Raw genomic sequence first — 144,179 nt, forward strand, 5'->3', positions numbered from 1 at the left:
GAATCCAAAGAATGTCTGGAGGTTGTAAAGACCTCAGTAGACCTACTCCCATAATTTACATTTTAAGATAACAGGATTAGCCAGAAGGCTTTTTTCCCCAAAGAATGTCCTCAAGCAGGATACATTATTGTTATATAATCCTAAGGAATGTAGAGGGAAAAAAAAAAAAAAAAGTTTTTCCTTTCTTCCTCGTTGAGAAGTCCAGACCCCTCTCTCCTTGGGGACTCCTAGACTTCTTATCAACCTGCCTAGGAAATGACTCTCTCACCCTGCCATGGTTTCTTTTCTTTACAGAAATTTTCATTTTGAACTATTTATGTGTTGTTTTTCCTGTGTTCTTTTAGTTCACTGAACTTTGTCAGGTAGTCCACTGACATCCATTTCTGTAGGGTTATTTGTTGAAGTCTTATTAGTTTCCTTTGGTAATATCATGTTTCCCTGATGGTTTTTCCTGTGGTCATGTATGGATGTGAGAGTTGGACTGTGAAGAAGGCTGAGCGCCGAAGATCTGATGCTTTTGAACTGTGGTGTTGGAGAAGAGTCTTGAGAGTCCCTTGGACTTCAAGGAGATCCAACCAGTCCATTCTAAAGGAGATCAGTCCTGGGTGTTCATTGGAAGGACTAATGCTGAAGCTGAAGCTCCAGTACTTTGGCCACCTCATGCGAAGAGTTGACTCATTGGAAAAGACTCTGATGCTGGGAGGGATTGGGGGCAAGAGGAGAAGGGGACAACAGTGGTGAGATGGCTGGATGGCATCATGGATGGCATCACTGACTCGATGGACTTGAGTCTGGGTGAACTCTGGAAGTTGGTGAAGGAAAGGGAGGCCTGGCGTGCTGCGATTCATGGGGTCGCAGAGTCGGACACGGCTGAGCGACTGAACTGAACTGAACTGAATGTGAAAAAAAGTAAAACTCCTAAAAAAGTAAAACTTTTTTCCTTACCCTCTTTGGATGCATTTTTTTCCCCCTAATTTTTTTTTTGTGTGTGTTCTACTAGAGTGTTGTAAACTCTCCCCTGGAATTTGGAGTTCTCACAAAGGCATTCTCCTCTGTTGATATCTAAAAATTAGTGTTTCTGTACTAGGGATGTCCTTTTCTGCCATCTTTGCTGGCATCACTCCAGGATGGAATGCTTTATCATTGTGAAATGACCCATCTTATTTCAGGCTCCTCTCCCTGTATCAAGGCATGGGGGCTCTCGCAAGGCAATTAGCTGAGGCAATTTCAAGCCTTATCGCCTTAGTTGTCCATTTTACTGGCTTCACTCTCTTCCATAGCTTTATTTAGTGTTTTACTCATCTTTTTCTTTTTTTCCAATTTGTTGTTTTTCAATCTCTAAGTCATGTCCAACTCTTTGCAAACCCCTGACCTGCAGTACACCAGGCTTCTCAGTCCTTCACTATCTTTAAGAGTTTGCTCAAACTCATCTCCATTGAATCAATGATGCTATCGAACCATCTCATGCTCTGCCATCCCCTTCTCCTTTTACCTTCAGTGTTTCTCAGCATCAGGGTCTTTTCCATTGAGTCAGCTCTTCCAGTCAGGTAGTCAAAGTTTTGGAGCTTCAACTTCAGCATCAGTCCTTCTAATGAATATTCAGGGTTGACTTCCTTTAGGATCGACTGGCTTGATTTTGCAGTTCAAGGAACTCTCAAGAGTTTTCTCCAGCACCATAATTCAAAAGCATCTATTCTTCAGCAGTCACACTTCATTATTATTTAGTCACTCTAAATCTCACATCTGTACATGGCGGCTGGAAAAACCATAGCTTTAAATATAGGAACCTTTGTCAGAAAAGTGATATCTCTGCTTTTTAATATGCTGTCTAGGTTTGTCATAGTTTTTCTTCTTTTAATTTCATGGCTGCACTCACCATTTGCAGTGATTTTGGAGCTCAAGAAAATCTGTCACTGCTTCCACTTTTTCACCTTCTATTTTTCATGAAGTAATGGGACCAGATGGCGTGATCTTAGTTTTTTGGAATGTTGAGTTTTAAGCCAGGTTTTTCACTCTCCTCTTTCACCCTCATCAAGAGACTTTTCAGTTCCTTTTTATTTTCTGCCATAAGGGCGGTTTCATCTGTGTATCTGAGGTTATTGATATTTCTCCCTGCAATCTTGATTCCAACTTGTGATTCATTCAGTCCAGCATTTCACATGATATAATCTGCATGAAAGTGAAAGTGCTAGTCCCTCAGTAGTGTCTAACTCTTTGTGACTCCATGGACTATAGCCTGCTAGGGTACTCTGTCCATGAGATTCTCCAGGCAAGAGTACTGGAGTGGGTTGCCATTTTCTTCTCCAGGGGATCTTCCTGACCCATAGATCAAACCAGGGTGTCCTGCATCTCAGGTGGATTCGTTACCCACTGAACCACCATGAAAACCCTGTCTTACTGTACTCTGCACAGAAGTTAAATAAGCAGGGTGACAATATACAGCATTGTCATACTCCATTGGAGCCAGTCTGCTTTTCCATGTCTGGTTCTCATTGTTGCTTCTTGAACTTCATACAGGTTTCTCAGGAAATAGGTAAGGTGGTCTGGTATTTCCATCTCTTTAAAATTTTTCCACAGTTTTTTTTTTTTTTTTTTTTTTTTTTTTGTGATTCACACAAAGTCTTTAGCATATTAGAATATTCCATGAAACAGAAGTAGATACTCTTTTGGAATTCCCTTGCTTTCTCTATGATCCAATGGATGTTGGCAATTTGATCTCTGGTTCCTCTGCCTTTTCTAAAGCCAACTTGTACATCTTGGTTCTTGGTTCACATACTTCTGAAGCCTAGTTTGAAGGATTTTGAGCATAAACTTACCACCATGTGAAACGAATGCAGTTGTATGGTAGCCTAAACATTCTTTGACCTTACCCTTCTTTGGAATTGGCATGAAAATTGACCTTTTCTGGTCCTGTGGCCACTGCTGAGTTTTCTAAATTTTTTGGCATATTGAGTGCATTTTCACAACATCATCTTTTAGGATTTGAAGTAGTTTAGCTGGAATTCCATCACCTCCACTAGCTTTGTTTATAGTAATGCTTCCTCAGGCTCACTTGACTTCACACTCCAGGATGTCTGGTGCTAGGTGAATGACCACACCATAGTGGTTATCTGGGTAATCAAGCCCTTGCTTGTATAGTTTTGTGTATTCTTGCCATCTCTTAATCTCTTCTGCTTCTGTTTCTGCTATAGTTTTTTCTATTGGTTTGCTTCAGGAGACAGGATAAATATGATCTCTGTTACTCTATCTTGACTGGAACTCAGTTTTGTTTTCAATTTTTCTCCTTTTTATCTTTTTAAAAAATTACATAAAATATTTTTAGTTCAACTGTTCAATGTATAGTGCAGGATACATTCAGATAAGTCTAGCTTTCATCGCTATTTCCTCCTACATTGCTTTTTTCTTCCATCTAAAGGTAATGGATTTTTAATTAGAACTAGTTTGCATTCATTTTTTTTTCCTTTGTGAAAAAGTAAAAAATTATTTTCTAATGGTGATCTAATTCAGTCACCAAAATTGGGACATATACTCAGTTTCGAAAGTATCATCAAAATCTCTAAAATGTGATTATAAAATAAACATTGTTTGTTGTTGCTGTTGTTCAGTTACTCAGTTGTGTCCAACTCTGTGATGCCATTGACTGCAGCACACCAGGCTTCCCTGTTCTTCTCTATTTTCCAGAGTTGGCTCAAAGTCATATCCACTGAGTCAGTGATGCCATCCAACCATCTCATCCTCTATCAAACCCTTCTCCTACTGACCTCAGTCTTTCCCAGAATCAGGATCTTTTCCAATGAGTTAGCTCTTCACATCAAGTGGCCAAAGTATTGGAGTTCCAACTTTAGCATCAGTCTTTCCAATGAATATTCAGGACTGATTTCCTTTAGGTTTTGATCTTCTTGCCTGTCCAAGGGACTCTCAAGAGTCTTCTCCAGAACCACAGCTTGAAAGTATCAATTCATCGGTCCTCATGCATCTTTATGCAACTTTCACATCCATACCTGACTACTGGAAAAACCATACCTTTGACCATATGAACCTTTGTTGGCAATGTGAGGTCTATGCTTTCTAATACACTGTCTAGGTTTGTCACAGCTTTTCTTCCAAGGAGCAAGTTTTTTTTTTTTTTTTTTTTTTAATTTCATGGCTGCAGTTGTCATCTGCAGTGATTTTGGAGCCCAAGAAAATAAAATCTTTCACTGTTTCTATTGTTTCTCCATCTATTTGCCATGAAGTGATGGGAATGGATGCTGTGGTCTTAGTTTTCTGAATGCTGAGTTTTAAGCCAGCTTTGTCACTCTCCTCTTTCACCTTCATCAAGAAGTTGATGAACAGTTTAAATATAGTTTAAATGAGATTAAATGTAACATTTTGTTCTGTTACATTTTTACAACCTCTTTAGCTGCAGAAATTTTGAATATGTTTAGATGATAAATATGCCTCAAATCCTTAGCTTAATGCAGGATTATAAAAAATGATAAAAAGTTTCATGTATTCTTGAACTTCTTTGACAAACTCTAATACATTTTACACAATAACAATTATGTTCATTTTATTAACATATAGATTGAGCTTATTCATTAATGTTCATATTCTTGGCACTTTAATTATGAAACCTCTGTGTTGTGTATTTTGACCAGGCTCCAACATATAATAGGTATACCCTTCCAGGAGAAAGAGGAACAACAGAACAAGTAAAGGAAATCCTCATTCACAGACACAAGAGCCTGCAACAAAGTCTTTCTCAAAGTGACTCTGATCAGTCTCAAAAAGAGGTATATTTAACGTTGTTTTCTCTTTATTCTAGTTCTTCTGTTGTAATTAGTTCTTATTTGGAGTCTTTTCTTCCCTGTACTAGAAACAGGATTACATGAACTTTATTTATTTTTTTTTTTAAATCAGCTTCTTAGTAGGCAAGCCTTACCAGGGGAAGTGGAAAGTCTAATTTACCCTTGTCACAAATTGTTATTGATACAATAGTGGAAGACCTCAGTTTAAATAATAGAATTATATATAACTATATAGCAGGACCTTGGGATCTGTGTACCAAATAAACTATTCATTAATACTCTTGGTTTAGGGCTATATTTTCTATCTCTTCATTTAGAAACACCACCCGCTAGCTACACCATATTGATTTAGGATGGATATAAGGGAATAATATAGGTAGAAAGGGAGCCCTGAATTCCCTTATGCAATGTTAGTGGCAAAACATGAAGGTTAAGTCCAAGGTTTGGATTTTCTAAGTAGAAATTCCACTAGTAGAAAGTGAGAATTGGGGAAGAAGGCAGTTTGTGGTTGCTTCAATATATATAGTCTTTTTGAGCTAGATTCTAAATTCCTTAAAATATTGGGTGATGATTGCCTTGTTTACCACTCTGTCTCCAGTACCTGGCAATAGCCTACTGTGTAGTAATGAGTAATAATGGTATTGATATAAGTAACGATGCAAATTTTTTAGTATATATTCAGTAACAATTTAAAACATTTTACTTTATCTCATGTAATTCTCACACTCCCTTTGATGCAATTATCATTATGGGCTCCCCTGGTAGCTCACACAGTCAAGGATCTGCTTGAAGTGCAGAAGGCCTGGGTTTGATCCATGGGTCAGGAAGATCTCCTGGATAAGGGAATGGCAACTCACCCAAATATTTTTGCCTGGAGAATTCTATGGACAGAGAAGTCTGGTGGGCTACAGTTCATGGGGTCACAAAGAGTCGGACATGACTAAGTGACTAACACTATGCTTACTATCATCATGCCCCATTTAAAAATGAAGTAACTGATAAATAAGGAAAAGTGGATAACTAATCCAAAGAATCAAATTTCAAATACGTTCAGTGTAGGTGCTCAAAAATTCTATGATAAAAACATGAATGTGTGAATGAATGAACTGATTTACTAGGTTACTCTCTATAACTAGAGTGAGTAATGTGAGCTACTGAACATGCTGAAGTTGGAGTTGGTTTATAAAACTATCTGATATCCCTGAATATATCACGGTATGGACTTGTTACCATTGGGTCAAAGGTCAGCTGTTTCCTTTGTCATAGAGCTGAAGCTTATGGTGCAAGAAAATATTTTTCCAGTTTCTTCTTTATTGGAAGAGATGGTATTAGAGCAATAAGAATGGTAATGCCCAGATGGAGCATCTACAAACTAACGTAGCCTGTCATAGAAAGAACTATCATAGTTCATGGTCTGTCCACTCAGAGATTCTGAAACATGAGTGGATATCAATAATGAACACCAAGCTCTATTAAAATTTAGTTCCAAAATAAAAAGCCATTCAGTTCAGTTCAGTTAAGTCATGCAGTTGTGTCCGACTTTTTGAGACCCCATGAACTGCAGCATGACAGGCCTCCCTGTCCATCATCAACTCCCAGAGTTCACTCAAACTCACGTCCAATGAGTCGGTGATGCCATCCACCCATCTCATCCTCTGTCGTCCCCTTTTCCTTCTGCCCCTAATCCCTCCCAGCATCAGAGCCTTTTCCAATGAGTCAACACTTTGAATGAGGCGGCCAAAGTACTGGAGTTTCAGCTTTAGCATCAGTCCTTCCAATGAACACCCAGGGCTGATCTCCTTTAGGATGGACTGGTTGGATCTCCGTGCAGTCCAAGGGACTCTCAAGATACTTCTCCAACACCACAGTTCAAAGGCATCAACTCTTCGGCACTCAGCTTTCTTCACAGTTCAAATCTCACATCCATACATGACCACTGGAAAAACCATAGACTTGACTAGACGGACCTTTGTTGGCAAAGTAATGTCTCTGCTTTCCAATATGCTATCTAGGTTGGTCATAACTTTACTTCCATGGAGTAAGTGTCTCTAATTTCATGGCTGCAGTCATCATCTGCAGTGATTTTGGAGCACAAAAAAATAAAGTCTGACACTGTTTCCACTGATTCCCATCTATTTCCCATGAAGTGTGGGACCAGATGCCATGATCTTAGTTTTCTGAATGTTGAGCTTTAAGCCAACATTTTCACTCTCCTCTCTCACTTTCATCAAGAGGCTTTGTAGTTCCTCTTCACTTTCTGCCATAAGGGTGGTGTCATTTGCATATCTGAGGTTATTGATATTTCTCCCGGCAATCTTGATTCCAGATTGTGCTTCTTCCAGCCCAGCGTTTCTCATCATGTACTCTGCATATAAGTCAAATAATCAGGTTGACAATATCAAGCCTTGACTTGCTCCTTTTCCTATCTGGAACCAGTCTGTTGTTCCATGCCCTGTTCTAACTGTTGCTTCCTGACCTGCATATAGGTTTCTGAAGAGGCAGGTCAGGTGGTCTGGTATTCCCATCTCTTGAAGAATTTTCCACAGTTTATTGTGATCCACACAGTCAAAGGCTTTGGCATAGTCAATAAAGCAGAAATAGATGTTTTTTTCTAGAACTCTCTTGCTTTTTCCATGATCCAGGGGATGCTAGCAATTTGATCTCCAGTTCCTCTGCCTTTTCTGAAACCAGCTTGAACATCGGGAAGTTCATGGTTCTCGTATTGTTGAAGCCTGGCTTGGATAATTTTGAGCATTACTTTACTGGCATGTGAGATGAGTGTAATTGTGTGGTAGTTTGAGCATTCTTTGGCATTGCCTTTCTATGGGATTGGAATGAAAACTGACCTTTTCCAGTCCTGTGGCCACTGCTGAGTATTCCAATTTGCTTGTGTATTGAGTACAGCACTTTCACAGCATCATCTTTCAGGATTTGAAATACCTCAACTAGAATTCCATCACTTCCAGTAGCTTTGTTCATAGTGATGCTTTCTAAGGCCTACTTGACTTGACATTCCAGGTTGTCTGTCTCTAGGTGAGTGATCACACCATCGTGATTATCTTGATCATGAAGATCTTTTTTGTACAGTTCTTCTCTGTATTCTTCTGACAGAATGTGGTTCATGGGAGAAGGGAATGGCAAACCACTTCAGTACTTTTGCCTTGAGAACCCCATGAACAGTATGAAAAGACAAAAAGATAGTATACTGAAAGATGAACTCCCCAGGTCTGTAGGTGCCCAATATGCTACTGGAGATCAGTGCATAAATAACTCCAGAAAGAATGAAGGGATGGAGCCAAAGCAAAAACAATACACAGTTGTGGATGTGACTGGTGATAGAAGCAAGATCTGATGCTGTAAAGAGCAATATTACATAGGAACCTGGAATGTTAGGTCCATGAATCAAGGCAAATTGGAAGTGGTCAATCAGGAGATGGCAAGGGTGAACATTGACATTCTAGGAATAAGCGAACTAAAATGGACTGGAATGGGTGAATTTAAATCAGATGAGCATTATATCTACTACTGTGTGCAGGAATCCCTTAGAAGAAATGGAGGAGCCATCATGATCAACAAATGAGTCAGAAATGCAGTACGTGGATGCAATCTAAAAAAAGACAGGATGATCTCTGTTTATTTCCAAGGCAAACCATTTAATATCACAGTAATCCAAGTCTGTGCCCCAACTAGTAATGCTAAAGAAGCTGAACGTGAACGGTTCTATGAAGACCTACAAGACCTTTTAGAACTAACACCCCAAAAAAGTTGTCCTTTTCATTATAGGAGCCTGGAATGCAAAATAGGAAGTCAAGAAACACCTGGGGTAACAGGTAAATTTGGCCTTGGAATACTGAATAAAGCAGGGCAAAGGCTAATAGATTTTTGCCAAAAGAACGCATTGGTCGTAGCAAACACCCTCTTCAAACAACACAAGAGAAGACTCTGCATATGGACATCACCAGATGGTCAACACCAAAATCAGATTGATTATATTCTTTGCAGCCAAAGATGGAGAAAGTCTATACAGTCAGCAAAAACAAGACTGGGAGCTGACTGTGGCTCACATAACGAAATCCTTATTGCCAAATTCAGACTTAAATTGAAGAAAGTAGGGAAAACCACTATACCATTCAGGTATGACCTAAATCAAATCCCTTATGATTATACAGTGGAAGTGAGAAATAGATTTAAGGGCCTAGATCTGTTAGATAGAGTGCCTGATGAACTATGGGTGGAGGTTCATGACATTGTACAGGAGACAGGGATCAAGACCATCCTCATGGAAAAGAATGCAAAGAAGCAAAATGGCTGTCTGGGGAGGCCTTACAAATAGCTGCAAAAAGAAGAGAAGTGAAAAGCAAAGGAGAAAAGGAAGGATATAAGCAACTGAATACAGAGTTCCAAAGAATGCCAAGGAGAGATAAGCAAGCCTTCCTCAGTGATCAATGCAAAGAAATAGAAGAAAGCAGCAGAATGGGAAAGACTAGAGATCTCTTCAAGAAAATCAGAGATACCAAGGGAACATTTCATGCAAAGACGGGCTGGATAAAGAACAGAAATGGGGTGCACCTAAGAGAAGCAGAAGATACTAAGAAGAGGTGGCAAGAATACACAGAAGAACTATACAAAAAAGATCTTCATGACCCAGATAATCACGATGGTGTGATCACTCACCTAGAGCCAGACATCCTGGAATGTGAAGTCAAGTTGGCCTTATGAAGCATCACTATGAACAAAACTAGGGGAGGTGATGGAATTCCAGTTGAACTATTTCAAATTCTGAAAGATGTTTCTCTGAAAATGCTGCAGTCAATATGCCAGCAAATTTGGAAAACTCAACCCTTGCCATAGGACTGGAAAAGGTCAATTTTCATTCCAATCCCAAAGAAAGGCAATGCCAAAGAATGCTCAAACTACTGCACAATTGCACTCATCTCACATGCTAACAAAGTAATGCTCAGAATTCTCCAAGCCAGGGTTCAACAGTACATGAACTGTGAACTTCCAGATGTTCAAGCTGGATTTATAAAAGGCAGAGGAACCAGATATCAAATTTTCAATATCTGTTGGGTCATCAAACTAGCGAGAGAGTTCCAGAAAACAACAACAACAACAAAAACATCTACTTCTGCTTTATTGACTATGCCAAAGTCTTTGACTGTGCGGACCTCAACAAACTGTGGAAAGATTCTTCAAGAGATTGGCATACCAGATCACCTTACCTGCTTCCTGAGAAATCTGTATGCAGGTCAAGAAGCAACAGTTAGAACTAGACATGGAATGACAGACTGGTTCCAAATCTCAAAACGAGTATGTCTAGACTGTATATTGTTACCCTGCTTATTTAACTTATATGCAGAGTACATCATGAAAAACACTGGGCTGAATGAAGCACAAGCTGGAATCAAGATTTCCTGGAGAAATATCAATAACCTCAGATATGCAGATGGCACCACCTTTATGGCAGAAAGCAAAGGAGAACTAAAGAGCTTTTTGATAAAAGTGAAAGAAGAGAGTGAAAAAGTTGGATTAAAACTCAACATTCAGAAAAGTAAGATCATGGCATTTGGTCCCATCATTTCCTGGCAAATAGATGGGGATGCAATGGAAACAGTGACAGATTTTATACGTCTCAGCTCCAAATTCACTGCAAATGCTGATTGCAGCCAAGACATTAATTGATGCTTGCTCCTTGAGAGAAAAGCTATGACCATCCTAGACAGTATATATATATATATATATATATATATATATATATATATAATTTAGAAAAATGGTAATTATGACCCTATATGTAAGACACCAAAAGAGACACAGATGTAAATAACAGACTTTAGGACTCTGTGAGAGAAGGTGAAGGTGGGATGATTTGAGAGAATAGCATTGAAACATGTATATTACCATATGTTAAATAGATCACCAGTCCAGGCTCGATGCATGAGACAGGGCACTCAGGGCTGGTGCACTGGGATGACCCTCAGGGATGGGATGGAGAGGGAGGCAGGAGGGGGTTTCAGGATGGGGACACATGTACACCCATGGCTGATTCATGTGAATGCATGGCAAAAGCCACTACAATATTGTAAAGTAATTAGCCTCCATTAAAATACATACATTTATAATAAAAATAAATAAAAGAAATTAATTTATTAAAAAAAAGTAGAGGCATTACTTTGCCAACAAAGGTCTGTCTAGTCAAAGCTATGGTTTTTCCAGTAGTCATGTATGGATGTGAGAGTTCGGCTATAAAGAAAGCTGATCACCGATGAATTAACGCTTTTGAAGTGTTGTGTTTGAGAAGACTCTTGAGAGTCTCTTGGACTGCAAGGAGATCCAACCAGTCTATCCTAAAGGAAATATGTTCTGAATATTCTTTGGAAGGACTGATGCTGAAGCTGAAACTCCAATAATTTGGCCATTGGATGTGAAGAACTGACTCATTTGAAAAGACCCTGATGCTGGAAAAGTTGAAGGTAGGAGGAGAAGGGGACAGCAGAGGATGAGATGGTTGGATGGCATCACTGACTCCAGTGGACCTGAGTTTGAGTAAACTCCATGAGTTGGTGATGTACAGGGAGGCCTGGTGTGCGGCAGTCTGTGGGGTTACAAAGAGTCGGACATTATTGAGCCACTGAACTGAGCTGATTAATTAGTCATCACTAATGATACACATTCTGTCACATCCTGTCAGACCTCTCCACAATGACCCGCCCGTCTTGGGCGGCCCCACGGGCATTGCTTAGTTTCATTGAGTTAGACAAGGCTGTAGTCCTAGTGTGATTAGATTGACTAGTTTTCTGTGATTATGATTTCAGTGTGTTTGCCCTCTAATGCCCTCTTGCAACACCTACCACCTTACTTGGGTTTCTCTTACCTTGGACGTGGGGTATCTCTTCACGACTGCTCCAGCAAAGCACAGCTGCTGCTCCTTACCTTGGAGGAGGAGTATCTCCTCATGGCCACCCCTCCTGACCTTGAACATGGAATAGCTCCTCTAGTCCCTCCTGCGCCCATGCAGCCACTGCTCCTTGGAGGTGGGGTTGCTCGTCCTGGCTACTGCCCCTGGCCTTGGGCATGGGGTAGCTCCTCCCGGCCTCTGCCCCAGCCTCAGACGTGTGTTAGCTCTTCTTGGGTTCCACCCCTGACCTCTGACCTGGGGTAGCTCCTCTCGGCTGCTCCTGCACTGTCGCAGCCTGGCACTCTCAGCCACTGCCCCTGACCTCGGACGTGGGGTAACTCATCTTGGCTGCCTCCTCTCGGACATGGGATCTTCCTGGCTTCTGCCCCTGACCTCGGACGTGGGGTAGCCGCACGCGCTAAGTGTGCCGGTCTCAGCTGCCCTTCGCTAAATACACAGAAGAACTGTACAAAAAAGATCTTCATGACCCAGATAATCAGGATGGTGTGATCACTGACCTAGAGCAAGACATCCTGGAATGTGAAGTCAAGTGGGCCTTAGAGAGCATCACTACAAACAAAGCTAGTGGAAGTGAAGGAATTCCAGTTAAGCTATTTCAAATCCTAAAAGATGATGCTGTGAAAGTGCTGCACTCAATTTGCCAGCAAATTTGGAAAACTCAGCAATGGCCACAGGACTGAAAAAGGTCAGTTTTTATTCCAATCTCAAAGAAAGGCAATGCCAAAGAATGCTCAAACTACCACACAATTACACTCATCTCACATGCTAGTAAAGTAATGCTCAAAATTCTCCACGCCAGGCTTCAGCAATACATGAACCGTGAACTTCCAGATGTTCAAGCTGGTTTTAGAAAAGGCAAAAGAACCAGAGACCAAATTGCCAACATCCACTGCATCATGGGAAAAGCAAAAGAGTTCCAGAAAAACAACTATTTCTGCTTTATTGATTATGTCAAAGCCTTTGACTGTGTGAATCACAATAAACTGTGGAAAATCCTGAAAGAGATGGGAATACCAGACCACCTGACCTGCCTCTTGAGAAATTTGTTTGCAGGTCAGGAAGCAACAGTTAGAACTAGACATGGGACAACTGACTGGTTCCAAATAGGAAAAGGAGGATGTCAAGGATATATATTGTCACCCTGCTTATTTAACTTATATGCAGAGTACATCATGAGAAATGCTGGGCTGGAAGAAGCACAAGCTGGTGTCAAGATTGCCGGGAGAAATATCAATAACCTCAGATATGCAGATGACACCACCCTTATGGCAGAAAGTGAAGAGGAACTAAAAAGCCTCTTGAAGAAGGTGAAAGAGGAGAGTGAAAAAGTTGGCTTAAAATTCAACATTCAGAAAATGAAGATCATGGCATCCAGTCCCATCACTTCATGGGAAATAGATGGGGAAACAGTGGAAACAGTGTCAGACTTCATTTTTCTGGGCTCCAAAATCACTGCAGATTGTGACTGCAGCCATGCAATTAAAAGACGCTTACTCCTTGGAAGAAAAGTTATGACCAACCTAGATAACATATTCAAAAGCAGAGACATTACTTTGCCAACAAAGGTCTGTCTAGTCAAGGGTATGGTTTTTCCAGTGGTCATATATGGATGTGAGAGTTGGACTGTGAAGAAAGCTGAGCGCGGAAGAATTGATGCTTTTGAACTGTGGTGTTGGAGAAGACTCTTGAGAGTCCCTTGGACTGCAAGGAGATCCAACAAGTCCATTCTGAAGGAGATCAGCCCTGGGATTTCTTTGGAAGGAATGATGCTAAAGCTGAAGCTCCAGTACTTTGGGCACCTCATGTGAAGCGTTGACTCATTGGAAAAGATTCTGATGCTGAGAGGGATTGGGGGCAGGAGGAGAAGGGGACGGCAGAGGATGAGATGGCTGGATGGCATCACTGAATCGATGGATGTGAGTTTGAGTGAACTCCAGGTGTTGTTGATGGACAGGGAGGCGTGGCGTGCTGAGATTCATGGGTTCACAAAGAGTTGGACATGACTGAGCGACTGAACTGAACTGAATGATACACATATATGTTCATTAATGAAATGTTTATTTCTGGCATAGTGGCAGAATTTTGGCTCTCATTAATGTACTATGTTCCTATTATTCTGGGAACAATTTCTGAGTCAACATTTCATTTGGTCAGAAATTATTCCTCAACTATTGTTTGTGGCTTGCCTTTATGAAACTGCTGGAGAAAAGCCAGCACCAGCTGGATGTGGAAGAAGAAAGAGGAAGAAACTGTAGCTTTTTGAACTAATGATTGGAATTGGGGAACAGGTCTACCTACTTTGGCTAGTAAGCATAATACATTAATTCTTTTACAATTATCTTTCTTTCTCCTGGTTATTTGAAAAACTAGTTTAATGATACTGATATTTTGTATTCAAGTATTTTCTTTAAGCACCTAAAACTAATTAACATCTTTATATTTATTAATTTTTATTAAATTAGTTGGATTTTATTATTCGACATCTCTCTGGGTGTAGTATGATTTTAGATCCCTACATTTCTCATTATCTTAAGCTACTTATTTATTTTAAAGTCAGGTCAGCACTATGTTTCACCCCTTATATTCTTGGGAACCACACTCTTGAAAGTCTTATTACTAAGTGCATAGTTTTTACACTTATCTACTTCTTTGCTCTATCATGACACCTGTGTTCTATAATTTGCTACTTTAATTTTCTCACCCAGTTATTGTAATGAAACATACTAGAAGTTTCTATCATTCCATTTGTATTACCTTCATTCTTCTTCCCCCTCCCTGTACCCTCTATATCTATATATCTACTTGTCTTACTCAGATTTAATATAGACCATTTTTGTTAGGGAAAAAAAAAATACCATGTCGATGGTGCAGCATATGTAGTAAGCCCTGCTTCCAACCTCTGTCAAGTTTTAAAGATGCAGCAATATTTAACTGTCTTAGTCTATCTACTAGTTTGTGTATCCATGCCTAGTTTTATAGGTTACAGAGAGAAGAACTAATAGAAATGATTTACCATGAAGCTCTTTTAGTAACAAAAAGAGAATATTAGTTATTTCATGCTTTGAAGTTCTAAATTATTGCCTTTTTCAATTAAATAGTCAAAGTAAGCATAAGGCATGCACGCTTGGCTCTTGGTAGATCATATATCATTATTTAAAAAAATGTTTGCAGAAAATCAGAACTATCTATTGCAGTCTTATATTATTTACTGTGAAAAGTGCTTCATGTGGTTTGGCCTCTCTCTCTTTCTAATATTATTTCTCCTTTTCCTTTTTTTATTCTTTCTTCCCTCCCTCCTTTTCTTATTTTGTCTCCCACCCTCCCTTTCTTCATTTTTTGCTTCTTTCTTTTTGAATTAAAAATATCTGTTAGGAAAATTTTAGTTTATTTTTCTGCATTTAGTTGTGGTGCAATTTATTCCTTACCACTATATTGAAGTTCTTCTACAGCATTTCAAAAATTCCTGTTTACATGTGTCATACTTATGTTTACATTAACCTGCAATATAAAGAAGAGATTAATGGTTTCTGAATAACAACTGAGAGTTAAGGAGACTCTCATAAACAATTATTTGTCCAAGATTATTGGTTTTATGGAGTAGTTTTTGAGTAATAATTCAAGCTTAAGCAGTCAAACAATAAATATGTATTGAATCACTACCATGCGACTAGAAGGCAATATAGTAGTGAGAACACAAAATTATAAAAGGAAATTATAGGTCTAGTCTTACTATAGGTCTAGTCTTACTTTGATTACTACATGATCTTAGGTAAGTAAATTTAGTGGCTTGATATCTACTTTATGAATCTGAATTAATATAAAACTGTGCATATGTTTGACTTATAGGGAAAAAAAGGAGTAAAATGTGATGTGAATGTGCTTTCTGAATTATATGAGAAATAACTTCTATGATGTATCCAAATTTTAAGAAAAACATTAGAATTAAAGGATAGTCACAATACAATTTAGAATCATCTCAAGGTGTCAGGTGACCTGTCCACAAGTTGTCTTACTCAGTTTGTGCCGATATAACAGAATACCATAGACTGGGTGGCTTAAATAATAAAAATGTATTTATCACAGTTCTGGAAGCTGGAAATCCAAGATCACAGTATCAGCATGGTCAAGTTCTTGGTAGAAGCTCTTTTCCTGGTTACAGACAGCCATCTTATTGCCATATCCTCACATATTAGAAAGCAGAGAGGAAGCTATCACATGCTTTACTTTATAAATGCATTAATCCTTTTATGAAGACTCCACACTTATGTCTTAATTACCTCTAAAAGTCCCCATCTCCGAATACTATCTCATTAGGGATTAGAGTTTCAACATATGGATTTTGGGGGGAACACATACATTCAGTCTATAACAGAACTGATACATTTTGGGTTAAGCATGTGGGAAGACAAATGTGGAGAATGTTGTTCTTTAGCCAGAAAACTGTGCAGTCATAAGAAAAGTAATTATGAATATAATGAAGAGCCTAGAAATAAACTTTTATACATATGGACAAACGATTATTAATGAGGGTGCTAAAATCATTCAATGGAGAAAGGACAGTCTCTTCAACAAATGCTGATATAAAAACTGTATATCCAGAAGCAAAAGAATGAAGTTGGGTCCTTACCTATACCATATACAAAAAAATATGTCGAAACAAATTAAAGACCTAAACTTAATTGCTAAAACTGTAAAACTCTTAGGAAAAATGTAGGGGAAAATCTTCATGACATTGGATTTGGCAATGATTTCTTTGACATGACTCCAAAGCAAAGGCAGAAAAATAAAAGCAGATAAATCGGATTGAAAAAACAATGCATCAAAATAAACAATAAACAGTGAAAATCAACCTATGAGATGGGAGAAAATATTTTCAAATTATATATATTGTAGGGGGATATTATCCAGAATAAACACAGAACTCTTATTTCTTTATAGAATATATGTATATTTCAAATGGCTAGCAACCATATAAAAAGAAGCTCAATACTAGTAATCATTAAGGAAATGCAAATCAAAGCCACATGATACCAGGATGCTTGGGGCTGGTGCACTGGGATGACCAGAGGGATGATACAGGGAGGGAGGTGGGAGGGGAGTTCAGGATGGGAAGAACGTGTACACCCGTGGCAGATTCATGTTGATGTATGGCAAAACCAATAAAATATTGTAAAGTAATTAGCCTCTAATTAAAATAAATAAATTTAAATAATATAAAAAAGAAAAACAAATGTTGGAAAGGATGTGGATAAATTCAAATCCTTGTGCATTGTTGATGGGAGTGTAAAATGATGCATACGCTATGGAAAACAATATGATGGTTCCTCAAAAAATTAAAACATGGAATTAATATATAACCCAACAATTCCAAATCTGAGTATATATAAAAATAATTGAAAATGAGGTCTTGAAGAGATGTTTGCATACTCATGTTCGTAGCAGCATTATTCACAAGCCAAAAGATGGAAGCAACACAAGTATCCATTAGTGGATGAACAAAACATAGAACGTACATACAATGGAATACCATTTAGGTTTAAAAATAAAGGAAGTTAGGACACATTTTACAACATGAATGAAACTTGAAGATATTATGCTAAATGAAACAAGTCAGTCACAGAAGATAAACAATGCTTGACTCTACTTTTAGGAGATATCTAGACTAGTTAAATTCATAGAAACAGAAAATAGAACTGTGATTGTTAGGGGCTGAGAAGAGTGAGAAATTGGGAATTTTTATGTTGTATGTATTATGTATGTATTTCTATATTTTAGGTGGCTTATTTAATGCAATAATTTAATGGTCCGTACACCTGGTCTTTTAGAACTATAGATGATGCCAACCACCACTTTGTTCGTAAGAACAAATCTGTGTTAAGAAAATGATTCTGAAGGGTGAAATTGAACAAACTCTCAGCAAAAGTTGTCAGGTGTGCATTGCTAGCTATGTCTTATTTTACTTGGCATTAAGAAGATTAATTTTATTCCACTTCAACTATTTAATTGTTGGCTTGATTTTCATTCCAGATTCTGAGCGTGTCTCAGATCATACTTATTAATTCACTTCCATGTAATTCAGGGATGCTTTTAAGGAATAAGAAATACGTTTTGGCAGATTCGTTCTTGAATATCTTTGTAACATTAATATATTTATTTTGAGAAATAATATTATTGTTTTACATTTTCTTATCAATTCATAAATAAGGATGAAAACTAACAGTGAATAATACAGTTTTTTTGGGGGGGCTTTATTTATTCTTTATTATTTTTTAATTTAATTTAATTTTTTAACTTTACAATATTGTATTGGTTTTGCCATATATCAACATGAATCCGCCACAGGTATACAAGGGTTCCCCATCCTGAGCCCTCCTCCCTCCTCCCTCCCCGTACCATCCCTCTGGGTCGTCCCAGTGCACCAGCCCCAAGCATCCAGTGTCATGCATCGAACCTGGCCTGGCGACTCGTTTCATATATAATATTATACATGTTACAATGCCATTCTCCCAAATCATCCCACCCTCTCCCTCTCCCACAGAGTCCATAAGACTGTTTTATACATCAGTGTCTCTTTTGCTGCCTCGTATACAGGGTTATGTTTTAATAAATACAAACTGCATTAATAATTGTGCAAGCAGTTTTTATGAGTACAGTAATTCATTTTCTTTTTTCATTTTAGAAAGATACCTATTCTTCATCACATGATGGTTCTGAAAGAATGGATAAACAATGCCATTCATTCACTAGTAAGTTTGCAATAATATAACTACAGATATTGTCCCTCCTAATGTTTTCATCGTGGTGACATTGACCATATTTTCCGTCACATACAATGCGATGCATGTACAGGTGCATGTTTCCAGTTTCCAGTAGTTCCAATAATTAATCATATTCTTAACAATGTAACACTCAGAAATACTCTATCAAATTAATTGATGAAAGCCTCACTTGTCTAGTTTTTCCTCATAATTTAAAGTTTCAAAGTATTTAATATAAAAATTACAAGTCAATTTTCAATATTGTCTCTGGCCACTTGTATGAATTTATTATATATGCACACATCACTATTCTAAGTCAGTTGGAAATAGTGTGTTTGTTTGCTTTTAGAAATTCTAAAAATGCTTGACATAACTTAATAATCTGTGTATAATGAAACCATTAACCACACCATACTTCTCCTAAAATAATTTGACTAAAACTATTAAATTATTTAACCTCATATAACCTTAGTTGATAAACCAACAGTGATCCTGCCATTAATATTTATTTATTTATTTTTTTTTTATTATTTTTTTTTTTGTGGGTTCAACCTCTGGGTCAGGAAGATCCCCTGGAGAGGGGAATGGGTACCCACTCCTGGATTCTTGTCTGGAGAATCTCATAGCTATTGAAACTCATCATTTGAACTTTTATGCTAAGATTATTTTATTTATTTTCCTATTCATGTCAACCCATTCTAATCTGATTGAAAAACATGCACATGTTCAATTAATTTAAGTTCATTTATTGAGTCAGCTCAGTTAATTTAATTGAGTGCAAGATCATAGCCTTTGTCGCATGTGGACCTGTTAGTTTCACTCTCATTCCCTGTTGAAAACTACATCCTGAACCATGGTCAGTTGTCCTACCTTTCAGTAACTCCAGAATAAATGATAACATGTCCCTGCATTTAACTGGTAAGTTTTCAATCTTATAAAAATAAATATTGTTGTAAGCCATTGGTTACACAAGGAATTGGGTAAGCATTGTGAATAAATAAGTGTAAAACCAATGTTATTGAGCATGCCTCATTACGATGCCTTTGTGTAAAGGGGCAGATGACACTTATATGTTTTATGAACATGGAAATTATTTTACCTATATTTGGATCCTAACAGCAAATGTGCTGACAAGAAATGTTATTTTGCCTAATTTAAAAGTTATATTTGTAGTCAAGAGTCTGCTTTGTATGTGTTTACTGTTCAAAGACTATACAGTTAATAGTTTTTCCATCTGAAATAGTGAACCTGGAATTATTATGCAGGATTTGGGAATATGTTTGAACTTCTTCTCTCTCCCTTGTGACATTAGTCAGTTATTCAAAAGTTCAGAGAGGGTGGCATTTCTTTTCTTTGATAGAAATCTGACACAAAATGCATTTGTGTTTGCTGAAATGTTGATGGTTTGTGTACCATTCTAGAAGACCTTTTTTTTCTGCCACCACCCCCCCCACCTTGATTGTGTTTATACCTAGATTGATTTTTCTCCCCCAAATTGGGAAAATATGACAACACACATAAGTCAATGGATACTTTTTTTCAGTCAGTCATATGGTTGTTTTGGCCTTTTTTGGTTGATTCTACCTTAAAATATATTTCTTGCCATCTGGCCAATTAAATAGCTCTTCCCTTCCTATTAGAAATCTCAGAGACATAGATGAATTTGAAAATAAATGGTTCCCAATATTCACTATTATTTTACTCTTCAACCAATAAATTAAATGAGAGAGCAAAAATCAATTGGTTAACCATAACCTTGTTCTTCTCACCTGCTATATGAGAAGAAACAGAACGTTTCACTTTCTTTTTTTATATATATATATATATATTTTTTTTTTTTTTTTTTTCATTTCTTCTTCTTGCTTTCTTGTTTAAAGGGAGTTCTTTCCTGATGATTACCTTAAAATTGGAAAGGATCTCCATTAGTCCTAAAATATGGAGTAAAATGCTCTAATGCTTTTCAGGAGTTATTTCCTTCATCAACATTTGAAAGACAACTTTTGAAATTTTATGCATAGAATGACAAGATTTACACTTGAAATTCTGGGTTGTAAATAATTTATAGTCCCTGGAGAAGTAAATGGAGATGTAATGGGTGGCAGATGAAAGGAGTATTCTTCATTTATTTTATATCCTTTAAAAGGGGAGAGTTTATAATTTCCTTCAGGCAACTAGGACTTCCTTTCACAATAGCTTATTATCTACATCACATTATGTTGTCAAAGAAAGAATCAGTGAGTGTCCATAGTATGTATGGTGGATGAAGGTTTTCTAATGTGCAGTCTTCATTGCCAGAGTTGCCAGGAATATCAGCAATTAGCAATTCCTAAAGAAGAATGTATTTCAGGTTTTACAAATAGCACTGACATTAAAAAGCCTGGATAACCATTTTTTTGCTCCTGGATTGCTATTGACTGGCTATTTAAATAGCTTCTTTGAAAACTATTTGAAATTTCATGTATGTTAAATGTGATCATTATTTTAAAATTCAAACTTCACGATACTGGATGCTTGAGGCTGGTGCACTGGGACGACCCAGAGGGATGGCATGGGGAGGGAGGAGGGAGGAGGGTTCGGGATGGGGAACACATGTATACCTGTGGCAGATTCATTTTGATATATGGCAAAACCAATACAATATTGTAAAGTTAAAAAATTAAATAAAAATAAAATAAAATAAAATTCAAACTCCAGCATATCCTCATTATCTCTATTAGTATCTTCATAGAGGAGGAGAATAGGAATAGGCACAGGTTTTATAGGTGCACTTCTGAATGGTGGTGATATTCTTTTATTGATACACAAGATTGATATGGGTTTCTCATTGATTTCAGAATTAAAATATTTTCCTAAGCTTATTCCCTATTCTTTGTCTCCCTGACCCAATTTGTGAATACATGGGGGAAATGAGAGGATACTAGATTTTTGTATCACTAAATGTAACCAAAGCTTTTCTTCTTTTATTTTCCTTTAGTTACAGTCTTAGTGTAAGTAATTCTGATAAACTTTGTTGCTCTTCATTTTTCTCCACTTTTCAGCAGGTGATTATGCAGTGCCTTCTGGTGTGAAATACAGTCGTTCTAAGTCAGAAGGTTATATAACTTCCTGGAAAGCTAGCAGTGTGGAATGGTTAAATGAAGATGAACCAGACCAAGATCAGACATTCTGAAGCTGGTGATTTGTTGATTTCTCATGGAACTCCTAATTATTGGTTTGACTAATTATTAATTCAATAAGTATTTACCCAGTCTATTATATATGAGTAGTTTGCTATGCATTGGATGAAAAATAGTAATGAAGTTATAATAATCTATAAAACTGATTTGTAAATGAGCTAAATATAATAATCAGTAAGTTTAATTTTGCATATGTCATATTATTTAAAAATTAAATTATGAATATTAATTTTATACAATATAGAAATATATAAAAAATAGGGACATCTTGACTAGTAGCCAAGATAAGCATTTTCTTGTACTCACCATTCACTGAGACACTTTTGGACTTGTAAATTCACTTTTTAATCTTCACAGTTGAAACATATAAGATCAAATAGTGGTAACTCAGAAAAGATAATCAAAATGACAAAAAGTGTATAAAATAAAGTCCAAGAGAAAATGCTGAAAGACTTTAGCACACTGTGAAAGAAAGATCATCACATTTGTGAGAAGAATATTACAGCAAGATATAGACAAATCATTTTCATTAATACATGACAGCTTCTCTGGTGGCTCAGATGGCAAAGAACCTGCCTGCATTGCAGGAGATCTGGGTTTAATCCCTGGGTCAGGAAGATCCTCTGGAGAAGTGAATGGCTACCCACTCCAGTATTCTTGCTTGGGGAATTCCAAGGACAGAAGAGCCTGGTGGGCTACAGTCCATGAGATTGCAAAGAGTCAGACATGACCATTACAGCAAAGGAAACTTTGAAGAAAATTTGAGTTTTACACAGAAATTTTAGAATTAAAAAAAAAAAAAAGTCAAAGTAGTGAAAAAAAAAGAGGTATTGTCAAGAGAATCCCTATATAACTGGAGATAGCCAAGTTAACTGTTCTTGAATGAAATTCTAGAAATGGTAAATATGATTTTGGAATACTTTAAAGCAAAATTTCTCCCTCATCCTGCCATTTTCTTCTTCTGTATTTTATTGTAATATTCATTTTAACTATAAATTCAACATCAGCATCATAATTATCAAAAACAAAAACCAAATTGAGTGACAGGAAAGTTTATCTTCTTTACTTTGTTTCTTTACTCTATTTTTCTTTCTGTTTTTTTTTTTTTTATTTTATTTTTAAACTTTACAATATTGTATTAGTTTTGCCAAGTATTGAAATGAATCCGCCACAGGTATACATGTGTTCCCCATCCTGAACCCTCCTCCCTCCCCATACCATCCCTCTGGGTCGTCCCAGTGCACCAGCCCCAAGCATCCAGTATCGTGCATCGAACCTGGACTGGCAACTCATTTCATACATGATATTATACATGTTTCAATGTCATTCTCCCAAATCATCCCACCCTCTCCCTCTCCCACAGAGTCCATAAGACTGTTTGATACATCAGTGTCTCTTTTGCTGTCTCGTACACAGGGTTATTGTTACTATCTTTCTAAATTCCATATATATGCGTTAGTATACTGTATTGGTGTTTTTCTTTCTGGCTTACTTCACTCTGTATAATAGGCTCCAGTTTCATCCACCTCATTAGAACTGATTCAAATGTATTCTTTTTAATGGCTGAGTAATACTCCATTGTGTATATGTACCATAGATTTCTTATCCATTCATCTGCTGATGGACATCTAGGTTTCTTCCATGTCCTGGCTATTATAAACACCAGAAGAAGAAGACAAAAGAAAGACCATGAGAAAATACTTGAGGAGATAATAGTTGAAAACTTCCCTAAAATGAGGAAGGAAATAATCACCCAAGTCCAAGAAACCCAGAGAGTCCCAAACAGGATAAACCCAAGGCAAAACACCCCAAGACACATATTAGTCAAATTAACAAAGATCAAACACAAAGAACAAATATTAACAGCAGCAAGGGAAAAACAACTAATAACACACAAGGGAATTCCCATAAGGATAACAGCTGATCTTTCAATAGAAACTCTTCAAGCCAGGAGGGAATGGCAAGACATACTTAAAATGATGAAAGAAAATAACCTACAGCCCAGATTATTGTACCCAGCAAGGATCTCATTCAAATATGAAGGAAAAATAAAAAGCTTTACAGACAAGCAAAAGCTGAGAGAATTCAGCACCACCAAACCAGCTCTCTAACAAATACTAAAGGATATTCTCTAGACAGGAAACACAAAAACGGTGTATAAATTCGAACCCAAAACAATAAAGTAAATGGCAATGGGATCATACTTATCAGTTATTACCTTAAACGTAAATGGGTTGAATGCCCCAACCAAAAGACAAAGACTGGCTGAATGGATACAAAAACAAGACTCCTACATATGTTGTCTACAAGAGACCCACCCCTTTACTCTATTTTCCATGGAACACTTTATAGTTTGCTCAGCTCCATTTTGCTATCACTAGGCAGATGATTCTGTATCTATAGAAGCACCAAATAGAAGTGAATCCAAAACTCAGCATTTCTAAAGCTATGGTTCTATGTTTATCTTTAAAGGATGGTAGAGAAAATATAAATTTGTTAATTATGAAAATTGAAAATTATCTTGAGTGAAATATTCATATTGTCTTCCATATTAAGGAAACAGAATACCTTCTTATAAATTTTAAGTATGACATGAAATCCCTGTATAAAATAATATGCCAAAGCATCCTTGCTTCCTTTATCCACTCGTCTGTATCTCTGCCTTTCTTCCCACAATGCTTTATATTTACATTCTTCTAATACATAAGAATCCCCCATATTAGGACTTCCCTGGTAGCTCAGTTGGTAAAGAATCTGCCTGCAATGCAAGAGACCAGGGTTTGATCCCTGAATCAGGGAGATCCTCTGGAGAAGGAAATGGCAAGCTACTCTAGTATTCTGGAAAATCTACCCTAGATTCTGGAAAATCCCACAGACAGAGGAGCCTGGCGGGAGCCTCTTTGGGGTTGCAAAGAATTGGACACGAGTTAGCAACTAAAGCATAATATAACATTTTAAACATACTGCATTTATGCCACTAAATATGATGGGAATGATTTCTTTTAATGGATTATGTCTTAGAAATTTAAATAGATTTCACTTATTTAAGTAAAATGCTTCATTGTGTTCAATGGAAAAGAGGTCATGTTATTAACTCATTATTCTAATAAAATGCTCTATGAGTAGTTTTTACTTGAATAAACTTAAATCATAAATGATATCTATTAAAGTCAATTTCTCTGTAAGATATCACATCGTGCATGTTTATGTGAACACTTTGAAACATGGAGTATATATTAGTGTTTCTTGAGTGCTTAGTCTCTCAGTCATATCTGACTCTTTGTAACCCCATGGACTGCAGCCCAACAAGCTCCACTGTTCATGGGATTCTCCAGGCAAGAATACTGGAGTGGATTGCCAATCCCTTCTTCAGGGGATCTTCGCGACCCAGGGATCAAACCCGGGTCTCCTGCATTACAGGTGGATTCGTTACCATCTGAGCTACCAAGGAAGCCCATATATTAGTGCTAGTTGATTCTCTATAATGCCATTGTAATTCTAGAACATAAATTCTTTTACTGATACTTAACATTGTGTGATTCTTTTAATTTCTTCTTTAGTTGATATCTGAACCTCTTGTTTAGAAGAGAAAGTTACCTTTATTATGACAAAACTTGAATGGTATGATCAAGACATAAAGTTTTATCAAATTCTCACAGAAGTAATTATTTCTCACAGATATTATTCAAAAGTAAAGAGGCCATGTAAAGTTTGAGAGTTTGGATAAAATGAGCAGGATTAACTTTATGTCAAATATACTTGATTATGGAATACTGATCACTGAAAAACTTCTGTATCTATAGAATATTTCTATCTAAGTACTTACTCTATCTTTTAGAATTTAAGACATCCATTTTTTCATTGAGATTCTAATAGTTGCACTTTGAAATGTTCTTATTTCTTAAAGGCTGTGTTCAGGAAAATATCTTACTGATTGAATAGAAAGAGGTTGATAACAGCCAAGTGAAAATATCACCTGCTATGATGAAAGCTTACATGCCATTTACAAGGCAATCACAGAAAATAATTACAAAATCAAAAACTTGCCCTTGTCATGGAGTGCATCTTGTCCCACATTCTAGCTGTCAGGAGTGTTTTCTGAGATCCCATGTATGGCTTCTGTATGATATGGGGACACATAGAAAATGTTAATGTCTCCAGTCCTCAAAAGACTTATAAGGCCAAGAAGAAAAATATTCTTTTGATCGTAAAATACTTCAAAGGTATATTTTTAGGTGATCTGAGTAGAGAGACTAAGTCTGAGATTAAAAAAACAAATACTTATGGAACACATAACATATACATGCACATATATATGCATGTATATGTATACATATATACAGTACTAACTGGGTTTTTCTGAATGATTAATAAACTGTTCTGTAGCATGATGTCTATTAGGAGAAATTGATATATGCAAATAATTCCAATCTAATGTAAAATATAAATGATATAAAAATGATATGGACAAAGCTCCAAGAATTTGATAAATTACTGGTGTATATTTGGAAGAAAAATTGTGTCAGGAATAATGACTTATTGTAATGGAAAGGATATAATGTGGCAGATAGTAGGTCATTTGATATTTTTGGTGGGGTGATTTAAACAAAAATTCAAAGGTGGGGAAGAGAAACTGGTCCAACTTCAGTCTAATGAAGATGAGAAACAAACTTGGATTGGATGGTGTGTGTGTGTGTGTTTCCTGTGGTGTATTACGTAATAATTCTGTTTGCAATACCCAAATTATCAGCTGCCAACTCAAATCATTTTTCGTGGTATTTATCATATATAATTTCCACATGAGTGGGTAATATTGGTTTAGATATAAATTATTGTATAATAAATGTTCTTTGTGGGAATCAGCAGAGTTTTATTTCCTCATATTCTATTAGAGAGGCAGACGAACAATACAAATAACAACGAACTAGAAATCAAGAGAAATGTATCATAGTTAAAGCCTTATTTTTTCTTCTTCTTCTTCTTTTTTTTTTAATCCCAGGAGTGATAGTGCACTTTATTAACAAAATAGTACTGCACAGGCAAAATTGTACTTCAATGGCAACACATACACATGTATGCTCCCACGTGTAGCACTAGGGCTTATTTCACACAAAACAATAGGCACCAAATTCACAAACTAGACACTAGACATAGTTCACAGTCCTTTGATACTTTTTTCTTCAGGTTAGCGTGAGCCCTTATTTAACAGCTATAACAAGAGCCTTGCTTTCTGACATTGGCTAAATCACATTTGCTTATTGAGCCATAATTTCTGCCTCTTTATCGTCCAAGAATTTGAAGAGAACAATAGATAATAAATAAAAATATATCACAAAGTCTAAAACAAAGTACACATTTTTATATAAGATAACACTTATGCTATACTTTAGAACTTATAAGAACTTTTGCAGTGTTTAAATTGAATTAAATCTCAGTAAAATGAACTCTAAGGAATTGCTTAAATTATTTCATTTTTTTTCAAGATTTTATTGAATATGAGCTACCATGAAGTGGGAGAAGGGAATGGCAACCCACTCCAGTATTCTTGCCTGGAGAATCCCATGGACAGAGGAAAGCCTTGTGGGCTTCAGTTCATGGGATCGAAAAGAGTTGGACACGACTGAGCAACTTTCACTCACTCACTCTCTACCATGAAGTGAAAGTCACTCAGTCATGTCCAACTTTTTGTATCCCCATTTGTATCTACAGTCCATGGAATTCTCCAGGCCAGAATACTGGAGTGGGTAGACTTTCCTTACTACAAGGGATCTCCCCAACCCAGGGATCAAACCCAGGTCTCCTGCAGTGCAGGTGGATTCTTTACCAATTGAGCCACAAGGGAAGCCCAAGAATACTAGAGTGGATAGTCTATTCCTTCTCTAGCATATCTTCCTGATCCAGGAATAAAACCAAGGTCTCCTGAATTGCAGGTGAATTCTTTACCAACTGAGCTAACTGGGTCATTAATTAAGGCTTATAATCTTTCCTTGGTATTATTTTGCTAAATTTTCAGGTTCTGAATGTATTATTGTATCAATCAAATTTATGTTCAGATTTTTATTTCAAAATATATCATGGTATATCATAAAACTGTTAGATGTGAGGAGAGACAAGATGGTGGAGGAGTAGGTGGATGTGGAGCACATCTCTCTCCATGAGTGCATCGGAAACACACCTTCAGATGCAGAAGATCTCACAGAACACCAGCTGAGAGTAGACAAAAGTCCCCGACCATTGGAAGGGAATAGAGACTCACACAAAACTTGGTAGGATGATGCAAGGAAGGGAAAAAGAGGAGAGTGAACAGAACTGGAACTTTTCCTGTGGAGTAGGGGAACTGAAGCAGGTGCCACATCCCCACATTGAGGCAATTGTTTGGACAAAGGGAAAACATTTAAGCCTGTAGGGGAGTGCAACAGCTGATCTGTGACAGTATGAATAGAATGAGAACCACACAGACAATACTTGTCACAGTCCTACATACCCAGGACTGGGACACAAGTCCCATGGAATGTGCTGAGGCTGGGAGCTGGAGCATGAGAAATGGAGAACAACCCCAAGATGACGTTTGCTGTGGACTGCAGGGAGACTGGCCGAGGGGATGTGAGGGAGGAGTTCGCAGTGGGGAATGCCTTTGAGGAAAACCAGGCAGTCATAGAGTCAAGGCAATACGGTTGAGTCATGTGCAGGGGATGGAGCCATCACTGTAGCCTATCTCGCCAACTGTCAATGCATGAAATTGATCAATAGAGAAAGACCCCAGAGAGGGTGGCCCTTTAAATAGAGAAGGACCCCAGCCACAGGGAGACCTTTGAGGGCCTGCTGTGCCAAGCGACAGTGAAGGACTAGCAAGGGAGGCCCTTTGAATGCCAGCTGCCAGAGGCTAGAAAAATACTCGAATAGTAGCATAATTCCTGTGCCTGAGGCTGCTGGCATCCCTGCACACTTGGCTATGTCAGGGTCCTCACAATCCAAGCAGCTACACTACCTGCATGCTTCATCCTCACTGGGGCATAGAGTTAGAAGCTGGGAAAAACACTAATAGCACCTTATTTCCTTCTCCAGGGCCCCTGTGATCCAAATAGTTGCACAACCACCCAACATGGCCCTCACTGGGACAGACACAAGTCCTCCAGGGCCAGCCTCAGGAGCAAATTCCTATAGATGACCCATATGCAGTGGTGATGATAAAACCACAATTGAACTGCAGGGGCACTGTGGCTAAAAGAGATGATATAAAAGATTCCCACTAGCTGTACAAGCTTCAGATTAAATCCACATGATCAACTAGGTGGACTCTGTGTCTAAGAAACATATAAAAGGACAATGACAGCTCCCACAAAAGAAAACACACTAGCTCTGGCAGCTGTGAACATTGGAGGCAAGAACACCCAGGAGTAGGGCCAGCTTAGACTCTGAGCTGTCCCCATAGCAAGTCTGGAGAACAGCTTAGTAGTGGAGGGCATTCTAGGAAGGCAGTGGTGGACTGTGACTCACAGGGAGGGAAATAATGCTGATAGCTGAAATCCCAGAAAAACATTTATTCTTCTTCTTATATTTTGATTTCTTCTGAAGTTGGCTTTGGATTTCTGTTTCTTTTTTCTTTTGCTGTGGTTGTTGATTTTATTTTTAGTATTAACTCTATTTAAACTTTTGAAAATTTCTTTTTTAAATTATACTATTTATTTCCTTTATGTACTTCTAAATCTACATTGGATTTTGCACTCTTGTAGGGTTTGTTTAATATTTTTGGATTTTTTGTTTGTTTTTCTTATTGTTATTTTCTTGCTGTAGTTATACTATATATATATATATGCACACATATATAAAAATATACGTATAAACTATTTTTATATACTAATATTTAACTTTGCTTATTGACCTCTTATTTTCTTCCATTTCTTTCTTTATTACACCATTTGTTAGTTTGTTTCATTTTCTTTGCTTTATTCACCAGTTGGCACTCTACTTTGGTTTTGTTTTCCAGTTTGTGTTTTAGTTTTCTTTTTCTTTTTTTTTTTCCAAAATATTTATTTTAATTGGAGGCTAATTACTTTAAAATATTGTGGTGTTTTTGCCATACACTGACACGAATCATGGTTGTACATGGTTCCCCCATATCAAAACCCCTCCCACGTCCCTCCCCATCCCATCCCTATGGGTTGTCCCAGTGCACTGGCTTTAAGTGCCCTGTTTCACACATCAAACTTGGACTGGCCATCTATTTCACATATGGTAATATACATGTTTCAATGCTATTCTCTCAAATGATCCCACCCTCACCTTCTCTCACAGAGTCAAAAAGTCTATCCTTTATATCTGTTTCTTTTTTGCTGACTTGCAGGGTCGTCCTTACCATCTTTCTAAATTCCATTATATATGCATTAATATACTGTATTGGTGTTTCTCTTTCTCACTTACTTCACTCTGTATAATAGGCACCAGTTTCATCCACCTCCAAGGAATTGATTCAACTGCATTATTTTTAATAGCTGAGTAATATTCCATTGTGTACATTCTGACCAGGGTGAGATGGTACTTCATTGTGGTTTTGATTTGCATTTTACTGATAATGAGTGATGTTGAGCATCTTTTCATGTGTTTGTTAGCCATCTGTTTGTTATCTTTGGAGAAATGTCTGTTTAGTTCTTTGGCCCAGTTTTTTAGTTGGGTGGTTTATTTTCCTGAAATTGAGCTGCATGAGCTGCTTGTTTATTTTTTTGATTAATTCTTTGTCAGTTGCTTCATTTGCTATTATTTTCTCTTATTCTGAAGGCTGTCTATTCACCTTGCCTGGAGTTTCCTTCATTGTGAAAAAGTATTTACGTTTGATTAGTTCCTACTTGTCCTTTTCATTATACGGGACTGGAATGCAAAAGTAGGAAGTCAAGCAACACCTGAAATAACAGGCAAATTTGGTCTTGGAGTATAGAATGAAGCAGGGCAAAAGCTAATAGAGTTCTGCCAAGAGCATGCACTGGTCATAGCAAACACCCTCTTCCAACAACACAAGAGAAGACTCTACACATGGACATCACCAGATGGTCAACAACAAAATCAGATTGATTATATTCTTTGCAGCCAAAGATGGAGAAGCTCTATACAGTCAGCAAAAACAATACCGGGAGATGACTGTGGCTCAGATGATGAACTCCTTATTGCCAAACTCAGACTTAAATTGAAGAAAGTAGGGAAAACAACTAGAACATTCAGGTATGACCTAAATCAAATTCCTTATGATTATACAGTGAAAGTTAGAAATAGATTTAATGGACTAGATCTGATAGAGTGCCTGATGAACTATGGACAGAGGTTCATGACATTGTACAGGAGACAGGAATCAAGACCATCTCCAAGAAAAAGAAATGCAAAAAAGCAAAATGGCTGTCTGAGGAGGCCTTACAAATAGCTGTGAAAAGAAGACAAGTAAAAAGCAAAGGAGAAAAGGAAAGATATACCTATTTGAATGCAGAGTTCCAAAGAATAGCAAAGAGAGACAGAAAAGCTTTCTCAGTGACCAATGCAAAGAAATAGAGGAAAACAACAGAATGGGAAAGACTAGAGATCTCTTCAAGAAAATTAGAGATACCAAGGGAACATTTCATACAAAGATGGGCTTGATAAAGGACAGAAATGGTATGGACCTAACAGAAGTAGAAGATATTAAGAAGTGGTGGCAAGAATACACAGAACTATATAAAATAGATCTTCTGGACCCAGGTAATCACGATGGTGTGATCACTCACCTAGAGCCAGGCATCCTGTAATGGGAAGTCAAGTGGGCCTTAGGAAGCATCACTACGAACAAAGCTAGTGGAGGTGATGGAATTCCAGTTGAGATATTTCAAATCCTGAAAGATGATGCTGTGAAAGTGCTGCACTCAATATGCCAGCAAATTTGGAAAACTCAGCAGTGGCCACAGGACTGGAAAAGGTCAGTTTTCATTCCAATCCCAAAGAAAGGCAATGCCAAAGAATGATCAAACTACCACACAAGTGCACTCATCTCACACGGTAGTAAAGTAATGCTCAAAATTCTCCAAGCCAGGCTTCAGCAATATGTGAACCGTGAACTTCCAGATGTTCCAGCTGGTTTTAGAAAAGGCAGAGAAACAAGGAATCAAATGCCAACATGCGCTGGATCATGGAAAAAGCAAGAGAGTTCCAGAAAAACATCTATTTCTGCTTTAGTGACTATGCCAATGCCTTTAACCATAGAGCATCCCAATAAACTGTGGAAAATTTTGAAAGAGATGGGAATACCAGACCACCTGACCTGCCTCTTGAGAAATTTGTTTGCAGGTCAGGAAGCAACAGTTAGAACTGGACATGGAACAACAGACTGGTTCCAGATAGGAAAAGGAGTACATCAAGGCTGTATATTGTCACCCTGCTTACTTAACTTATATGCAGAGTACATCATGAGAAAAGCTGGGCTGGAGGAAGCACAAGCTGGAATCAAGATTGCTGGGAGAAATATCAATAACCTCAGATATGCAGATTACTCAACCCTTATGGCAGAAAGTGAAGAAGAACTGAAGAGCTTCATGATGAAAGTGAAAGAGGAGAGTGAAAAGGTTGGCTTAAAGCCCAACCCTCAGTAAACTAAGATCATGGAATCCGGTCCCATCACTTCATGGCAAATAGAGGGGGAAACAGTGGAAACAGTGGCTGACTTTATATTTCTGGGCTCCAAAATCAGTGCAGATGGTGATTGCAGCCATAAAATTAAAAGACGCTTACTCCTTGAAAGGAAAGTTATGAACAACCTGGAGAGCATATTGAAAGGCAGAGGAATTACTTTGTCAACAAAGGTCCATTTAGTCAAGGCTATGGTTTTTCCAGTGGCCATGTATGGATTTGAGAGTTGGACTGTGAAGAAAGCTGAGCGCCAAAGAACTGATGCTTTTTTTTTTATTATTATTTATTTTTTATTTTATTTTATTTTTAAACTTTGCATAATTGTATTAGTTTTGCCAAATATCAAAAGGAATCCGCCACAGGTATACATGTGTTCCCCATCCTGAACCCTCCTCCCTCCTCCCTCCCCATACCATCCCTCTGGGTCGTCCAGTGCACTAGCCCCAAGCATCCAGTATCGTGCATTGAACTGTGGTGTTGGAGAAGACTCTTGAGAGTCCCTTGGACTCCAAGGAAACCCAACCAGTCCACCCTAAAGGAGATCAGTCCTGGGTGTTCATTGATAGGACTGATTTTGAAGCTGAAACTCCAATACTCTGGCTACCTGGTAAGAAGAGCTGACTCACTTGAAAAGACCCTGATGCTGGGAAAGATTGAGGGCAGGAGGAAAAGGGCATGACAGAGGATAAGAAGGGTGGATGGCATCACTGACTCAATGGACATGGGTTTGGGTGTACTCCAGGAGTTGGTGATGGACAGGGAGGCCTGGTGTGCTGCGGTTCATGGGGTTTCAAAGAGTCACACATGACTGAGAGACTGAACTGAACTGAACTGCTAATTTATTTATTTTTTTATTTCCAGTACTCTTGGAGGAGGTTCTTTAGGATCTTGTTGTGATTTATGTCAGAGAGTGTTTTCCCTATATTTTTCTCTAGGAGTTTGATAGTTTCTGGTGCTGCATTTAGATCTTTAATCCATTTTGAGTTTATTTTTTTGTATGATATTAGAAAGTGTTCAAGTTTCATCTTTTACAAGTGGTTGACCAGTTTCCCCAGCATCACCTGTTAAAGAGATTGTCTTTTCTCCATTGTGTATTATTGCCTCCTTTGTCAAAAATAAGGTGTCCATAGGTGCTTGAATTTATCTCTGGGCTTTCTATTTTGTTCCATTGATCTATATTTCTGTCTTTGTACCAGTACCATACTGCCGGGAGCTGGCGAGAGACATTCCACTCGTGACAAAGGTCATGAGGAAGGGGGCTCGGCATACGCAAAGGCGGGATCGAGCCTCGGGAGTGCCCCCGGATATTCTCGAGCATCTACCCCCCAAAAAAACCAGAGTCTGCCTACTTTATTGCTTTGTGCTCTCACCTCTGACTTTACTGGGGGCTGTCCCCCACCACCATCTCACTCTCTCTGTCAAAGAGTTAACTTACAGCTCCAATTAATAAAGTTCCTGGGCAATTAGGAGTGTTTAAATCCAAACCCCTCAGATGGCTCTCTAACTCGCCTGACAAGTTTACCCGGACACCTACAGCTATGCATACGATTGTTTACAGTCTCCCAGCCTCCAGAGGCACGGGAAGCTTAAGATATTCAAATAGCTTAGAGCCTCTCAGAGAATTAGAAACTGTCAGAATAAAGCTAGTAAAAGATTTCATTGATGAGCCAATGTTTGTTGCCAAGTTTCCACATCCCCTGAATTGTATCCTTGAATGTGCATTAATTAATATAGTTGGTATGTAGAAAAAATAAGTAGTGGCCTGGTGTTAGTAACTTTAGACCCTTAAGGTAGTAAATTCTTTCCTTTGTAAACCCATTACACATCCACCCTATAGGAACGTAATCTTACCTTCGGAAGATGGCGCCAAACCTTAAAATAATTACTCTTAGAGAAAATAAGTCTTTGTTGATAAGTGCTTGTCAAGAGTCATAAAATGTTAATAGGCCTCTGGCCAGAAGATGATGTAAATCACCTAAACCATTTGTATACGATAAATCTGCAGGAAAGAAACCCTGGTTTTTGATAAGCATCAAAGACTGCTGATTTTGCATCCCCTATTATCCTCTATGTGTAACTTAGGGTATAAAAGCCCCTGTTGAAAATAAAGCTAGGGGCCTTGCTCACCAACGCTTGGTCTCCCCATGTCATTCTTCCCTTTAACTTCCAGCTGAGTGTCCATCTGGAGTGTGGATATCCTCTGCGACCATTTATTTGCCTGGGCTTCTAAGACCCACTTGAGAAGGTGTCTAAGGTGGGGCACCTTCCGCTATTCGAGAGGGCGCCTGCGGCCTCCGTGGTCAGAGCTAACCTGGTGTCACGGGTTATATTGATTTTCCGCGTAAACCAAGCCACTCAGCTTCTTTTCTCCACTGAATTTTCCTACTGAGCTATCCTCATTCTATTCCTCTTTATTATCTCTAATTAACATTTGAATAGGTCGCCTAGCCGTCTCTCCTTCGAATACCCTGGATCAGCCGGGGCTGGACCCCGGCACCATACTGTTTTTATGACTAGCTTTGTATAATGGTCTGAAGTCAGGTAGGTTGATTCTTCCAGTTCCATTCTTGTTTCTCAAGATTGTTTTGGCTGTTTGAGGTTTTTCTTTTTTTGTATTTCCAACAAACTGTGAAATTATTTGTTCTAGTTCTGTAAAAAATACCATTGGTAGCTTGATAGGGATTGCATTGAATCTATAGATTGCTTTGGGTAGTATACTCATTTTCACTATATTGATTCTTCTGATCCATGAACATGGTATATTTCTCCATCTATTTATGTCATGTTTGATTTTTTTCAGCAGTGTTTTATAGTTTTCTATATATAGGTTTTCTGTTTCTTTAGGTAGATTTATTCCTATGTATTTTATTCTTTTCATCTCAGTGGTGAATGAAATTTTTCCCTTACTTTCTGTTTTCTCATTGTTAGCATATAGGAATGCAAGGGAATTCTGTGTATTAATTGTATATCCGGCAACTGTATTATATTCATTGATTAGTTCTAGTAATTTTCTGGTGGTGTCTTTAGGGTTTTCTATGTAGAGGATCATTTCATCTGTAAACAGTGAGAGTTGTACTTCTTCTTTTCCAATCTTTATTTCTTTTATTTCTTTTTCTTCTCTGATCACTCTGCCTAAAACTCATAAAACTATGTTGAATATTAGTGGTGAGAGTGGGCACCATTGTCTTCTTCCTGACTTTAGGGGAAATGGTTTCATTTTTTTTTTTTTTTTGCAATTGAGGATAATATTTGCTGTGGGTTTATAATATAAGGCTTTTATTATGTTGAGGTATGATCCTTCTGTGCCTACTTTCCTGAGAGTCTTGGTCATAAATGGGTGGTGAATTTGGTCCAAGGCTTGCTCTGCATCTATTGAAATAATTATATGGTTTTTATCTTTCAATTTGTTAATGTGGTGTATTACACTGATTCATTTGCTAATACCTGTGGCAGATTCATTTTGATATTTGGCAAAACTAATACAATTATGTAAAGTTTAAAAATAAAATAAAATTAAAAAAAAAAAAAAAAGAATTGTTGCATCCCTGGGATAAAGCCCATTTCATCATGATGTGTGATCTTTTTGATATGTTGTCAGTTTCTATTTGCTAGAATTTTGGTAAGGATATTTGCATCTATGTTCATCAGTGATATGGGCCTGTACTTTTATTTTTTGTGGCATCTTAGTCTGGATTTGATATTAGGGTGATGGTGGCCTAATATAAGGAGTTTGGGAGTTTACCTTCCTCTGCAATATTCTGGAAGAGTTTGAGTAGGATGGGTGTTAGCTCTTCTCTAAATTTTTAATAGAATTAACCTGTGAAGCTGTCTGGTCCTGGGCTTTTGTTTGTTGGGAGATTTTTGATTACAGTTTCTATTCCATGCTTGTGATGGGTCTGTTATGATTTTCTGTTTCTTCCTGGTTCAGTTTTGGAAGGTTATACTTTTCTAAGAATTCGTCCATTTCTTTAGTTGTCCATTTTATTGTCATATAGTCGCTGATAGCAGTCTCTTATGATCCTTTTTATTTCTGTGTTATCTGTTGTGATTTTTCCATTTTCATTTCTAATTTTGATGATTTGATTCTTCTCCCTTTTTTTTGGGAGATGTTTTGTCTATTTTATTTATCTTAGCAGAGAACCAGCTTTTAGTATTGTTGATTTTTGCTATAGTCTCCTTTGTTTCTTTTTCATTTATTTCTGCCCTAATTTTTATGATTTCTTTCCTTCTACTAACCCTGTTGTTCTTCCTTTCTTCTTTTTCTAGTTGCTTTAGGTGTGCTCCTGCTGCTAAGTCGCTTCGGTTGTGTCCAACTCTGTGTGACCCCATGGACAGCAGCCCACCAGGCTCCTCTGTCCATGGGGCTCTCCAGGCAAGAATACTGGAGTGGGTTGGATTTATGTGTAAAGTTAGGTTATTTATTTGTTTTTTCTCTTGTTTCTTGAGATGAACTTGTATTGCTATGAACCTTTCCCTTAGCACTGCTTTTACTGAATCCCATAGGTTTTGGGTTGACATGTTTTCATTTTCATTCGTTTCTATGCATATTTTAATTTCCTTTTTGATTTCTTCTGTGTTATGTTGGTTATTCAGAAGTGTGTTGTTTAGCCTCCATGCGTTTGTATTTTTAATAGCTTTTTTACTGTGAAGTGAAGTGAAGTGAAGTTGCTCAGTCATGTCTGACTCTTTGCAACCCCATGGACTGTAACCTACCAGTCTCCTCCATCCATGGGATTCTCCAGGCAAGAATACTCAGTGGGTTGCCATTTCCTTCTCCAGGGGATCTTCCCGACCCAGGGATTGAACCCGGGTCTCCAGCCTTGCAGGCAGACGCTTTAACCTTTGAGCCACCAGGGAAGCTCTTCATTGTGATCAGAAAATATGCTTGAAATGATTTCATTTTTTCTTTCTTTTTCTTTTTCTTTTTTTTTTTTTTTTTTGAATTTTCCAAGGAAGGCTAGATTTATGGTCTAGGATGTTATCTATCCTGGAGTATGTTCCGTGTGCACATGATAAAAAGGTGAAATTCATTGTTTTGGGCTGAAATGTCCTGTAGATACAACTAGGTCTAACTGGTCCGTAGGCTCATTTAAAGATTGTATTCCCTTGCTAATTTTCTGTTTGGTTTATCTATCCATAGGTGTGAGTGGGGTCTCCCACTATTATTGTGTTACTGTTAATTTCCTTTGTCATATTTGTTAGCATTTGCCTTACATATTGAGGTGCTCCTTTGTTGGGTGCATATACATTTATAATTGTTATATGTTCTTCTTGGATTGACCCTTTGATCATTATGTAACATCCTTCTTAGTCTCTTTTCATGGTCTTTATTTCAAAGTCTATTGTATCTGATATGAATATTGCTACTTCTTTGTTTTGTTCTCCATTTGCATGAAATATCTTTTTCCAGCCCTTCACTTTCAGTCTGTATGTGTCCCTTGGTTTGAGATGGGTCTCTTGTAGACAATATATACAGGGGTCTTCTTTCAACAATGTCTCCTAGTTTTCAGCATGTAAGTCTTTCATATTTTTGGTTAAATTTCTGTGTGCACACACAGTCGCTAAGTCATGTACAACCCTGTGCAACCCCATGGACTGTAATCCCCAAGACTCCACTCTCTATGGCATTTTACAGGCAACAGTACTGAAGTGGGTTGCCATTGCCTCCTCCAGGGGATCATCCTGACCCAGGGGTAAAACTCGTTTCTCCTATTAGCATCTTCTGCAGTGGCGAATGCATTCTTTACCATTTGAGCCACCCAGAAAGCCCTTTATCTTAAATGTATACATTTATTTATTATTAAATAATTTATAAAATTAATTTTATAAATTTATTCCTAGGTATTTTATCATTTTTATTTTAAATGTAAATAGAATTGTTTTCTCACCTTTTCACTCTGTTAGATTTTTGGTAATGTTTATAAATGTGAGAAGCTTCTAGATTTTGTGCCATATCATCTTACTATATCATTTATTTTTCTAATAGTTTTTTGGTGGAGTCATCAGGATATTCTCTATAAGAGAATATGCAAATAGTGACTGTTTTATTTCTTCCTTTCCAATTTGTATATTTGTTATGTCATTTTCTTGCCTAATTACTCTGAAAAGGACTTCCAGTACTATGTTTAATAAAAGTTATGAGAGTGGGCATTCTTTCGCATTCCAGATTTAAGAGGTATAACACAGATTTTCACTGTTGAGTATGTTAGCTGTGGGTTTGTCATATATATAATTTACTACTCTGCTTTAGTACTTTGTTTTACATCCATTTCACTGAGGAGTTTTTATCAGAAATCTGCATTGAATCGTGCAAAATAATTTTTGCATCTTTTGAGCTGATCATCTATGTTTACTTTTCATTTCTTAATGTGGTATAGCATATTGATTGATTTGCAAATGTCGAATCATCCTTGCACCCCTGCAACAAGTCCCAGTTGATCATGGTATATGATTCTTTTAATGTATCATTTAATTCAGTTAGCTAATTTTTTGTTTAGGATTTTTGCATTTATGCAAAACCAAGGATATTGATTTGTAATTTTCTTTTTTATACAGTTCTTGTCTGATTTTGATATCAGGGTACTATTGGCTTCATAAAATATTTTCTGAAGGTTTTCTTTCCCTTCATCTTTTAGATGAGTGTGAGAAGGATAGATATTAAATCTTCTTTGAATGTTTTGTCGAATTTATCAGTAAAGATGTTTGCTCTTGGGCTTTTGTTTGCTGGAAGATTCCTGATTAATGGTTTAATCTCCTAACTAGTAATCAGTCTGTTCAGATATTTATTTCTTCATGATTCAGTCTTGGGAGAAAATGTATTTTTCTAGTAATTTATCAGTTTCTTCTCAGTTATGTTATTTGTTGGTGTAAAATTCTTCATAGTAGTTTCTTATCTTTTATATTTCTGTGGTTTCAGATATAATATATCTTCTTTCATTTTTGATTTGCATCTTCTCTTTCTCTCTCTCTGGTAAGTCTAGTCAAATGTTTATTTTATCTTTATAAAGAATCAGACCTTATGCTTTGTTGATCTTTTTTATTGTTTTTTAGTCTCTTTATTTCTGTTATGAACTTTATTATCTCCTTTATTCTACTACTTTTGGCCTTTGCTTTTGTTTTTCTAGTTCCTTTAGGTGTAAATTTCAAAAGTTTGTTTGGATTTTTTGTTTGTTTAGTGAGATAGGCCCTTATTGCTATTAATATCCTCTTAGAACCATTTTTACTTCATCTCATAGATTTTGGAATGTCTTATTCCTATCTTCATTTTTATCGAGGTATTTTAAAAATTTCTCCTTTGAATTTCTTGATCATTCACTGGTTGTTCAGTAACATGTTGTTTAATTTCCATATTTTTGAGTCTTTTCCTTTGTGTGTGTGTGTATGTGTGTGTAATTGATTTCTAGTTTCATAGCATTGTGGTTAGAGAAGATGCTTGATTTCATTTCACTCTTCTTGAATTCATTGAGACTTGTTTTGAGTCTTAATTTATAATCTATCCCTGAGAATATTCCATGCACTTTTGAGAATAGTGTGTATTCTGATGCTTTTGAATAGCATGTTCTGCACATATCTTTAAAGTTTATCTGGTCTAATACATCATATAAGGCCAATATATCCATTTTGATTTTCTGTCTTGATGATCTATCCATTGATATAAGTAGGGTGATAAAGTCTGCTACTGCATTGTATTGCTTTCAGTTTCTCCCTTTAAATCCATTAATATTTGCTTTAGATATTTTGTTGCTCCTTTATTGAGTATATGAAGTGAAGTGAAGTCACTCAGTCATGTCTGACTCTTTGCGACCCCATAGACTGTAGCCTACCAGGCTCCTCGGTCCATGGAATTTTCCAGGCAAGAGTACTGGAGTGGGTTGCCATTTCCTTCTCCAGGGGATCTTCCCAACCCAAGAATCGAACCCAGGTCTCCTGCATTACAGGCAGATGCTTTACCATCTGAACCACCAGGGAAGACCTATTGAGTGTATATACGGTTATAAATTTTATGTGTTTCTACATTGACCTTTTTATCACTATGTTATACTCTTGTTTGTCTTTTATTAAAGTTTTTGTTTCAAAGTCTATTTTGTCTCATATGGTGCAGATATTCCAACTTTCTTTTCATTTTTATTTGCATAAAGTATCTTTTTAATTGTTCACTTTCAGTCTGTGCATCCTTTCCTCTGATTTATGTGTATTGTATGGGACATATAGATGTGTCCAACCTTTATTTTTAATCCATTAAGCCAGTTCATGTCTTTTGGATTAGTGAATTTAATATATTTATATTTAAAATGTTCATTTTATGTAAGCATGTGCTTAAGTATATACTTATTGCTATTTGTTCATTATTTTCTGGATGTTTAAATAGTTTCCCTCTTGGTTGAAAGTTTATTTCTCTCAACACTTTGAATATCATTTCCCTCTCTACCAGTCTATAATGTTTCTTCTGATAGCCTTGTAGGGTTTCTCTTGCATGTAATAAGTTGTTTTATTTTTTCTTGATGCTTTTATAATTCTTTTATTCTTAATTTTTACCATTTTAATTATAACGTGTCTTTTCTGATTTTTCTTATTTGAAGCTTTCTGTATGTGCTAGACCCAGATGTCTATTTTCTTCGCTAGAAGTTTTCAAACACTTCAAATAATTTTTCAGGTATTATCTCTCCTTTCTAATTCTGTTTTAAATATTTTGCTGCTCTGTCTGGGTGAGTACTATATTTTGTCTTCCAGCTTAATTATTTGTTTTTATACTTCATCCAGTTTGCTATTTAACCCTTCTAGACTGTTTTATAGTACAGTTATAACTTCTGTGTGATACTTTCTCTTATTTTATACCCCTATGTTGACGTTCTCACTGTGTTAATTCATACTTCTCCCAAATTCAGTTAGGATTTTATGACCATATATAAAATTTATTATCAAATAGGTTCCTTACCTCAATTTTGTTTAGCTTTTTTTTCAGCAGTTTTGTCTTGTTCTTTCAATTTGAACGTGCTCCTCTGTATCTTCATTTTACTTATAATTAATTGTGTTTGTTTACATGTATTAGATATATCAACTATCTCTTCCAGTCTTGAAGATGTAGCCTTACTTAGCAAATGTTTTGTAGGGATCAAAAGAACAATTTCTTCTTGTCATCAGGGTCAATCACTCAAGGGTTGTCCACTTTGTGGGCTATCTGCACTCTCCTTTTATACTGGGGCCATGGCTGCTGCAGGGCACCGGTCTGGGTCTGCCTCTGGGACCATCTTCAAGGCCTGGCCACAGCTCCTTCTGGGTATTAGTGGGAAGGTCTGGACCCAAGACCAGCTGTGAGGCTTTCACAGGGAATTGGTGGGTGAGGCTGGCTATTAATCATTCTTTACTTTATTTATTAATTTGTATTGAAGTATATTTGCTTTACAATGTTCTGTTAGTTTCTGCTGTATAGCAATGTGAATTAGTTGTATGTATATATATCTGGAGAAGGCAATGGCAACCTACTCCAGTACTCTTGCCTGGAAAATCCCATGGAAGGAGGAGCCTGGTAGGCTGCCGTCTCTGGGGTTGCACAGAGTCGGACATGACTGAAGCGACTCAGCAGCAGCAGCAGCAGCATACATATATCTCCTCTTTTTAAATTTAATTATTTTCAAAAATGTTTTATGCTTCCTTCTGCCTCTCTTCTCTTTCTAGGAATCCAGTAATGCATAGATGATTTTTTAAATAGTATCTCATATTTCATTTCAGCTTTTAGTTCTCATTTCTTTGTTGTCTTCTGATTGGATTTTTTCAAAGGTTTTGTCTTCTACATCATTTTTTTCTTCTGCTTTATTAATTCTTTGTTGATTTCTATTGAATTTTTCATTTCATTCATTGTATTCTTCAACACTAGAACTTCTATTTGGCATTTTTATGATTACTGTCTCTCTGTTAAACTTCTCACTTTGTTTATGTGGTATTTTTCCCGAGTACATTGGATTGTCTTTCTCTGTTTTTGTTGTTGTTGTGGTGGTTCATTCATTTGTTTTTAAATCTCTCTGAACTTCCTGACAACTATTTTGAATTCTTTATCAGATAAATCACAGATCTTCATGTCTTTGAGACTGGTCATTGGAAAATACTGTGATCCTTTGGTGGTGCCATTTTCCTTAATTTTTTAATGTTACTTGAAGTGTTATTTTGCTGTTTTCATGTTTGAAGTAGCTGTCACCTCCTGTAGTCTTTATTGATTTACTTTAGAAGTGAAATAACTTCCATCAGTCATGCTATGGATCTTGAGAGTTTTTCAGTTCTTTTATGGGCTTCCCAGGTGGCGCTAGTGGTAAAGAACCTGCCTACCAATGCAGGAGGTCCAGGTTCAATCCCTGGGTTGGGTAGATCCCCTGGAGGAGAGCATGGCAACTCACTCCAGTATTCTTGCCCAGAGAATCTCCATGGACAGAGGAGCCTGATGGACTATAGTCCATGGGGTCACAAAGAGTCAGACATGACTGAAGTGACTTAGCATGCATGCACATTTCCTTTTTATGTGTATACCTGCTTCACAGTTATTGTTGTCTTTTGTGGTAAAATTCTTAGTTCTTAATACTGTATGCCTTATTTTGATCTTTCTAATCCAGGATGAATGCTTACATTGTCATTTTTTACTTTCCTAAAGAAAGTGCTGGATGTTCAATTTTTTGTTTGTTTCTTCTATGCCATCATGTTTGGGTCAGCTTTTTATGCATGCTCAGAAGCCATCTCCAAAAGCACATACAAAGTATGCCCAAGATGCTGGCCGTGGACTGAGGGTGTTTGTGGGGAAAGCAGTCTCAGTGCTGAGAGTATATATGGACCAACTGGGGGATCTGGTAGTTGAAAAATCCCCAGTGGCTCATGGGTGGGCTTCTTGATGGTGTTTATGATATGGTTAGTAGAATATGCATCTTTTTGATACATTCTAAGAACCCTATCCTCCACTCTTACAGCCCCTTCTCACCCTTCAGTTGTGCAGCACACTTGAGTATTCTGGATGTGACTAGAAGAAGTGGGCCTCTTTGCCAAGATCCTGAATACCTGGAGATAAAAAGTGCTAACTTATATGCTTTCACTTTCCTCTACAGGTAAAATCATGAGTTGAAAAAAAATCTCTTGGCTTTGGGGTGTAAATTGAACTATTCCTCTTATCCTATTCAATTGCTTTAATTGAAATGTTTTTCCTCTGAAGATATTATGGGACTTTTCTACTGGACTCCTGGATATCCACAAAATTTCCTTGGTCCATTGGTGATTGTCCAAATTAGTGTTTCCAAGGGCTCCTGGTATGTGCCTGAGAGGACTTAGAGCTGGTTCATGAGTCATTTAAGGATCCACAGCCAAGACTGAGGTCTATTTACCTGACACATGGGTATGTGTGCCTTTTCCAGGGTCTCTTGGCATATGGGCTGGTTACAGAACCAAAATCAAATTGGACTGTAGTCAAGTCCTCAGGGATAGGAAGCTGTTTCTGGGATTTTTCTTGGCACCAAGGTTGTTGATTCAGTCACAGGAATAGCCTTGCTTTCTCAAAATGACTCTCTTTTTAAAACATTATTTATTTTTCTTTGGGGGATAATTGTTTTACAATATTGTGTTGGTTTTTGCCATATATCAACATGAAATACCCAAAGGTATACATATGTTCCTTAGTTCTTGAACCTCTCTCTTACTTTCCATCACATCCAACCTTTCTAGGTTGTCACAGAGCGCTGGAATTGAGCTCAATGCATCATACAGTAAATTTCCAATGGCTATTTAATTTTATGGTAATGTATATGTTTCAATGCTACTCTTTCAATTCTACTCATCACAGAGTTTCCTTCCCCAACAATGTTCACAGGTCTGTTCTCTAAGCCTGTGTCTCCTTTGCTGCTCTGTAGATAAGTTCATCAACACCATTTTTCTAGATTCTATATATTAGTATTAATATGCAATATTTGTCTTTTTCTTTCTGACTTTCTTTACTCTGTATAATAGGATCTAGTTTCATCCACCTCATTATAAATAAGTCAAATGTGCTCCTTTTTATGGCTGAATAATATTGCCTTGTGTATATGTACCACAGTTTCTTCATTATTCTGTTGATGTACATGTAAGTTGCTTCCATGTCCTAGCTATTATAAATAGTGATGAAATGAACATTGAGGTCCATATGTTTTTTCAATTATGATTTCCTCAGGGTACATGCCCATTAGTGGGATTGCTGGATCATATGGTTGTTTTACTTCTAGTTTTTTAAAGAATCTCCCTGCTGTCTTCCATAGTGGCTGTATCTGTTTATATTCTCACAAACAGTGCAAGAGGATTCAATTTTCTCTACACCCTTTCCAGCATTTAGTGTTTGTAGATTTTTTTGATGATGGGCCTGATGATTGGTGTGAGGTGATACCTGATGGTAATTTTGATATGGTTTCCCTAATAATGAGTGATGTTGAGCATCTTTTGATGTGTTTATTATTCATCTGTATATCTTCTTGGCGAAATATCTGTTTAGGTCTTCTACTCACTTTTTGACTGGGTTATTTGTTTTTCTGGCATTGAGATGTATGAGCTGCTTGTATATTTTGGAGATTAATCCTTTGTCAGTTTTTTCATTTGTTATTATTTTCACCCATTATGAGGGCTGACTTTTCACTTTGTTTATAGTTTCTTTCAGTGTTCAAAAGCTTTTAAGTTTAATTAGATCCCATTTGTCTATTTTTGTTTTTATTTCCATTAATCTAGGAGATCGGTCATAGAGGATCTTGCTGGGATTTATGTCAAAGCGTATTTTGCTTATGTTTTCCTCTAAGAGTTTCATAGTTTCTGGTATTACATTCAGGTCTTTAATCCATTTTTATTTCATCATTGAGTATGGTGTTAGGAAGTGTTCTAATTTTATTCTTTTACACATAACTGTCCAGTTTTCCCAGAACCATTTATTGAAGAGACAATCTTTTATCCATTGTATATTCTTATCTCATTTGCCAAAAATAAGTTACCCCTAGGTGCACGAGTTTTTCTCTGGGCTTTCTATCTTGTTCTATTGATCTACATTTGTTTTTGTGCAAGTACCATACTGTATAGATGACTGTAGCTTTGTAGTGTAGTCTGAAGTCAGGAAGTTTGATTATTCCGGCTCCATTCTTCTTTCTCAAGATTGCTTTGGCTACTCAGGGTCTTTTGTGTTTCCATACAAATTGTGAAAATGTTTGTTCTAGTTCTGTGAAAAATACCATGGAAATAGATCACTTTTCCTGTCTCCTGAGAAACCTGTATGCAGGTCAAGAAGCAAGTTAGAAATGAGCATGGGTCACCCCAGTGTAATTAGCCTCCAATTAAAATAAATAAATTTATAATAAAAAACAGGAAATGAACATGGAACAACTGACTTGAGTAATATTGGGAAAGGAATATGACAAGGCTGTATATTGTCACCCTGATTATTTAACTTCTATGCAGAGTGTGTGCATTCTCAGTCACTTCAGTGATGTCTGACTCTTTGTGACCTCATGGGCTGTAGTGTGCGAGAATCCTCTGTCCATGGGATTCTCTAGGCAAGACTACTGGAGTGGGTTGCCATTCCCTTCTCCAGGGGATCTTCCTGACCCATTGATTGAAAATAGGTCTCTTGCTTCTCCCACATTGGCAGGTGGGTTCTTTACCACTGAGCCACCAGGGAAGCCCACTCTATGTAGAGTACATCATGCAAATGCTGGGCTGTATGAATCACAGGCTGGAATCAAGATTTCTGGGAGAAATAATAACAACCTCAGATATGAAGATGATACCATTCTAATGACAGAAAGCAAAGAGGAACTAAAAAGACTCTTGATGAACGTGAAGGAGGAGAATAAAAAAGTTGGCTTAAAACTCACCATTCACAAAACTTAAATCGGGTAATCCTGCCCCATCACTTCATGAAAAATACAAATTGGAAACAGTGACAGATTTTATTTTCTTGGGCTCCAAAATCTCTGTGAATGGTGACTGCAGCCATAAAATCAAAAGGCGCTTGCTCCTTAGAAAGAAACCTATGACAAACCTGTATAATATATTAAGGAGCAGGGACATCAGTTTGCTGACAAAATTCCATACAGTAAAACCTTTAATTTTTCCAGCAGTTGTGTCTGGATGTGAGAGTTGAACCATAAAGAAGACTGATGGCTGAAGAAATGATGCTTTCAAACTGTGGTGCTGGAAAAGACTCTTGAGAGTCGCTTGGACAGCAAGGAGATAAAACCAGTCAATCCTAAAGGAAATCAACCTTCAATATTCACTGGAAGCACTGATGCTGAAGCTGAAGCTCCAATACTTTGGCCACCTTATGCAAACAGCCAACTCATTGGAAAAGGCCCCGATGCTGGGAAAGATTGAAAGCAGTAGGAGAAAGGGATGACAGAGAATAAGATGGTTGGAAGGCATCACCTATTCAATGGACATGAGTTTGAGCAAACTCCAGGATATTGTGAAGGACAGGGAAGTCTGGTGTTCTGCAGTACATAGGGTTGCAAAGAGTCAGACACAACAGAGCAACTGAACAACAACAAAGAATTTCATTAGATATACTAGTTTCTTCTTTGGGATATTGACTACCAAACAGTAGTTCTGGAGCCAAGAATTTAGAATGCCCAGTCTCAGTAACTCACTTGTTATAAAGCAAGATGTAAGCTTGAGCCATGCACACTTCATCCATAATGCACATATTTAGCTTGGAATCATTGCAGTGTACCCAGTATCCTTCTTCAGAATTATAACAGTACGTGGTGTAATGTTCTGAGCCAAATTCTTTCCATGGTATATTAAGCTATAGATAAAGCTTTCTAGTCTGAGGGATTTCAAATATTCCCTGATACACTAGGGTCCCAGGTTTCAGATTTCTTCAAAGCCAATATGAATGCCAATCTTCCGTCAATTTGTATGTCCTTACCACCTGAATCATTTGAGATGTATTCTGAGAACCTGAGGTAAGTGGCAAATCATACACTATTTGGCAGCTTCTGTGAGCATAACTGGCTTTGAGGAAAACCTTCTACACGTCGAATTACCTTGGTTATATGTATGCTTTTCCTTCTGAATCTTCAGTTTCTGTGAACTTGTCCAACATTTCAGTGACAAGACATGGCTGGGAAGTAATATCTTTTCCACTGCATTGATATCTTTCTTGAAATTCCAGTAACAAGTTCCAGAAAAATTATGTTATTCAATTTGTTGTCACATGCAAGATATTTAACCTAAGAAGCTGTATGTATATGTATATATGTATGTGTGTGTGTGTGTGTGTGTGTGTGTGTGTGTATATATATATATATATATATATATATATATATATATAATGTTACTCACAACATTCAGAAACTGATAAGTTTTCTTAGAGAATTTGAGACAAGCGGTGGTAACCTGCTATCAGTTATCTCTAGTTCATGCTGTATTTTATTCAAAAGCTCACAAAGAAATTCCTAAGCATCTTTTTGAGCATAACCAAGAAAATCAGGAAATAATCTCCATACTAAATATTGTATAGCAAAATGATGTGACCAAGGTTCAGTTTCCAGACCACATGACTTGGAACAAAGTATGCAATTCATGATAAAGAAAAAGCTATTGTCAACTTGGCTATCTTGGTTGACTTGGAACAAAGTGTACAATTCATGATAAAGAGAAAGGTATTATCAACTTGACTGTCTTGGTTGAATAAGTCCCATCTTTCTATTCTTTGATGCTCCACTATGTAGTCCTGATGATAAAGTTGGATATCTGGACTGGATAGAGCCTTTTCTTTTTTCTTGATATTCATTCATTTGACACACTGTGTCTGTGATTGAAAGGTGCTTATAAGATGATCTTGTTTTATCACTAGATGTCATAGCCAGCCATTGGTTCATATAAAGTTTTGAAAAATATTGGAACAAATAAGTAAATGATTCAACATTTGAACAGTATTCATATAGACAAGTATTTCTAAAATTTCTCAATCTGGTTACACTAAGAATTACTATTGGCCTTCATTTAACAAAGGAGTCACTGACTTTTTAAATCTTACATCTTTAGAGGTAGATATTACTTTATCTTTTGCTGATGCTGCTGAGGTTTATAGTGATACTTAAACAGGAACTATTTGTATTATGGTGGGCCAAGCTAGACCTTGCAAATGTAAACTCATTCTTGGAGTTAACTTTTCAAATCCTGGTTTAACTTAATACTCTAATTCTTGGCATCATTTCTTCACTTCTCTTTTTGTTATTTTTTTCCCCTGAAATTGTTCTTGCCTTTTCATCCAATGGTTAACTGTCCGAAACAAGTTTGAAAGATTTTAACCATTTGTATCCTTCTCTTTCCATGTACCACTTGACCACATCCAATCTACGTTGATTCATTGACCTAACATTCCAGGTTTTTATGCAATACTAAGGAATCAGTGAACTAGAATGGATGGGAATGGTGAATTTAATTCAGATGACTATTATATCTACCACTGTGGGCAATAATCTCTTAGAAGAAATGGAATTGCTCTCATAGTAGAAAACAAATCTGAAATGCAAAACTTGGGGGCAATATCAAAAACAACACAATTTACTTCCAAAGCAAACCACTCAACATCACAGTAATTTAAGTCTATACCCAAACCACTGTTGATGAAGAAGCTGAAGTTGACTGGTTCTTTGAAGACCTACAAGAATTTATCAGTTCAGCTAAGTCACTCAGTCGAGTCTGACTCTTTGCAACCCAATGAATCATAGCACGCCAGGCCTCCCTGTCCATCACCAACTCCCGGAGTTCACTCAGACTCACATCCATCGAGTCAGTGATGCAATCCAGCCATCTCATCCTCTGTCGTCCTCTTCTCCTCCTGCCCCCAATCCCTCCCAGCATCAGAGTCTTTGCCAATGAGTCAACTCTTCACATGAGGTGCCCAAAATACTGGAGCTTCAGCTTTAGCATCATTGCATCCAAAGAAATCCCAGGGCTGATCTCCTTCAGAATGGACTTGTTGGATCTCCTTGCAGTCCAAGGGACTCTCAAGAGTCTTCTCCAACACCACAGTTCAAAAGCATCAAATCTTCAGCGCTCAGCTTTCTTCACAGTCCGACTCTCACATCCATACATGACCACTGGAAAAACCATAGCCTTGCCTAGACGGATCTTTGTTGGCAAAGTAATGTCTCTGTTTTCAATATGCTATCTAGGTTGGTTATAAATTTTCGTCCAAGGAGTAAGCATCTTTTAATTTCATGGCTGCAGTCACCATCTGCAGTGATTTTGGAGCCCCCCAAAATAAAGTCTGGCACTGTTTCCACTGTTTCCCCACCTATTTGCCATGAAGTGATGGGACCAGATGCCATGATCTTCGTTTTCTGAATGTTGAGCTTTAAGCCAACTTTTTCACTCTCCCCTTTCACCTTCATAAAGAGGCTTTTTAGTTCCTCTTCACTTTCTGCCATAAGGGTGGTGTCATCTGCATATATGAGGTTATTGATATTTCTGCTGGCAATCTTGATTCCAGCTGGTGCTTCTTCCAGCAGCATTTCTCATGATGTACTTTGCATATAAGTTAAATAAGCAGGGTGACAATATACAGCCTTGACGTACTCCTTTCCCTATTTGGAACCAGTCTGTTGTTCTATGTCCAGTTCTAACTTTTGCTTTCTAACCTGCAAACAAATTTCTCAAGAGGCAGGTCAGGTGGTCTGGTATTACCCTCTCTTTCAGGATTTTCCACAGCTTATTGTGATCCACAGAGTCAAAGGCTTTGGCATAGTGAATAAAGCAGAAATAGATGTTTTTCTGGAACTCTCTTGCTTTTTCCATGATCCAGTGGATGTTGGCAATTTGATCTCTGGTTCCTCTGCCTTTTCTAAAACCAGCTTGAACATCAGGAAGTTCATGGTTCACATACTGCTGAAGCCTGGCTTGGAGAATTTTGAGCATTACTTTACTAGCATGTGAGATGAGTGCAATTGTGCAGTAGTTTGAGCATTCTTCGGCATTGCCGTTCTTTGGGACTGGAATGAAAACTGACCTTTTCCAGTTCTGTGGCCACTGCTGAGTTCTCCAAATTTGCTTGCATATTGAGTGCAGCCCTTTCACAGCATCATCTTTCAGGATTTGGAATAGCTCCACTGGAATTCCATCACCTCCACTAGCTTTGTTCGTAGTGATGCTTTCTAAGGCCCACTTGACTTCACATTCCAGGATGTCTGGCTCTAGGTCAGTGATCACACCATCGTGATTATCTGGGTCGTGAAGATCTTTTTTGTACAGTTCTTCTGTTTATTCTTGCCATCAGGAGGCAGTGACCAAAATCACACTAAATTGAGAAAAAAAGCAAGAAGTCAAACTAGTTGTTGAGGAGACTGTACAAATAGCTGAATGAAAAAGAGAAGTGAAAGGCAAGGGAGAAAGGGAAAGATATTCCCAACTGAATGCAGAGTTCCAGAGAGGCAGGGGAGATTAAAAAAAAAAAAAAAAAGTCTTCTTAACTGAACAATGCAAAGAAATTGAAGAACACAACAGAAAGGTAAATACTAGAGATTTCTTCAAGAAAATTGGAGATAACAAGGAAATATTTCATGCAAGGATGAACATGATAAAAGACAGTAATGGTAAGGATCAGATTAAGAAGAGATGGCAAGAATATACAGAAGAACTATAAAAAATTCTAAATGATGCAGATAACCATGATAGCTTTGTCACTCACCTATAACCAGACACCCTGGAGTGTGAAGTCAAATGGGCCTTAGGAAGCATTGCTATGAACAAAGCTAATGGAGATGATGGAATCCCAGCTGAGCTATTTCAAATCCTAAAGGATGATGCTGATAAAGTGCTGCTCTCAGTATGTCAGTAAATTTGGAAAACTCGGCAGTGGCCACAGGACTGGGAAAGGTCAGTTTTCATTCCAGTCCCAAAGAAGGGCAAATAATTTTCACACTACATTACAACTGTGGACATTTAACATGATAGTGTTTTTTTTTTTTTTTTTCAATTCCTTCAAGCTAGGTTTCAGCAGTATGTGTGTGACTTGAGAACTTCCAGATGTAATTGGATTTCAAAGAAACAGAATAACCAGAGATCAAATTTCTAATATTCCTTGGATCATTGCGAAGGCAAAGGAATTCCAGAAAAAAACATCTACATCTACTTCTGCTTCATTGACTATGCTAAAGACTTTGTGTGGATCAAGACACTTGTGGAAAATTCTTAAAGATACGTGAATACTAGACAATTTTACTTGTCTCCTGAGAAACATGTATGTGTGTCAAAAGGAACAGTTATAACTGGACATGGAACAACTGAATGGTTGAAAATTTGGAAAGGGAGTAGGACAGGATTGTATATTGCCACCCTGCTTATTTAACTTAGGACTTCCCTGGTGGCTCAGACTGTATGCAGAGTACATCATGTGAAATGCCAGGCTGGATGAACCACAAACTGGAATCAAGACTGCCAGAAGAAATATCAACAACCTCAGATATGCAAATGATGCTACTCTAATGGCAAAAAGTGAAGAGGAAATAAAGAGTCTTTTGATGTGGGTGAAAGAGGAGAGTGAAAAAGTTGGCTTAAAACTAAACACTCAAAATACTAAGATCATGGCATCCAGCCCTATCACTCCATGGCAAATAGAAGGGGTAAATGTGAAGCAATGATATATTTCCTTGGGATCCAAAATCACAGATGGTGACTGTAGCCATGAAATTTAAACATTCTTGCTCCTTGGAAGAAAATCTGTGATCATCCAAGACAACGTATTAAAAAGGAGAGACATCATTTTGCTGACAAAAGTCCATATAGTCAAAGCTATGGCTTTTCCAGTAGTCATGTACGGGTGTGAGAGTTGGACCATAAAGGAGGCTGAGTGCTAAAGAATTGATGCTTTCAAGTTGTGGTGCTGGAGAAAAATCTTGAGAGTCTCTTGAACTGCAAGGAGATCAAACCACTCAGTCCTAAAGGAAATCAACCCTGAATATTCATTGGAAGGACTGATGCTGAAACTGAAACTCCAGTATTTTAGCCACCTGATTTGAAGAGCCGACTCATTGGAAAAAACCCTAATGCTTGGAAAGATTGAAGGTCAAAGGAGAAGAGGGTGATAAAAGATGAGATGGTTAGATATGATCAATGGCTCAATGGACATAAATCTGAGCAAACTCTGAGATATAGTGAAGGACAGGGCAGTCTGGCATCCTGCAGTCTATAGGGTCACAAAGAATCAGACATAACTTATTAACTGAAAAACAACAGTGAAGTTAACTGTTAAGATTTGACTTTAAAAGAAAACATAGTCTTTGACCTCTAAAACTGGAGAGAAGTCAGATCTGTATAATTCTTCATATACTGCCTGTATACACTCCTCATTTCCTTATTTTAGTTATCAAGTATTTGCCAACAATACAATTTATTTTTGTAAAAGCTAATGGGCATTCCCACCAACAGTGTAAGAAGGTGTCCTTTTCTCCAAACCCTATCCAGCATTTATTGTTTGTAGAGTTTTTGATGATGAACATTCTGACCAGTGTGAGATGATACCTCATTGTAGTTTTGATTTGCATTTCTCTAATAATAATGATGTTGAGCATTTTTTAATGTGTTTATTAGCCATCTGTATGTCTTCTTTGGAAAAAAAGGCTATTTAGATCTTTTGCCCCCCTTTTGATTGGGTTGTTCTTTTTTCTAGCATTGAGCTGCAAGGGCTGTTTGTATATTTTGGAGAATAATACTTCTTTGTCAGTTGTTTCATTGCTATTTTTTTTTTCTCCCATTCTGAGGGTTGACTTTTCACCCTACTTATAATTTTCTTCACTGTCCAAAAGCTTTTAAGTTTAATTAGGTCCCATTTTTTCATTTTTGTTTTTATTTCCATTGCTCTAGGAAGTGGGTCATAGAAGATCTTGCTGTGATTTATGTCATAGAGTGTCCTGCCTATGTTTTCCTCTAAGAGTTTTATAGTTTCAGGTCTGAAGTTTAGGTAGTTAACCCACTTTGAGTTTATTTTTGTGTATGATGTTCAGAAGGATTCTAACTTTATTATTTTGCATATAGTTCTTGTAGTTCAGTTGCTCAGTCATGTCTGATTCCTCGTGACCCCATGGACTGCAGCATACCAGGCTACCCTGTCCTTCGCCATTACCCCAAGCTTGGTTAAACTCATGTCCATTGAGTCAGTGATGCCATAAAACCAATTATTTGGGGCTGGAATGAAAACTGACCTATTCCAATCCTGTGGCCACTGCTGAGTTTTACAAATTTGTTGGCATATGAGTGCAGCACTTTAACAGCATCATCTTTTAGGCTTTGAAATAGCTCAGCTGGAATTCCATCACCTCCTCTAGCTTTGTTCATAGCAAGGCATCCTAAAGCCCACTTTATTTCACACTCCAAGATGTCTGGCTGTAGGTGAGTGATCACACCATCATGGTTATCCAGGACATTAAGACCTTTTTTTTTTGTATAGTTCTTCTGTATATTCTTACCACCCCTTCTTAATCTCTTCTGCTCCTTTTAGGTCCATTCCACGTCTGTCCTTTATTGTGCCCATCTTTGCATGGCTTTTTTTCTTTGATATCTCTAATTTCCTTGAAGATATCTCTAGTCTTTCCCATTATATTGCTTTCCTCTATTTATTTGCATTGTTCACTTATATCTCCTTGCTGTTCTTTGGAAATCTGCATTCACATGGGTGTATCTTCCCTTTTCTCCACTGTCTTTTGCTTCTCTTCTTTTCTTAATTATTTGAAAGGCCTCCTCAGACAAACATTTTGCCTTTTGCATTTCTTTTTCTTGTTGATAGTTTTGATCACTGCCTCCTATACAAAGTTACAAGCCTCCATCCATAGTTCTTCAGGCACTCTGTTTATCAGATCTAATCCCTTGAATTTGCTTGTCACTTCCACTCTATAATTGTTGAGTTAAGTTCAGTTCAGTCGCTCAGTCCTGTTCGACTCTTTGTGACCCCATGAATAGCAGCACGCCAGGCCTCCCTGTCCGTCACCAACTCCCGGAGATCACTCAGACTCACGTCCATCGAGTCAGTGATGCCATCCAGCCATCTCATCCTCTGTCGTCCCCTTCTCCTCCTGCTCCTAATCCCTCCCAGCATCAGAGTCTTTTCCAATGAGTCAACTCTTCGCATGAAGTGGCCGAAGTACTGGAGTTTCAGCTTTAGCATCATTCCTTCCAAAGAAATCCCAGGGCTGATCTCCTTCAGAAAGGATTGGTTTGATCTCCTTGCAGTCCAAGGGACTCTCAAGAGTCTTCCCCAACACCACAGTTCAAAAGCATCAATTCTTCAGCACTCAGCTTTCTTCACAGTCCAACTCTCACATCCATACATGACCACTGGAAAAACCATAGCCTTGACTAGACGGACCTTTGTTGGCAAAGTAATGTCTCTGCTTTTAGGGATTTCATTTAGGTCATACCTGAACGGCTTATTGATTTTCCCTGCTTTCTTCAATTTAAGTCCGATTTTTGACATAAGTAGTTCTTGATCTAAACCACAGTCAATCCCCCATCTTGTTTTTGCTTATTGTATAGGGTTTTTCCATGTTTGGCTGAAAAGGATGTAATCAGCCTGATTTCCATATTGATTTTACCCATAGTTGACCAGTTTTCCCAGCAGCACTTGTTGAAGAGGTTCTTTTCACCATTGTATATTTTTTGTCTCCTTTTTGAAAGATAAGTTGTCCATGGATGCAAGGATTTATCTCCAGGCTTTCTATCTTGTTCCACTGATCTATATTTCTGTTTTTTTGTGTCTGTTTCATAGTGTCTTGTTGACTGTAGCTTTGTAGTATAGTCTGATCTCAGGAAGGTTGATACAACCATTATGAAGAACAGTATGGAGATTCGTTAAAAACCTAGGAATAAATCTACCCAATGACCCAGCAATCCCACTACTGGACATACACCCTGAGGAATTCAGAATTGAAAAAGACACATGTACCCTAATGTTCACTGCAGCACTAGTTACAACAACTAGGGCATAAAAGTAATCTAGATGTCCATTGGGAGATGAATGGATAAGGAAGTTGTTGTACATATGCACTTTGGAATATTACTCAGCTATAAAAAGGAACACATGAGTCACTTCTAATGAGATGGATGATCCTAGAGCCTATTACACAGAGTGAGATAACTCAGAAAGAGAAAGACAAATATCATATATTAATGCATAGATATGGAATCTAGAAAGATTGTGCTCACTATTCTTTGTGCAGGGCAGCAAAGCAGGTACAGACATAAAAACAGGTTTGTAGACACATGGGAGAAAGAGAGGGTGGGATAATTTGAGAGAATAGCACTGAAACATATACATTACCATATGTAAAATAGATAGCCAGTAGGATTTTGATGTATGATGCAGGAAACCCAAAGCCAGTGTTCTGCAACAACCTAGAGAGATGGCTCAGGGAAGGAGGTGGGAGGGGTTTCAGGAGAGAGAGGTCACATGTATGCCTATGGCCAATTCACACTGATGTTTGACAGAGGACATCACAATACTGTAAGTTAATCATCCTCCAATTAAAATAAATAAATTTTAAAAAGCTAATGGGCAACATTTATGGGACAGAACATGTTCACCTACACAAGATTCTAGTTCACAGTTGATTTATGAATCTCTCTGCTATAAAGCAAATTAGCTTTACACAAGGTTAGTTAAATATTTAAGGCACTATTGAGACTGAAGATGGTTAGTCTTCATTCAAAAGAAATGTTCATAGAAGTCTGTTCCCTTTTAGTGCTGATAGTGATTATTGTCTCAAAACCTGTGAAGGCTCATCCCAATTTGCTTTCTTGTTAACCTGAAATTATTACAACATTGCTAATTGGCTATACGACAATACAAAATATTTCTGGTGTTAAAAATATGTTAAAAAATCTTTTTAAATACTTGGTTTTTCTTTTCTTTGTGTGACTTTCCTAGCTATCTTCACTCAGTTAAAGAATAATGCTTTCAGCCACCCAGTATGAAGAATTTGAACATGGGTTGCATTATTTTTTTTACAAGCTATGTGGGATCAGGCTGAGTAGAAATCCATACAGAGCAGTTAACAAAGTCTGTCTTCTTGAGACAGCCTCTCCAGGTCCCTTCTCCTGCTATTTCTATCCTTGCCACTTGTTCATATCCCTCACATTTCTTGGTTCTCTGAGCTCTTATAACATTCTTTGAACCATATATCACATTTTACTTGTGTGTTAGAGAAATAATCCTAGCTGAGATTCATTTCCCTAATATTAAGAAAGACTAGGTCTTAATGTAACATTCTTTTCTCCATAAAATATCACAGAGGACTTAGCAAATAGTATATTCAAAGATCTATATTTATAAGGCTTTTAGAAGAAAACATAGGCAGTACACTCTGATATAAATCATAGCAGGATATTATTTGTCCTGTTTCCTAGAGTAATGGAAATAAAAACAAAAATAAACAAATGGAACCTAATGAAACTTAAAAGCTTTTGCATAGCAAAATAATATCATGTTCTTGCAATGTTTTTTTTTTTAATATATTTTTTCTTTTTACCATGCTGTGCAGTATGTGGAATCTTAGCTCCCTGACCAGGGATTGAATCTGCACCCCCTGTGTTGGAAGCATAGAGTATTAACCACTGAACTTGCAGGGAAGTTCCTGCAATGTCTTCTTATGAAAAAAATTTATATATATATATATATATATATATTTGGCATCTGAAGTGACTCTCCAGCAAAGAAGAAAAGTTATTGCTCCTCTTAAAGATGCAGTATCACATAAATAGCTTGCAGCCCAAACCAAATATCACTGGATTGTTCTATGTGAAAAGTATTGAAATGTTAAAGTTTTCAGGAAATTTGGAGATTGGCGGAAGTTTTCTCTCATAACATCAATTGTTTTCTATTTCATTTTTCTTTTCAGAGAGGCTTCCATTTCTGCAGTTCCTGACTATTCAGTGTTATTCATGCAGCATTATTGAAAACCTGCTGCTTGCTAAATCTCTGATATATTTATCCATCCATGGATTATGGGTGAATGTTGAAGCACTACTGCTTCCATGAGTGTTTGTACTATAAAGAGACCAAATGAATACATTTCTATTGTAGATTCAGGTTATATTAGTTTTTGGCTCTAAGGCTATTTCCTAAGGGGTTGACTTCTTTGAATCTGTGATATTATACTACTTAGACTTCTACAAACTCCATTTACATATATGGTCAGTTAGAAGTCTTAGAAACTGTCACTCCACACCAGGGAATAGTACTAGATGTATATGAACTTTTCAGAACTTTCAGACTAAAATCTAGACTGTTAGAACTGGAAGTGATCTTAGAAACTAACTAGTATAAGTTACAATAAGGACCAACACCTCGCTCCCAAACCAGTGCTCTTTTTATTACACTAATTTTATAGCAAAGCTGGGTAAAGGCTAACAGTTTTGCCAAGATAACACACTGATCATAGCAAACACTTTCTTTCAACAACACAAAAGATGACCCTTCACATGGAGATTACCAGATGATCAGTATCAAAATCAGATTGATTATACTCTTTGCAACTGAAGATTGAGAAGCTCTATAGAATCAGCAAAAACAAGACCAGGAGCTGAGTGTGGCTCAGATCGTGAACTCCTTATTCCAAAATTCAGACTTAAATTGAAGTAGGTCATTCAAGTACAACCTAAATCAAATCCCTTATGATTACACAGTGGAAGTGATAAATAGATACAAGGGATTAGATCTGATAGACAGAGTGCCTGAAGAACTATGGACAGAGGTTCATAAGATTGTATAGGATGAAGTGGTCAGAACTATCCTGAAGCAAAAGAAATGAGAAAAGGCAAAATGGTTGTCTGAGGAAGCATTACAGATACCTGAGAAGAGATGTCAAAGCAAAGGAGAAAAGGAAAGATATACCCAATTGAATGCAGATTTCCAAATCATAGCAAGGTGAGATAAGAAAATCTTTGTAAGTGAAAAATGCAAAGAAATAGAGGAAAACAATAGAATGGGAAAGACTAGAGGTTTCTTAAGGAAAATTAGAGATACCAAGGGAACAGTTCATGCAAAGATGGGCACAGTAAAGGACAGAAGCAGTATGGACTTAAGAGGAGCAGAAGAGATTAAGAAGAAGTGGCAAGAATATACAGAAGAACTGTATAAAAAGAGTTTTAATGACCTGGACAGCCACAATTATTTGGTCAAACAGAGCCAGACACTATGGAATGTGAACTTTAGTGGGCCTTAGGAAGAATCACTAAGAAGAAAGCTAGTGGAGGTGATGGAATTCCAGGTGAGCTATTTCAAATCCTAAAAGATGATGTTGTTAAAGTGCTGCACTCAATATACCAACAAATCTGGAAAACTCAACAGTGGCAAAAGGACTAGAAAAGGTCAATTTTCGTTCCAGTCACAAAGAAGGGCATTGCCAAATATTTTTCAAACTACCACATGCTGCTGCTGCTGCTAAGTCGCTTCAGTTGTGTCTGACTCTGTGCGACCCCATAGACAACAGCTCACCAGGCTCCCCTATCCTTGGGATTCTCCAGGCAAAAGCATTGGAGTGGGTTGCCATTTCCTTCTCCAATGTATGAAAGTGAAAAGTGAAAGTGAAGTCGCTCAGTCATGTCCAACTCTTAGCGACCCCATGGACTGCAGCCTACCAGGCTCCTCCGTCCATGGGATTTTCCAGGCAAGAGTACTAGAGTGGGTTGCCATTGCCTTCTCCAAACTACCACATAGTTGTACTCATTTCTCTTTCTAGCAAGATAATGCTTGAATTCCATCAAGTTAGGCTTTGACAGTACATGCACTGAGAACTTCGTTTGAACAAGCTGGATTTAGGAAAGGCAGAAGATCCAGAGATCAAACTGCCAACATCCGTTGCATTATAGAAAAAAAAAAACAAGTGAATTTCAGAAAAATGTCTACTTCTGCTTCATTGGCTATGCTAAAACCTTTGATTGTGTGGATCATAACAAACTGGGGGACATTCTTAAAGAGATTGAAATACCAGACCACCCTTACCTGCCTCTTGAGACACCTGTATGCAGGTCAAGAAGCAACCGTTAGAACCAGACATGGAACAATGGACTGGTTCAAAATAGGAAAATGTGTAGATGAAGGCTGCATATTGTTACCCTGCTTACTTAACTCATATGCAGAGTACATCATGTGAAATGCCAAGCTGGGTGAATCACAAGCTGGACTGAAGATTTCTGGGAGAAATATTAATAGCCTCAGGTATGCAGATGACGCCACCCTTATGGCAGAAAGCGAAGGGGAACTAAAGAATCGTTCAACGAAGGTGAAAGAGGAGACTGAGAAAGTTGTCTTAAATCTCAGCATTCAGAAAATGAAGATCATGGCATCCAGTCCCATTACTTCATGGCAGTATATGGGGAAACAATAGAAACAGTGACATACCTTATTTTATTGGGCTCTAAAATCACTGCAGATGGTGGTGACTGCAGCCACGAACTTAAAAGACACTTGCTCTTTGGAAGAAAATCTATAACAAACCTAGACAATATATTAAAAAGTGGAGCCATCACTTTGCCATAAAGACCTGTATAGTCAAAGCATATTTTTTCTAGTTGTCATATATGGATGTGAGAGTTGGAGCATAAAGATGTCTGAGCACCTAAGAATTGATGCTTTTGAACTGTGGTGTTGGAGAAAACTCTTTAGAGTCCCTTAGACAGTAAGGAGATCAAACCAGTCAATCCTAAAGGAAATCAGCATTGAATATTCATTGGAAGGACTGGTACTGAAGCTGAAGTTCCAGTATTTTGGCCACCTGATAGATGAAGAACCATCTCTTTGAAAAGACCCTAATACTTTGAAAGACTGAGGGTAGGAGAAGAAGGGAGTGACAGAGGATGAGATGGTTGGATGGTATCATTGACTCAATGGACATGAGTCTGAACAGTTCTTGGAGGTAGTGAAGGATAGGGAAGCCTTGCATGCTTCAGTCCATGGGATTGCAAAGAATCGGACACACAGAGTGACTGAACAACAATTAAAAATTTGATGGTATTTCTTATAAAATCTATTTTTGTAGCTAAAGCAGTAAGTGCATTGATAAAGAATATTTGGCTCTTAGTAAACATTTACTGAATGAATTATCCAGATGAAGAAGTTGTTGTTAGAGAAGCAACTAATTAAGCCCCAAAACAATGTGGTTGTCTATGACTCTGTGACTGCGCAGACTGTCAGGCTTGTCAGGGTTCTTCTGTCCATGAAATTTTCAAGGTAAGTATACTGGAAAGTGTTGTCATTTCCTTCTCAAGGGGGATCTTCCTAACCCAGGGATTGCATCTGTGTCTCTTGCATTGGCAAACAGATTCTTTACTACTGAGCCATCAGGGCAGCCAAAGAACTAGTGACTGAGCAGCAACTAAAATCTAGGTTTTCTTGTCTCTCAGTCCATTGTTCTTTCCAATGCCTTCTGATAATTTTATTACTTCAGGATATATTTTGTATTTTCTTCATGTGTGCAAAAAACAAAGATCAGGTCTGGAGCTAATGTCTCATAAATAGGAAATGATAATTAGCAAATCAATTACTTAACACTTCTGTTATTCCAATAACAATTTGTTGAATCTATCTCCAGTTCTTCAAAAGTATAAATGCTTATGAGTTAGGAGGAAAATGAGTTTGTATATGCAGATTTCATAGATTAATATTTCATACAAATCACATATTTATGAATACATTTTCCAAAATCACAGTTGTCAGCAAGCCAGAGAAATATTATTTAAGGCATTTCAAAAGTTTTAATTATGAAAGTATAAAAGGAAACATTGTTGATAGCAGTAATTATGATTTTGTACTGTCTACTATTCCCACATTAAGAATACTGTTAATAATGTACTAGTTAGAAATAAGAAATTAATTAAAATAATTAATCAGAAGATCTGAAATGATTAGTCTTTAATGCATTTATTTATGTTTTCTAAGGAGAGAGTCATTTCCGAGGTAGGCTGATAAGAAGTCTAGGGTTCCCCAAGGAGAGAGGGGTCTGGAATTCTCATGGAGGAAGAAAGGACACAGTTTTGTTTGTTTTTTTCCCCCTTAGGATTATGTATCCTGCCGGAGGACAGTCTCTGGATTAAACCTGGCTAATCATGTTATCGTAAAATGCAAATTATTGGAGTAGGTATGGCCTTTACAAGGATTATATAACAATAATGCATCCTGCCTGAAGGCAGTATCTGGACTAAACCTTCTAGCTAATCCTGTTATCTTAAAATGTAAATTATGGGAGTAGGTCTGGTGAGATCTTTACAACCTCCAGACATTCTTTGGATTCATTGGAGAGTATATAACTTCATTGCTAACACTAGAAAGGGGGTACTCTTTCTACCCTCTTCTGATGTCTATGCCAGAAGCTTTCTCTATCTTCTTTATACTTTAATAAAACTTTATTACACAAAAGCTCTGAGTGATCAAGCCTGGTCTCTAGCCCTGGATTGAATTCTCCTCCGGAGGCCAAGGATCCCGGTGTCTTTGCGTGGTTCAGCAACAACCTTTCATCTTGAGGGTCCATCCAGGATTCTTCAGGAAATGGTAAGGATTCTTGGAGCTCTAGTTCTTTGTTCTCCTAGGAAACACATTTTCTGCTGTACTTTACTAACTCTACGGTGTGCTTGCGTGAAATGAATGAAACGCTCCGTGTGAAGCAAATGAGGAGCCCTGCTCTGCAGTTGCACGGTGACCTCATACGGCTTATGGCAGAAACCTGTTGGGGGTTTATACCGACCTGCCAATTCCAAGAGGCACCCAACGTCTCCTTTGGGAACCAACCAGAAATGGGCAAAGCTTATGGACTGAACTTTCTTTTCTCTGTCAAACTTTTCAGTCTCTTTGACCATCTCATTACTCCTTGGAAATTAGAAGTACTAACCTAATCTGTTGGATCATAGACTTTCAAGGGACTTGTGATCTATGCTGTTATTGTGTACTATGACTTAGGTCCTAAATTTGGATTGGTAGTCAGGAAGCACCTAGCCTTGCTAAGAATCAAAAGTTTGGGAGTTAGATGGAGCGCTAGCTATAAGAGCAACTCTGAGGCTAAAGGTTACTCAGATTGGAACTACTATTTTTTTTTTCCACCCCCCCCCCCTTTGGTAGAGCTGGCTCTTAGTGGACCAGAGGAGACTCTTATACTGGTGTGGTGATGCTTGGAAGGAACATCTCAGTTTTATGTTCGTATTGGTCTTATTGTGGACAGGAATATACTCAGGGTCGTGTACAGGCACTCAGGTGACAAACGGTGTGCCAGTGGTCTTAGCCTGGGAGGCATTCGGAAGGTTACTGTGATTGTACCCCGGGTGTCATCAGAGGTAATCGTGAAGAACTGGACGTCAGTGAGGGATGCCATCAGGTCTACCCCTGGTGCATCCCCACCCCATCTCGGTGGTAGAACCGGGAGGGACGAGTAGGTCACCTGCATCAGTAAGGGCCAGACTAAATCCGAACAGAGAAGGAAAGATTTAGTGTAAAGTCTGTCTACACCCCCATCTAGAACAGGGAGGGATGCCTCCGGTAGAAAGATGGCGCTGGCCGCTTTTTTTCTCTCTTACAGATGGGAGCTAACAATTCCAGCCTCACTCCTTTGAACTGTATCCTGAAAAACTGGGATAGATTTGATCCCCAGGGCTTAAAGAAGACACACCTGGTCTTCCTATGTGATACTGCATGGCCATGGTATCCATTGGAGGATGCGAATGGTGGCCAGTTGGAGGGTCTCTTAAGTATAATACTGTTTTACAATTAGACCGGTTCGGTAAAGAACAAGGGAAATGGGTAAAAGTAGCATATGTGTTGCCCTTTTTCTCTCTGCAAAATATGTCAGACTTATGTCCTAAGGGTATAGATTTGGGTGTGACTCCTTCAGCTCCCTCCTGTCCTCCTACATTGCTAGATGAGATGGAAGACAGGAAACAAAGAGATAAAGAAAAACAGGTTTCTCCAATCTATCCCTGGGATCATAGGCACAGAGCAGCCAGAGAGACAGAGGAACAGTCACACAAGCTGTTACCTCTTCATGAAGCATCCACTGGGAGAAATAAACAGTCTACAAGAGTGCAGTTCAGTCCAGTTCAGCCTCTCAGTAGTGTCCGACTCTTTGTGACCCCATGAATTGCAGCACACCAGGCCTCCCTGTCCATCACTAACAACAGGAGCTCACTCAAACTCATGTCCATTGCATCAGTGAATGGCATCCAGCCATCTCATCCTCTGTCGTCCCCTTCTCCTCCTGCCCCCAATCCCTCCCAGCATCAGAGTGTATCCCAATGAGTCAACTCTTCCCATGAGGTGGCCAAAGTACTGGAATTTCAGCTTTAGCATCAGTCCTTCCAATGAACACCCAGGACTGATCTCCTTTAGAATGGACTGGTTGGATCTCCTTGCAGTCCAAGGGACTCTCAAGAGTGTTCTTCAACACCACAGTTCAAAAGCATCAATTCTTCGATGCTCAGCCTTCTTCACAGTCCAACTCTCACATCCATACATGACCCCTGGAAAAACCATAGCCTTAACTAGACAGACCTTTGTTGGCAAAGTGATGTCTCTGCTTTTCAATATGCTATCTAGGTTGGTCATAACTTTCCTTCCGAGTAAGTGTCTTTTAATTTCATGGCTGCAATCACCATCTGCAGTGATTTTGGAGCCCCACAAAATAAAGTCTGATACTGTTTACTCTGTTTCCCCATCTATTTCCCATGAAGTGATGGGACCAGAAGCCATGATCTTAGTTTTCTGAATGTTGATCTTTAAGCCAACTTTTTCACTCTCCACTTTCACTTTCATCAAGAGACTTTTTAGTTGTTCTTAATTTTCTGCCATAAGGGTGGTGTCATCTGCATATCTGAGGTTATTGATAATAAGCCTTTTTCTTATCAAGAAATAGAAAGAATCAAGGAGGATCTCAGAGGCTATTTAGAGGACCCAGAAAAATATATTAGAACTTTTAAAGGTGTTACTTTGCTTTATGACCTTACTTGGAAGGATGTGATGTATATCTTGGGACAAACGCTAACTCTGGGCTCAAAGACTCAAGTTTTGGGGAAAGTGGTTGCTTATGGAGATAAATTTGGAGAAGGAAATGGCAACCAACTCCAGTGTTCTTGCCTGGAGAATCTCAGGGACGGGGGAGCCTGGTGGGCTGCCGTCTATGGGGTCACACAGAATCGGGCACGACTGAAGCAACTTAGCAGCAGCAGCAGTAGCATGGAGATAAATGGCTTGGTAATGAATCAGTAGTGAAGAGAGAGAAAAAGATAGCCACCTTCCCCACTGGGAATCAGGCAGTCCCAACTACAGAACCAGACTGGGACTACAACACAGCTAAAGGAAGATGGGATCAGAGTCATTTTGTCAGATGTATTCTTGAAGGACTCAGGCATGTGTGTGCTAAGCCTTTAAACTATGGCAAATTGACAGACATAGAACAGGAGGAGAAGGAAGCTCCTGGTAAATTCCTAGATAGACTGAGAAAAGCCCTTCACAGATTCACTGAGATTGATCCCAAAAGTGAAGGGGGAAAAGTTATCTTAAAGGTTAGATTTCTCACTCAGTCAGCTCCAGATATCCACCGTAAGCTATTAAAATGGGTGTATGGGCCAAATCAGTCTTTAGATAATCTGTTACAACTGGCTCAGACAGTCTATTATGGTAGGGAATATGAGGAAAAGAAAGAAAGGCAGAAAAAGACAAAGTTACAGGCTGAAGCCCTGGCAATGGCTATGAAAACCGTTCTTAAACAGCCTGAGAAAAATGCCCAGAGGGACCCAGGTGAAAAGGGATGGACTTGCTATCACTGTGGAAAGGAGGGGCACCTCAAGTGAGATTGCCCTCAGGCATCCAAGCCACCCCGGGTCCATATCCGGTCTGCAAGGGACCACACTGGGAGAGAGACTGCCCCCAGAAGCATAGGTTTCAGGGGTCAGATTCTCAAGGCAATCAGGACTGAAGGTGCCCAGGCATCCCCACACAAGCTCCCATCCTAATTACACTTGAGGAACCCTGGGTATTAATAACTGCGGGTGGCCAATTCTTACTCCATCCTTACTGAAGCCCCAGCCCACTTTCTTCCAGATCCGCTTCCATAATGGGACTGCTGGATGAGCCAAAAGATGGAGCTGATAATCTATGTGAGCCTACTTCTGCTGACTCCAAAAATCCTGAGTGTATCATTTGATCCTCAAGACAATGCCTTCCTGTCCTGGGCTCACTTCCTTGCTGCATTCCACAATCAGCCTAACTGCTGGGTCTGCAGAGCATTCCCCTCTTCATCAGTGGAAGGCTTCCCGTGGTGGACATTTCCACTTCAAGGAAAAGACTTTCTCCAAGTCTGCAGATATCTTCGACAACGATCGCATGTGATGCCTCTTCTTAAACTGATGACATCTAACAACCTTAAGATGGACTGATGTAACTATGGACATAATGTGACTTTTCATTTTGATTTTAACTTGGTTTAATGACTCTTTTGCCTTACGTCTGTAGCTGTATAATGGGGTTTTCTAACCGTCTAAAAGCTTTTAGGTTACAAATGGTTGTCCGAGCTCCTACAAGTGCCACAGCCTCCTCCAACTATTACTTGGGGCCCCTGGATCAGAGACCTCAATACCAGGGTTAGGAAAATATATTGCCTCATCAATTTAGGGACCACACCCCTAAACAGCAGGAAATAGTTGTGGAATGAAAACGACACCCCTTACCCTTGGCAACATAATTCTCCTAAAGGAAAAGGGGGGAATGAGAGAGTCGTTACCTAGGTAGGTTGATAAGAAGTCTAGGGGTCCTCAAAAAGATAGGGGTCTGGAATTCTCATGGAGGAAGAAAGGACAAACTTTTTTTCCCCTCTACATTACTTAGGATTATGTATTCTGCCTGAGGACAGTCTCTGGATTAAACCTGGCTAATCATGTCATCTTAAAATGTAAATTATGGGAGTAGGTCTGGTCTTTTTCGTGGCTTTGGGCCCCAGCTCCTTAAACGGTTCAGGGAGAGGGCCTGCGTCCTCCTCAGGAGGTACGGCCAGGCCTGGCTGCTTGCCCACGCTGTCCCGAGTCTCCTGGGCCCAGTTGTACAGTCCACTAGTCGTGTCTGACTCTTGGCGACCGTGTGGGCTGCGGGACCCCAGCCTTCACTATCTCCCGTAGTTTCTTTGAGTCGGTGATGCCATCCAGCCATCTCGTCCTCTGTCATCTCCTTCTTCTGCCTTCAGTCTTTCCCAGTATCAGGGTCTTTTGTAATAAGAGTTGGCTCTTTGTCTCAGGTGACCAAAGCATTGGTGTTTCATCTTTAGCATCAGTCCTTCCAGTGATTATTCAGGGTCGATTTCCTTCAGGTTCGACTGGTTAGACCTTCTTACTGTACAGTAAGGGACTCTCAAGAGTCTTCTCCAAGACCACAGTTGTAAAGCATCAATTCTTCGATGCTCAGCTTTATGGTCCAACTCTCACATCCATACATGACTAGTGGAAAAACCATAGCTTTGACTATAGGGACCCTGGGCCAGAATTGAAGTTTTAGGCCCAAATAATTGTCTCATGATTTGGTCTAGGTAGGCCAGAACCTTCCTGTTTTTAACCTTGGCCAGGTTTCTGCTTCAGTCTTTAACTTTCCTTGGAATCCACTTTCCAGTCCTGTTAGTTGGGTAGATAGTGTCCCAAGGGTATGTTGGTCAAAGCTGGAGCTAAAGGAAGTAGGAAATTGAGTAGTTTTGGGATGTTTGTACCATTTAATTCTGTAGATATTAAGGAGTTTAGAGTTTTGCAGTTACTTCTTTAATCCCTTACTAACTCAATTAGATTGATTTAAAATAAGACGGAGAGGCTCATTTCAGGTGGTTGCCTTAGGGAAGGTATCTGGGTAGAATAGGAAATTGATCATTTTTTACCTTCAGGTTGTTGACTTAGGGTTGTAGGGGGACCACCCTACACAATGTACATTGAATACACAATGTGTGTTCCTGAGCATAGAGAATTTTGGGATGGTCTCTTGCCCCTCTTTAAGTGTAGAGGTTGGGCATTAAACAGTTATGATTTATTGTTATATTTATATATTTTTTTTAAGTTAGAAATCTAAAATAAACTTTTAGGAAATCTCTCTTTTCCTGCCAACTTTAATTCAGCCTTACTGTCTTCCCGACTTCATATTTCTCCTTTCTCCATTTATTTCCCCTATAATTTGATGAACCAGGATAATCTGCAATCATCTAAACTTAATGTTGGAGAAGGCAATGGCACCCCACTCCAGTACTCTTGCCTGGAAAATCCCATGGATGGAGGAGCCTGGTAGGCTGTAGTCCATGGGGTTGCTAAGAGTCGGATATGACTGAGAGACTTCCCTTCTAGTCTTTACAAGGATTATGTAACAATAATGTGTCCTGCATGAAGGCAGTCTCTGGACTAAACCTTCTAGATAATCCTGTTGTCTTAAAATGTAAATTATGGGAGTAGGTCTGGTAGATCTTTACAACCTCCAGACATTCTTTGGATTCATTGGAGAGTATATAACTTCATTGCTAACACTTGAAAGGGGGTACTCTTTCTACCCCCTTCTGATGTCTATGTCAGAAGCTTTCTCTATCTTCTTTATACTTTAATAATTTTTTATTACACAAAAAGCTCTGAGAAATCAAGCCTCATCTCTGGCCCTGGATTGAATTCTTCTCCTCTGGAGGCCAAGGGTCCCTGCATCTTCGTGTGGTTCAGCAACAACCTTTCACTAGTGAGGAGTTACATCAAATGATAAAATATTAGGACATGTTTAATATTTATAATGGAGAAAGCAGAGAAAAATATGATGACACTATGTTGAATATATGCTTGCTTGTCACCAATATAGTATTGTTGAACAGTAGTAATGGAAGCACAGAGAGAGAAAAGAAAAATGTTCATCCATAGCACATCTCTTATCTTAGGTTGATTTGTACTTCCCACCCATGTTCTTCTCTCATAATTCACAGCTAATCATAGCTCTTAACAAACTAAAAAATATCATCAGTCGATCCTTTCTTGGTTGGCCAGTATTGAACCAAAGGTTTATCAGACTATTGCGTGCTATAAAATTACCAGGGGAGAGTAAAAAAAAAAAAAAAAAAAAAATGCTCCCTTGCCTTCCCTACTGAGAGAATAGTTTGAGAGTATTAGTCAATATTAATTTATATTTTTAACACTTGAATCTTAAGCATGCTTTTCTTTACTATGGCAAAAATCTATATATGAAAACTGAAGTTTGGAGAAAATATCCAGTATCTAGTTTAGAGACTGACAGAAGTATTGAAAGCTATATTTACATTGCCCAAATACATTAATCATATACAATAGTCACTGTTTTGGTTTCCATTAATTCAGATTACCTTAAGCCATACTTTAGTTTCCAGGTTTCATGATATTATTCTGTATCTCAACTCATTGATTGTGACCATAGAAAACCGCCATGCTATAATTGTTAAACAAAAGGTATAGTGCAGTTGTATTTTACAATTTATTATCTAGGGAGATATATAAAATAAATAGATAACTTCGATCAATGCAAAGAAATACAGGAAAACAACAGAATGGGAAAGACTAGAGATCTCTTCAAGAAAGTTAGAGATACCAAGGGAACATTTCAAGCAAAGATGGGCTCGATAAAGGACAGATGTTATGGGCCTAACAGAAGCAGAAGATATTAAGAAGAGATGGCAAGAATACAAAGAAGAACTGTACAAAAAAGATCTTCAAGACCCAGATAATCACGATGGTGTGATCACTCACCTAGAGCCAGACATCCTGGAATGTGAAGTCAAGTGGGCCTTAGAAAGCATCACTACAAACAAAGCTAGTGGAGGTGATGGAATTCCAGTTGAGCTATTTCAAATCCTGAAAGATGATGCTGTGAAAGTGCTGCACTCAATATGCAAGCAAATTTGGAGAACTCAGCAGTGGCCACAGAACTGGAAAAGGTCAGTTTTCATTCCAGTCCCAAAGAACAGCAATGCCAAAGAATGCTCAAACTACTGCACAATTGCACTCATCTCACATGCTAGTAAAGTAATGCTCAAAATTCTCCAAGTCAGGCTTCAGCAATCTGTGAACCGTGAACTTCCACATGTTCAAGCTGATTTTAGAAAGCGCAGAGGAACCAGAGATCAAATTGTCAACATCCGCTGGATCATCTAAAAAGGCAAGAGAGTTCCAGAAAAACATCTATTTCTGCTTTATTGACTATGCCAAAGCCTTTGACTCTGTGGATCACAATAAACTGCAGAAGATTCTGAAAGAGATGGGAATACCAGACCACCTGACCTGCCTCTTGAGAAACCTGTATGCAGGTCAAAAAGCAACAGTTAGAACTGGACATGGAACAACAGACTGGTTCCAGATAGGAAAAGGAGTACATCAAGGCTGGATATTGTCACACTGCTTATTTAACTTATATGCAGAGTACATCATGAGAAATGCTGGGATGGAAGAAGCACAAGCTGGAATCAAGATTGCAAGGAGAAATATCAATAACCTCAGATATGCAGATGACACCACCCTTATGGCAGAAAGTGAAGAGGAACTAAAAAGCCTCTTGATGAAAGTGAAAGAGAAGAGTGAAAACGTTGGCTTAAAGCTCAACATTCAGAAAATGAAGATCATGGCATCTGGTCCCATTGCTTCATGGGAAATAGATGGGGAAACAGTGGAAACAGTGTCAATCTTTATTTTTGGGGGCTCTAAATTCACTGCAGGTGGTGACTGCAGCCATGAAAGTAAAATACGTTTACTTATTCGAAGGAAAGTTATGACCAACCTAGATAGCATATTGAAAAGCAGAGACATTGCTTTTCCAACAAAGGTCTGACTAGTCAAGGCTACGGTTTTTCCAGTGGTCACGTATGGATGTGACAGTTGGACTGTGAAGAAAGCTGAACACCAAAGAATTGATGCTTTTAACTGTGGTGTTGGAGAACACTCTTGAGAGTCCCTTGGACTGCAAGGAGATCCAACCAGTCCTTTCTGAAGGAGATCAGCCCTGGGATTTCTTTGGAAGGAATGATGCTAAAGCTGAAACTCCAGTACTTTTCCTACTTATGCAAAGAGTTGACTCATTGGAAAAAGACTCTAATGCTGGGAGGAATTGGGGCAGGGGGAGAAGGGGCGACAGAGGATGAGATGGCTGGATAGCATCACCGATTTGATGGACTTGAGTTTGAGTGAACTCTGGAATTTGGTGATGGACAGAGAGGCCTGGTGTGCTGTGCTTCATGTGGTCGCAAAGAGTCGCACATGATTGAGTGACTGTACTGAACTGAACTGAAATTTCTTTAAGCCTACAGCTCATCATTACAAAACAAAGCAATACATCTTTCTCAAGGATATATTTTGTCTTAAGCTCTGTGCTAATGATTATATAACAATAATATATCTTGCTTAAGGACATGTTTGTCCTTCTTAACAGGAACCTATTATTTCCGGCCAATCTTGTATTGAATTTATTGTAAGATGTATGTGTGGGTGTGGGTCTGTTAAGACCTTTACAATCTTGAGATATTATTTTGATCGATTATTAGTAACCAATTGAAAAATTATAAAATGTCTTGCTAAAACTAGCAAGGGGGTACTCTGTCTGCGCCCTTCTGTTGTCTATGTCAGAAGCTTTCTCTATCTCTTTTCACTTTAATAAAACTTTGGCTGCATGAAGTTGTGAGTGACTGAAACTGCTTCTTTGGCCCTGAAGCAAATTTTTCTCCTTTGGAGATCACAAATCTGCCACCATTCACCATAAACTATCAATGCTACACAGAGAAAATCCTAAAGATGCTACCAGAAAACTATTAGAGCTCATCAATAAATTTGGTAAACTTACAGGGAACAAAATTAATGTACATAAATCTCTTTCATTCCTATAAATTAAGAAATGAAAAATTAGAAAGAGAAATGAAGAAAACAATTCAATTTACCATTTTATCAAAAAGAATAAGATACCTTGGAATAAAACTACCTCAGGAGGCAAAAGGCCTGTACTCTGAAAACAGTGAGACACTGATGAAAGAAATTAAAGATGACACAAACAGAAAGCTACACTGCAGGAGTCCAGCCCCACTGGATCCTGGGATTCCCTCGGGAGGACGGTATCGGTGACTGAGAGAGATAGAGAAAGAGATAAGGAAAGAATTTTGCAGTTAAGAAAACAGAGGAGAGAAAAGAGGCTGATATTCCTTGGTTTACGCAGAAAGCCAATAAAGCCCCAGAACAGGACTTGCTCTGTTCACGTAGGCCGCAGGTGCCCTCTTGAATAGCTGAAGGTGCCCCACCTTATGCACCTTCTCGAGTGGGTCTTAGAAGCCCAAGCAGAAAAGTGAATGCAGAGGGCCCTTGTGCTCCAGGGAAATCAGCCTGAAAAGGAAAAGGAAAGAGAAAGAACGACATGGGGAGACCAAGCTTTGGTGAGCAAGACCCACACTTTATTTTCCAAAGTAATTTTTATACCTTAAGTTGTGCATAGAGGATAATGGGGGAAGGGGTAGTGTCATGCAAGTCAGCAGTCCTTGGTCCTTATCGAAGCCAGGCTTTCTTTCTGCAAACTTATCATATGCAAAAGTTTTAGGTGATTTACATCATCTTCTGGCCAGGAGGCCTGTTAACATTTTATGACCCTTTTTGCAGAAAAGTTATTTTTCTCTAAAGGTGATTATTCTAAAGTCAGGCGCCACCCTCCAAAAGCATTAGATAAAGTTGAATTCCTATAGGGCAAAAGTGTGGTGGGCTATAACAAGAAAATAATTAACTCAAGGGTCCAAGGGTACAAACATTAAAGCTACTACTTACATTTCTATACACCAACAATATTAATCAATACACTCCCAGGGACACAGTAGGTAAGTGATATGAAAACTTGGCAGCAAGCATTAGCTCGACAAAGAAATCCTCTACTAGTTCTATTTTAACAATTTTAACTCTCTGAGAAGCTCTGCATTGTTAGAATATCTTAAGCTTCCCGTGCCTCTTGTGGTTGGGAGTCTGTGAATCTGAACAAATCTGTCAGGCAAGCTAGAAAGTCATCAGAGGGGTTTGAATTGAAACACTCCTATTATGCCCAGGAGACTTATTAACTAGAGTTTTAAGTTGATTTTCTTACAGAGAAAGGTGGTCGGGGATAGCCCCCCATTAGTGTCAGAAGAGTTGGTGAAAGTCTTGAAATACTAAAACAGACAGATTTTGGTTTTGGGGTAGACGCTCAGACAGTTCCAGGGGTGGCGCCCTTGAGCCCTGACTCGCCTTGCCCATCAGACCTCTCCTGCATGAGCTTGTCATGGGTGGGGACTCCCATGCTGGCTCCCGGCAATACACCATGCTCTTGGATTGGAAGAATCAATGGTGTCAAAATGACTATAGGACTCAAGGAAATCTAGATTCATTGTAATCCCTATCAAAACATTGATTATATTTTTCACAAAACTAAGACAAAAAATCTTAAAATTTGTATGGAAACACAAAAGACCCCAAATTGCCAAAGCAATCCTGAGAAAGAAACGTGGTGCTATAAAAATCATGCTCCCTGACTTCAAACTACACTACATAATTATAGTAATCAAAAAAGTATAGTACTGGTACAAAAACAGAAACATATATCAGTGAAACAAGATAGAAAGCCCAGAAATAAATTCATGCACCAACTGTAGTTATTTAGTCTACAACAAAGAATGAAAAATATACAGTAGGGAAAAGAAAGTTTCTTCATAAGTAATGCTGGGAAAACTGGGCAGCTACAGGTAAAGGAATGAAATGAGAACATTCTCTAGCATCATATACAAAAAAAAAAAAAAAAAAAAAAAAAAATCAAAATGAATTAAAGACCTAAATGTTGGGCCTCTTACTATTAAACTAAAAACATAAGTAGAACACTCACTGATATAAATTGCAATAATATCTTTTTTGATCCACCTCCTAGAATATTGAAAATGAAAACTAGAATAAAAAAAATAGGACCTGATTAAATGTACTTCCTTTTATAGCAAAGGAAGTGGCAAACAAAACAACAGGACAACCTACAAAATGAGAGAAAATATTTGCAAAAGATGCAACTCACAAGGGATTAATCTCCAAATATACAAGCAGCTCATGCAGATCAATATTAAAAAAAAAAATACAACCCAATCAAAAAATGGGCAGAAGATCTAAACAGCTATTTCTCCAATTAAGATGTACAGATGGTGAAAAACCACATGAAAAAAATGCTCAACATTGCTAGTTATTAGAGAAATGAAAACCAAAACTACAATGACGGTGCAATACTGTCTAAAACAACCAAGAAATGGAAGGAACCTAAATATTCATTGACAGATGAATGGATTAAAAAAATATGTGGTACAGATATACAATGGAATATTACTCAGCCATTACAAAGTAGCACAGGTAACTCTATTCAGTATTCTGTAATAACTTATATTGTAAAAGAATCTGAAAAATAATGGATATATGTATAACTGAATCACCTAACATTACACCAAAACCTAACACAATATGGTAAATCAACTATATGCAATATAAAATAAAACTTAAGTTAAATACACAAAGGTATGCCCTCAGCTTGAACAATAATATACAGCAGTTGAAGGGATATATGTTAGGAATATATATTTAACATAAAAAGCCCAAGATTGCAAGACACCACTTTCCCTTTTCACTTGTTCTGCTTAAAAGGCAGCTGTTTATTTGAAATCATCTGAGTATAATCCTACTTGCCTTATCAGTTCAGTTCAGTTCAGTTCAGTTTCTCAGTCGTGTCCGACTCTTTGTGACCCCATGAATCTCAGCACACCAGGCCTCCCTGTCCATGACCAACTCCCGGAGTTCACACAGACTCATGTCCATCGAGTCAGTGATGCCATCCAGCCATCTCATCCTCTGTCATCCCCTTATCCTCCTGCCCCCAATCCCTCCCAGCATCAGAGTCTTTTCCAATGAGTCAACTCTTTGCATGAGGTGGCCAAAGTACTGGAGTTTCAGCTTTAGCGTCATTCCTTACAAAGAAATCCCAGGGCTGATCTCCTTCAGAAAGGACTGGTTGAATTTCTGTGCAGTCCAAGGGACTCTCAAGGGTCTTCTACAACACCACAGTTCAAAAGCATCAATTCTTCGGCGCTCAGCTTTCTTCCCAGTCCAACTCGCACATCCATACATGACCAGTGGAAAAACCATAGCCTTGACTAGTCAGACCTTTGTTGGCAAAGTAATGTCTCTGTTTTTCAATATGCTGTCTAAGTTGGTCAGAACTTTCCTTCCAAGGAGTAAGCATCTTTTAATTTCATGGCTGCAGTCACTGCCTGCAGTGATTTTGGAGCCCAAAAAGTAAAGTCTGACACTGTTTCCACTGTTTCCCCATCTATTTCCCATGAAGTGATGGGACCAGATGTCATGATCTTCGTTTTCTGAATGTTGAGCTTTAAGCCACCTTTTTCACTCTCCACTTTCACTTTCATCAAGAGGCTCTTTAGTTCCTCTTCACTTTCTGACATAACACTGGTGCCATCTACATATCTGAGGTTATTGATATTTCTCCTGGCAATCTTGATTCCAGCTTGTGCTTCTTCCAGCCCAGCGTTTCTCATGATGTACTCTGCATATAAGTTAAATAAGCAGGGTGACAATATACGGCCTTGATGTACTCCTTTTTCCTATTTGGAACCAGTCTGTTGTTCCATGTCCAGTTCTAACTGTTTCTTCCTGACCTGCATACAGGTTTCTCAAGAGGCAGGTCAGGTGATCTGATATTCCCATCTCTTTCAGAATTTTCCACAGTTTATTGTGATCCACACAGTCAAAGTCTTTGGCATAGTCAATAAAGCAGAAATAGATGTTTTTCTGGAACTCTCTTGCCTTTTTAGATGAACCAGCGGATGTTGGCAATTTGATCTCTGGTTCCTCTGCCTTTTCTAAAACCAGCTTGTACATCTGGAAGTTCATGGTTCACGTATTGCTGAAGCCTGGCTTGGAGAATTTTAAGCATTACTTTCCTAGCGTGTGAGATGAGTGAAATTGTCTGGTAGTTATAGTCAGAAACAAAAAACATGGTTATCCATGTTTTTTCCCAAGATGAGATAGTTACATTATTTGGCTATTTATGCCTTTCTATATCATTAAAAGTTGCTTGCTAAGTTGTAATTACAGCAAAGAAAAAAAAAAGTGGCAACATAAAGTTTCTAAAGTTGGGCAATTCATTTAAAGTTTTTAAAACCACTTTGAATAGTTGTGATGTACAAAAAGTCCGTTTAAAAGTCCGTTTTATTTATTAAATGTATACAGTTTAATGAACATGAAGATAAGTATATACTCCTGAAATCACCAGCACATTCTGTACTGTAAACATATCCATTCTTTCCAAAAGTTTCTTCCTGTTCTTTTAATTTTTAAATTAAAAATCCCTGCAGTAATTGTCTTCCCAGGAACCTACCTGCCAATGCAGAAGACATAAGAGATGCACCCTGGGCCAGGAAAATCCCCTGAAGGAGGAAATGTCAACCCAGTTCAATACTCTTGTCTGGAGAATCCAATGGATAGAGGACTCTGGCAGGCTACAGTCCGTAGGGTTGCACTGTAGGGTTGAACACATGACTGAAATGACTTAACATGCATGCACACAGTAATAGTGGTTTAAAACATTATATGTTTCATATGTACATCATATTTTAATTTCTGTATTCACTATAGCATTCTACCAACAAAAGTTAAATTGTTATCCATTCTCTTTTCTTTATCAATGGGTTTGTTTCTGTTTGGTTACGTGTTTTTTTTTTTTTTTTTTTTTTTTTTTGCTTAAAAAATCCACATGCAATTGAAATTATACAGAATTTGTCTTTGTCTGATTTACTTCACTTTAGCATAATGCCTTCATGGTTCATCTGTTTTGTTGAAAATGGAAAGATTCATCTATTTATGGGCTTCCCTGGTGGCTCAGTGGTAAAAATATTTTGCATGCCAATGCAGGAGACTTGGGTTCGATCTCTGGGTCAGGAAGATCCCCTGGAGAAGGAAATGGCAACCCACTCCAATATTTTTGCCTGGGAAATCCCATGGACAGAGGCACCTAGTGGGTGACAGTCAATAAGGTTGCAAGAGTCAGACATGACTTACTTAGTGATGACACAACAACAAAGTATTTCATTGTATATGCACCTTGTATCTTCTTTATCCATTGATCTGTTGATGGACATTTAGGTTGTTTCCTTATCTTGACTTGAGTGCTACAATGAACATAGAGGTGCATATTTCTTTTTGAATTAGTGTTTTTGTTTCTTCAGATAAGTACCCCAAAGTGGAAAAACTGAATCATACAATGGTCCTGTTCTTAATATTTTGAGATTTATTCATTTTGTTTTCTACAGTGACTAAAACAATTTGCATTCCCAGCAAGAGTGTATAATTCCCTTTCGCCACATCCTCACCAACTCATGTTATAGAAATAACAGCAAATACCTTTTTTATAATATCCATCAGCATGAGGTATTATCTCACTGTGGTTTTGATCTGCATTTCCTTGATGGTAAATAATGTTGGGCACCTTTTTAGAGGTCTCTTGGCCATCTGCATGTTTTCTTGGAAAACATGCCTATTCAGCTCTTCTGCCCATTTTAAATCAGGTTGTTTCCTTTTTTGCGGTTAGGAATTTTTATATATTTTAGCTATTAACGACTTAGTAGATATATTACTTGCAAATATCTTCTCCAGTTAGGTAAGTTATCTTTTCATTTTGTTGATGGTTTCCTTAGCTGTGAAAAAGCTTTTTATTTTGATGTTGTCCTATACATTGATTTTGCCTTGCCTAGAGAGATATATCCAGAAAAATATTTCTAAGATCAATGTAAAACAGGATGCAGCCTATATTTTATTCTAGGAGTTTTATGGTTTTATCTCTTACATCCAAGTTATTAATCTATTTTGAGCTGTGTATAGTGTCAAATTGTGGTCTGGTCCCATTCTTTTGCATGCGAATGCCCAGTTTTCTTGAAACTATTTATTGAAAAGATTTTTTCCCACTTAAACCTTGTTTTTTTCTTTTCCTTTTTTCTGTTTTTAAAATTAACTTTATTTGGCATATAATTGCTTACAATATTTTGTTAGCTTCTCCTGCACAGTAAAGTGAATCAGATCTATGTATACATACATCTTCTCCTTTTTGGATTTCCTTCCTATTTAGGTCACTACAGACCATCAAGTTAGTTATTTTTTATATATAGTAGGTTATATGTGTAAATCCCTATCTCCCAAATCATCCCACCCACCCTCCCGCTCCCTACCTGTTATCCATATGTCCATTATCTATGTCTTTGTTTCTATTTCTGCTTTGCAAATAAGTTCATCTGTATCGATTTTCTAGATTTGACATATAAGTGATGTTATACAATATTTGTTTTCCTCTGTATGACGGTCTCTATGTCTATCCAGATCTATGCAAAATACACAATTTCATTCCTTTTTATGGCTGAATAATATTGCACTGTATATATATACCAAATCTTCTTATTCATTCTTCTGTTGATGGACATTTAAGTTGCTTCCATATTCTTTTTTTTTTTTTTTTTTTTTTCCTTCAAGTATATGCTCAACAGTGAGATTGCTGGGTCATAGGTAGTTTTAATTTTAATTTTATTTTTTTTTTATTTTTTTAAGGAAACTGCATACTCTTCTCCATAGTGGATATATAAATTTACATTACCACCAGCAGTATAAGATGCTTCTCTTCTGAATACCCTCTCCATCATTTATTGCTTGTAGATTTTTCAATGAAGTCCATTGTGACCAATGTGAGGTGATATCTTATTTTATTTTTGACTTGCATTTCTCTAATAATTCATGATGTTGAGCATCTTTTCATGTTTGTTGGCCGCCTTTTTCTCATCTTTGGAGAAGTGTCTATTGAGATCTTCTGCCAGTTTTTTAAAATTGCAATGATTGTTTTATATTGAACTGCATGAACTGTTTGTATATTTTGCAGATTAATCATTTGTTAGTTGTTTCTTTTGCAAATATTTTCTCCCATTCTATGGTTTGTATTTTCATCTTGTTTATGGTTTCCATTGCTGTGGAAAAGGTTTAAGTTTAATTAAGTTCCACTTGTTTACATTTGTTTTTGTTTTCATTACTCTAGGAAGTGGGTTAAGAAATATTTTTCTTCAATTTATGTCAGAATATTCTGTCTTTGTATTCCTCTAAGAGTTATACTGTGTGGCCTTACATTCAGGTTTTAAATCCATTTTGAATTTACTTTTGTGTATGTTGTTAGGGAGTGTTCTAGTTTCATTCTTTCATATATAGCTGTCCAAGTATCCTAGCACCACTTATTGAAGAGACTGTCTTTTCTCCATTGTATATTTTTGCATTATTTCTAGTAGCAGATTAGGTGCCCCATAGATGTGTGTGGGTTTATCTCTGGGATTACTATCTTTTTTTTTTTTTTTTTTAATAGTACCATGCCATCTTGTTTACTGTAGGTTTGTAGTATAGTCTGAAGTCAGGGACCCTGATTCCTCCAGCTTCACTTTTTTATATTCAATGTCTTTTTTGTTTCCATGAAAGTTGTAAAATTTTTTGTTTCAACTTGTGAAAAATACTATTGGCAATTTGGTAGAGATTTCATTGAATCTGCAGATCACTTTGGGTATTATGGTCATTTTCACATTATCAAGTTTTCCAATCCAAGAACATGTCATATTTCTCCATCTGCTTGCGTGTCATCTTTGATTGTTTTCATCAGTATCTAGCAGTGACTTTTGCCTATATAGATAGGTTTATTCCCAGATATTTAATTCTGTTTATATGAGATGTTAAACAAGATTGTTTTCTCTATTACTCTTTCCAGTATTTTGTTGTTAGTGTATATGCCTGAAAAATATTCTTGTGTATTAATTTTGTATCCTACAACTTTACCAAATTCATTGATTAACTCTAGTAGTTTTCTGGTGGCATTTGTCAGATTTTCTATGTGTAGTATCATGTCATCTGCAAAAAATGACAGTTTTGCTTCTTGCTTCTTCTTTTCCAGTTTGAATTCCTTTTATTTCTTTTTCTTCTCTGATTGCCATGGCTATAACTTCCAAAATAATATTGAATAATAGTGGTGAGAAGGCACATCCTTGTCTTGTTCCAGATCTTAGATGAAATTATTTCATATTTTCACCATTAAGAGGGTTGCTTGCTATCGTTTGGTCACATATGGCCTTTATTCTATTGAGGTAGGTTCCCTCTATGTCCACTTATTGGAAAGTTTTTTTTTTTTTTTAATTTTAATCATAGATGGATGTTGGATTCTGTCAAAGGCTTTCTCTGCATCTATTGAGATGATCATATGGTTTTTATTTTTTAGTTTGTTAATATGGTGGTGTTTTGCTGAAAGTTTTAACTTTCATTTCATGTTTGAAGGATTTGTAAAAAAAAAAAAAAAAAACACTTGTTATACACAAATAAACATCTTCAATATTTAATAATTATATAACTTAATTTAATTATACAAAAATTATTAAATGAAAAAAAAAAAAAAGAAATATCAGCAGTAGAGGAGAGTACATACATCTTCCAATTGGAGGTGGCTAACATCCAGACTCCAAGAGTCCTGAGAAGTCCCATGTAACAGCAATCTGATGTCCCAGCTGGGAAAAGGTCCCTAGCAGTACATTCACTCCGTGATGAGATTTCATCCCAAAAGTTGTCTTTTGGGGGGTTTTTACTTATAATCCTGGGCCACAAATTTATATCACCATTAGTTTGCAAGCAAATTGCAGCTCTGGTTTCACATTAATCTTTATTACAATGATGTTTTTCTTTTTTTATCTTGTGAGTTGTAGGATTTGTTGACCCCTGGGTATAGTTGGCTAGACCTCCTCCAAGGGTTCAAGAATTCCAAGACCTATCTTATCTATATTGCCACTAGTCTTACTGGTAGCAAATAAGTGCACTCACAAACAGATATATAGTCAAGGCAGTGTCCAGGCAGGTCAGAAGCAAAGTCAGAGGTTGTTCTGCTCTCTTGTGTCTGAAACCTGAACAAGACTACTTCCATTTACTTTGCCTAACAGTAGACCTCAGGATTGTTTAGGTTGAAGAGATAGGAATAAGGCAAAATAGCATGAGCAGTCTTATTAATTCTATAAGTCAAATAACAATGTCAAATGGTCAAAAGAAACAAGATAATCAAAGAAGTAAGCAAGGGGTTAAACAATGCAGCAAAATAATTTCTGAGTTGCAGGTGATGTTATAAAGAAGCAGTGTCACCATGAATAACAAGTATATTTTTTTACATTAATCCCTATATCCATTAACTTATTGGATGTAATAGTATTAATTACAGAATATTCTACTAATTGAGGGGCTATTAAAAACAAACCAAAACAAAACAAAACAAAAAACCATGTTGTAGGTTTTAGGAGAAACAGTCCACCCAGAGTAGTTGATTGAATGCTGCAATAAGCAGGGTTCCCAAATGTAAGAAGTTGGCCCACATGGTAGTTCCTTGACAGCCTTGTCACAGCCTGTCAGTAAGCAGGTGTGGTTATCAAAGTCCAGATAATTTCTAGTAAAATGAAGTAACACATATTATTTTCAAAGAACAGATAACACATGAAATTGGAACATAATGATTATCTGACCCTACATCTAGGGTGGGCAAGAAAAGAAACATTAAAATCATCTTTGCAAGAGTCTATGCTTTTATGCTTCTGTTGGCCAATGGTAGGACCAAGAAGAATTTCTGAAATACTGCAACACATCATAGAAGCACAAAGGTATAGTTCTACTGTTAAAGAGGAGATGTTTAGAGATTGTACAAAAGCTCAATTCCATAGGTTGTCAGGATTTACTTCCAACCAGACAGGTAATTTTTGGCCATAAAAAGTCAAAATCAGGGAAAGACAGGCCGTGTTCACAGATCAGGTGAAGTTTCTTGAGTGTTGGCTTGGTGTATTCTTTTTTTTTAAATATAAATTTACTTATTTTAATTGGAGGCTAATTGCTTTACAATATTGTATTGGTTTTGCCATACATCAACATGAATCCACCACGGGTGTACATGTGTTCCCCATCCTGAACCCTCCTCCCACCTCCCATTCTTATACTACCATTTGGATATTTATTTACTGTATTTTTGAAGAAACGAAAACAAGAAGGTTAAAGATGCAGAAAAGTAGAGCTATCAAGGTGCCTTAGAAGAAAGGTTATCCAGGAGAAGCCAGAGCAGACACTGGTCCATGATGTGAGTGTTTCTCTAGGTATGAGAAGATTCAAGACTTTGGACTCATAAAAATCTTTACCTGAAAACATCTATCTGAAGGCCTGTTCTGCCAGGTTTTTCCAGAGCACATAGTGCCTTGTTACTGATTTCTACCATGAACTCCTTTTAGGGGCTGTTCAAGGTCAGCAGCTTGCAATGGTAATAATTTAACTCTTGTAGAGGCAGATGACAGGGGCTTCCCTAGCGGCTCACTTGGTAAATAATCTGCTTGCAATTCAGTAGACCCAGATTTGATCCCTGGGTTGGGAAGATTTCCTGGAGAAGGAAATGGGAACACACTCCAGTATTCTTGCTTGGATAATTCTATGAACAGAGGAGCCTGGTGGTTTACAGTCCATGGTGTCATGAAGAGGCAAATATGATTGTGTGACTAACTTTCATTTTCACACTTTCAGAGGCAGATTACAATTGGCAGTTTCCGGTTGGCAGAGCCCCTTCAGGGTCATAGATTTGATCATCATTTTGAAGTGTTTCATGGACATTGTGTCCCACAGTGCTGGGAATGTTCTTTCCAGGTCTGGCAAAGATTCCCCTGATAGGCCACTAAATGTACTGTTACTGGACCAGGCCCCACGAATAGCAAAAAGTCTCCAAACCATACCTGTCTTATTAGCATCTTGGTTCAGGAAAATATGCCGTCTTGTTGCTTCTTTCCATATCTAGAGTTACATTATTAAAATCATTGATCTCATATAGAACTCTATATATCCATTATTTTATCAGTGGCTCAGTAATATACTTGGTAATCTAAGAGACAACTTTTTTTTTTTTTTTGAAACAGATGACATAGAAAATAATACAGCAAACAGTTATTAGTAAGATCACAAGTAAGAATTTGAGTCAAGAGCTATCATTAGGTATAGCCCAGTATATCCCCAGGTCATTTGACTTACTTAAATGACTTAGCTGGGTATTAGTTGCCTGGTTGTAGATCATGGAACATCTGATCTTTATCCAAAGACTGACTACTGATATAAACTTTAGAAACAAACTTAAAGTGTCCTTTTAACAGCTTAACTAATTTTTTAAAAAAAATATAACAACAAGGAACTATCTCAGAAGTGAGTAACAAACTAAATTTAATGTTCTCAGTGAAACATAAATATTTTTCATTGTGAGGGCATTTACACTGCAGCCAGGGAAGGCTTTATCCCATCAAACAAAAATGAGTTTTTTCAGGGAGCCAGGAAAAGCCAAGTGCTGTCTTGGATTTCCCACAGTCCTGACTGTTTGATTTATAGCTATTGCTTACCCATTTTAAATTCTCCAATTTAAGAATAGGTTATTGCTATATTTTAAGTACATCAGGATACCAAAAATCTAACAATGAGGGGTTAATTGTGTAGAAACAGGATTGACTTTATCTACATGTACCATAATCTTCATAGATCATTGTAAAATAATACTTATTTACTTTACCAAAGTAACAAGGTATTTTAAAAACAAATGTTTGAGCAGGATAGGTGTTAGCTCTTCTCTAAATTTTTGGTAGAATTCAGCTGTGAAGCCGTCTGGACCTGGGCTTTTGTTTGCTGGAAGATTTTTTATTACAGTTTCAATTTCCGTGCTTGTGATGGGTCTGTTAAGATTTTCTATTTCTTCCTGATCGAGTTTTGGAAAGTTGTACTTTTCTAAGAATTTGTCCATTTCTTCCTCGTTATCCATTTTATTGGCATATAATTGTTGATAGTAGTCTCTTATGATCCTTTGTATTTCTGTGTTGTCTGTTGTGATCTCTCCATTTTCATTTCTAATTTTATTGATTTGATTTTTCTCCCTTTGTTTCTTGATGAGTCTGGCTAATGGTTTGTCAATTTTATTTATCCTTGCAAAGAACCAGCTTTTGGTTTTGTTGATTTTTGCTATGGTCTCTTTTGTTTCTTTTGCATTTATTTCTGCTCTAATTTTTAAGATTTCTTTCCTTCTACTAACCCTGGGGTTCTTCATTTCTTCCTTTTCTAGTTGCTTTAGGTGTAGAGTTAGGTGATTTATTTGACTTTTTTCTTGTTTCTTGAGGTGTGCCTGTATTGCTATGAACTTTCCCCTTAGGACTGCTTTTACCGTGTCCCACAGGTTTTGGGTTGTTGTGTTTTCATTTTCATTCGTTTCTATGCAAATTTTGATTTCTTTTTTGATTTCTTCTGTGATTTCTTGGTTATTCAGCAGCGTGTTGTTCAGCCTCCATATGTTGGATTTTTTAATAGTTTTTCTCCTGTAATTGAGATCTAATCTTACTGCATTGTGGTCAGAAAAGATGCTTGGAATGATTTCTATTTTTTTGAATTTACCAAGGCTAGCTTTATGGCCCAGGATGTGATCTATCCTGGAGAAGGTTCCATGTGCGCTTGAGAAGAAGGTGAAATTCATTGTTTTGGGATGAAATGTCCTATAGATATCAATTAGGTCTAACTGGTCTATTGTATCGTTTAAAGTTTGTGTTTCCTTGTTAATTTTCTGTTTAGTTGATCTATCCATAGGTGTGAGTGGGGTATTAAAGTCTCCCACTATTATTGTGTTATTGTTAATTTCTCCTTTCATACTTGTTAGCATTTGTCTTACATACTGCTGTGCTCCCGTGTTGGGTGCATATATATTTATAATTGTTATATCTTCTTCTTGGATTGATCCTTTGATCATTATGTAGTGACCATCTTTGTCTCTTTTCTCCTGCTCAAACTCTTCCAGAAAATTGCAGAGGATGGTAAACTTCCAAACTCATTCTATGAGGCCACCATCACCCTAATACCAAAACCTGACAAAGATCCCACAAAAAAAGAAAACTACAGGCCAATATCACTGATGAACATAGATGCAAAAATCCTCAACAAAATTCTAGCAAACAGAATCCAACAACACATTAAAAAGATCATACACCATGACCAAGTGGGCTTTATCCCAGGGATGCAAGGATTCTTCAATATCCACAAATCAATCAATGTAATACACCACATTAACAAATTGAAAAATAAAAACCATATGATTATCTCAATAGATGCAGAGAAAGCCTTTGACAAAATTCAACATCCATTTATGATAAAAACTCTCCAGAAAGCAGGAATAGAAGGAACATACCTCAACATAATCAAAGCTATATATGACAAACCCACAGCAAACATTATCCTCAATGGTGAAAAATTGAAAGCATTTCCTCTAAAGTCAGGAACAAGACAAGGGTGCCCACTTTCACCATTACTATTCAACATAGTTTTGGAAGTTTTGGCCACAGCAATCAGAGCAGAAAAAGAAATAAAAGGAATCCAAATTGGAAAAGAAGAAGTAAAGCTCTCACTGTTTGCAGATGACATGATCCTCTACATAGAAAACCCTAAAGACTCCACCAGAAAATTACTAGAACTAATCAATGACTATAGTAAAGTTGCAGGATATAAAATCAACACACAGAAATCCCTTGGATTCCTATACACTAATAATGAGAAAACAGAAAGAGAAATTAAGGAAACAATTCCATTCACCATTGCAACGGAAAGAATAAAATACTTAGGAATATATCTACCTAAAGAAACTAAAGACCTATATATAGAAAACTATAAAACACTGGTGAAAGAAATCAAAGAGGACACTAAGAGATGGAGAAATATACCATGTTCATGGATTGGAAGAATCAATATAGTGAAAATGAGTATACTTCCCAAAGCAATCTATAGATTCAATGCAATCCCTATCAAGCTACCAACAGCATTCTTCACAGAGCTAGAACAAATAATTTCACAATTTGTATGGAAAAACAAAAAACCTCGAATAGCCAAAGCGATCTTGAGAAAGAAGAATGGAACTGGAGGAATCAACCTACCTAACTTCAGGCTCTACTACAAAGCCACAGTTATCAAGACAGTATGGTACAGGCACAAAGACAGAAATATAGATCAATGGAACAAAATAGAAAGCCCAGAGATAAATCCACGCACATATGGACACCTTATCTTTGACAAAGGAAGCAAAAATATACAATGGATTAAAGACAATCTCTTTAACAAGTGGTGCTGGGAACTCTGGTCAACCACTTGTAAAAGAATGAAACTAGAACACTTTCTAACACCATACACAAAAATAAACTCAAAATGGATTAAAGATCTAAACGTAAGACCAGAAACTATAAAACTCCTAGAGGAGAACATAGGCAAAACACTCTCTGACATACATCACAGCAGGATCCTCTATGACCCACCTCCCAGAATATTGGAAATAAAAGCAAAAATAAACAAATGGGACCTAATTAACCTTAAAAGCTTCTGCACATCAAAGGAAACTATTAGCAAGGTGAAAAGACAGCCTTCAGAATGGGAGAAGATAATAGCAAATGAAGCAACTGACAAACAACTAATCTCCAGAATATACAAGCAACTCCTACAGCTCAACTCCAGAAAAATAAATGACCCAATCAAAAAATGGGCCAAAGAACTAAATAGACATTTCTCCAAAGAAGACATACAGATGGCTAACAAACACATGAAAAGATGCTCAGCATCACTCATTATCAGAGAAATGCAAATCAAAACCACTATGAGGTACCATTTCACGCCAGTCAGAATGGCTGCAATCCAAAAGTCTACAAGTAATAAATGCTGGAGAGGGTGTGGAGAAAAGGGAACCCTCTTACACTGTTGGTGGGAATGCAAACTAGTACAGCCACTATGGAGAACAGTGTGGAGATTCCTTAAAAAACTGGAAATAGACATGCCTTATGATCCAGCAATCCCACTGCTGGGCATACACACTGAGAAAACCAGAAGGGAAAGAGACACGAGTACCCCAATGTTCATCGCAGCACTGTTTATAATAGCCAGGACATGGAAGCAACCTAGATGTCCATCAGCAGACGAATGGATAAGAAAGCTGTGGTACATATACACAATGGAGTATTACTCAGCCATTAAAAAGAATACATTTGAATCAGTTCTAATGAGGTGGATGAAACTGGAGCCTATTATACAGAGTGAAGTAAGCCAGAAAGAAAAACACCAATACAGTATACTAACGCATATATATGGAATTTAGAAAGATGGTAACAATAACCCTGTGTACGAGACAGCAAAAGAGACACTGATGTATAGAACAGTCTTATGGACTCTGTGGGAGAGGGAGAGGGTGGGAAGATTTGGGAGAATGGCATTGAAACATGTAAAATATCATGTATGAAATGAGTTGCCAGTCCAGGTTCGATGCACGATACTGGATGCTTGGGGCTGGTGCACTGGGACGACCCAGAGGGATGGAATGGGGAGGGAGGAGGGAGGAGGGTTCAGGATGGGGAACACATGTAAACCTGTGGCGGATTCATTTTGATATTTGGCAAATCTAATACAGTTATGTAAAGTTTAAAAATAAAATAAAATTAAAAAAAAAAAACAAACAAAAAAAAACAAAAAAAAAAATAAAAACAAATGTAAATCACTTAAAGGCAAAGAGATTCAAAATCTGTTATCAAAAGCCACATTCTAAGAAAACTTTGTTCTATTAACAGAGAGAGAAAACGAAATTCCATTCTGCTATCACCTTACTGTTAATAACAAATTATGTTTATCTGGCTAATCTTAGACGCTTTTTTCCATAAATCTTGAAGTAGTAGTATTCTTGCAAAGGCATCAGAGTGAAACCATGTTTAAAATCTGATTATAGTACAATTGACAAAGCAACCTGGTCATTTTCGTGGCATGTAATACTTTAATATTACTAGAATTATAATTGACATTTTATCAGGACACATCAGATCTTCATGAATTCCATATAATTTTAGGATAGCTATATTAGAAATGTCAACCATACAATACAACCTGAGGAGATTTATCACTCCTTTAATAATGATTCCCATGTAATTTAACATGTCAAATGAACACAGTTTAATATCTCTCTTTTGGATGTCTCAGGGGCCCTCAGAAGCACCACAAAATCAGTTAGAGGTCAAAAGAACTTCATTAGAATTTAATTTTAGGAAGTTTTGCCAAAAATATCAAAAGGATTTACAACAGTCAGGCAGTATCATATATGTCACTGTGAAACAATGGTTCACTTAGCCAAAGTAACACAAAACTTCAAAGGTAAACATAGAACAGATACCTTTAGAGGTAAAGACACTTAAAATCCATTATTAAAAGCAGTTCAATATCTCAAGAAAACTTGTATTATGCATAAAACTCTTCTTTGTGTCCACTTTCCATAAGTATCTTTTTTTTTTAATCACTTTGTTCTTTTAAAAACAGCCACCTGTAAGTCAGACCAATTTTCCATTCCCTTAATATAATGTAATTTCATTTCTCATAACTTTTTACTAAAAACATCCTACTTTTCTTAAGCAACCATGAACTTTCCTTTATATTAGCATTCTGTACATTTGTGAACATAAATACCAGTGATGCTTTCTAAAAACATTTGTCTTTTTATAGATAATGTCTTAGGATGGCACCACACATAATCATTAATAGTCTAAAATCTCTTTAGTTTCTCTGTAAGAGGAAGTTAGTGTTCATTAGTTAATGCTTCAAAATCTTATTTAGAAATGACCTGGTTATTTAATAAGTTTCCATAATTTTATTTTAGCACAACCCTAGAAATTCAAGTTACCCCAATCTGGAGAGATTATTTTAGACAGACATTCCTAAAGCATAATTATTCTTAATAGGGTTTATCCAAAATCTGTTATCCCATTTGCACTTTCTCTCTTTAAATATTTCTTCACTGGAGTTATTGTCCTTGTTGAAAAATTTAGCTTTCATTAAACCTAGGCACAATGTTGATACTCCACACGTGTACTAATTAGATAAGCAGACAAACATTAATATTAGATATTTAATATTGAATATTTCCTAGTTCATGTGAACCTGAAATTTATTTAGGTTAATTTATCTTGTAATTGTTTGATTTGTAATTGCTTATTTTTTTTAAGCCTATTGAATTAAAGGTCATTTACAAATTAATCTCAGCAATATTACTCAAAAACAAATACACACACTGAAACATAAATTTCAGACAGACACACAGAGATCTCATAATTTTTTGCTTGAGATTTAAAATTTCTCTTTGAGCTTTTTTTTTTTTTTTGGCTTGAGGTTCTAATTTGCCCAAGACCGAGGTCAAAGGCAAAGTGAGATGCATATTTTAAGAACATGGTAAGGGTTAACTTCAAACTACTCTCTAGGCAGGATTTTATAACAAGTTAGTTGTTTTTATTTATTTGTTTAATTTTATTTTATTTTTAAACTTTACAATATTGTATTGGTTTTGTCAAATATCGAAATGAATCTGCCACAGGTATACATGTGTTCCCCATCCTGAACCCTCCTCCCTCCTCCCTCCCCATACCATCCGTCTGGGTCGTCCCAGTGCACCAGCCCCAAGTGTCCAGTATTGTGCATCAAACCTGGACTGGCGACTCGTTTCATACATGATAGTATACATGTTTCAATGCCATTCTCCCAAATCTTCCCACCCTCTCTCTCTCCCACAGAGTCCATAAGACTGTTCTATACATCAGTGTCTCTTTTGCTGTCTCGTATACAGTGTTATTGTTACCATCTTTCTAAATTCCATATATATGCATTAGTATACTGTATTGGTGTTTTTCTTTCTGGCTTACTTCACTCTGTATAATAGGCTCCAGTTTCATCCATCTCATTAGAACTGATTCAAATGAATTCTTTTAATGGCTGAGTAATACTCCATTGTGTATATGTACCATTGCTTTCTTATCCATTCATCTGCTGATGGGCATCTAGGTTGCTTCTATGTCCTGGCTATTATAAACAGTGCTGCGATGAAAATTGGGGAACACGTGTCTCTTTCCTTTCTGATTTCCTCAGTGTGTATGCCCAGAAGTGGGATTGCTGGATAAAAAGGCAGTTCTATTTCCAGTTTTTAAAGGAATCTCCACACTGTTCTACATAGTGGCTGTACTAGTTTGCATTCCCACCAACAGTGTAAGAGGGTTCCCTTTTCTCCACACCCTCTCCAGCATTTATTGCTTGTAGACTTTTGGATTGCAGCCATTCTGACTGGCGTGAAATGGTACCTCATTCTGGTTTTGATTTGCATTTCTCTGATAATGAGTGGTGCTGAGCATCTTTTCACGTGTTTGTTAGCCATCTGTATGTCTTCTTTGGAGAAATGTCTATTTAGTTATTTGGCCCATTTTTTGATTGGGTCATTTATTTTTCTGGAATGAGGTATAGGAGTTGCTTGTATATTTTTGAGATTAGTTGTTTGTCAGTTGCTTCATTTGCTCTTATTTTCTCCCATTCTGAAGGCTGTCTTTTCACCTTGTTTATAGTTTCCTTTGTTGTGCAGAAGCTTTTAAGGTTAATTAGGTCCCATTTGCTCATTTTTGCTTTTATTTCCAATATTCTGGGAGGTGGGTCATAGAAGATCCTGCTGTGATGTATGTCAGAGAGTGTTTTACCTATGTTCTCCTCTAGGAGTTTTATAGTTTCTGGTCTTACATTTAGATCTTTAATCCATTTTGAGTTTATTTTTGTGTATGGTGTTAGAAAGTGTTCTAGTTTCATTCTTTTACAAGTGGTTGACCAGTTTTCCCAGCACCACTTATTAAAAATATTGTCTTTAATCCATTGTATACTCTTGCCTCCTTTGTTAAAGATAAGGTGTCCATATGTGCGTGGATTAATTTCTGGGCTTTCTATTTTGTTCCATTGATCTATATTTCTGTCTTTGTCCCAGTACCATACTGTCTTGATAACTGTGGCTTTGTAGTAGAGCCTGAAGTGAGGTAGGTTGATTCCTCCAGTTCCATTCTTCTTTCTCAAGATCGCTTTGGCTAATCAAGGTTTTTTGTATTTCCATACAAATTGTGCAATTATTTGTTCTAGCTCTGTGAAGAATATCGTTGGTAGCTTGATAGGGATTGCATTGAATCTATAAATTGCTTTGGGTAGTATACTCATTTTCACTATATTGATTCTTCCAATCCATGAACATGGTATATTTCTCCATCTATTAGTGTCCTCTTTGATTTCTTTCACCAGTGTTTTATAGTTTTCTATATATAGGTTTTTAGTTTCTTTAGGTAGATATATTCCTAAGTATTTTATTCTTTCCGTTGCAATGGTGAATGGAATTGTTTCCTTAATTTCTCTTTCTGTTTTCTCATTATTAGTGTATAGGAATGCAAGGGATTTCTGTGTGTTGATTTTATATCCTGCAACTTTACTATATTCATTGATTACCTCTAGTAATTTTCTGGTGGAGTCTTTAGGGTTTTCTATGTAGAGGATCATGTCATCTGCAAACAGTGAGAGTTTTACTTCTTCTTTTCCAATTTGGATTCCTTTTATTTCTTTTTCTGCTCTGATTGCTCTGGACAAAGCTTCCAAAACTATGCTGAATCGTAATGGTGAAAGTGGGCACCCTTGTCTTGTTCCTGACTTTAGAGGAAATGCTTTCAATTTTTCACCATTGAGGATAATGTTTGCTGTGGGTTTGTCATATATAGCTTTTATTATGTTGAGGTACGTTCCTTGTATTCCTGCTTTCTGGAGAGTTTTTATCATAAATGGATGTTGAATTTTGTCAAAGGCTTTCTCTGCATCTAGTGAGATAATCATATGGTTTTTATTTTTCAATTTGTTAATGTGGTTGTATTACATTGATTGATTTGCGGATATTGAAGAATCCTTGCATCCCTGGGATAAAGCCCACTTGGTCATGGTGTATGATCTTTTTAATGTGTTGTTGGATTCTGATTGCTAGAATTTTGTTAAGAATTTGTGTATCTATGTTCATCAGTGATATTGGCCTGTAGTTTTCTTTTTTGGGGCATCTTTGTCAGGTTTTGGTATTAGGGTGATGATGGCCTCATAGAATGAGTTTGGAAGTTTACCTTCCTCTGCAATTTTCTGGAAGAGTTTGAGTAGGATAGGTGTTAGCTCTTCTCTAAATTTTTGGTAGAATTCAGCTGTGAAGCCGTCTGGACCTGGGCTTTTGTTTGCTGGAGGATTTTTGATTACAGTTTCAATTTCCGTGCTTGTGATGGGTCTGTTAAGATTTTCTATTTATTCCTGGTTCAGTTTTGGAAAGTTGTACTTTTCTAAGAATTCGTCCATTTCTTCCACGTTGTCCATTTTATTTGCATATAATTGTTGATAGTTTTCTCTTATGATCCTTTGTATTTCTGTGTTGTCTGTTGTGATCTCTCCTTTTTCATTTCTAATTTTATTGATTTGATTTTTCTCCCTTTTTTTCTTGATGAGTCTGGCTAATATTTGTCTATTTTATTTATCCTTTCAAAGAACCAGCTTTTGGCTTTGTTGATTTTTGCTATGGTCTCTTTTGTTTCTTTTGCATTTATTTTTGCCCTAATTTTTAAGATTTCTTTCCTTCTACTAACCCTGGGGTTCTTCATTTCTTCCTTTTCTAGTTGCTTTAGGTGTAGGGTTCTTTTATTTATTTGACTTTTTTCTTGTTTCTTGAGTTATGCCTGTATTGCTATGAACTTTCCCCTTAGTACTGCTTTTATAGTGTCCCACAGGTTTTGGGTTGTTGTGTTTTCATTTTCATTCGTTTCTATGCAAATTTTTATTTATTTTTTGATTTCTTCTGTGATTTGTTGGTTATTTAGCAGCTTGTTGTTCAGCCTCCATATGTTGGAATTTTTAATAGTTTTTCTTCTGTAATTGAGATTTCATCTTACCGCATTGTGGTCAGAAAAGATGCTTGGAATGAGTTCTATTTTTTTTGAATTTACCAAGGCTAGATTTTTGGCCCAGGATGTGATCTATCCTGGAGAAGGTTCCATGTGCGCTTGAGAAAAAGGTGAAATTCATTGTTTTGGGATGAAATGTCCTATAGATATCAATTAGGTCTAACTGTTCTACTGTATCATTTAAAGTTTGTGTTTTCTTGTTAATTTTCTGTTTAGTTGATCTATCCATAGGTGTGAGTGGGGTATTAAAGTCTCCCACTATTATTGTGTTATTGTTAATTTCTCCTTTCATACTTGTTAGCATTTGTCTTACATACTGTGGTGCTCCCGTGTTGGGTGCATATATATTTATAACTGTTATATCTTCTTCTTTGATTGATCCTTTTATCATTATGTAGTGACCGTCTTTGTCTCTTTTCACAGCCTTTGTTTTAAAGTCTATTTTATCTCATATGAGTATTGCTACTCCTGCTTTCTTTTCGTCCATATTTGCATGGAAAATCTTTTTCCAGCCCTTCACTTTCAGTCTGTATGTGTCCCCTGTTTTGAGGTGGGTCTCTTGTAGACAACATATGTAGGGGTCTTGCTTTTGTATCCATTCAGCCAGTCTTTGTCTTTTGGCTGGGGCATTCAACCCATTTACGTTTAAGGTAATTACTGATAAGTATGATCCCTTTGCCATTTACTTTATTGTTTTGGGTTCGAATTTATACACCATTTTTGTGTTTCCTGTAGAGAATATCCTTTAGTATTTGTTTGAGAGCTGGTTTGGTGGTGCTGAATTCTCTCAGCTTTTGCTTGTCCGTAAAGCTTATGATTTCTCCTTCATATTTGAATGAGATCCTTGCTGGGTACAATAATCTGGGCTGAAGATTATTTTCTTTCATCACTTTAAGTATGTCTTGCTATTCCCTTCTGGCCTGAAGAGTTTCTATTGAAAGATCAGCTGTTATCCTTATGGGAATTCCCTTGTGTGTTATTTGTTGTTTTTTTTTTTTTTTTTTTTTTTTTTTCCCTTGCTGCTTTTAATATTTGTTCTTTGTGTTTGATCTTTGTTAATTTTTATTAATATATGTCTTGGGGTAATTCGCCTTGGGTTTATCCTGTTTGGGACTCTCTGGGTTTCTTGGACTTGGGTGATTATTTCCTTCCCCAGTTTAGGGAAGTTTTCAACTATTATCTCAAGTATTTTCTCATGGTCTTTCTTTTTGTCTTCTTCTTCTGGGATCCCTATGATTTGAATGTTGTAGCGTTTAATATTGTCCTGGAGGTCTCTGAGATTGTCCTCATTTCTTTTAATTCGTTTTTCTTTTATCCTCTCTGATTCATTTATTTCTACCATTCTATATTCTAATGCACTAACCCTATCTTCTGCCTCTGTTATTCTACTATTTGTTGCCTCCAGAGTGTTTTTAATTTCATTTATTGCATTATTCATTATATATTGACTCTTTTTTTATTTCTTCTAGGTCCTTGTTAAACCTTTCTTGCATCTTCTCAATCCTTGTCTCCAGGCTATTTATCTGTGATTCCATTTAGATTTCAAGATTTTGGATCAATTTCACTATCATTATTTGGAATTCTTTATCAGATAGATTCCCTATCTCTTCCTCTTTTGTTTGATTTGGTGGGCATTTATCCTGTTCCTTTATCTGCTGGGTATTCCTCTGTCTCTTCATCTTGTTTAAATTGCTGAGTTTGGGGTGTCCTTTCTGTATTCTGACAGATTGTGGAGTTCTGTTTATTGTGGCGTTTCCTCACTGTGTGTGGGTTTGTACAGGTGGCTTGTCAAGTTTAGGGAAGCTTGTGTCGGTGTTCTGGTGGGTGGAGCTGGATTTCTTCTCTCTGGAGTGCAATGTAGTGTTCAGTAATGAGTTATGAGATGTCTATGGTTTTGGGGTGACTTTGGGCACCTGTATCTTGGAGCTCAGGGCTGTGTTCCTTTGTTGCTGGAGAATTTGTTTGGTATGTCTTGCCATGGAACTTGTTGGCCCTTGTGTGGTGCTTAGTTTCAGTGTAGGTATGGAGGCGTTTGATGAGCTCCTGTCAATTAATGTTCCCTGGAGTCAGGAGTTCCCTGGAGTCAGGGTTTGGACTTAAGCCTCCTGTTTCCAGTTATCGGTCTTATTTTTACAGTAGTTTCAAAACTTCTCCTTCTATACAGTACCATTGATAAAACATCTACATTAAAGATGAAAAGTTTCTCTGCCGTGAGGGTCACCCAGAGAGGTTCACTCCGTTACATGAAGAAGAGAAGAGGGAGGAGGGAGTTAGAGGTGACCCGAATGAGATGAGGTGGAATCAATAGAGGAGAGAGTGGGCTAGCCAGTAATCACTTCCTTATGTGCTCTCCACAACTGGACTGCTCAGAGATGTTCAGGAAGTTATACAGATAAGGAAGAAGGAGAAAGGAGGCAGAGGTGGCCAGGAGGATAAAAGGGGGGAATGAAAAGGAGGGAGACAGATCCAGCCAGTAATCAGTTCCCTAAGTGTTCTCCACCGTCTGGAACACACAGAAATTCACAGAGTTGGGTAGAGCAGAGAGGGGTGAGGGAGGAGACACAGGCGACCTGGTGGAGAAAAAGGAGAGTCCAAAGGGAGAGACAGCAGTCAAGTCAGTAATCTCGCTCCCTAGTGAAAAGTGGGTACTGAAGATTGGGTTTTTAAAGGTACAGAGTTGGTAACAAATACATAAAAGCAAAAATTAAAAATATAGAGTAGAGTTTGGAATTTCAAAAATACAATGTTAAAGAAAAGAAGAAGGAAAAGAAAGAGAAAAAAACACACAAACAAAAACAAAGTCACAAAAATTATAAAGAAAATATAGGTACAAAATTGATAACAAATACCAAAAAGCATAAATTAAAAATCTAGAGTTGAGTTTGGAATTTCAGGTATACAGTGTTATATAAAAGAAGAAGAGAAAGAAAGAGAGAAAAAAAAGTCACAAAAATTATATATATATATATGGGTACAAAATTGATAACAAATACCAAAAAGCTAAAATTAAAAATCTAGAGTAGAGTTTGGAATTTCAAAAATACAATGTTAAAGAAGAAAAAAAAAAAAAAAAACAAGGTAAAAAAATTACAGAATATATATATATGAAGTTTGCTTTAAAAAAAAGGGTCTTTTTTTTTTTGCAAAGTAATAGTAGGTTATAAAAGTGAAAATTAAAGGAATAATAGAGGACTTAAATTTTTTTTTAAAAAATTAAAAAAAAAAAGAAAGAAAGAATGATCATAAAAATAGTAAAAATATATCTAGGACTTTCTCTGGTTTTGTTGTTGGTATTGTGGGTTCAGTTCATTTTCAGCTAGTTCCTTGGTCTAACTTATATTTCTCAAGATCTATAGACCCCTTCCTATGTAGATGGTACTAACCACAGGGTTTTAATCTATTGCCTGTAGCTTCCAATACGGTTCCCTCTGTTATAGCTTCTTCTGTTTGCTGGTCTCTTCAGTGTCTGGTTTCCGCCCCTGAAACAAAGGGGATGGTGGAGGACTATTTTTTTTTTTTTTTTTAGGTTCACTAGTTCAGTCACGCTGTGGGGAGGGAGGGACACTGCAAACAAATAACACTGGCATGTGCTCGCAGTGCCTCAGCCACACTGGGTCTGCCCCCACTCACGGCGCGTGTAGCCTCCCTGCCCACACTGCTCAGGCTCTAGGATGCTCCACCGAGAACCATCTGAGGCTGGCCCTGGGCTGCTTGCACCTCCCAGGTCCAAGCCGCTCAGGTTCAGGCACTCGGGTAGTCCTCAGAGGCGCAGACTCAGTTGGGCCTGCGTTTTGTGCCCTTCCCAGGTCCAAGCAGCTCAGGTGATGAGGTGTTTGGCGAGCGCAATTGCTGCGACTTATCGCCTCCCCGCCGCTCAGTTATCTGGGTGTACAACCGGCGCATCTTCTCAGGCGGATGTTGACCGTCCAGACCCCCAAGAAGTCTTAGTTAGCAAAGAAGCCTGCTTACAGTTTTATAGATAATGTCTCTCTGGGGCTGCAATTGCCTCCTTCCAGCTCTGGCTGCCTGTCACCGGAGGGGGATGGTCTGCAGCCAGCTATCTCTGTTCAATCCTTTGTTCCGTGCGCAGGCCTGGCGGTGTCTTAGGTTAGGGCTGGCTTTTCAGATGGTAGATATCCCACAGTCTGGTTTGCTAGCCCAAATTATTTCGCTCAGATAGCGCTCGGGGTATTCAGGCCAGATTCTTACTCTAAGCCATGCTGCCCATGCAGTGCCTCCCTGCCCAGCCCCCGCTCGCTAATGGCGGATGCAGGCATCTGCGCTGCTTCTCCGCTGGGGGAGTTACCATAGGGCTGGTAATCTGTGGGTTTTAATTGTTTATTTATTTTTCCTCCCTGTTATGTTGTCCTCTGTGCTTCCAAGGCTCTGCACAGATTCGGCAGTGAGAAGGTTTCCTGGTGTTTGGAAACTTCTCTCTTTTTAAGACTCCCTTCCCTGGATGAAACTCCGTCCCTCCCTCTTTTGTATTTTTTTTTTTGTCTTTTATATTTTTTCCTACCTCCTTTCGAAGACTTGGGTTGCTCTTCTGGGTGCCTGATGTCCTCTGCCGGCATTCAGAAGTTGTTTTGTGGAATTTACTCAGCGTTTAAATGTTCTTTTGATGAATTTGTGGGGGAGAAAGTGTTCTCCCCGTCCTACTCCTCTGCCATCTTAGCTCCTCCCCCAAGTTAGTTGTTTTTAATTGCATGTGCAAAATGAACCAATTTTGATGTTTCTGAGAATAAACAAAGCAAACACAATTTAATCAGTTTTTTTTTTTTTTTTTCTGAAGTCTAAGAAATATCATGGCCATCCTGTGTCAAAAAACAATCATCTTTCTTGTCTGTAGTCATAGCTTTATAGCTAAAATATAGACCAAATAGTGCTCAAATTGACTCTCATATCAGGGACAGATCAGCTGATATAAATCTTGGATTGTCCTTTTGGGGAAGTGGGGTCTTTGTTTGATAAGAAGAATTAGGAGGGATAAGGGAACTTGCAGGAGTAGGGGAAGTTTGGCCCCCTCCTCACTCTGAGTGATAGAAGTTAGAAGGGGAATTTTTAATGTTAATTTTTTTTTAATTCCCCCAGGATAATGAATACAGGAGAAAGTCCTAGACCAAAAGAAACCTCAGAAAACTTTCCTTGTCTCTGACAATAGAGACAAAATATGGATAGGAAAGGTCAAATAGGGGTTGTCTAGGAAATCTGATGGAGAGCAGGACAGAGAAGGATTGGGGAGAGGGAGGCAACAGAAAGACACATGCCTTGAGAGTGCCTCAAATACTGATTCTGACTAGGGGATATGAAGGACTGAATATGAGGAATCTCTGAGTCCTTTCCTTGCTTTTGACAAAAGAGATCAAGTTGAAGGATTGTGATATAATCTGTGTGCCATTCAGAGGCCATTTTTTTGGTCCCCTAATTTGTATATGTATGCAGGTCAAGAAGCAGCAGTTAGAACTGGACGTGGAACAACAGACTGGTTCCAAATTGGGAAAGGAGTATGTCAAAGTTGTATATTGTTACCCTGCTTATTTAACTTATATGCAGAGTATATCATGAGAAATGCTGGGCTGGATGAAGCACAAGCTGGAATCAAGATTGCAAGGAGAAATATCAATAACCTCATATATGCAGATGACATCACCCTTAAGGCAGAAAAGGAAGAAGAACTAAAGTGCCTCTTGATGAAAGTGAAAAAGGAGAGTGAAAAAATTGGCTTAAAACTCAACTGTCAAAAAACTAAGATCATGGCATCCAGTCCCATCACTTCATGGGAAATAGATGGGGAAACAATGGGAACAGTTTTGGACTCCAAAATCACTGCAGATAGTGACTGCAGCCATGAAATTAAAAGGCATTTGCTCTTTGGAAGAAAAGCTATGACCAACCTAGACAGCATATTAAAAAGCAGAGACATTAGTTTGCTAACAAAGTTCCATGTAGTCAAAGCTATGGTTTTTACAGTAGTCATATATGGATATGAGAGGTGGACTATAAAGAAAGCTGAGTGGCAAAGAATTGATGTTTTTGAACTGTGGTGTTGGAGAAGACTCTTGAGAGTCTCTTGGATTGCAAAGAGATCCAACCAGTCCATCCTAAAGGAAATCAGTCCTGAATATTCATTGGAAGACTTTATGCTGAAGCTGAAGCTCCAATACTTTGGCCACCTGATGGAAAGAACTGACTCATTGGAAAAGACCCTGATTGTGGGAAAGATTGAAGGCAGGAGGAGAAGGGGACAACAGAGGATGAGATGGCATCACTGACTCAATGGACATGGATTTGAGTAATCTCCAAGTGTTGGTGATGGACATGGAAGCCTAGAGTGCTGAAATCCATGGGGTCACAAAGAGTTGGACACAACTGAACGACTGAACTGAACTGAGTTTGTATTGGGGCCAGGCCTTTTGAACTTTTCAGGGTCACTTCTTTTTTCAATTCCTGAAATGTAACCAAGGGATGAGTCTGAAAGAGGCTCCTGCAATGCACTTGAACCCACTCTTAGCCTACATGCCATAGAATGGGAGTGCTGAGAGTCACTAGCTTAAAGAAAAGTGTCCCTTTTGTCCCAGTGGTCTCTCCATGCGACTAAAGGTACAAAAGGCCTAACTGTCCCAATAGTCACGTCTGACAGTGAGAGGTGACACCCCTGTAAACCATGCAGCTAAGACATCGTGTGATCCCGGCAGAGACAGAGATTCCTGGGAGCAATGATGTGATTTACAATTTGGTGATTCCCTGAAACATGGTAAAGTACTCTTAGGATTGAAGCAAAAATTGCTAGGCAGTCAGTGTAGGACTATGAGACCTTGATCTTGCTTTCAAGAAATATCTCATTCCATTAACCTGAAACTATACACTTTGTCCCAAATTCCTTGAATATTTCCTTTGTCTGATAAATTATCAGCACTGCAATCCAGGAAAGGGTAGTAATTAACTTCTGTTCCATATGCCTGAGATAAAAGCAACTTATGATCATTAATCTTTACCCATACATCTTATCCATTGTAATTTGTCCAGGAGCCATGAAAAAGGGTGGCAAATTAATCTGAGGATCAAGAGAAGCCATAAAGATGTTAAGTTCAACATCCTGACCTTTATACTGATTGGTTAGAAAATACATACTTTAAGGACAGGAGCCAAGCAAAAATGTACAAATCACTGCTAATAAGGATATACAACATTGTAAAGTTAAAAAATAAAATAAAATTTAAAAAAAGAAAAAAATAATAAATTATACTTAAACTCAAAAAAAAAAAAAAAAAAAAAACCTGCTGTAAGTCCACCTTTTTGGAGACACTTTACTCTCTCTCAGTATCTATGATGAGAGCTTTGTACTTTTCTTTTCTCTAAAATAAATCCTATTCACTTGCTACTGTGACTGTTTTTGTGTTTGTGAAGTTCATTCTTTGGCTCTGTGAACAAGGACTTGGATTCCCATTTCAGGATAGCTCAAAGGCAACACTTAGGCTCCTGTAAATCAATACAGACCAAAAGGGAAAGAAGTGAAAGTGACAGGGAAGACAGGCTGAGGAATCCATCTCACAATCCTATCAAGGAGGCCAGGGGATGATGGGCTCTATGTTTTGCTTCAAACACTATGAGCCTGACATAGAACACAGAAGTTGTCTTACTGGAGGTGGATGCCTTTATGGCCTGATCCATTCATGACCCACTTATCCTCTCATGGGTGTCTTCATTTGACAGACAGCCTAATTTTTTTTTTTTTAACATTTCTATTTTTTTTTAATTTTTTTAACTTTACAATATTGTATTGGTTTTGCCATATATCAACATGAATCCGCCACAGGTACACACGTGTTCCCCATCCTGAACCCTCCTCCCTCCTCCCTCCCCATACCATCCCTCTGGGTCGTCCCAGCACACCAGCCCCAAGCCTAATGGTTTTGAAATGCCTGATCCGTTCCCATGTAATATTGTTTGGCCTAGTCTTCAATTGAAAAGGAGTCAAAGAGACCCTCATCCATTTGGGTGGCAACTACTGGGGCGCAGTGGGTGATGAGGTCTTTGGAACATACAAGAGGGTAACTCTTGCCAGAGTTCCCCTTTGCTTCCATAGCCACTTGCCTGTTTGCAGAGGGTCCCTATGAGAAAGGAGAGGCGAGAAGATGGAGGAAGAAACTCTGAGTCCCTATACAGGCTACCAAAAAATTCTGTGGTACATACATGGGTTTGAAAATAATTTTCAGACATGATTCAGAATATGAGGAGAATAAAGTTTATTAGAATAGAAGACACTTTTAGAACAGCAAGCCAGCTCAAAGGAGAGCCAACTAACAAAGTGAAGATTTGATCAGCTAAAATGTAATTTTGACATTGTAACATGGGTAATCATCCTCACAAATCACATAATTCTTTTTCTAATTATAACTTCTCTTCAGACAATTTTAACTTAGCTTCATGTACTTTCCAGTAGGCAGAGAGGAGGATCCAGCCTCTCACCCAGTGTGGCATATTCTTATCCTTTCTCAATCAGCATGAGCCACATTCAATAACTTTGAAATGTTTGCCCCACTTTAAGTTTCCAATTCTCACACGATCCAGTGAATGTGTCACATTCATTAGCTAATGAGCAATAAGGTGAGTATTCCCATCTGGGAATAAAAAATTCATCAACCTTAATCTCTTTCTTCTTAAAGAGTAGAATTTTGTCTCACAAGTCCAGCTCACAGTGCCAATTATTGTTTTGCCAAAGTTTCCACTTTCATCTCAGATTCAAAGGATTTTTAAACAAAATAATTCACTTGTTATATACAAATAAATATTATCAATATTTATTAGACCAATATCTAGCTTACTTTGAATATACTAGCATTAAAAAAAAAATGAGAAATAGAAACAGTGGACATCACCACGTTGGGTTTTGAAAAACATCAAGACTCAAACAGAGCTGGCAAGTCCAATGACACAGCACATTTGAAGTCCCAGTTGGGAAAAGTTCCCAGTCGGTGTGTCTGCTTCTTGGGTGAGACTTCAAAAATTGCAGTTCAGTGTTCCTGTTTATAATCCCAGGATGCAAACTGGTATCATCATCCATCTGTGAGCAAACTGCAGCTCTGATTTCATGTTAATGCTGTTTGCTTGGTCTTTTGAAATTTGGAATATTGTTAAGCCTGTGGCCTGGTGGGCCAGACTCTCTCCAGGGGTTCAACAGTCTCAAGATTTGTCCTTTCTTATCTATGGTGCTTCAAGGCTTACACTCACAGTCAGGGAAGTGTCTGGGTAGGTTAAAAGCAAGGTCAGAGGCCTGTTCTGCTTTGTCTTTGAAGCCTAACCAAGACTATTTAATTTCCCTAATACTGGGCAGAAAGCAGAATCCCTACTTTTGGAACCACCCTACACGATCTTGTTGAAAGCCCTCACTCTTTGCTTTAAGAGTACCGTTTTGGTGTATAAAGGAGCTTCTGGCAAGGCAGCCTGTGGAACTAGGCTGGCAACCTCTATTAGGCCACAGCTCTGTAATGCGGCTCTCTGAGCTGTCTGATCGGCAGCTTGGTTCTCTTGTGACACCTCTGTACTTGCTTTTTGCTGTCCCCTGCAGTGGGAGACTGAAAGCTCTGCAGGCAAATGGACTGCTTCAAGGAACCAGAGGATTTGGTCATCATATTTAATTGAGGACCCTCAGGTGGTTAGCTGGCCCCTTTCTTTCCAAATAGAAACCTGTACATGTAGTACAAGAATGGCATACTTGGAGTCAGTATAAATAGCTACTCATTTCCTTTTCATAGCTCTAAAGCTTGAGTCAGGGCTTAAAATTAAGCCAACTAGGCTGAAGTTTCTTGTGGTAAAAGTTAAGCCTCCATGGTCTTGCAATTGGAGACTACAGCATATCCTGCTGGAGAAGGCAATGGCAACCCACTCCAGTACTCTTGCATGGAAATTCCCATGGACGGAGGGGCCTGGTGGGCTACAGTCCATGGGGTCGCTAGGAGTCAGACACGACTGAGTGATTTCACTTTATTTTTTCACTTTCATGCATTGGAGAAGGCAATGGCAACCCACTCCAGTACTCTTGCCTGGAGAATCCCAGGGACAGGGGAGCCTGGTTGGCTGCTGTCTATGGGGTCGCACAGAGTCAGACATGACTGAGGCGACTTAGCAGCAGCAGCAGCATATCCTGCTCTCCTTTTCCCATCTAAGACAAAACTACTCCCATCAGTACACAAAATTTCCTCAGGATTGGTCAGAGTATCTTATGAAAATGCTTCTCAGGGTTTGTCCAATTGTCTAAAGTTTCTAGGCAAGAAAGAAAGGGGAAAGAGCATTTAGGGGGTTGCAGGAGAACTGGGTAAACAACTTCACAAGGAGATATAGCCAGTCCTGGATTTTCCATTAGTATTACTTGATATCTGAGCATCCTTTGATCAGTCACTTCAGTCACTCAGTCATATCCAACTCTTTGTGACTCCATGGACTGCACCAAGCCAGGCTTCCCTGTCCATCACCAGCTACCGGAGTTGCTCAAACTCATGTCCATCAAGTTGGTGGTGCCATACAACAATTTTGTCCATGTTGTTCTCTTCTCCTCCTGCCTTAAATCTTTCCCAGAATCAGGGACTCCTCCAATAAGTCAGTTCTTCACATCAGGTGGACAAAATATTGGAGTTTCAGCTTCAGCATCAGTCCTTCCAATGAATACTCAGGACTGATTTCCATCAGGATTGACTAGTTTGAACTTGCAGTCCAAGGGATTCTCAAGAGTCTTCTCCAACACCACAGTTCAAAAGCATCAACTTTTTGGTGCTCAGCTGTCTTTATAGTCCAAATCTCAGGTCTATACATGACTACTGTAAAAATCATAGCTTTGACTAGATGGAATTTTGTCAGCAAAGAAATGCCACTGCTGTTTTAATATGCTGTCTAGTTTGGTCATAGCTTTTCTCCCAAGGAGCAAGTGCCTTTTAATTTCATGGCTGCAATACCAATCTTCAGTGATTTTGAAACCCAAGAAAATAGTCTCTCACTGTTTCCATTGTTTCCCCATCTATTTGCCATGAAGTTATGGGACCAGATGCCATGATCTTAGTTTTCTGAATGTTGACTTTTAAGCCAACATTTTCACTCTCCTCTTTCACTTTCATCAAGAGGCTCTTTAGTTCTGCTTCCCCTTCTGCCTTAAGGATGGTGTCATCTGCATATCTGAGGTTATTGATATTTTTCCTGGCAGTCTTGATTCCAGCTTGTACTTCACCCAGCCAAGCATTTCACATGATGTATTCTGCATATAAATTAAATAAACAGGGTGACAATATACAGCCTTGATCTACTCCTTTCCCAATTTAGCACAAGTCTGTTTTTCCATATCTGCTTCTAACTGTTGCTTCTTGACCTGAATATAGATTTCTCAGGAGGCACGCCAGGTGGTTTGGTATTCCCATCTCTTGAAGAATTTTCCACTGTTTGTTGTGATCCACACAAAGGCTTTGACATAGTCAATAAGCAGAAGTAGTTTTTTCTGGAACTCTCTTCTCTCTTGATGATCCAACGAATGTTGGCAATTTGATCTCTGTTTCTTCTGCAAAGAGTCGGACACGACTGAGTGACTGAACTGAACTGAACTGATTCTTAAATGTATGTACCTAGAGAAGTCCTCTACTTAACTATTTTTGAGGAGTATTTTTATAGTGTGGGTTATATGAAGCATAAAATTGTTAGTGATCAGTCGTGCCTGATTCTTTGCAACCCCATGGACTGTAGCCCGCCAGGTTCCTCCTGTTCATGGGATTCTCCAGGCAAGGATACTGGAGTGGATTGCCATGCCCTTATGCAGGGGATCTTCCCAACCCAGGCATCTAACCTGGGTTTCTTGCATTGCAGGCAGATTCTTTACCTTCTGAGCCACCAAGGGAGTCAGCAATATGGAGCATAAAGCAGTAAATAATTGACAAGTGATCGATACAGACAGAAATATGTGCTAGTGAAATGAAATATTGGTGTGAGTTAGCATGTGCAGGGAAGGCATTTTTGTGGAAGTTAAATATTTGGATGAAGATTTGGAGAAATGATGAGGAGAGAGTGTCCATTACAGATAGTGAGGACAGCAAAGCCCAGGTAGAAAGAAAATAAGACCTTTAACATTTTTTTCTCATAATATTCATAGTGCAACAGAGTATGAAATAAGTATTCATACTCTATTTCACTATAAATATTGTGAGAAAAATCATGAAAGTCTTACTTTCTTCCTACCTCTTCTGTATCACTATTTGGACTTTACTGTCCTCCCTATCTTGTACCACTGTCTTCTCATGACAAAGGCTTTTGTCTAACTCAGTGAAGATGTTAGCTATTGTGTGAAAGTCCACCCAAAATGAACGAGTCATAGTGAATATTTCTGACAAAATGTGTTTCACTGGGGGAGGAAATGACAATCTACTCCAGTATTCTTTCCTGGAGAACCCCATGGACAGTATGAAAAGGCAAAAATGTATGACAGTGGAAGATGAGCATGCTGTCAGAAGGTGTCCAATATGCTACTGGGGAACAGTAAAGGCAATTAGGAATAGTTTCAGAAAGAATGTACAACTGGGCAAAATTGTAAATGATGTTCACCTGTGGATATGTCTGGTGGTGCAAGTAAGTACGATGCTGTAAGAATAATATTGCCTAGGGAACTGGAATGTTAGGTTCATGAATTGGACATGGTCAGTCAGGAGATGACAAGATTGAATGTTGACATTTTAATAATCAGTGAACTAAAATGGACAGGAATAGGCAAATTTAATTCAAATGCACATTTTATCTACTGCTTAGGGCCAAAATCCCTTAGAAGAAATGGATAAGCCCTCATAGTCAGCAAGAGTCTGAAATTGCAGAACTTGGGGACAATCTCAAAAACAATAGAATAATCTCGGTTTGTTTTTAAAGCAAACCATTCGACATGACAGTAAATGCAACAACCATGGATACCAAAGAAGCTGGAGTTGACTGGTTCTATGAAAAACTACAAGACTTTCTAGAACTAACACCAAAAAAGGATACCGTTTTCATCAAAGAGGATCTGAATGGAAAAGTAGAAAGTCAAGAGATACCTGGAAGAAAAGGCAAGGTTGGCCCTGGAATGCAAAATTAAGCAGGAGAAAGGCTAACTGAGTTTTGTAAAAACAAACAAAAACAAACAAACAAACAAAACAAAAAAACCTCTAGTCATACTAAACATCCTTTTCCAACAACCCAAGAACGACTCTACACATGGCCATCATCAGATGGTCGATAGTGAAATTTGATTATGTTCTTTGCAGCCAAAGATGGAGAAGCCCTATACAGTGAGTAAAAAGAAAACTATGAACTGACTGTCTTGGATAACGAACTCATTATTCAGGCTTAAACTTAGGAAAATAGGGAAAACCACTAGGCAATTCAGTTCAGTTCAATGGCTCAGTCATGTCTAACTCTTTGGGACCCCATGAACTGCAGCACACAAGGCTTCCTTGTCCATCACTAACCCCTGGATCTTGCTCAAACTCATATCTATTGAGTTGGTGATGCCATATAACCATTTCATCCTCTATCATCCCTTCCCCTCCTACTTTCAATCTTTCCCAGCATCAGGGTTTTTTCCAATCAGTCAGTTCTTCACATCAGGTGGCCAAAGTATTGGAGCTTCAACTTCAGCATCAGTCCTTCCAATGATAATTCAGGACTGATTTCTTTTAGGATTGACTAGTTTGATTTCCTTTGCAGCCCAAGGGCCATTCAGGTATGACCTAAATCAAATCCCTTATGATTTTACCATGGAGACAATGAGTAGATTCAAGGGATTAGATTAGGTGGACAGAGTGCCTGAAGAAGAACTACAGACCGAAGTTTTTAACTTTGTATAGGCGGCAATGACCAAAACCATCCCAAAGAAAAAGAAATACAAGAAGGCAAAGTGTTTGTCTGAATAGTCTACCAATAGCTGAGGAAAAAAGAGAAGTGAAAGGCAAGTGAGAAAGGGAAAGATTTACCCAACTGAATATAGAGTTCCAGAGAACAGATAACGAATGGGAAAGACTAGAGATAACTTCTAGAAAATTGGAGATACCAAGAGAATATTTTATGCGAGGATGGGCATGATAAAGGACAGAAATGGTAAGGACCTAACAGAAGCAGAAGAGATTAAGAAGAGGTGACAAGAATACACAGAAGAACTATACAGGTAAGGTCTTAATGACCTGAATAAACATGATGGTTTGGTCACTCAGCTAGAGCTGAACATCTTGCAGTGTGAAGTCAAGTTGGCCTTAGGAAGCATTGCTACAAGCAAAGCTAGTGAATGTGATGAGATTCCAGCTAAGCTATTTCAAATCTTAAAATTGACGCTGTTAAAGTGCTGCACCCAATATATTAGCAAATCTGGAAAAGTCAGCAGTGACCACAGGTCTGGAAAAGGCCAGTTTTCATTCCAGTCCCAAAGAAGGCAATGCAAAAAATGTTCAAACTTCCATACAATTGTGCTCATTTCACATGCTAGCAAGGTTATGCAGAAAATCTTTCAATGTAGGCTTCAGTAGTATGTGAACCAAGAACTTACAAATATACAAGCTGAATTTTGAAGAAACAGAGGGACCAGAGATCAAATTACCAACATTCGTTGTATCATGGAGAAAGCAAGGGTGTTCCAGAAAATAATGTACTTCTGCTTCATTGACTATGATAAAGCCTTTGTGTGAATAAAACCAAAATGTGGAAAATTCTTACAAAGATAGTAATACCATGCCACCTTATCTGTCTCCTGAGAAACCTGAATGCAGGTCAAGAAGCAGCAATTAGAACTGTACATGGAAGAACTGACTGGTTCAAAATTGAAAAAGAAGTACCACAGTGATGTATATCATCACCCTGCTTATTTAACTTCTATGCAGAGTACATCAGGCAAAATAATGAATTGGATGAATCTCCCAGGAATGAAGATTCCTGGGAGAAATATCAAAAACCTCAAATATGTAGATGATAGCACTCTAATGGCAGAAAGTGAAGAGGAGTTAAGAAGGCTCTTGATGAGGGTGAAAGAGAGTGAGAAAGGTGGCTTGAAACTCAACATCCAAGAAACTAAGATCATGACATCCAGTCTCACCACTTCATGGCAAGTAAAAGGGGGAAACGTGGAAACAGTGTCAGAGTTTATTTTCTTGGACTCCAAAATCACTGCAGACAGTGACTGCAGCTACAGAATTAAAATATGCTTGCTTCTTAGAAGGAAATCTAGACAAACCTAGACAGAGTATTAAAAAGCAGAGACATCACTTTACAGACAAAATTCGGTATAATCAAAGCTATGGTTTTTGCAGTAGTCATGTACAGATGTGAGAGTTGAACCATAAAAAGGCTGAATTGTGGTGCTGGAGAATACCCTTGAAAGCTTCTTGGACAGCAAGAAGATCAAACCAGTCAATCCAAAAAGAAATGAACCCTAAGTATTTATTGAAAGGACTGATGATGAAGCTGAAACTTCAATACTTTGGCCACTTGTTTCATGGAGCTGACCCATTGGAAAATACCCTAATGCTGGGAAAGACTGAAGGGCAAAGGAGAAGGGGGTGGCAGAGAATGAAATGGGTAGATAGTTTCACCAACTCAATGGACATAAATTTGAGCAAACTCCAGGAGATAGTGTAGGACAGAGCAGCCTGGTGTGCTGCAGTCCATGAGTTCACAAAGAGTCAGATGGGACTCAATGACTCAAATTCAGTGGACATGAATTTGAGCAAACTGCAAGAGATATTGTAGGACAGTGAGGCTTGGCATGCTGCAGTCCACGAGTTCACAAAGAGATAGGATTCAATGACTAAAGAACAACAATAGAGTAGTCATAGTGCAAAAAGTATTCATACTACAAGAGGGTACTGGAGAAACCAAATAATAGAACTTATATTGGGGATATTTAAATATAATTGCGTTTGAAGAGTGTGAAGAATTTTAAGTTGCAACTCAGAGCTATAAATAGTTGTGAACAGATTTAAGGAATGTGTGGAAACAAAAACTTTGAAGAATAATTATAATAATAACTAATATTTATTGAACACTTTCTATACACTAGACATCTTTCTTAGTGTTTTACAAGTATTATCACACAGAAACTCTACAATACAGATATTGACACATTACAGATGATGAAACTAAGGCAAAGTGATGCACTTGTCCAAAGGTAATATCTAGCAAATGATGCAGCCAAATTCCAAAGCAGAGATGTCTGATTTCAGAACCTACCTTGGAAACAATAGACTAGAGACTTCCCATGAGTACAAAGATGTAGAGGCACATGAGGTAATAATGATGGCAAAGAAAAATTTTATGAGTAAGGAAGAGGGAGAGATACTTAAATAGAGGTATTACTCATTACACTTTAGTTTATTTCATAGATTCTTTTTTTTAAATGTTTTTTTTTAATTTCATTTTTATAATTTTACCAGAGTATAGTTGATTTATGATGTTGTGTTAGTTTCACATTATAGCAAAGTGAATTAGCTATACATATACATATATCCTAGCTTTTAAATGTATATAACTTTCTGTTTTTTCCTTTTTTAATAAAAATTTATTTATTTTAATTGGAGGTTAATTATTTTACAATATTGTATTGGTTTTGCCATACATCAACATGAATCTGCCATGGGCATACACATGTTCCCCATCCTGAACCCACCTCCATCCCCATACCATGCCTCCGAGTCATCCCATTGCACCAGCCCCAAGCATCCTGTATTGAACCTGGATTGGCAATTCGTTTCTTATATGATATTATACATGTTTCAGTGCCATTCCCCCAAATCGTCCCACCCTCTCCCTCTCCCATAGAGTTCAAAAGACTGATCTATACATCTGTGTCTCTTTTGCTGTCTCTCATATAGGGTTATCATTATCATCTTTCTCAATTCCATGTATATGTGTTAGTATAATGTATTGGAATTTTTTTTTTTTTTCTGGCTTACTTCACTCTGTATAATAGGCTCCAGTTTCATCCACCTCATTAGAACTGATTCCATTGTATATATGTACCACAGCTTTCTTATCCATTCATCTGCTGAAGGACATCTAGGTTGCTTCCATGTTCTGGGTATTATAAACAGTGCTGTGATGAACATTAGAGAAGGCGAATGCACCCCACTCCAGTACTCTTGCCTGGAAAATCCTATGGACGGAGGAGCCTGTTAGGCTGCAGTCCATGGGGTCACAAAGAGTCAGAGACGACTGAGAGACTTCACTTTGACTTTTCACTTTCATGCATTGGAAAAGGAAATAGCAACCCACTCCAGTGTTCTTGCCTGGAGAATCCTAGGGACGGGGGAGCCTGGTGGGCTGCCGTCTATGGGGTCTCATAGAGTCGGACATGACTAAATCGACTTAGCAGCAGCAATGAACATTGGGGTACACGTGTCTCTTTCCCTTCTGGTTTCCTCAGTGTGTATGCCCAGCAGTGGGATTGCTGGGTCATAAGAAAGTTCTATTTCCAGTTTTTTAAGGAATCTCCACACTCCTGTCCAGAGTGGATGTACTAGTTTGCATTCCCACCAACAGTGTAAGAGGGTTCCCTTTTCTCCACACCCTCTCCAGCATTTATTGCTTGTAGACTTTTGGATTGTAGCCATTCTGACTGGCATGAAATGGTACCTCGTTGTGGTTTTGATTTGCATTTCTCTGATAATGAGTAGTGCTGAGCATCTTTTCATGTGTTTGTTAGCCATCTGTATGTCTTCTTTGGAGAAATGTCTATTTAGTTCTTTGGCCCATTTTTTGACTGGGTCGTTTATTTTTCTGGAATTGAGGTGTAGGAGTTGCTTGTATATTTTTGAGTTTAGTTGTTTGTCAGTTGCTTCATTTGCTCTTATTTTCTCCCATTCTGAAGGTTGTCTTTTCACCTTCCTTATAGTTTCCTTTGTGGTGCAGAAGCTTTTAATTTGAACTAGGTTCCATTTGTTTATTTTTGCTTTTATTTCCAATATTCTGGGAGGTGTGTCATAGAGGATCCTGCTGTGATTTATGTCAGAGACTGTTTTGCCTATGTTCTCCTCTAAGAGTTTTATAGTTTCTAGTATTACATTTAGATTTTTAATCCATTTTGAATTTATTTTGGTATATGGTGTTAGAAAGTGTCCTAGTTTCATTCTTTTAAAAGTGATTGACCAGTTTTCCCAGTACCACTTGCTAAAGAGATTGTCTTTTCTCCATTGTATATTCTTGCCTCGTTTGTGAAAGATATGGTGTACATAGGTACATGGGTTTATCTCTGGACTTTCTATTCTGTTCCATTAGTCTATATTTCTGTCTTTGTGCCAGTACCATACTGTCTTGATGACTGTGGCTTTGTAGTAGAGCCTGAAGTCAGGCAGGTTGATTCCTCCCGTTCCATTCTTCTTTCTCAAGATTGCTTTGGCCATTCAATGTTTTTTTGTATTTCCATCCAAATTGTGCAATTATTTGTTCTAGCTCTGTGAAAAATACCGTTGGTAGCTTGATAGGGATTGCATTGAATCTATAGATTGCTTTGGGTAGTATATTCATTTTCACTAAATTGATTTTTCCAATTCATGAACATGGTATATTTCCCCATCTATTAGTGTCCTCTTTGATTTCTTTCACCAGTGTTTTATAGTTTTCCATATATAGGTCTTTAGTTTCTTTAGATAGATATATTCCTAAGTTTTTTATTCTTTTCCTTGCAATGGTGAATTGAATTGTTTCCTTAATTTCTCTATTTCCTTATTATTAGTGTATAGGAATGCAAGGGATTTCTGTGTGTTGATTTTATATCCTTGCAACTTTACTATATTCATTGATTACCTCTAGTAATTTTCTGGTGGAGTCTTTAGGGTTTTCTATGTAGAGGATCATGTCATCTGCAAACAGTGAGAGTTTTACTTCTTCTTTTCCAATTTGGATTCCTTTTATTTCTTTTTCTGCTCTGATTGCTGTGGCCAAAACTTCCAAAACTATGTTGAATTGTCGTGGTGAAAGTGGGCACCCTTGTCTTATTCCTGACTTTAGGGGAAATGCTTTCAATTTTTCACCATTGAGGATAATGTTTGCTGTGGATTTGTCATATATAGCTTTAATTATGTTGAGGTATGTTCCTTCTATTCCTGCTTTCGGGAGAGTTTTTATCATAAATGGATGTTGAATTTTGCCAAAGTCTTTCTCTGCATCTATTGAGATAATCATATGGCTTTTAGTTTTCAATTTGTTAATGTGGTGTATTACACTGATTGATTTGCAGATATTGAAGAATCCTTGCATCCCTGGGATAAAGCCCACTTGGTCATGGTGTATGATCTTTCTAATGTGTTGTTGGATTCTGATTGCTAGAATTTTGTTAAGTATATTTGTATCTCTGTTCATCAGTGATATTGGACTGTAGTTTTCTTTTTTGTGTGGCATCTTTGTCAGGTTTTGGTATTAGGGTGATGATGGCCTCATAGAATGAGTTTGGAAATATACCCTCCTCTTCAATTTTCTGGAAGAGTTTGAGTAGGATAGGTGTTAGCTCTTCTCCAAATTTTTGGTAGAATTCAGCTGTGAAGACATCTGGACCTGGGCTTTTGTTTGCTGGAAGATTTTGTCTGTTTTACTGTTTTTCTTATTGTTCTTTTCCTGATGTAGTTATTCCTCAATATATGTAAATCTTTTTTACAAACTTCTATTTAACTTTTCTATTTTTCCCTTTTTTCTTCTCTTCTTTATTTTTTTTCTTTTTGCTTTCTCTTCTTTTCTTCTTATTATTTTATTTTGCCCTTTATTTTTTCACTATGTTTTCTATTTTTGTTTTTTGTTTTTTTTTTTCTTTGCTTTATTTCCCAGTTGGCACTCTGCTTTGGCTCAGACTTCTGGTTTAAATTTTACTTACCTCTGTTTTTAATTGGTCAATATCATTTTTGGTTTGCTTTGCTCAACAAGTCAATCTCTTGTACTTTCTTTTGTTTGGAATATTTTGGTTATATTTGTGTGTGTGTAAGTTTGTGTATATGTCCCATTGTTTCTGTAATTATCTATCTGATCTTGTATTTACAATTTGTCAGGGTTTGTCTTTTGTTTCTTGTAGTGTTGTTATTTTTTGGCTTGGTATGTTTGTTTTAATCCCCTGTAGTCCCATAACAAATGGCTGGTGGAGTCTTGATCTCCTGACCAGGGGTCAGGCCTGAGCCATTCACCTGGGAGTGATGAGATCAGGATTCTAGACTGCCAAAAAACGCCTAATCTCAGGGAGCATTAGTTAGTGAAAAACCCCACGAAGGCCTACACCTGTATACAAAGCCTGGGATCACTTGGTATCACCAAGCTGCTGACAACACCCACTGAAGAACACCTCACCCAAACTACAAGCAAGACAAAAACACAAAGCTACTCATCAGCAGACAGGATAATGACACACTCCAAGATACCATCTCACACACCTTCTGGCGAGAGTACACAGAAGAACTATAAAAAAGAACTCAATGGCCTGGATAATCATGATGGCATGATCACTCACCTAGAGACAAACATCATGGAGTGTGAAGCCAAGTGGGCCTTAGGAAGCATCACTATGAACAAAGGTAGTGGAGGTGATGGAATTCCAGCTGAGCTATTTCAAATCCAAAAAGATAATGATGTTAAAGTGCTGCACTCAATAGGTCAGCAAATATGGAAAACTCAGCAGTGGCCTAGGACTAGAAAAGGTCAGTTTTCATTCCAACCTGAAAGAAGAGAAATGCCAAGGAATGCTCAAACTACCACACAATTGCACTCATTTCACATGCCAACAAAATAACACTAAAAATCCTTCAAGCTAGGATTCAACAGTATGTGAACTGTGATCTTCCAGATGTACAACTTGGATTTAGAAAAGGCAGCGGAATAAGAGATCAAGTTGCCAACATCTGTTAGGTAATAGAAACAGCTAGAAAATTTTTTAAAAAAATCAAATTTTGCTTTATTGACTACATTAAAAACATCTATTTCTGCTTCATTGCCTATGTGAAAGCCTTTGACTGTGTCACCACAAACTGTGGAAAATTCTTAAAGAGATGGAAATGTTAGACCACCTCCCCTGCTTCATGCAAAACCTGTATGCAGGTCAAAAAGCAACAGTTAGAAATGGACATGGAACAATGGATTGATTCAATATTGGGAAAAGAGTACATCAAGGCTGTATATTGACAGCCTGCTTATTTAACTTACATGCAGAGTATATAATGTGAAATGATGGGCTGATGAAGCACAAGCTGGAATCAAGGTTACTGGAAGAAATATTAATAACCTCAGATATACAGATGATACCACCCTTGTGGCAGAAAGTGAAGAGGAATTAAAGAGCCTCTTGATGAAGGTGAAAGAGGAGAGTGAAAAAGCTGGTTTAAAATAAAGAATTCAAAAAACAAAGATCATATAGCATCCAACAGAGACAGACTTTATTTTCTTGGTCTCCAAAATCACTGTGGGTGGTGACTGAAGCCATGAAATTAAATGACACTTATTCCTTGAATGAAGAACAATGACAAATCTAGATAGCATATTAAAAAGCAGGGACATTACTTTGCCTGCAAAGGTCAGTATAGTCAAAGCTATAGTTTTTCCAGTAGTCATGTATGAATGTGAGAGCTAACAATAAAAAAAAAAAAAAAATTGGAGCACTGATGCACTGATGTCTTTGAATTGTGGTGCTGGAGGAGACTCTTGAGAGTCTCTTGGACAGCAAAGAGATCACACCAGTCAATCCTCAAGGAAATCAAGCCTGAATATTAATTGGAAGGACTGATGCTGAAGCTCCAATACTTTGGCACCTGATGTAAAAAGCCAACTCATTGGCAAAGATCTTAATGCTGGGAAAGATTGAAGACAGGAAAATAAGGGGACAACAAAGGATGTGATTGTTGGATGGCATCCCTGATTCAATGGATATGAGTTTGAGCAAACTCTGCGAGATGGTGAAGGACAGGAAAGCCTAATGTGCTGCAGTGCATGGGGTCACAAAGAGTTGGACAAGACTGAGTGGCTGAACAACAACAGCAACACATAGTCTTGCCCATCAGAAAGAAAAACCTAAAGTTACCTCCTCATACTAGAATGCAGTCACAATTCACCCCCAACATGAAACCAGCACAAACCACTGCACCAACCTTACCCACTGAGGACAGAAACAAAAAGGAAGAAGATAGGACCCTAAAGTCTGGGAAAAGAGGCCTCAAATGAAACAGTTTAGGGGGAAAAAAAGAAGACAAAAAATATACTGCAAATGAAGGAACAAGGTAGAAACTGAACTTACAAGACCAAAGAAATGAAGAGGAAACAGGCAAACCACCAGAAAAAAAAAAAAAAAAATGTAATGACTGTAAAGATGTTGAAAATCTCAAAAATAGAATGGAGAAAATGGAAGGATCAATTAACACAATTAACAAGGACCTATAAAGAGAATAAACAAACAGTGATGAATAACACATTTATTGAAATTGAAAATAGTCTAGAAGGAACTAATAGAATAATTCAGGCAACAAATGGACAAATGAGCTGAAAGACAGATGTTGGAAATTACTGCTGAAGAGCCGACTAGAGGAAAAAGTAATGAATCAACTGAAGACAGCTTCAGAGACCTCTGGGACAATATTAAATGTACTAACCTTTGAATTATAGAGGTCCCAGAGGAAAAAGAGAAAAAGAAAAAGTCAGATAATTTTTAAAAAGATTATAGTCAAGAACTCCCCCAACATGGACAAGGAAATAATCAAGCAGGTCAAAGAACACAGAGAGTCCCATATAGGGCAAACTCAAGGAGAAACATGTCAGGACACATACTAGTCAAGCTAACAGAGATTAAACACAAAGGAAAAATGTTAAAATCAGTAAGGGAAAAGGAACAAGTAACATACAAGGGAAACCCTATATGATCAACAGCTGATCTTTCAGCAGAAACTCTGCAGGCCAGCAAGGTACGGTAGGACACATTTAAAGTACTGAAAGAAAAAAAAAAAAAAAGCTACAACCAAGATTACTCTACCCAGAAAGGATTTTATTCAAAATTGATGGAGAAATCAAAAGCTTTACAGGAAAGCAGAAGTTAAAAGAATTTAATATCATCAAACGAACTTTACAACAAATGTTAAAGGGACCTATATAGGCAGGAAAAACAAGAGAAGTAAAAGACCTACAAAAACAAACTCAAAACAATTAAGAAAATGCCAATAGGAAAAAAAATATGCCAATAATTACTTTCAGTTTAGTTCAGTTCAGTCACTCAGTCTTGTCCGACTCATTGCCACCCCATGAATCACAGCACACCAGGCCTCCCTGTCCATCACCAACTCTCGGAGTTCACCCAAACTCATGTCCATCGAGTTGGTGATGCCATCCAGCCATCTCATCCTCTGTCGTCCCCTTCTCCTCCTGCCCCCAATCCCTCCCAGCATCAGAGTCTTTTCCAATGAGTCAACACTTCGCATGAGATGGTCAAAATATTAGAGTTTCAGCTTTAGCAACAGTCCTTCCAAAGAGCACCCAGGACTGATCTCCTTTAGAATGGACTGGTTGGATCTCCTTGCAGTCCAAGGGACTCTCAAGAGTCTTCTCCAACACCACAGTTCAAAATCATCAATTCTTTGGCGTTCAGCTTTCTTCACAGTCCAACTCTCACATCCATACATGACCACAGGAAAAACCATAGCCTTGACTAGACGGACCTTTGTTGGCAAAGTTATGTCTCAGCTTTTGAATATGCTATCTAGGTTGGACATAACTTTCCTTCCAAGGAGTAAGTGTCTTTTAATTTCATGTCTGCAGTCACCATCTGCAGTGATTCTGGAGCCCAAAAAAAAAACAAAGTCTGACACTGTTTCCACTGTTTCCCCATCTATTTCCCATGAAGTGATGGGACCAGATGCCATGATCTTCATTTTCTGAATGTTGAGCTTTAAGCCAACTTTTTCACTCTCCACTTTCACTTTCATCAAGAGGCTTTTTAGTTCCTCTTCACTTTCTGCCCTAAGGGTGGTGTCATCTGCATATCTGAGGTTATTGATATTTCTCCTGGCAATCTTGATTCCAGCTTGTGCTTCTTCCAGCCCAGCGTTTCTCATGATGTACTCTGCATATAAGTTTAATAAGCAGGGTGACAATATACAACCTTGATGTACTCCTTTTCGTATTTGGAACCAGTCTGTTGTTCCATGTTCAGTTCTAACTGTTGCTTCCTGACCTGCATATAGGTTTCTCAAGAGGCAGTCAGGTGGTCTGGTATTCCCATCTCTTTCAGATTTTCCCACAGTTTATTGTGATCCACACAGTCAAAAGCTTTGGCATAGTCAAAAAGCAGAAATAGATATTTTTCTGGAACTCTCTTGCCTTTTCCATGATCCAGCAGATGTTGGCAATTTGATCTCTGGTTCCTCTGCCTTTTCTTTTTTTTTATTTTATTTTATTTTTAAACTTTACATAATTGTAAAACCAGCTTGAACATCAGAAAATTCACGGTTCACGGATTGCTGAAGCCTGGCTTGGAGAATTTTAAGCATTACTTTACTAGCATGTGAGATGAGTGCAATAGTGCAGTAGTTTGAACATTCTTTGGCATTGCCTTTCTTTGGGATCAGAATGAAAATTGACCTTTTCCAGTCCTGTGGCCACTGCTGAGTTTCCCAAATTTGTTGGCATATTGAGTGCAACACTTTCACAGCATCATCTTTCAGGATTTGAAATAACTCAACTGGAATTCCATCATCTCCACTAGCTTTGTTCGCAGTCATGCTTTCTAAGGCCCACTTGACTTCACATTCCAGGATATCTGGCTCTAGGTCAGTGATCACACCATCTTGATTATCTGGGACGTGAAGATCTTTTTTGTACAGTTCTTCTGTGTATTCTTGCCACCTCTTTTTGATATCTTCTTCTCTTAGGTCCATACCATTTCCACATTTATTAGAGAAATGCAAATCAAAACTTCAATGAAGTATCACATCTCACTAGTCAAAATGGCCATCATTAAACAATAAATGTTGGAGAGGGTGTGGAGAAAAAGGAACTGTCTTGCATTACTGGTAGGAATGTAAATTGATAGTCATTATGGAGAACAGTATGGAGTATTTTTTTTTTCAGACTAGGAATAAAGCTATCATATGACACAGCAATTCCACTATTGTGTGTACAACCTGAGGAAACTATAATTCAAAAAGACACATGTACCCCAATATTCATCACCAAGGTATTTACAATAGCTAGGACATAGAAGCAACCTAGATGCCCATCAACAGATGAAAGGAGAAAGAAGCTGTGGTACGTATATACAATGGAATATTACTCAACCAAAAAATGAATGAATTTGAGTGGTTTGAACAGAGGTGGATGAACCTAGAGCCTGTTATACAGAGTGGAGTAAGTCAGAAAGAGAAAACAAATATCATGTATCAACTTATATAGAAGTAATCTAGAAAAATGTTACTGATGAATGTATTTGCAATGTAGCAATAGAGATGAAAAAAATAGAGATAAGATTTATGGTCACAGTGGGGGAAGGAGAGGGTGGGACAGATTAAGAGTGTAGTATTGAAATATATACATTATGATAGTCAAATAGCTAGCTAGTGATAAGTTGTATAACAGAAGGAGCTCAACCCTGTGCTTTATGACAACCTAGTGGGGAAGGATGAGCTTGGCAGTGGGAAGGAGGTTCAAGAGAGAGGGGACATATGCATACTTAGGGCTCATTCACGTTGTTGTATAGCAGAAACCAACACAATATTGTAAGGCAATTATCCCCCAAGTAAAAATTTTTTTTAAAAAATATGGAAGGTAAGGTGTGAGAGTATACATCTATCTGTTGATTCAGAAGTTAGAGGAACACAGTCTGTAGCCACACAGTGTGATCGTAATCTGAGAATGCAAATTTCTTTGATGCTCTAATTTCATTTCTGTTAAATATACATCTAGAACTTCCAAACTTTTCCCTTTTTTTGATTAGTGCTTTTCTTTTCTTTTTTTTTCATAGATCCAGTTCATCAGGTTGAGGAAGTTCCTTTATATTTCTAGATTATCAACAACTTGAACATAAAGGTGTGTCAGATTTTGTCCAGTTCTTCTTCCGTATCTATTAGATGATCATTTGGACCATGTCTTTCATTCTATAGATGTATTACACTAGTGTATTTTTAGATGTTAAACCATCTTTGTATTCCTGAAATCACCCATGGATATGCTGTGCAATCTTTTTACACATTACTCTATTCAGTTCGTTATTTTATTGAAAATTGCTCTGTCTGAAATAATGAGGGATACTGGTTTGTATATTTTTGTGTTATTATTTTCTGGTTATGGTATCAGATTAAATAAATGCTAATAGCAAGAGTTTTGTGAAAAGATCTATACTCGTATACATTGGAAGATTTTTGTGTGAATGGAATTATTTCATATTTCCAGTTTTATTAATATATATTGGCATATAATATTGTGTGAAATTAAGGTGTACAGTATGATAACATATTGTACATATATATTGCAATATGATTGTCACAGTTGTGTTAGTTAACACCTTCATCTTGTCACATAATTATCTTTTTTTTTTTTTTGTGGTGGGAGAATTTAAGATTTCCTCTTTTAGAAACTTTCAAGTATATAATACAACATTGGTAACGATAATCACAATGCATTAAACAACCAGAAATTATTCATCTTCTAATTGGAACTGGAATCACCAATTCAATAGACATGAGTTGAGCAGAATCCAGGAGTTGGTGAAGGAAAGGTAACCCTGATTTGCTGCAGTCCATGGGGTCGCAAAAAGTCAGACACAGCTTAGCAACTGAGCAACAAGTTTGGAGTATGTACTCTTTGACCAAAATCTCATTTCCCCCATACTCTAGCTCCTGGTAACCATTATTTAATCTGTTTCTGAACTGGATGTTGTATATTCCACATATAAGTGAAATCATACACTATTTGTCTTTTCCTGACTGATTTACTTCATGTAGCAAAATGCCCTCTGGATACATCTATGTTATTGAAAATGACAGGGTTTCCTTCTTTTTTATGGGCTTTTATATGGGCTTCTTGATAGCTAAGTTGGTAAAGAATCCATCTCCAACACAGGAGACCCCGGTTCGATTCCTGGGTCAGTAAGATTGCTGGAGAAGGGGCTACCCACTCCAGTATTCTTGAGCTTCACTTGTGGCTTAGATGGTAAAAAATCTGCCTGCAATGCGAGAGACCTGGGTTTGACCCCTGAGTTGGGAAGATCAAACCATGGGGGTTGCAAAGAGTCAGAAATATCCCATTATCTTTTCCATTCATCTGTTTATGGACACTTAAGTTGTTTCCATATCTTGGCTATTGTGAATAATGTTGCAGTAAACATGAGAGTTTACTCATGTAAGTAAGTGGCGGCTGTGCAGGCACAGGAAAACCAAGAGGAGTTACTCCATGTTCAAGGTCAGGAGGGGCGACCTTGTTGAAGATAAGGAGCAGCAGCAGCACTTTGCTGGAGCAGCAGTGAAGAGATACCCCACGTCCAAGGTAAGAGAAACCCAAATGAGATGGTAGATGGTAGCTGCTGTTAGAAGGCATCAGAGGGCAGACACGCTGAAACCATAATCACAGAAAAGTAGCCAATCTGATCACACGGACAACAGCCTTGTCTAACTCAGTGAAATTAAGCCATGCCCTGTGGGGCCACCCAAGACAGATGGGTCATGGTGGAGAGGTCTGACAGTATGTGGTCCACTGGAGAAAGGAATGGCAAACCACTTCAGTATTCTTGCCTTGAGAACAGCATGAACGGTATGAAAAGACAAAATGATAGGATACTGAAAGAGGAACTCCCCAGGTCAGTAAGTGCCCAATATGCTACAGGAGATCAGTGGAGAAATAACTCCAGAAAGAATGAAGGGATGGCACCAAAGCAAAAACAATACCTAGTTGTGGATATGATTGGTGATAGAAGCAAGGTCCAATGCTGTAAAAAGCAATATTGCATAGGAACCTAGAATGTCAAGTCCATGAATCAAGGCAAATTGGAAGTGGTCTAACAGGAGATGGCAAGAGTGAATGTCAACATTCTAGGAATCAGCAAACTTAAATGGACTGGAATGGGTGAATTTAACTCAGATGACCATTATATCTACTACTGTGGGCAAGAATTCATTAGAAGAAATGGAGTAGCCATCATGGTCAACAGAAAAGTCCAAAATGCAATATTGATGCAATCTCAAAAATGACAGAATGATCTCTGTTCATTTCCAAGGCAAACCATTAAATATCATGGTGATCCAAACCTATGCCCCAAACAGTAACACTGAAGAAGCTGAAGTTGAATGATTCTATGAAGACCTACAAGACCTTTTAGAATTAACACCCAAATAAATATGTCCTTTTCATTATAGGGGACTAGAATGCAAAAGTAGAAAGTCAGGAAACATCTGGAGTAACAGACAAATTTGGCCTTGGAATATAGAATGAAGCAGGGCAAAGGCTAATAGAATTTTTCCAGGAGAACACAATGGTCATAGCAAACACCCTCTTCCAACAACACAAGAGAAGATTCTACACATGGACATCACCAGATGGTCAACACTGAAATCAAATTGATTATATTCTTTGCAGTCAAAACTGGAGAAGCTCTATACAGTCAGCAAAAACAAGACTGGGAACTGACTGTGCCTCAGATCATGAACTCCTTATTGCCAAACTCAGACTTAACGTTGAGAAAGTAGGGAAAACCACTAGATCATTCAGGTATGACCTAAATCAAATCCCTTATGATTGTACAGTAGAAGTGAGAAATAGGTTAAAGGGAATATATCTGATAGACAGAGTGCCTGATGAACTATGGACAGAGGTTTGTGACATTGAACAGGGGACATAAATCAACACCATACCCATGGAATAGAAATGCAAAAATGCAAAATGGCTGTCTGAGGAGGCCTTACAAATAGCTGTGAAAAGAAGAGAAGTGAAAAGCAAAAGAGAAAAGGAAACATATAACCATCTGAATGCAGAATTCCAAAGAATAGCAAGGAGGGATAAGAAAGCCTTTCTCAGCAATCAATGCAAAGAAATAGAGGAAAGCAACAGAATGGGAAAGACTAGAGATCTCTTCAAGAAAATTAGAGATACCAAGGGAAAATTTCATGCAAAGATGGGCTAGATAAAGGACAGAAATGGTATGGACCTAAAAGAAGCAGAAGATATTAAAAAGAGATGGCAAGAAAATACAGAAGAACTGTACAAAAAAGATCTTCATTACCCAGATAATCACAATGGTCTGATCACTCACCTAGAGCCAGATATCCTGGAATGTGAAGTCAAGTGAGCCTTAGAAAGCATAATAATGAACAAATCTAGTGGAGGTGATGAAATTCCAGTTGAGCTATTTCAAATCCTGAAAGATGATGTTTTGAAAGTGCTACACTCAATATGTCAACACATTTGGAAAACTCAGCAGTGGACACAGGACTGGAAAAGATCAGTTTTCATTTCAATCCCAAAGAAAGGCAATGCCAAAGAATGCTCAAACTACCACACAGTCACACTCATCTCACACGCTAGTAAAGTAATGCTCAAAATTCTCCAAGCCAGGCTTCAGCAGTGTGTGAATCATGAACCCCCAGATGTTCCAGCTGGTTTTATAATAGGGAGAGGAACCAGAGATCAAATTGCCAACATCCACTGGATCATCAAAAAAGCAAGACAGTTCCAGATAAACATCTATTTCTGCTTTATTGACTATGCCAAAGCCTTTGACTGTGGATCACAATAAACTGTGGAAAATTTTTCAAGAGATGTGAATACCAGACCACCTGACCTGCCTCTTGAGAAACCTATATGCAGGCACGAAGCAACAGTTAGAACTGGACATGGAACAACAGACTTGTTCCAAATAGGAAAAGGAGTACGTCAAGGCTGTATATTTCACCCTGCTTATTAAACTTATATGCAGAGTACATCATGAGAAACGCTGGGCTGGAAGAAGCACAAGCTGGAATCAAGATTGCCAGGAGAAATATCAATAACCTCAGATATACAGATGACACCACCCTTATGGCAGAAAGTGAAGAAGAACTAAAAAGCCTCTTGATGAAAGTGAAAGAGGAGAGTGAAAAAGTTGGCTTAAAGCTCAACATTCAGAAAACGAAGATCATGGCATCTGTTCTCACCACTTCATGGGAAATAGATGGCGAAACAGTGGAAACCGTGTCAGACTTTATTTTTGGGCGGCTCCAGAATCACTGCTGATGGTGACTGCAGCCATGAAATTAAAAGATGCTTACTCCTTGGAAGGAAAGTTATGACCAACCTAGATAGCGTATTGCAAAGCAGAGACATTCATTATTTTTCCAACACAGGTTCGTCTAGTCAAGGCTATGGTTTTTCCAGTGGTCATGTTTGGATGTGAGATTTGAACTGTGAAGAAAGCTGAGCACCAAAGAATTGATGCTTTTGTAATGTGGTGTTGGAGAAGACTCTTGAGAGTCCCTTGGACAGCAAGGAGATCCAACCAGTCCATCCTAAAGGAGATCGATCCTGGGTGTTCATTTGAAGGACTGATGCTGAGGCTGAAACTCCAGTACTTTGGCCACCTCATGTGAAGAGTTGACTCATTGAAAAAGACCCTGATGCTGGAAGGGATTGAAGGCAAGAGGAGTAGAGGACGACAGAGGATGAGATGGCTTGATGGCATCACCGACTCGATGGACATGAGTTTGAGTGAACTCTGAGAATTGATTATGGACAGGGAAGACTGGGGTGCTGGGATTCATGTGGTCGCAAAAAGTTGGACACGACTGAGCAACTGAACTGAACTGAAACATGAGAGTGCACCTCTCCTTTATGTCCTATTTTCATTTCTTTTAAATATATATGCACTCATCATGTGTCATTAACTATACTATGCAAATGCTAAAAGATCTGAAGGGAGAACCAGACAATAACATAATAAGAGTGCCATGCCATGCCTTGCTAAGGCTTTCTCTACATCTATTGAGATAATCATATGGTTTTTATCATTCAATTTGTTAGTGTGGTGTATCACATTGTTTGCTTTGCAAATATTGAAGAATCCTTGCATCCCTGGATAAAGCCCACTTGGTCATAGTGTATGATCTTTTTCATATTGTGTTGCGTCCTATTTGCTAGAATTTTGTTGAGGATTTTTGCATCTATGTTCATCAGTGATATTGGCCTTTAGTTTTCCTTTTCTGTGTCATCTTTGTTTGGTTTTGGTATTAGGGTGATGGTGGCCTCATAGAATGAATTAGGCAGTTTGCTTCCTCTACAATTATCTGAAAGAGTTTGAGTAGGATAGGTGTTGCTGCTGCTGCTGCTAAATCGCGCCAGTCGTTTCAGACTCTGTGCGACCCCATAGATGGCAGCCCACCAGGCTCCCCCGTCCCTGGGACTCTCCAGGCAAGACCACTGGAGTGGGTTGCCATTTCCTTCTCCAGAAATCACTCAGTCATGCCCGACTCTTTGCAACCCCATGGACTGCAGCCCCCCAGGCTCCTCCGCCCATGGGATTTTCCAGACAAGAATACTGGAGTGGGGTGCCATTGCCTTCTCCGGATAGGTTTAACCTCTTCACTAAATCTTTGGTAGGGTTCACCTGTTAAGGCATCTGGTCCTGGACTTTTGTTTGTTGGAAGATTTTTTATTACAGTTTCAATTTCCGTGGTTGTGATGGGTCTGTTAAGATTTTCTATTTCGTCCTGGTTCAGGTTTGGAAACTTTTCCAAGAATTTGTCCATTTCTTCCAAGTTGTCCATTTTATTGCCATATAGTTGCTGAAAAATATATTTTAGAAAAGTTTTCTTTTAGTTCTGTGAAAAATGTCATTGGTAATTTGATAAGGATTCCATTGAATCTGGAGATTTATTTGGGCAATATTTAATATTTATATTATTAATTCTACCAATCCAAGCACATGGTATATCGCTCCATCTGGGTGTCATCTTTTATTTCTTTCATCTGTAGCTTATAGTTTTCTGCATACAGGTCTTTTGTCTCCTCAGGTAGGTTGATTCCTAGGTGTTTTACACTTTTTGTTGAAATGGTGAGTGTGATTGATTCATTAATTTTTCTTTTTGACTTTTAATTGTTAGTGTGTAGAAATGCAAGAAATTTCTGTGTATTTTGTATCCTGAAACTTTACTATATTCATTGATTAGATCTAGTTTCTTTGGCATCTTTAGGATGTTCTATATATAATATCATACCATCTGCAAGCTGTGACAGTTTACTTCTTTTCCTATTAGAATATTTTCATTTTAATTTCTTATCTGATTTTTGTGGCTAGGACCTCCAAAATTATATTAAATAATGATGGTGAGTGTGGGCACCCTTGTCTTGCTAATGATATTAGAGGAAATGCTTTTAATTTTACACCATTGAGAATAGTATTTACTGTGGGTTTGTCATCTGTAATCTTTATTATGCTGAAGTGTGTTCCTTCTAGGTGTCCTTTCTGGAGAGTTTTTATCATAAATCTGTGTTGGATCTTATCAAAAACTTTCTCTGCATCTATTGACATGATAATATGTTTTTTATCTTTCAATTTGTTATTATGATGTATCCCATCCCATTGATTGATGTATACATATACATATATATATATAATTTATCTATTTATTATTGAACAATAAATGCTTTACATAATTTTTCTATTTTCTGTCAAACCTCAAAATGAATCAGCCATAGGTATACATATATCCCCTCTGTTTTGAACCTCTCTCCCATCTCCCTCCCCATCCAACCACTCCAGTTTGATACAGAGCCCATGTTTGAGTTTCCTGAGACATATAGCAAATTCCTGTTGACTATGTTATGTATGGCAATATAAGTTTTCATGTTACTCTTTCCATACATCTCACCCTCTCCTTCCCTCTCTCCATGTCCATATGTCTATTCTCTATGTCTGTTTCTCCATTGCTGCCCTGTAAATAAATTTTTAAGTACCAATATTTTTAGATTCATATATATGCATTAGAATACAGTGTTTATCTTTCTCTTTCTGACTCACTTCACTCTGTATAATAGGTTCTAGGTTCATCCACCACATTAGAACTGACTCAAATGTGTTCCTTTTCATGGCTGAGTAATATTCCATTGTGTATATGTACCACAACTTCTTTATCCATTCATCTGTCAGTGGGCATCTAGGTTGCTTCCATGTACTAGCTATTTTAAATAGTGCTGCAATGAACAATGGGATACATATGTCTCTTTCAATTTTGGTTTCCTCAGGGTGTATGCCTAGGAGTGGGATTGTTGGGTCATATGGTGGTTTTATTCCTAGTTTTTTAAGTACTCTCCAAACCATTTTTCATAGTGGCTGTATCAATTTATATTCCCACCAGCAGTGCAAGAGGGTTCCCTTTTCTCCACAACCTCTCCAGCATTTATTGTTTCTAGACTTTTTGATGAGGGCCATTCTGACAGATGTGAGGTGATATCTTGTACTTTTGATTTGCATTTCTCTAATAATGAATGGTGTTGAACATCTTTTCATGTGTTTATAAGTCATCTACATGTCTTCTTTAGACAAATGTCTGCTTAGTTCTATTTCCCACTGTTAGATTGGATTATTTGTTTTTCTGGTATTGACTTGTATGAGCTGCTTGTATATTTTGGAAATAAATCCTTTGACAGTTATTTAATTTGCTATTATTTTTTTCTCATTCTCAGCATTGTCTTTTCACCATGCCCATAGTTTCCTTTGCTGTGAAAAAGCTTTTAAATTTAATCAGGTCTCACTTATTTACTTTTGTTTTTATTTCCATTAGTCTAGGAGATGGGTCATAGGGGATTTTGCTTTGATTTATGTCATTGAGTTTTCTGCCTATGTTTTCCTCTAAGAGTTTTATAGTTTCTAGTCTTACATTTAGGTCTTTAATCCATTTTGAGTTTATCTTTGTGGATGGTGTTAGGAGGAATTCTAATCTCAAACTTTTACATATAGCTGTCCAGTTTTCCAAGCACCATTTATTGAAGAGGCTGTCTTTGTCCCATTGTATATTCTTGCATCCTTTGCCAAAAATAATGTGCCAATAGGTTTATGGGTTTATCTCTGGGCTTTCCATTTTGTTCAATTGGTCTATATTTCTGTTTTTATGCCAGTACCATATTGTCTTGATGACTGTAGCTTTGTAATATAATCTGAAGACAGGAAGGTTAATTCCTCCAGCTCCGTTCTTCTCTAAAGACTGCTTTGGCTATTAGAGATCTTTTGTGTTTCCATATGAATTATGAATTTTTTTGTTCTAGTTCTGTGACAAATGCCATTGGTAATTTGATAGGGATTGCATTAAATCTGTAGATTGCATTTGGTAGTCATTTTCACAATATTGATTCTTCCTGCCCAGGAACATGGAATATCTCTCCATCTGTTTATGTGATCTTTGATTTCTTTCATTAAGTTTCTTATCATTTTCTGTGTACAGTTCTTTTGTCTCCTTAGGTAAGTTTATTTCTAGATATTTAATTCTTTCTGTTGCAATGGTGAATGGGATTGATTCCTTAATTTCTTTTTCTGATTTTTCATTGTTAGTATATAGAAATGCAAGTGATTTCTGTGTATTGATTTTGTATCCTGCAACTTTTCTAAAAGCATTGATTAGCTCTAGTAATTTTCTGATACTATCTTTAGGGTTTTCTATGTACAGTATCATGCCATCTGCTAACTGTGGGAGCTTTGCTTCTTCTTTTCTGATCTGGATACTTTTTATTTCTTTTCCTTCTCTTATTGCTGTAGCTAGGACTTCCAGAACTATGTTGAATAATAGTGGTGAAAATGGACACCCTTGTCTTATTCCTGATCTTAGGGGGAATACTTTCAGTTTTTCACCATTGAGAATACTGTTTGCTGTAGGCTTACCATATATGGACATTACTATGTTGAGGTAAGTTCTTTCTATGCTCATTTTTTGAAGAGTTTTAATCATAAATGGGTGCTTCATTTTGTCAAAGCCTTTTTCTTCCTCTACTGAAATTATTATATGGTTTTTATCTTTCAATTTGTTAATATGGTGTATCGCATTGATTGATTTCTGTATATTGAAGATTCCTTTCATCCCTGGAATAAACCCAACTTGATCTTGGTGTATGAGCTTCTTGATGTATTGCTGAATTCTGAATGCTAAAATTATGTTGAGGATTTTTGCATCTATGTTCATGTGTGATATTGGCTGACAGTTTTCTTATTTGTGTTATCTTTGTCTGATTCTGGTATCAGGGTAATTGTCTGGTTCTAATATCAAGGTAATTGTGGCCTTGCAGAATGAGCTTGGATGTTTTCCTTCCTCTGAAATTTGTTGAAAGAGTTTTAGAAGGATAGGCACTAGCTCTTCTCTAAATGTTTGATAGAATTCTCTTGTGAAGCCATCTGGTCCTGGGCCTTTATTTCTTTTGGATTTTTTTTTTTTTTATCACAACTTCAATTTCAGTGCTTGTAATTGGGTTTTTAATAATTTCTATTTCTTCCTGACTCAGTCTTGGAAGTTTGAACTTTTCTAAGAATCTATCCATTTCTTCCAGGTTATCTATTTTATTGCCATATTGTTGTTCATAATATTCTCTTATAATGCTTTGTATTTCTGCATTGTCTGTTGTAACCTCTCCTTTTTCATTTCTAATTTGTTGATTTGATTCTTCTCTATCTTTTTTTTTAATTTTATTTTATTTTTAAACTTTACATAATTGTATTAGTTTTGCCAAATATCAAAATGAATCCACCACAGGTATACATGTGTTCCCCATCCTGAACCCTCCTCCCTCCTCCCTCCCCATTCCATCCTTCTGGGTCGCCCCAGTGCACCAGCCCCAAGCATCCAGTATCGTGCATCAAACCTGGACTGGCAACTCGTGATTCTTCTCTATCTTTTTCTCTCGATGAGTCTGGCTAAAGGTTTGTCAATTTTATTTATCTTCTCAAAGAACCAACTTTTCATTTTACTAATCTTTACTATTGTTTCTTTCATTTATTTTTCATTTGTTTCTGTTTGGATCTTTATGATTTCTTTCCTTCTAGTAATTTTTTTTCTTGTTCTTCTTTTTCCAGTTGTTTTAGGTGTAAAGTTAGGTTGTCTATTTGATGTTTTTCTTGTTTCCTGCGGTAGCATTGTATTGCTTTTAACTTCCCTTGTAGAACTGCTTTTGCTGTGTCCCATAGGTTTTGAGTTGTCGTGTTTTCATTGTCATTTGTTTCTAGATTTTTTTTTTAATTTCCGTTTTGATTTCTGCCATAACCTGTTGTTTAGAAACGTGTTGTTTAGTCTCCATGTATTTGTGTTTCTTACACTTTTTTTCTTGTAACTGATATCTAGACTCATAGCATTGTGATCAGAGAAGATGCTTGATACAATTTCAATTTCCTTAAATTTACTGAGGTTTGATTTGTGACCCAAGATGTGGTCTATCCAAGAGAATGTGCCCTGTGTGCTTGAGAAAAAGTTGTGTTCTTCTGCAATTGGATGGAATGTCCTTAAGATATATCAAAGTGATCTATCTCATCTAATGTATCATTTAAGACTTGTGTTTCCTTATTAATTTTCTGTTTTGATGATCTGTTCATTGGTTTGAGTGGGGTGCTAAAGTCTCTTACTATTATTGTGTTACTTTTAATTTCTCCTTTTATATATGTTGGTGTTTGTCTTATGTATTGAGGTGCTCCTATGTTGAGTGAATAGACAATTACAATTGCTGTGAATAGATAATTACAATTGCTATGTCTTCCTCTTGGATTGATCTATTGATCATTATGTAGTGTCTTTCCTTATCTCTTCTAGCGTGCTTTATTTTAAGGTCTATTTTTGAAATGGTAACCCACTTCAGTGTTCTTGCCTGGAGAATCCCAGGGATGGGGGAGCCTGGTGAGCTGGTGTTTCTGGGGTCTCACTGAGTCGAACACTAATGAAGCGACTTAGCAGCACTCCAGCTTTTTTTTGCACAGAGTATATTTTTCCATCGTCTTGCTTTCAGTCTATATGTGTCTTGAGGTCTGAAGTGGTTTTTTTCTGGATGGCATATATATGGGTCTTGTGTTTGTATCCATTCATCCAGTCTGTGTCTTTTGTTGTAGCATTTAATCCATTTACATTTTAAGTAATTATTGATGCATATGTTCCTACTGCTATTTCCTTAATTGTTTGAGATTTATTTTGTGGATATTTTTTCTTCTCTTGTATTTATTTTTCCTTTATTTTTTAATATAAATTTATTTATTATACTTGGAGGCTAATTGCTTTACAATATTGTATTGATTTTGCCATACATCAACATAAATCCACCACAGGTGTACACATGTTCCCCTCCTGACCAACCCATCAACCTCCCTCCCCATAGAGTCCCTCTGAGTTATCCCAGTGCACCACCTCCGAGTATCTGGTTTCATACATTGAACCTGGACTGGCAATTCATTTCACATATGATATTATACATGTTTCAATGCCATTCTCCCATATCATCCCACCTTCGCCCTCTCCCACAGAGTCCAAAAGACTGTTCTATATATCTGTGTCCCTTTTGCTGTCTCTCACTGCCGATGGTGATTGCAGCCATGAAATTAAAAGATGCTTACTCCTTAGAAGGAAATTTATGACCAACCTAGATAGCATATTCAAAAGCAGAGACATTGCTTTGCCGACAAAGGTCCATCTAGTCAAGGCTATGGTTTTTCCAGTGGTCATGTATGGATGTGAGAGTTGGACTGTGAAGAAGGCTGAATGCCAAAGAATTGATGCTTTTGAACTGTGGTGTTGGAGAAGACTCTTGAGAGTCCCTTCGACTGCAAGGAGATTCAACCAGTCCATTCTAAAGGAGATCAGTCCTGATGTTCTTTGAAAGGACTGATGCTGAGGCTGAAACTCCAATACTTTGGCCACCTCATGTGAAGAGTTGACTCATTGGAAAAGACCCTGATGCTGGGAGGGATTGAGGGCAAGAGGAGAAGGGGATGACAAAGGATGAGATGGCTGGATGGCATCATGGACTCGATGGACATGAGTTTTGGTGAACTCTGGTAGTTGATGATGGACAGGGAGGCCTGGCGTGCTGCAGTTCATGGAGTCACAAAGAGTCGAACACTACTGAGTGACTGAACTGAACTGATACAGGGTTATCGTTACCATCTTTCTAAATTCCATATATATGCGTTAGTATACTGTATTGGTGTTTTTCTTTCTGGCTTACTTCACTCTGTATAATAGGCTCCAGTTTCGTCCAGCTCATTAGAACTGATTCAAATGTATTCTTTTTAATGGCTGAGTAATACTCCATTGTGTATATGTACCACAGCTTTCTTATCCATTCGTCTCCTGATGGATATCTAGGTTGCTTCCATGTCCTGGCTATTAAAAACAGTGCTGCGATGAACATTGGGGTACACGTGTCTCTTTCAATTCTGGTTTCCTCGGTGTGTATACCCAGAAATGGGATTGCTGGGTCGTATGGCAGTTCTATTTCCAGTTTTTAAAGGGATCTCCACACTCTTCTCCAGTGTGGCTGTACTAGTTTGCATTCCCACCAACAGTGTAAGAGGGTTCCCTTTTCTCCACACCCTCTCCAGCATTTATTGCTTGTAGACTTTTGGATAGCAACCATTCTGACTGGCTTGAAATGGTACCTCATTGTGGTTTTAATTTGCATTTCTCTGATAATGAGCAATGCTGAGCATCTTTTCATGTGTTTGTTAGCCATCTATATGTCTTCTTTGGAGAAATGTCTGTTTAGTTCTTTGGCCCATTTTTTGATTGGGTCATTTATTTTTCTGGAATTGAGTTGTAGGAGTTGCTTGTATATTTTTGAGATTAGTTGTTTGTCAGTTGCTTCATTTGCTCTTATTTTCTCCCTTTCTGAAGGCTGTCTTTTCACCTTGCTTATAGTTTCCTTTGTTGTGCAGAAGCTTTTAATTTTAATTAGGTCCCATTTGTTTATTTTTGCTTTTATTTCCAATATTCTGGGAGGTGGATCATAGAGGATCCTGCTGTGATTTATGTCAGAGATTGTTTTGCATATGTTTTCCTCTAGGAGTTTAGTAGTTTTGGGTCTTACATTTAGATCTTTAATCCATTTTGAATTTATTTTTGTGTATGGTGTTAGAAAGTAATCTAGTTTCATTTTTTTTTTTACAGGTTTTTGACCAGTGTTCCCAGAACCTCTTGTTAAAGAGATCATCTTTTCTCCATTGTATATTTTTGCTTCCTTTGTCAAAGATAAGGTGTCCATAGGTGCGTGAATTTATCTCTGGGCTTTCTATTTTGTTCCATTGATGTATTTTTCTGTCCTTGTGCCAGTACCATACTGTCTTGATGACTGCAGCTTTGTAGTATAGCCTGAAGTCGATAGGTTGATTTCTCCAGTTCCATTCTTCTTTCTCAAGATTGTCTTGGCTATTCGAGGTTTTTTGTATTTCCATACAAATTGTGAAATTATTTGTTCTAGTTCTGTGAAAAATACTATTGATAGCTTGATAGAGATCGCATTTAATCTATAGATTGCTTTGAGTAGTATACTCATTTTCACTATATTGTTTCTTACAATCCATGAACAAGATATGTATATATTTTTTATCTTTGTGTCATCTTTGATTTCTTTCATCAGAAAGAAATAGTTTTATAGTTTTCTATATATAGGTATTTTGTATTATTAAGTAGATTTATTCCTAAGTATTTTATTCTTTTTGGTGCAATAGTGAAAGGAATTGTATCCTTAATTTCTCTTTCTGTTTTCTCATTGTTAGTGTATAGGAATGCCATGGATTTCTGAGTGTTAATTTTATATCCTACAACTTTACTCTATTCATTGATTAGCTCTAGTAATTTTCTGGTGGAGTCTTTAGTGTTTTCTCTGTAGAGGATTATAGCATCTACAAACAGTGAGAGTTTTACTTCTTCTTTTCCAATCTGGATTACTTTTATTTCTTTTTCTGCTCTGATTGCTGTGGCTAAAACTTCCAAAACTGTGTTGAATAGTAGTGGTGAGAGCAGGCACCCTTGTCTTGTTCCTGACACTAGGGGAAATGCTTTCAATTTTTCACCATTGATGATAATGTTTATTATGGTTTTGTCATATACAGTTTTTATTACGTTGAGATATGTTCCCTCTATTCCTGCTTTCTGGAGGGTTTTTATCATAAGTGGATCTTGAATTTTGTCAAAGGCTTTAATTGAATCTATTGGTATAATCATATGGTTTATATATTTCAGTTTATTAATGTGTTGTTGATTTGCAGATATTAAAGAATCCTTTCATCCCTGGGATAAATCCCACTTGGTCATGATATGTGATCTTCTTTATATGTTGCTGGATTCTGTTTGCTAAGATTTTGTTAAGGATTTTTGCATCTATTTCATTAGTGATATTGCCATGTAATTTTTTTTTGTGTGTGTGTGGCATATTTTTCTGGTTCTGGTATTAGGGTGATTGTGACCTCATAGAATATGTTTGCAAGTTTACCTTCGTCTGCAATTTTCTGGAAGTGTTTGTGTAGGATAGGAGTTAGGTCTTCTCTAAAATTTTGGTAGAATTCATCTGTGAAACCATCTGGTCCTGGGCTTTTTTTTTTTTTTTTTTTTTTTGCTGGAAGTTTTCTAATTACAGTTTCAATTTCTGTGCTTGTGAGGGGTCTGTTAAGATTTTCTATTTCTTCCTGGTTCAGTTTTGAAAAGTTGTACTTTTCTAGGAATTTGTCCATTTCTTCCAAGTGGTCCATTTTATTGGCATATAGTTGCTGATAGTAATCTCTTATGATCCTTTGAATTTCTGTGTTGTCTGTTGTGATTTCTCCATTTTCATTTCTAATTTTGTTGATTTGATTTTTCTCTCTTTTTTTCTTGATAAGTCTGGCTAATGGTTTGTCAATTTTATTTATCTTCTCAAAGAACCAGCTTTCAGCTTTGTTGATTTTTGCTATGGTCTCTTTTCATTCTTTTGCATTTATTTCTGCCCTAATTTTTATGATCTCTTTCCTTCTACTAACGCTGGGGTTCTTAATTTCTTCCTTTTCTAGTTGCTTCTGGTGTAGAGTTAAATTATTTATTTGACTTTTTTCTTGTTTGTTGTGGTAAGCCTGCATTGCTATGAACCTTCCACTTAATACTGGTTTTACAGTGTCCCATATGTTTTGAGTTGTGTTTTCCTTTTCATTCGTTCTATGCATATTTTGATTTCTTTTTTGATTTATTCTGTGATTTGTTGGTTATTCAGAAATGTGTTGTTCAGCCTCCTCATGTTGGAATTTTTAATAGTTTTTTTTCCTGTAATTTACATCTAATCTTACTGCATTGTGATCAGAAAATATGCTTGAATTATTTCTTTTCTTTTCTTTTTTTCTTTTTTTTTTTTTTTTTTAATTTGCCAAGGCTACATTAATGACACAGAATGTGATCTATCCTGGAGAAGGTTCTGTGTGTACTTGAGAAAAAGGTTAAATTCATTTTGGGGTGGTGAAATGTCCTATAGATATCAATTAGGTCTAACTGATCTATTTTATCATTTAAAGTTTGTGTTTCCTTTTTAATTTTCTGTTTAGTTGATCTATCCATAGGTGTGAGTGCAATATTAAATTTTCCCACTATTATTGTGTTACTGTTAAATTCCCTTTCATACTGTGTTAGCATTTGCCTTACATATTGTAGTGCTCCTGTGTTGGGTGCATATATAACTGTTATGTCTTTTTCTTAGATTGATCCTTTGATCATTATGTAGTGTCCTTCTTTGTCTCTTTTCACAGCCTTTATTTCAATGTCTATTTTTTCTGATATGAGTATTGGTACTCGTGCTTTCTTTTGGTCTCCATTTGTGTGAAATATCTTTTTCCAGCCCTTCACTTACAGTCTCTGTGTGTCCCTTGTTTTGAGGTGGGCCTCTTGTAAACAACATATATAGCGGTGTTACATTTATATCCATTCAGCCAGTCTTTGTCTTTTGATTGAGCCATTCAACCCATTTACTTTTAAGGTAACTATTGATAAGTATGATCCCATTGCCTTTTACTTTGTTGTTTTGGGTTCGAGTTTAAACACTCTTTTTGTGTTTCCTGTCTAGAGAATATTCTTTAGGATTTGTTGGAAAGCTGGTTTGATGGTGCTGAATTCTCTCAGCTTTTGCTTGTCTGTAAAGCTTTTGATTTCTCCTTCATATTTGAATGAGATCCTTGCTGGGTACAGTATTCTGGACTGTAGGTTATTTTCTTTCATCACTTTAAGTATGTCTTGCCATTCCCTTCTGGCCTGAAGAGTTTCTATTGAAAGATTAGCTGTTATCCTTATGGGAATCCTCTTGTGTGTTATTTGTTGTTTTTCCCTTGCTGCTTTTAATATTTGTTCTTTGTGTTTGATCTTTGTTAATTTGATTAATATATGTCTTGGGGGTGTTTCACCTTGGGTTTATCCTGTTTGGGACTCTCTGGGTTTCTTGGAGTTGGGTGATTATTTCCTTCCCCATTTTAGGGGAGTTTTCAATTATTATGTCCTCAGGTATTTTCTCATGGTCTTTCTTTTTGTCTTCTGCTTCTGAGACTCCTATGATTCGAATATTGGAGCATTTAATATTATCCTGGAGGTCTCTGAGATTGTCCTCATTTCTTTTAATTCATTTTTATTTTTTCCTCTCTGATTCATTTATTTCTACCTTTCTGTCTTCTACTTCACTAATCCTATCTTCTGCTTCTGTTATTCTACTATTTGTTGCCTCCAAAGTGTTTTTGATCTCATTTATTGCATTATTCATTATATTAGATCAGATCAGATGAGTCGCTCAGTCGTGTCTGACTCCTTGTGACCCGATGAATTGCAGCACCCTCTTTTGTGTTTCTTCTAGGTCCTTGTTAAACCTTTCTTGCATCTTCTCAATCCTTGTCTCCAGGCTATTTATCTGTGATTCCATCTTTATTTCAAGATTTTGGATCATTTTCACTATCATTATTCGGAATTCTTTATCAGGTAGATTCCCTATCTCTTCCTCTTTTGTTTGGTTTGGTGGACATTTATCCTGTTCCTTTACTTTCTGTGTATTCCTCTACCTCTTCATCTTTTCTATATTACTGCATTTGGGGTGACCTTTCTGTATTCTGGCAGTTTGTAGAGTTCTCTTTATTGTGGAATTTCCTCGCTTTGGGTGGGGTTGTATTGATGGCTTGTCCAGGTTTCTTGGTTAGGGAAGCTTGTGTCAGTGTTCTGGTTGGTGGAGCTGTACTTCTTCTCTCTGGAGTGCAATGAAATGTCCAGTAATGAGTTATGAGATGTCTATGGTTTTGGAGTAACTTTGGGCCGCCTGTATATTGAAGCTCAGGGCTGTGTTCATGTGTTGCTGGAGAATTTGGGTCGTATGTCTTGCTTTGGAACTTGTTGGCCCTTGGGTGGTGCTTGGTTTCAGTGTAGGTATGGAGGCATTTGATGAGCTCCTATCGATTAATGTCCCCTGGAGTCAGGAGTTCTCTGGTGTTCTCAAGATTTGGAGTTAAGCCTCCTGCTTCTGGTTTTCAGTCTTATTTTTGCAGTAGTCTCAAGACTTCTTCTATACAGCACCATTGATAAAACATCTCTTTTCAAAGACAATGGGCTGCTTTTCTGGGTGCCTGATGTCCTCTGCTGGCGTTCAGAAGTTGTTTTGTGGAATTTGCTCAGCGTTTAAATGTTCTTTTGATGTATTTGTGGGGGAGAAAGTGGTCTCCCCGTCCTATTCCTCTGCCATCTTAGGACCGCCTGCCTCTTGTATGAATTTTGGCAGGTCAAGTCATTTAAGAAATTTGTTCAGTTTATCTAGGCTATCAAATATGTGGGCATAGAGTTGTTCAAAATATTTTTTTTATTATTTCAATATACATGAGATTTGTAATAATGTCCCCTCTTTTATCCCTTATATTAGTAATTTGATTTGTGTATTATAGTCTAGGTAGAAATGTATTAATATAAATTATTTCTTAAAATTTCCAGATTTTGCCATGTTCTATTTTCTCTATTGATTTCCTGTTTTCAGTTTCAGTGTTTCTGCTTTAATTTTCATTTTACATTTTGTCCAGCTTTATTGAGATATAATTGACATATAAGGTTGTGTAAGTTTAAGAAATAAAATATGATTTGGTATATATATATATATATATATATATATATATATATACTGTGAAAATGGTTGATTAAATATTAGTTAATACATCCAACATTTTTACATTGATAGTTTTTGTGTGTGTGTGTGTGTTGCAAACATGTAAAATCTTCTCTCTTAGCAACTTTCAAATATACAATGCAATATTGCTAATTAAATATGCCTTGCTGAGTTTTAGATCCCTAATTTGTATCCTTATATAATATCTCCAATTTCCTTTTTTTTTTTAATGATTACTTTGGATTTAAGTACTTTTATTTCTTTTTTTTTTTGACAGAAGCTTAGAATATTGATTTTAGACCCCTCTTCTTTTCTAATATATGTATTCAAGTCTATAAAATTTCCTCTAAGCAGTGCTATGTCAGCATATTACAATTATTTAAAAAAATATATTTTCAATTTTTTAATCCAAAATATGTTTTAATTTATCTTAAGATTTCTTCTGTATTCATATATAAAAGTGTGTTTTGGTTATTGAAATATAACTGATTTACAATATCATATTAGAATCAGGTGTGATTCAGCATTTTTACAGATTATGCTCCATAAAAAGTTATTACAAGTTAAAGTCTGTTTCCCTCTGCTACACAACATATATTTGTGGCTTATCTATTTCATACACAGTAGTTTGTGTCTCTTAATCCCATACTCTGAGGTTGCCCTTCCCCCATTCACTTTCCATCCTGCTATCCACTAGTTTGTTCTCTATATGTATGAAACTTTTCCTGTTCTATTTTATACATTCATTTTATTTTTAGATTACAAATGTGAGTGATAACATACAACATTTGTGTTCTTGTCTAATTTATTTTATTTAGCATTGTTGCAAATGGCAGTATTTTATTCTTTTTATAGCTGAGTAATATTCCATTGTATATATATACCAAAATTTCTTTATCCAATCATTTGTTGATAGATACTTGGGTTGCTTCCATGTTCTGGCTATTGTAAATATTGCTGTTATAAGCATTGAGATGCATACATTTTTTTCGAATTAATGTTTAGATTTTCTTTGAATATATACTCAGCAGTATAATGGCTGAATTATATGGTATTCTATTTTTGCTTTTTTGTCTTTTGTGTTTTTTTTTAAATCCTTCGTACCATTTTCTGTAGTAATTATAGTAGTGTACGTTCCCAATAACATTGTAAAAGAGCTCATTTTTCTCCACATACTCATCAATATTTCATACTTGTAGACTTTGACAGGTTTGTGGTGATAGTGTGCTTTTGGTTTTCATTTACCTAATGATTAGCAATGTTGAACAAGTTTTCATGTGACTGTTAGTCAACTGTATGTCTTCTTTGGGGAAAAAATTCTATTCAAGTCTTCTGTACAGTTTTTAATTGAGTTTTTTGATACTGTGTTGTAGGAGCTAGTTATACATTTTTGATATTAACCTCTTATCAGTTATATAATTTGCAATTATCTTATTCCATTCAGTATGTTGTCTTTTAATGGTTTTTCTTTGCTGTGCAAATTGTTTTACACTTAACTCATGAGAGAATCAGACTTCCCTGATGGCTCAGATGGTAAAGCGTCTGCCTACAATGTGGGAGATCTGGGTTCAATACCTAGGTTGGGAAGATCTCCTGGAGAAGGAAATGGCAACCCACTCCAGTATTCTTGCCTGGAAAATCCCATGGATGGAGGAACCTGGTAGGCTACAGTCCATGGGGTCACAAAGAGTCAGACATGACTGAGTGACTTTACTCACTCACTCAATGAGAGAATCAATTGCTAGGTATGTTGATAAGAAGTCTGGGGTCCCTGAGGAGGAAAGAAAAGTATGAGGCTCTCAAGAAGGACATAGGGTCTGGAGTTCTCAAGGAGGAGAAAAGGACAGACTTTTTTTTTTTTTTTTTTTTTCTTTAGGTCCAGAGCTGAAGATTGCTCAACAGAACAACTCATCTTGCTCAAGGATATGTTTTTCCTTAAACTCTGTCAAGTTGAAAGGGTGAAGTTGCTCAGTGTTGTCCAACTCTTTGCGATCCCATGGACTGTAGTCTACTAGGCTCCTCCATCCTCGGAATTTTCCAGGCAGGAGTACTGGAATGGGTTGCCATTTCTTTCTCTAGGGGATCTTCCCGATCCAGGGATTGAACCCAGGTCTCCCATATTGCAGGCAAACAATTTACTGTATGAGCTACCAGGGAAGCCCCTTAAACTCTGTATCAATGATTATATACAAACAATGTATCCTGCTTGAGGGCATGTTTCTCCTTCTTGAGAACCTTCTGACTAATCCTGTCATCTTAATATATTATGAGAGTGGGTCTGGTAAGATCTTTCTATTTTTAGTTCTAATCCCATTATCTTAAAATATAAATTGTGGAACTGGGTCTGGTAAGACTTTTGCAACCTTGAGATATTCTTTTGATTTACTGTAATAACCAATTGAAAAAGTATATAGCTCCCTTGCTAAAACTAGTGAGAGGGGCACTCTCCATCCCCCTTCTGATGCCTATGTCAGAAGATTTCTCTGTCACTTTTTAAGCTTTAATAAAAGTCTGCTACATGAAAGCTCTTTAGTGATCAAGCCTAGTCCCTGGTCTTGATGGTAAATCTTCTTTTTCGGAGTTCAAAATTCAACATGTTCACCATAAGCTATCATCTTGGAGGCTTGTCTGGGATCTTCAGGACAAGGTAAGAACACTCAGAGCTCTAGCCTCTCTGCTTTCTCAATATACCTATTTCTCCTTATACTCTGCTAACTCTACAGCATGCCTGTCTGTGTGAATGTAGAAGAAAAGAGATGTACAGAAATAATTGCAAAAGTGAGTGTTAAGCCCTGCTCTGAAGTTTCAAGGTGTCTTGTAATGGCTGAAGGAAGCACTAAAAAGGGGAACCTTGTCAGGGGTTTATACTGACCTACCAATGCTGGGAGACACCCAACATCCCTGTGAGGGCAGTGGCCAGAAATGGCAAAGAAATGGCAAAGCATGTGGACTGAACTTTCTTTTCTTGGCCACATTTTACTGGTCTCTTTGACCATTTTGTAATCACATGGGGAATTAGAACTACTAACCTAATCTCTTGCATCATAGACTTTCAAGGGACTTGTGATCCATGATGTTACTGTGTACTTTTCCTTAGACCCCAAGCTTGGAATAGTCATGATACACCTAGCCTTTCTAGGAGCCGAAAGTTACAAGAGCACTTTTGGGAGTGAGGCAGAGTTCTAGTTCCAGGAATGTTTCTCAGGCTAAAGGTCAGTTTGTTGGCTGCCTTCCTCAGGTGCCAGCAACCTGAAAGTGAGTCCTTGTCATAGCTGTGCTTCCAAACTATATGGATGGAAGCACTGCTGGTGATCATGAGATTTTTGAGCACCCAGATCAGGAAATGCAGTATCTGGTCAGATTGGAAGTAGAATGGGCTTCTTTCTTTGGTAGTGCTAGCTGTTAGTAGACCAAAGAAAGGTCTCCAATGGCTTCTGTCTCAGGTCCCTAGATATTATTTCTGTGGAATCTATGCAAATGAACTGGAAGGATTGGCCCTAATGGCTCAAGGACAAAATCACTTTTTTCCTTGCTGGCCAACCCTCCACAACATTTTTGCTATCACATATACTGGTGTGGTGACACTCAGAAGAGACATGTTGGATTTTTTGTTTGTCCGTTTATAACTCAATGCTTCTATTGTGGTTAGGAATGTACTCAGGAATGTGCACAGACACACATAAGATGGATGCTTCCCCTAGTAGTCATAGCCTGGGAAATATTCCAGGGAAGCTACTCTGCTCCATGTTGGGTGGCATCAGATCAGGAGTGAAAATCAAGCAAAGGTCTTAATGGTGAGGAACTGGACATCAATTTGAGATGCCATCAGATCTACCATTGGTGCATCTACACTCCACCTCAGTGGTAGAACCTGGAGGAATGTATAATGTACCTGTGTTGGTAAAGGACAGACTAAGTCTGACCAAGGAAGGAAAGCTTTGGTGAAAAGTCTGTCTACACCCTCATCTAGAGCAGAGAGAGATTTCTCCAGTGGAAAGATGGTGGATGCTGCTTTTTTCTCTCTTACAGATGGGAGCTAGCAGTTCCAAAACCACTCTTTAAAATATATTTTAAAAAATAACTGGAAAAAGTTTGATCTCCAGAATTTAATAAGACATGCCACATCTTCTTCTGTGATACTGAATGGTCACAGTATCCTTTGGAAGATGGGTAACACTGGCCAGTTGAAGAGTCTCTTAATTATGATACTCTTTTACAACTAGACTGGTTCTGTAGAAAACAAGAGAAAGGGGTAGAAGTGACACATATGTTACTCTTTTTCTCTCTGCAATACATGCCAGACTTATGTCCTAGGGATACAGATTTGGGTGTGAAACCTTCAGCTCCCTCCTGTCCTCTTACTTTGCCTCTGTTTTGGGGACTCCCAACTGAATAGGCTGAGAATTAGGGCACCCTTCCAGGAGGGGTTGCCTCAGTCTTGGTAAAAATTCAAACAGTCCCAATTGTGGTCGAGACTATTTAGAAGATCCAAAAAGTACATAGAAACCTTTATGGGACTAACTTTACTTTATGACCTTACTTGGAGAGATGTATGTCTTGGGATAGATGTTGACTCCTGACTCGAGAGCTCGAGTTTTGAGGGAAGCTACTGTTTTTGGAGATGAATGGCTTGAATGTGAAGCAAGGGAAAGAGGGAACATGATATAGCCCTCCTCCCTACTGTGAGCCAAGCAGTTCCCATAACAGTGCCAGACGGAGACTATAACATGGCTAAAGGAAGGTGGGATCAGAACCACTTTGCCAGATGCATTCTTGAAGGACTCAAGCGGGCACCCACTAAGACTTTAAACTATGCTAATCTGGCTGACAGAACTAGGAGAGAAGGAAACTCCTGATAAATTCCTAGTATAGACTACAGGAGGCTCTCGGCAAGTTTACTGATGTTGATAGTGAATATTCAGAGGGAGGAATCATCTTGAAAGATAGATTTCTCACTCAGCTGGCTCAAGATATCTGCTGTACTTTACAAAAACAGAAATTTGGACCAAATCAGCCTTTAGAAAAACTGTTGCAACTGGCTCAGATGATATATTATCGCAGAGAATATGGAAGAAAGGTGAAAAGAGAAGAACCAGGCCACTATGAAACAGCCTGAGGAAAAATGTTCAGAGGGACCTGGGTGAAAAGGGAGGGACTTGTTATTATTGTGGAAAGGAGGGACATCTCAAATGGGATTGACCTCAGGCATCTAAGCTGCCCCTGGCTCCATATCTGGTCTGCAAAGGACCACACCAGAGAAGAGACTGCCCTCTGAGGCATAGGCCCCAGGGGTCTGATTCTCAGCACAATCTGGACTGAAGATGCCCGGGAGTCCCCACACAAGCTCCCATCCTAATTACACCTGAGGAACCCTGAGTGCTAATAACTGTGTGTTGGGGGGAAATCAGTCGATTTTGTATTGGACACTTGGGCAACTTTCTCTGTGTTCACTTAAGCTCCTGGTCCACTTTCCTCCCAATCCACTACCATAATGTGGCTGTCTGGATGAATCACATGCTATTATTTCAGTCATCTTTTAAGCTGCAACTGAGACTCTGTACTGTTTTCTCACGAGTTTCTAATCATGTCTGAGTCTTCCTCATCCCTTCTGGGGAGGGGTATACTGAGCAAGGTCTAAGCATATGTTTTCATGAATATGGAACCCGCACTTTTTAATTGAACAAAATGTAAATCCTGAAGTGTGGACTGGTAGAAAAACTGAGTGGAGCATAAAATGCTATTCATATCATTATCAAGCTGAAAGATCCTCACTTATGTCCTTGTCAAAAGCAGTATCCTTTAAAGCCTGAGTTTAAGCAAGAGTTAAAAGTTCATCATTGAAAATTTAAAGAAATGAAAGCTACTAATTCCCTATACCAGTCCGTAAAACACTCCTATTGTGGGTGAGAAAAAAAAAAAAAATCAAATGATAGAGACTAATTCAAGATATACCAATAATAAGTGCCTAATCCTTATACTCTATTGTCTGAAATTCCTAAACAAGCCAAATATTTTTCAGTCATTGATTTGAAGTATGCTCTCTAGAGTTAAACCTATACTAAATCATCCTCCACCTATGACTTTAAGACAATTGAGAGAATTCTTGGGCATTGCAATCTACTGCCACATTTGGATTCTTGGTTATAGGGAACATGCCCAGGCTTCAATGAGGGCTCAAACTACCCCTAAGAAGAAGGGACTGTCTCTGTGGCAGGCCGTTTTTATGCACAGATATTGTCAGATCCTAAAGTCTTAGAATTAACTATGTGACCCAGCTTTCAGCTTTTCAACTTCCTCATCAGCAAAAGGCATCACACGGTGGGTTTCTCCACTTCAAGGAAAGGACTTTTCTCCAACTCTGCCAAGACCTTCACCAAAAATAATCATATATGATGCCTCTACTTGATCTGATGACATCTAATAATACAAAGAAGGACTGAGATAATTATGAGCACAATTTAGCTTTTAATTTTTATTACATTTTAATTTGATTTAATGACTATATATCTGTAACCTTCTGAAAGCTTTTAGGTTACAAATAGTTGTCCAGGCTCCTACAAGTGCCATGGCCTCCTCCAAAAATTACTTGGGGCGCCTGGATCAGAGACCCTCAATATAAGCATTAGGAGAATATGTTGTCTCAACAATTTAGGGATGATGCCCCTCAACAGCAGGAAGTAGTTATGGAATGAAAATGATGCCCCTTTACCTTGGAAACATAATTCCCCTAAAAGAAAAGGGAGGAGTGAGAGAGTCAATTTATAAGTAGTTTGATAAGAAGTTTGGGGTCCCCGAGGAACAGGGAGGGGTCTGGGGCCTTTACGGAGGAGATAGGAATCTGGAGTTCTCAAGGAACAGAAAAGGACAAACTTTTTTTTTTTTTTTTTTTTTTTTTTAAGCCCAGAGCTGATAATTGCACAGCAAATATGTTTTTCCTTAAACTCTGTACAAATGATTATATAAAAACAATGTATCTTCTTGAGGACATGTTTCTCCTTCTTGAGAGCCTTCTGACTAATCCTGTCATCTTAATACATTATGAGAGTGGATCTGGTAAAATCTTTCTATTGTTAGTTCTAATTCCATTATCTTAAAAATTGTGGAAGTGGGTCTGGTAAGACCTTTACAACCTTGAGATGTTCTTTTAATTTACTGTAATACCCAACTGAAAAAGTATATAACTCCCTTGCTAAGACTAGCAAGAGGGGCACTCTCTGTCCCACTTCTGATGCCTATGTCAGAAGCTTTATCTGTCCCTTTTTATACTGTAATAAAACTGTGCTACAAAAAAGCTCTGGAGTGATAAGGCCTGGTCCCTGGTCCCTGGTGCTGAAGCTAAATCATCTTATTTGGAGACCACCATAAGCTATCACTAGGTTCAAATTATTTTAATTTTTTTTTACTTTCACCTTAAGGAAAGAACCAAATACTTATTGGTGTGAATGATGTGAAAAATTTTTCTTCTAATGTTCTGGTTTAGGTGGTTTACTGTTTGAGGACTTATGTTCAGGTCTTTAAGTCATTTTGGCTTTATTTTTGCATATAGTGTGAAGAAATACTGTAATCTCATTTTTTACATGTAATTATAAATAATGTGACTGGTGATGGAAGTAAAGTCCAATGAGTAAAGAATAACATTTCAGAGGAACATGATATGTTAGGTCCATGAATCAAGGTAAATTGGAAGTGGTCAAACAGAAAATGTCAAGAGTGAACATCCACATTTTAAGATTCAGTGAACTAAAATGGACTGGAATGGATGAACTGAATTAAGATGACCTACTACTGTGTGCAAGAATCCCTTAGAAGAAATGGTGTAGCACTCATAGTCAATAAAAGAGTCGGAAATGCAGTGCCTGGCTGAAATCTCAAAAACAAAAGAGTGATCTGTGTTCATTTTCAAGTCAAACCATTCAATATCACAGTAATCCAAATCTATGTACCAATCACTA

At 37.7% G+C, this 144,179-nt stretch overlaps 1 pseudogene; it reads right to left on the reverse strand.

The window, feature by feature from the left end:
* Positions 1–15,202: 15,202 nt before the first annotated feature.
* Positions 15,203–62,622, reverse strand: LOC102404596 (annotated as a pseudogene).
* Between the last annotated feature and the right edge of the window lie 81,557 nt (positions 62,623–144,179).

Source organism: Bubalus bubalis, chromosome X, assembly GCF_019923935.1.
Source record: "Bubalus bubalis isolate 160015118507 breed Murrah chromosome X, NDDB_SH_1, whole genome shotgun sequence".
NCBI lineage: Eukaryota > Metazoa > Chordata > Mammalia > Artiodactyla > Bovidae > Bubalus > Bubalus bubalis.